The 120,631-nt window shown below is 43.7% G+C and overlaps 1 protein-coding gene and 2 pseudogenes across 3 annotated transcripts; 2 read left to right on the top strand and 1 right to left on the bottom strand.

Annotated features, from left to right (window-relative positions):
• Nucleotides 1-3,297: 3,297 nt before the first annotated feature.
• On the bottom strand, nucleotides 3,298-24,560 carry LOC105469012 (tropomyosin alpha-3 chain pseudogene; annotated as a pseudogene).
• Nucleotides 24,213-70,645, top strand: LOC105469013 (G protein subunit alpha 13). Of its 3 annotated transcripts, none has more exons than XM_011719528.3 (4): nucleotides 24,213-24,582; nucleotides 27,159-27,385; nucleotides 63,186-63,236; nucleotides 66,920-70,645. In XM_011719528.3, the coding sequence occupies exons 1-4, from the start codon at nucleotides 24,300-24,302 to the stop codon at nucleotides 67,490-67,492; spliced, it is 1,134 nt and encodes a 377-aa protein (XP_011717830.1). In that variant the 5' UTR covers nucleotides 24,213-24,299; the 3' UTR covers nucleotides 67,493-70,645. The 3 variants fall into 3 exon arrangements, with proteins under 3 accessions (XP_011717830.1, XP_011717831.1, XP_070939576.1); XM_011719529.3 differs by lacking the exon at nucleotides 24,213-24,582 and adding an exon at nucleotides 25,132-25,301; XM_071083475.1 differs by lacking the exon at nucleotides 24,213-24,582 and adding an exon at nucleotides 25,354-26,123.
• A 38,406-nt stretch (nucleotides 70,646-109,051) lies between these two features.
• Nucleotides 109,052-117,866, top strand: LOC105469011 (archaemetzincin-2-like; annotated as a pseudogene).
• The last annotated feature ends 2,765 nt before the right edge of the window (nucleotides 117,867-120,631 follow it).

The raw sequence follows: 120,631 nt of genomic DNA, 5'->3' as shown, positions 1-120,631 counted from the left end.
ATCTCAGCTCACTGCAAGCTCCGCCTCCCGGGTTTACGCCATTCTCCTGCCTCAGCCTCCCAAGTAACTGGGACTACAGGCGCCCGCCACCTCGTCCGGCTAGTTTTTTGTATTTTTTAGTAGAGACGGGGTTTCAATGGGTTAGCCAGGATGGTCTCGATCTCCTGACCTCGTGATCCGCCTGTCTCGGCCTCCCAAAGTGCTGGGATTACAGGCTTGAGCCACCACGCCGGGCCTCTCTTTTCTTTTATTATTATTTATTTGTTTGTTTTTTAATTGAAACAGAGTCTCGCTCTGTCACCCAAGCTGGAGTGCAGTGGTACAATCATAGCTTACTAGAGCCCAGCCTCGATCTCCCTGGGCACAAGTGATCCTCCTCCCTCAGCCTCCCAAATAGCTGGGACTACAGGCACGTACCACCATCCCCAGCTAATTTTCGTATTTTTTTTTTTTTTTGTAGAGACAGGGTTTCACCATGTTGCTCAGGCTGGTCTTGAACTCCTGCCCTCAAGTGATCCTCCTGCCTTGGCCTCCCAAAGTGCTGGGATTATAGGCGTGAGCCACTGTGCCCTGCCGTATTTTTTTTCTTTTTTTATTGGACTGAGAATATGTAGAGCAAGAGCCCAGGAGTTTAAGGCCAGCCTGGGCAACACAGCAACAGTCCATCTCTAAGAAAAAAAGAAAGATAAAAAAAAATTGTGGAGTTTTCAGGTCAATACTGGAGCAAAATGACACAAAGAAGCCTACTCCGCTGGGGTTTGCTGGGCACCCATCCCATCGGGGTCCCACTGGCACCACCCAGCTAGTGATCCTCTTAAACAAGGACTCCACAATGTTACAGTCTCCTCATCCTCTTTTTTCCGAGGTTCTCAAAGCTCCAACTCCCAGAGTAGGAGACAGGAGCTGAAATGAGTTGATGTTTATGTGGAACATGACTGACTGTGCTATTAAGTGAAATAGATGCCAGAGGTTTTTGCAAGTGTCTGACTAATAAAGGGAATGGGACTTTTAATATCCCTGGGTCCATGATGAGAGCTGAGCCCCCCAGAATGGGCAGGATAGGAGCATAGAGGATCAAGGAATATGAGTGACCACAAGTCAAATCCCGTGGCCCAACCCCGGCCTCACATTTGGTAGCAGCCTGTTTGGGTAAACCCATCGGGGTACGATTCCTCATGACTCTAGCTAAGAAAATACATTTATTCATGCAGTGTCATTATCTGGGCCTCTGTGTGGCAGCAGTTCTGCTTGTGCCAGGGAAAAGCTTTTAAGATCTTTCCATGTGAAAAGTGCCACAATGGCACTATCATTCAACCTGTTGAATGACAGTACTGAGCTAGGGGATGCACCTGACCATCAGGCATCTATTGAGCCCTTATTGGGACCATTATTATTATTATTATTATTTTGTGACAGAGTGTCACTCTCGTTGCCCAGACTGGAGTGCAATGGCATGATCTCAGATCACTGCAACCTCTGCCTCCTGGGTTCAAGCAAATCTCATGCCTCAGCCTCCCGAGTAGCTGGGATCACAGGTGTGCACCACCACACTCAGCTAATTTTTGTATTTTTAGTAGAGACAGGATTTCACCATGTTGTCCAAACTGGTCTCAAACTCCTGACCTCAAGTAATCTGCCCGCCTCCATCTCCCAAAGTGCTGGGATTATAGGTGTGAGCCACCACGCCTGGCCAGGGCCCTTATTATTAAGCCTTTGGGAAACCTGGTGGTCCCTTGTTTCTGGGAGGTCATCTTATTGATACCGAACTTACTGCAGACGCCCAGTTGGTATAGTGCACTATAGCCCAGAGCTCCAGGACTCAAGCAATCCTCCTGCCTCAGCCTCCCAAGCAGCTGGGACTACAGGTGCATGCCACCAGACCTGTATGCATGAACACCAGGCATAAAGTCACATTGGGGCCACCCTGGAGGCTGGCTACTGCTAGTAGTGAATTGTGTCTAGAGACCATGAGCTCCACAGGAGTTCAGATGAAAGGGAGAGAAATGAAAGTTAGAGGGCTCAGGGCATGTTCAGATTATTATCTGGTCTATAAGCTAGATCTTGAGGGAATGTCTTTCCTCATTTCTTTCTCTACATATTCCTCCCTTCAGCAAAACTCAGAAAGAAAGGAGGATGGAGGACAGGACTCACAGTCAGAAGGGCAAGAAGGAAGCAGGGAAATGTGAGGAAACGTTTAAAAATAGTCGAGCAGGGCCTGATTTAGGGGCGGTGAAGAGTAGACTGACATTGAAAACAATAAAAAGTTTATAAATAATGAAGATGAGGCCAGGCGCATTGGCTCACACCAGCACTTTGGGAGGCTGAGATGGGCGGATCACTTGAGGTCAGGAGCTCGAGACCAGCCTGGCTAACGTGGTAAAAGCCTGTCTCTACTAAAAAAAAAAAAAAAGAAAAAAAAATTAGCCCGGCATGGCGGCACACTCCTGTTAATTCCAGCTACTTGGGAGGCTGAGGCAAGAGAATCATTTGAGCCCGGGAGGCGGAGGTTGAAGTGCGCTGAGATCTCGCCACTGCACTCCAGCCTAGGGGACAGAGCAAGACTCTGTCTCAAAAAAAAAAAAAAAAAAAGATATAATAAGATGAAAGAAGCTGAAAGAAGCAGTGGACCCATCAAGGAGGGCCCAAAAAGCCAAGAAAACACATTTTAACTAGCTGGAGTAGAAAGTAAATGTTCAGGGCCTAAGGCTTTGAAAACAAATTCCTGCAGGTTTGTTTAAACTGGAGGATTTGAGGCTGGGTAATGGATGGTGGGAGGTGTGGGGGTGGAGGGGGGGGGTGTGGGGGTGGAGGGGTGGGGGGTGTGGGGGTGGAGGGGTGGGGGGTGTGGGGTGGAGGGGTGGGGGATTTGGGGGTGGAGGGGTGGGAGGGGTGGGGGTGGAGGGGTGGGGGATGTGGGGGTGGAGGGGTGGGAGGGGTGGGGGTGGAGGGGTAGGGGTGTGGAGGTGGAGTGGTGGGGGGGTGGGAGGTGTGGGGGTGGAGGGGTGGGAGGTGTGGGGGTGCAGGGGTGGGGGGTGGGGGGTGGAGGGGTGGGGGTGTGGGGGTGGAGGGGTGGGGGATGTGGGGGTGGAGGGGTGGGGGATGTGGGGGTGGAGGGGTGGGGGATGTGGGGGTGGAGGGTTGGGAGGTGTGGGGGTGGAGGGGTGGGGGTGTGGAGGTGGAGGGGTGGGGGGGTGGGGGATGTAGGGGTGGAGGGGTGGGAGTTGTGGGGGTGGAGGGGTGGGGGTGTGGGGGTGAAGGGGTGGGGGGTGTGGGGATGGATGGGTGGGGGTGTGGGGGATTGTGGGAGGGTGTGTGGGGGGTGGAGATGGGTTGGGGGGTTGCTGGGTGGTGTGTGTAAAACTTCTCCTCTAAAGGACATTTGCTTCTACACAAGTTAAGTCCTGATGGGGTCAAGGCAATACCAGGAAAGGGACTTTAATAGCTTCCTTATATCAGAATAGGAAGTACAAGTTGATAAGAAGTTGAAATCCAGTATCCCAACTGGAGGGGAAGCCTCCCCAAAGGAAAAGCTGCAGTGGGAGATAGTCTGTGTTTACACAGCACGCCTGCGATGTCTGCAGTTTACACAAACCGTATCCTCGGGCCAGCCTGAAGATAGAACTGCCTGACCTAGAAAAGCCTGGGTCTGGGAGCGGTGCCCAGCCAGCTCCGGGAGGAAGCGTCTGCCCAGACCCACCCAGCCAGGGGGCTCTAAGCTGCTGGAATATATGGGGGCTGGGGGAGAGGGGCGGGGGCTGCCCGCACACTGCTGGCTCCATACTGCAGGCTGGGCAGAGCCATGACAATACCTTAAGTATCCCCTTCATGTCTTGCACAGAATTACAAGTTCAGTTCTTCCAGTTTATTCCAATGAGAAATAGAGAGTACCTCATGACACCCCCACTTCATGACTTTGGTCCACTCATCAAAACCGTAATAAAACCTAATGTTTTGTAGACCACTGTGGGGTTCCCCGGTGCTCCCAATAGGCCGCTCAGTGGTTTGCAGATCTGCGCTGCTTAAAGAAGTGGACATGAGTCAGGCTTTTATGGGTTTGAATGCGCACCATTCTTTGAGTATGACCTTGGACAAGTGCATTTTACTGCTCAGAGCTCAGTTTTTCCATCTGAGCAATGAGGAGAAGGCTAATAGATGAGAAGCCCTTGAACGGTGCCCAGCATGCAGCAAGAGTTCAGCAGACAACAAGCGCTATCATCATCTTATTATCTTTGCATTATTATTCCACATCTCTGTGTCTCTACCCCACGTGGTTCCCCAGCCCAGAATGACCTCCTTCCCCTCTGTTGCCTAGGCGGGAATGCAATGGCCCCATCTTGGCTGCCTCCCAGGTTCAAGGGATCCTCGGCCTCCCAAGTAGCTGGGACTACAGGTGCATGCCACCATGCCCAGCTAATTTTTGTATTTTTAATAGAGATGGGTTTTTGCCGTGTTAGCCAGGCTGGTCTCCAACTCCTGACCTCAGGTGATCCACCCGCCTCGGCCTCCCAAAGTGCTGGGATTACAGGCATAAGCCACCATGCCCAGCCTCTTCCTCTTCTTTTGAAACTCATGCCAAGCTCCAGGCTGGTTCTTACTCCCAGAGTCCTGGGCAGCTGTCCCTGCCCCCATCATGGCACAGAGCACTTAGCACTGTAGGAGCTGGGTGACACATTTGCCTCGCCCAGGTTGACTGTGATCACCCCATAAACTCTTACTCCCAGCAGCTAGCTCAGTGCCCGACCCAGGGCGGGCACTCCTCACATGTCTGAACAAGGCAGTGTTGGGCTTGTTTCACATAACAGAAAGCGCAGTCCATGGGTCAGTCGCTGAGTGCCAGCAGCCTGAGTCCCAAGAGGCTTGCTTTTGACCTGGACTGTCTGCGCGCGGTGACTGGACATTGCGAGACTCAGGGGAGTGGAAGATTAGGGAAGCTGAGGGGAAGGGGAGGAGCAATTTCCCCAGCAGAGCCTCTTCCATGAGGCACAGCAAAACCTAAATTCACATTAGAAGTAATGCATTTCCCAGGGAAGGTGTCAGGGTAAGAAATAGCAAGCCAGAGAGCCCAGGGGTTGCCTTCTAGCCTTTTCCCCTCACTGCTGAGTATGAAGTGTCTTTAATTCGAATGCCGTTTGGACCCAGCACCTCAAAGAGTTCCCTAGAACAAAGGAGTGTTTCTCAACAAACTCAGAGACTCAGGGCAAAGTCCAGGGTCACTGTGATTCAGAGGGTGGGGTGGGTGTCACACATTTTACATTTACTTTTTAAAAACCCATTAAAAAAAAAATACAGATTCCAGGGTCTGGGTTCAGTTATCTGTCTTAGGGAGTCATGTCCTAACCAACAGAATCACCCTGGTTCGCTGAACTTTTCAGTGTCCACCCAGTCTCCCAGACACGTAGGCCCCAAGCTTCCTGCCCTCTCTGGCTCTTTCCTCTGAAGAGCTATCTCTAAACAGACTGGCTGGTTTCTAAGTCCTTTGGAGTATGGCTTTATAAAGTCTCTGAATGGTTCTATTGGCTCACATGCTAGCCAGGTGCTTTCACCGCATACCTGAACCACTGCAGTCATCTCCAACCTGCTCTCACTGGATGGTGTCTTTTTTCTCCATCCCCTCACAGGCACTGGTGCCAGACAGTTAACCTAAAACAGTGCTCACATTGCCTGCCCCTTGCTCAGAAATATTCCAGTTGGCTGGGCGTGGTGGCTCACGCCTGTAATCCCAGCACTTTGGGAGGCCGAGGCAGACAGATCACTTGAGGTCAGGAGTTTGAGACTAGCCTGGCCAACATGGGGAAACCCTGTCTCTACTAAAAATACAAAAATTAGCCAGGCGTGGTGGCACATGCCTGTATCCCAGCTACTCGGGAAGCTGAGGCAGGAGAATCGCTTGAACCCAGGAGGCAGAGGTTGCAGTGAGCCAAGATGGCACCACTGCCCTCCGGCCTGGGTGACAGATCTCTAGCTAAAAAAAAAAAGAAAGAAAAAAAGAGAGAGAGAGAGAAAAAAGAAATATTCAAGTGGTTACTGTTTAACGACAGAATAAAATGCTAGCCTCATAACCTGAGGTCCAAACCCTTCCCGATTTGACTCTACCCTGACTCATCAGCCTCAGCTTGTTGGTCCAATAATCAAACTGGCTTCCACATTGTCCCAGGCTCACGCCAGCTGCATGCCAGCTCTCTGGCTATTCCACCTGCCTTTCCCTACTCCTTTCCTCATATCCAATCATTCAAAGCTCCTGCCCACTTGCCATGGACTAGCCCAGGAAATAACTGCTAGTTCCAGGTAACTACCGAACACTTGAAATGTGGCTAGTGGCGGGCGCGGTGGCTCAAGCCTGTAATCCCAGTACTTTGGGAGGCCGAGGCGGGTGGATCACGAAGTCAGGAGATCGAGACCATCCTGGCTAACATGGTGAAACCCCGTCTCTACTAAAAATACAAAAAACTAGCCGGGCGTGGTGGCGGGCGCCTGTAGTCCCAGCTACTTGGAGGCTGAGGCAGGAGAATGGCGTAAACCCGGGAGGCGGAGCTTGCAGTGAGCCGAGATCGCGCCACTGCACTCCAGCCTGGGTGACACAGCGAGACTCCGTCTCAAAAAAAAAAAAAAAAAAGAAATGTGGCTAGTGTCACGAATTGGAATTTATTTTATTTAATTTTAATTAACTTTAAGACTGATCCTTAACTCTGACTAGAAATTGTGTGACCACATTTGGAGCAGCTTGGTTTTGTGAATCTACTTTTTCTACTGCAAATTTTATGAAATCCAAATACAGATGAAGTATCTCTGATGAAAATTTCACATCTGAACTCAGATTGCTGCAAATGTAAAACATACACACTGGATTTTCTTTTCTTTTCTTTCTTTCCCTTTCATTTTTTCAGAAACAATTCTTCCTCCAGACACACTGGTTTTTTTTGGTTGTTGTTGTTGTTTTTTTTTTCAATTTTTTGAAATGAAGTCTCACTCCGTCACCTAGGCTGGAGTGCAGTGGTGCGACCTTGGCTCACTGCAACCTCCACTTCCCAGGTTCAAATGATTCTTCTGGGTCAGCCTCTGGAGTAGTTGGGACCACAGGAACGCACCAACCAATTTTTGTATTTTTCAGTAGGGATGGGGTTTCACCATGTTGGCCAGGCTGCTCTCGAACTCCTGATCTCAGGTATTCTGCCTGCCTCAGCCTCCAAAGTGCTGGGATTACAGGCACGAGCCACCTTGCCTGGCCAGACACACTGGATTTTGAAGACTTAGTCTCGTATCTCTTAAATGATCTTTATATTGATTACATGTTGAAATAATACCTTAGAGATATTGGACTTGATAAAATATTATCAAAATCAATTTCACTTTCTTTTAATATTTTTATTTATACAATTTTAATTTTTAAGAAACCTCACCTGGACTTTTAACCTTTCTAATGTGGCTACCAGAATATTTAAAATTATCTAGGTGGGCTTGCATTGTGTGTGTGTGTGTGTGTGTGTGTATATATATATTTTGGAGGGACTGGTTCTTTATTTCAAAAAGTCACTTATCAATATTCAGTATTAAAACAGTCGCACTATTGATTTCTCTTTCTCCCAATCGACCCCAAAGAGACCACACGAAAGGAGAGGACATTTTAAGCCAATAAGCTGCAGGATGTACACCCAACAGACCTCCTAGAAACCTTACTAGAAAATGGGGACTGGGTAGGGAAAGAAATTTTAAAAGATCAACAAACTGCCAGCCCACGGACTGCCAAGGCTGTCACAGCCAGATGGGGTGGCCAGGCTGCCACAAACCCAAAGAAGCAAAGTTTCAAAATAATATGAAATTTTAAGTTTTGTACATAAGCTATTCAAGATTTCTCCAGCACTGACTGATACAAAGCACAATGAGATGGCACTTCTAGAGACAGCAGCTTCGAACCCAGAAAAGGGTAATGAGTTTCACATGGTTTAAATCAGTGGCAAAAACACAATCTCTTTCTTTCAAGGAGGCAGGAAAGCAATTACGTGGTCACCTCAACATAAGGGAGACAAGATCCATTCTGTAAGCAGTTGAGAGGGGGTAAAGATGGGACAAAATTTTGGTCTCAGAGGTCTTACCATCTTAATTTGGTCACTTCTAATGAAAAAAATAAAAAATAGAAATAACATTATCCAACGATATCTTAAAGCTGAAAACGTGAACAGCACATTTTTTGTCCTTGTTGTTGTTTGACTAACTCCTCCCGGAATCACCTTTCTGGTTTGGCTAGTACTTTGTACAGAGCAATGAGGCTTCCCACAGGGGAGTCTCCCCCGGCTCTGCTTGGCTCTCAGTAAGGCAGGCCTATACCTTTTCCTCTCCTCTATGGAGAGGGGAATATGCATGCACTAAGGTGAAAAGTCACCTTCCAAAAGTGAGAAAGGGATTCGATTGCTGCTTCAGGGCTGTGGAATTATTTGGAATGTTTTACAAATGTTGCTACAAAACCACAAAAAAGGTAATGACAAAATGTGTACATCACCACCTGCTTTTTAAAGACATTATGCATTGTGCTCACATTCCCTTAAATGTTGTTTCCAAAGGTGCTCAGCCTCTAGCCCAGCTGGAATCTCCGGGAAGAGGCAGAGACAGTTTGGCGAAAAAGACACAGGGAAGGAGGGGGAGGCAAAAGGAGAAAGCAGCCTTCCAGTTAAAGATCAGGCCTCAGTTAAAGGGCAGCTTCAGGCAGGCTGGCCTCAGGCAGAGTCTGGGTCAGAGGGAGGAGCAGCAGCAGGGTGGGACTGGGGTGCTCTACATCTCATTCAGGTCAAGCAGAGTCTGGTCCAGCATCCTTTGTGTACAGAGTGTTCCTCTTTGGTGCATTTCAGTTTATCTTCCAAGTCATCAATTGTCTTTTATAGCTTGGCTACCGATCTCTCTGCAAACTCAGCACAGGTCTCTGCCTCCTTGAGTTTATCACTAAGAATCTTGATCTCTTCCTTATATTTGTCTTCTTTTTGAGAGTATTTTTCTTCAGCAGCACTCAGACACTTCAGGTTCTGGTCCGTCAGTCTAATTTGCTCATCCATCTCTCGGCAACGGGACTCTGCCAGCTCAGCTCATTCCTCTGTGCATTCCAAGTCTCCTTCGATGATCAGTAACTTATAGGCCACCTCTTCATACTTCCTATCTGCCTCTTCTGCAATGTGCTTAGCTTCTTTGAGTTGGATTTCCTGGAGTTCCATCTTTTCTTCATCTTTTAAGGCCCGGTTTTCAATAACCTTCATACCTCGCTCACTCTCATCAGCAGCTTTTTCCAATTCTTCCAGCTTTTGCAAGGCAGTGGCCAGGCGCTCCTGAGCATGGTCCAGCTCCTCTTCAACCAGCTGGATCCTACGGTTCAAGGAGACCACCTCAGCCTCTCCCTGATCCCGGGCACGCCTTTCTCCCTCAACTTCTCGCTGGAGGCGCTCAGCTCGCTCCTCTGCATCATCTGCCTGCTGCTGCAGAACCTGAATCTTGCGCTTCACCGCCTGGATGGTGGTGATCCCAGCCATGGTGCCCACACAGTGACTCGCATTGTATTTATATTAACCGTGCTCCGGTCGCTGCATTCCTGAAGCAATGATCAGCACACCTTCTTTAAAACTCAGCATATGCAAACTTTGTGTTGGTTTTTTAAAACTTCGTATGTATATTATGAACTCATTGTTACCATTTTTTATCTCCATTACCTAGCAGCAAAGGCTACTATTTCTGGACTCCTGTTATGGGACAGGCACTTTGCCAGATGCTTTACATATGTTATCATACTTAACCCTTTCAGCAACCCTGAGGTGTGGGCATAATTAGCTCCATTTTTCAGATAAGGTAAATGATGCTCAAAGAACTTAGGTGGGTCATGACCGGGAACCGATAGATGCATGAGGTGCCAGAGCTGGGATTTAAAAATGCCTGCTGACTTCTTTCTGACCCCACCTCACATCTGATAGGAGGGCATCCATGAAGTATCTGCTGTTGATATTGATGGCTGAAGTTCTGGTTTACCCTGGCCCACACAGGGAAACGTGACTGTCCCGCTCGCCTGTCTGTGAGCGGGCTACGAGACTGATGTCTGTTGTATGCTGTTGCGCCCCAATCTTCCACCCCCACCCCAACATACATACATCCTTAATTAGATCCACTTCATAGCCCACAATGTGGTATTATTTACCCTCCGACCCTTTTCTTTTTTGAGATGGAGTCTCGCTCTGTCACCAGGCTGGAGTGCAGTGAGATCTCAGAGGATCTCAGCTCACTGCAACCTCCGCCTCCTGGGTTCAAGCAGTTCTCCTGCCTCAGCCTCCCAAGTAGCAGGGACTACAGGCATGCGCCACCATGCCCAGCTAATTTTTGTATTTTTAGTAGAGACAGGGTTTCACCATGTTGGCCAGGATGGTCTCGATCTCTTGATCTCGTGATCTGCCCTCCTTGGCCTCCGAAGTGCTAGGATTACAGGAGTGAGCCACCGCACCCGGCCTACTTACTCATTTTTAGGTAGCACAGTGTGTAGTAAGACCCAGGACTCTGGTTCTAACAAGTAGAGATGAGCCAAAAGTCTCTTTTCTAGTCATTGCATAGTTCCCTATAGTTCTGGTGGACAGAGAATCCAGCTCCCAACCCTCAGAAATGCAGGAAGAAGGGTGGCTGCCTGGAGATGATGCATACTCATTTAAATTATGTTCAATTATTGCATCTTGGCCAGGTGTAGTGGCTCACGTCTGTAATTCCAGTGCTTTGGAAGGCTGAGGTAGGTAAGTTGTTTGAGGCCAGGAGTTCAAGATGAGCCTGGGCAACACAGCAAGATCCCATCTCTAAAGAAAATGTTTAGCCAGGTGCGGTGGCTAATGCCTGTAATCCCAGCACTTTGGAAGGCTGAGGCGGGCGGATCATGAGGTCAGGAAATCGAGACCATCTTGGCTAGGACGAGACGGTGAAACCCAGTCTCTACCAAACATACAAAAAAAATTAGCCAGGCGTGGTGGCAGTTGCCTGTAGCCCCAGCTACTAGGGAGGCTGAGGTAGGAGAATGGCGTGAACCCAGGAGGCGGAGCTTGCAGATCATGCCACTGCACTCCAGCCTGGGCAACAGAGCGAGACTCCGTCTAAAAAAAAAAAAAAATTTTAACTAGCCGGCTGTGATCATACCACTGCACTCAAGCTTAGGCAACACAGCAAGACCTTGTCACTACAAAAAATTTAAAACTTAGCCAGGTATGATAGTGCACAACTGTAATTCCAGCTACTTGAGAGGCTGAGGCAGGAGGCTCACTCGAGCCCAGGAGTTCAAGGCTGCAGTGAACTGTGATTGTGCTGCTGCACTCCAGCCTGGGTGACAGAACGAAATGCAGTCTCTAAAAAAGTAAAAAATTTTAAAAAACACTATTGGGCCTTTATTATATGTCATGCTAGGTGCTGAAGATACAGAATAAGTTAGCTGTGTCCCTTACTTGAACCCCTATTCCGGGGTGGTAGGCAAGGAAGGGGACAATTACAATCTAGGGTAACAAGAGCTGTGATGGAAAGAAGTGAGGATGCCATAGAACCTCAGACACAAGGTACCTTGAGCAGCCTGGGAAAGGAGACTAGGGAAGGAAGAGCTGGGGGGGGGGGCGGCGGGAAGGAAAGGATGGGAACGGGGGCAAGATGGACTGGAAACCATAAACAAGGAGAGCTTTGTGTGTTTTCTACCACTGCTGGTGAAACTCGAAAAATGGCTGGCACTAAATGGACATAAAATTAACCAGGATAGTAATTTGTCAAAAAAAAAAAAAAAACTTCCTAAGAAAATGTTGTTATTCTGACCAGCCTGGCCAACATGGTGAAACCCTATCTCTACTAAAAATATAAAAATTAGTCAGGCGTGGTGGTGGGTGCCTGTAATCCCTGAGGCTGAGGCAAAAGAATCACTTGAACCCGGGAGGTGGAGGTTGCAGTGAGCCAAGATCATGCCACTGCAGAAGGACAGAAGGAAGGAAGGAAGGAAGGAAGGAAGGAAGGAAGGAAGGAAGGAAGGAAGGGAGGGAGGGAGGGAGGGAGGGGAGAAAGAGAGAGAGAAGAGAGAGAGGAAGGGAGGGTGGGAAGGAGGAAGGAAAGGAAAGGAAAGGAAAGGAAAGGAAAGGAAAGGGAAAATGTTATTTTAAGAGAAGACTAGGTTGAGGGATGGAGGGAAAGGTGTTGTAGAAATACTTCATAGTTTCTGCCTATTGATAAAGTGATCACTACCATTATTTGTTCCGTCTTTTATGTCAAGGATTAAGTAATTAAGAATAGGACCATTGAGGGTCAGATCTATTAGGAAACAAGACATAAAATTGTTAAGTATGTAGTTTGTTTAGATTTTCCATCAGAACTCATGTTGCTGTCCTTGGTGAGTCTATTGGGTGAAGACTGTTTGTCCCCAAGAGGAATTAAATAGCACTCCTTTTCCCAATTCCTTAATTGTTGTAACAAATTTGCCCCCAGTCTCTGTGGATCTGTGATCCTTAGAAAACCATCTAAGACAGTAGGTGCTAATTTTTTCTTTTCTTTTTTTTGAGATGGAGCTTTGCTCTGTTCCCCAGGCTGCTCTCTGCAACCTCCCCTCCCAGGTTCAAGCGATTCTCCTGCCTCAGCCTCCCAAGTAGCTGGGACTACAAGCACGCACCACCACGCCCGGCTAATTTTTGTATTTTTAGCAGAGATGGGGTTTTACCATGTTGACCAGGCTGGTTTTGAACTCCTGACTTTGGATGATCCACCCTCCTCAGCCTCCCAAAGTGCTGGGATTACAGGCATGAACCACCGCGCCCACGCCCGGCCTGTAGGTGTTAATCTTGATACATCTGAGCACCTTGCACCTTCCACTCTTCTGAATGCCTACGCTTAGCTCATTAATCATGGAGGAAGGGGCTTAGGGGCTTCACACCCTGCCTTAGGGCAGAACTCTCACCTCCTCTTGAAGTGTGTTTAACTCCTTGAGGATAACGCTCTTCCCTTAGCAGAAATCCAGGGTGACAGAATAACTGAGGGACAGTCCAAAATGCATTTTATATCTGCTGTTCTATAAAGTGCCCTTTGGGTTCTTGCCCTGGGTAGCCTTGGGAAGGGGAGTGACCACAGGAGCCTCAGCAGGCTCCCACGGGAAGGGCACAGACAGTCCCCTGCCAAACTCTGGCTACTGCATACATTCAAGGCAGTGTTTCAGCTGAACATTCAGTATCCCCATTGGGATCCACTTTCAGAGTCTAGGAACTTGGAGGTCTAGTTCAGCCCCTGTCAAACAGGGGCAATTTAGATGCTATTGCATTATGTCTTCCCAGCCAGTACCACTCTTAGCTCCAGGCAACAGAGGCCCCTGCCCACCTGTGCTTTAGAGGATCCTGCTCTGGCCCTCACCTGGTGCTACCCCTACGCATGAAGCAAGGCCAAGGGACTTACCAGAGCCTGTACTTCCCCTCAGACCAAACCCTGGGTACGGGGAACTCCAAGGCTCTTCATTCAAGCAGGCCAAGGTCTGGGTGTAGGGCTGTGCTGAGGGAGGACTGCAACACTGATGTGCCCATCCTAGGCCTGAGGGCTGTCCAGTGGCAGCTGCTGGGGGTGAAGGAGTGCACAGAGCATGGGTGTGCAGGCTGACTCATCCACATTCATGCCCAAGAGGCACCCCCCATTGCCCCTGACCTTGATGGCATAGATACCAGTCCATCAACTGGACAATGAGCACTTTGATAGAAGAAAATGTGGTAACATGGATAGCCTGCTCTTTTATATAACCCTTACAAAACCCTCTGAAATTATAATGTCCAGTTTCCAGATTAGAATACAAAGCCCAGACCGGGTGCAGTGGCTCATGCCTGTAATCCCAACACTTCAGGAGGCTGAGGCGGGCAGATCATTTGAGGTCAGAAGTTCGAGACCAGCCTGGCTAACATGGTGAAACCCTGTCTCTACTAAAAATACAAAAAAATTAGCCAGGCATGGTGGCACACACCTGTGATCCTAGCTACTAGGGAGGCTGAGGCAGGAGAATTGTTTGAACCTGGGAGGCAGAGGTTGCAGTGAGCCGAGGTCATGCCACTACACTCCAGGCTGGGCAACAGAGTGAGACTCCGTCTCAAAAAAAAAAAAAAAAAAAAAAAAAGAATATAAAATGCGCTCCTTTTTTTTCCCCCTTTTGCACAAGCCCCCCGCCCCTTCAGATAAAATCTCTTGCTCTTACTGTACAGTGCCAGCATCCCTACTCGAACCTCTGCTTTCTGGCTGAAGAAGTAATTCCTAAGGCTCATAGGAATTAATAAATCCTTCCTCTCTTCAGAGTTGAGATTCTGGATATAACCCTAAATAGGCATTTTTTTTTTTTTCTTTTTTTTGAGACGGAGTCTGGCTCTCTCGCCCAGGCTGGAGTGCAGTGGCCGGATCTCAGCTCACTGCAAGCTCCGCCTCCCAGGTTCACGCCATTCTCCTGCCTCAGCCTCCCGAGTAGCTGGGACTACAGGCGCCTGCCACGTCGCCTGGCTAGTTTTTTTTTTTTTTTAGTAGAGACGGGGTTTCAACGTGTTAGCCAGGATGGTCTCGATCTCCTGACCTCGTGATCCGCCCATCTCGGCCTCCCAAAGTGCTGGGATTACAGGCTTGAGCCACCGTGCCTGGCCATGTTTTTTTTTTTCTTATTGCTGCATCAGGCCCTTTCCACCAGAAATGGATCCTGTCTGGGGACACACCTGTGGCTGTGAGCCTGAGCATGAGAAAGGGAGCGACTATGTTTAAACCACAGAAGGAAGAGCTTTGTAAAGATACAGCAAGAGCATTCTGACAATAACAACATTGCTAAACCTTCAAAGGGCTTTTAAAGAAATTTTGTTGTTCCTTCGTCAAAAAATCTAAAACTAAACCTCCCATTTATGGACAAACACTGAGTCTGGGGGTTCTGTAATCTACTCCTACAATAAATCTGTGTGTATAACTCCCAGTTTACAGATAAGAAAGGCAAAGCTCTCTTCTATTAACTGAGTTCTCCCTGGGGTTCTCCCCACTGTACTGCATTCTTCTCTGGAAAACCAAAAGAATAGCAAACAATCTGATATGGGCCGGGCGCGGCGGCTCAAACCTGTAATCCCAGCACTTTGGGAGGCCGAGGCGGGCGGATCACGAGGTCAGGAGTTTGAGACCAGCCTGACCAACATGGTGAAACCCCGTCTCTACTAAAAATACAAAGATTAGCCAGGCATGGTGGCGCGCGCCTATAATCTTAGCTACTCAGGAAGCTGAGGCAGGAGAATCACTTGAACTCGGGAGGCGGAGGTTGCAGTGAACCGAGATCGCACCATTGCACTCCAGTCTGGGTGACAGAGTGAGATTCCACCTCAAAAAAAAAAAAAAAAATCTGTTATGATCCATACTGGTTTCCACAGAAGTCAACTCCCTCGCTATCTTAAAAGTATGTGTGTGTGTGTGTGTATATATGTATATATATGTGTGTATATATGTATATATATGTACACATACGTGTGTGTGTTTATACATATATATACACACATATATGTATATTTGATATAGAAATGGGATCTTGCCATGTTGCCCAGGCTGGTCTCAAACTCCTGGGTTCTAGCAATCCTCCCACCCTGTCCTCCCAAAATGCTAGAATTACAGGCATAAGCCACCACACCCAGTATCTCACTATCTTAAGGGAGTTTTTCCTATTATAGTTCTGCTTATTAGCAAAGAAAGGGGAAACAATCACAAATATACAATTGCTTGCCACACACCCAGCACCTTCCTTTGTTTTTATTTTCTCCTCTTCTCCTCCTTGGGCCTGGCATAACTTTTCCACAACCAGGAGAAAGCTAATAACTAAAGTATATGAGGGCCAGCTGCAGTGGTTCACGCCTGTAATCCCAGCACTTTGGGAGACTGAGGTGGGCAAACTGCTCGAGCCCAGGAGTTCAAGACCAGCCTGGGCAACATAGTGAGACCCCATCCCTACAAAAAAATTAAAAATTAGCAGAGCATGGTGGCACGTGCCTGTGGTCACAGCTACTTGGGAGGCTGAGGAAGGAGGATCGTTTGAGCCCAGGAGGTCAAGGCTGCAGTGAGCAGTGACCTCACCACTACATTCCAGCCTGGTGACAGAGCAAGACCCTGTTTCTAAATAAATAAAGTAAATGAGAGACCTCAGCTACAGTGCCTCATCTGCTAAGCCCTTTAAGTCTGTCATTCTGACTCAGCAGTTGCTACCTTTCCCTGACTCCTATCGTGAGCAGGCCTTTCCTTTCTGTAGCAGCTGACACAGGAGTTTAAAGAAAACTTATGATATTGTTTGCACTGGGAGGCCACATGTTATGGTCTGACAAAGGCTGCATGGACTATATCTCAGCACTCTGTGAGCCCTTTCTGCTCAATGATAAACTCAACCAGCGGACATGCCCTGGCATTCTGCACTGAGGCAAAGGCCAGGTCTACAGGTCATGACATGTGATGCTACCTGTAGGCAGAGCAAGCTAGCCAGAAGTGTGGTTGCTGGAAGGGGCAGGTCCAAGCTTGCTAATCCAGTGTTCCAAGGGAAAGAAAACTGGTACCTACTGCCGGGTTGCGAGCAGAAGATCTTCACGTGGAGGAATGAATTGAGACTGCCAACTTGAACTTCACTGGAGAAACAGAATTTACGTTCAAGCGTCCTTAGGCCAGGCACAGTGGGTCTCCTCTGTAGTCGTAGCACTTTTTGAGGCCGAGGTGGGAGAATCATTTGAGGCCGGGAGCTCAAGACCAGCCTGGACAACAAAGTGAGAACCTGTCTCTACAAAAAATAAAATAATTAGTTGGATGTGGTGGCCTGTGGTCCCAGCAACTTGGGAGGCTGAGGTAGAAGGGCCTCCTTGAGCCTAGGAGTTGGAGGCTGCAGTAAGCTATGATCGTGCCATTGCACTCTAGTCTGGGTGACAGAGTGAGACTCTGTCTCATAAAAATAAATACGTAAATGATTTAAAAGTATCGTTACCCGTTTCTGGCAAGGGGCAGCGCACTGACAGGCAATAAAATACTAAAAACGTATCCCTCTGCTTTAAAAGCTGTAAGTAAAAATAAAGGAGAGGGGGTAAGCACGATGTTTTGAGTTTTTCCGAATCTCAGATTTACGGGCGAAGCCTTGTGATTAGTGTTACATAAAGAGATTGCCCTTAAACCTATCTCACGCAGTGAGCAAGGTGGAAGGATTTTGTGAGTGCCAGTGTGCCTTTAAGACAGTACCAGCTTCTGACTTTGGGGGAGCTGAGGTCTCAGCTGGTCAACAGCAGCCCATAGGTCTCTTTTGGAGGCTGAGAAAAATAAAACCAATAATGAAAGTCATGTTTTCTGTTATTAACAACAACAAACAAAACCACCAACAATTTGATTCCACATGTCTAGTTTCATACAAAATTTTCCACATGAGAGGCTTATTCTGGTAAAGGCAACACCAAAATTACACACACACACACACACACACACACACACACACACACGGTTTTCTTTTTAAATCTACCTCATGGTAAGTGAACAATGTGTGGGGCTTGTGCATCATACAAATAAACAAACAAACAAGTTTGGCTCTTCTTTTCTTATTTCTCCATCAGCCACCTGGAATATTTTACAAACCAGAGCCTGAGTTAAAAGTACAGAACATCTTACCAGGATCCATCTGAGCTGGGGAACTTCAAGATGGCAGTCAGCCTGAAAGAGGCTGGAAAAATAATAAAGAAAGTACTGAACTCTATGGTGCCTGGAGGTTAAGTCCAGTTAGCTACTTGTCTCAGGTTTGAAATTCATACAGTTGAGCATTCTGGGCACTACGGCAATTTTGGTACATCAAAAAGAGCACGGAGGGCCAGGCATAGTGGCTCATGCCTGTAATCTCAGCACTTTGGGAGGCCAAGGTGGGGGGATCGCTTGTGGCCAGGAGTTCAAGACCAGCCTGAACAACATAGTGAGAGCCTGTCTCTTAAAAAACAACAACAGAGAAAGTCAAGAACATTGGGGCAGAGTACAGTCATTCATGTCTATAATCCCAGCACTGCGGGAGGCCAAGGCAAGAGGATCACTTGAGCCTAGGAGTTCAAAATCAACCAGGGCAACATACTAAAACTAAAAAAATTTGCCAGGCCTGGTAGGGCACAGCTGTAGTCCTAGCTACTTAGAAGGCTGAGGTGGGAGGATCGAGGCTACAGTGAGCTATGATAGTGCCACTGCACTGCAGCCTGGGCAACAGAGTGAGATCTTATCTCTTACCAAAAAAAAAAAAAAAAAAAACACCACTGGACTAAGCAGCTTCCAGTTCCAGCTCTGCAACTGGCCACAGTGAATGAGGCTTTCAGAGAGTCATTTGCTCAATGGGAGCGAGGTTAATGTTGGGTGTTCCTAGTCAGGTTACTGTGAGTAGAGAATGAGATAAAGTAGGTCAAAGTGCTTTGAGGCATTTAAAACATGACACAAATGCAAGGGATTTGTATTTTGGGAGGGCTTGGGAATTCCCTTTCTTTCCCTATGGAAAGTAAGAAAAGTCTACGCCTGTTTTATCTGTAAGGAAGGGTTAGAATCCACCTATTTTGTACTGATGGTGAAACAAAAGAGAGTTTTCTAATAAGAAGGTTGGATTAACACAAGGTTTAACCATCAAGTAATGTGACGGATTTTTAAATAAACATATGTAAATGGTCGTTGTCCCATCCTGAGTAGTGAGTAGTCACCTTGGCAGGGGAAACACTTATTTAAATTATATTTCCCATCAAAAAAATCTTTTTAACTCCTCTTTTGGAACTGTTCCTACAGCCTTTGGCACATTCTTCTGAATATGTCTGAGGGTGACACATTTTTTGTCCTTTGTGGATGATTCTGATTTTTGTAAACAGCCCAAAGTTATTTGGCACAAAGTAAGACCTTTTTTTTTTTTTAATTGAAAATAAACTGTAACTATAAGAAGCCTATCTTTCCAGAAGAGTTAGAAATAGATTTCAAGACTGGCAGTATTGTTGGAAAGAGCTTGTTTCTTTCTAGGGTGACAAGAGGAGAAAAGCTATTTGGAAATGTATTTCCTTTTCAGTCACACCTTTAATTATTTATCTTGCAAGACTGACACTAAACTGAGTTTCCAGAAAGAAACGAACATTGCAACTAATCAACTGCTGCAACTATTTTATCACAGCTCCACAGGGCATCTGAATCCATTTGCATATGGATTAACGGGCTAGCAACAAAACAGATGCTTCCAATGAGTTCACATCTGGGTCCGTTGGAAATACAGCATCCAGCAGATTCAATTCTAACTAGCAGACTTTATACTCCCTTAAAAAGTTTGGATTTTTTTAAAGTTACAAAACAATATACCTGAAAATTAAAATATCATTATTATGATTACAATGTAACTTGAAGCAACTGCTAGATTTCCTTCTGTTGCAAAGAATTTCAGTTGTCAGCATTATTTTGAAATAAACACAATGGCACTTTCATTCTTTGAATGTTGCACACTGTGAGCACTTCAACCTTAAATGCCAATGACTTTGTACAGAAAATATTTTTCTGGCTGGGCACGGTGACTCATGCCTGTAATCCCAGCACTTTGGGCGAATAACGAGGTCAGGAGTTCGAGACCAGTCTGGCCAACATGGTAAAACCCTGTCTCTACTAAAAATACAAAAATTAGCCGGCCATGGTGGCAGCGCCTGTAATCCCAGCTACTCAGGAAGCTGAGGCAGGATAATTGCTTGAACCTGGAAGGCAGACTAAAAATACAAAAATTAGCAGGGCATGGTGGCAGCGCCTGTAATCCCAGCTACTCAGGAGGCTGAGGCAGGAGAATTGCTTGAACCCGGAAGGCAGAGGTTGCAGTGAGCTGAGATCATGCCACTGCACCCTAGCTCTAGGTGACAGAGCAAGACTCTGTCTTGGAAAAATAAAATAAAATAAATATTTATAGTATATATATTATAAATATGTAATATATATTTATTTTTCCCCAATTCTTTTGTTTTATTGTGGCAAAATTCACATAACATAAAATTCATCATGTGACGATTTTACAGTGTAGAATTCAGTGGCATTTAGTACATTCACAATGTTCTGCAACCATCATCACTATCTATTTCCAAAAACATTTTCGTCATCCCAAAACGAAACTCGGCACCATTAAGCAGTCTCCCCACATCTTCCCTCACCTCATCTGCTGTCTGTTTTATGGATTTGCCTATTCTGGACATTTCACATAAGTGGAACCTTATAATATGTGGCCTTTTGTTTCACTTAGCCTACTATTTTCAAAGTTCATTCATATGGTAGCATGTGTCAGCACCTCATTCCTTTTTATGGCAGAATAATTGCAATGCAGATATATGACATTTTGTTTATCCATTCATTCATCGATGGACATGTGGACATCTTTTGGTTATTCCCTTTTTGTTGTTGTGGGGTTTTTTAAACTCTTATTTTAGGTTTAGGAGTACACATACAAGTTTGTTATGTAGGTAAACTGCTCATCTCAAGTTTGGTGTACAGATTATTTAGTCACTCAGGTAATAAGTATAGTATGCGATAGGTTTTCTTTTGTTTTGTTTTTTGAGACAGAGTTTCACTCTTGTTGCCCAGGGTGGAGTGCAAAGGCGTGATGTGGGCTCGCTGCAACCTCAGCCTACCAGGTTCAAGCAATTCTCCTGTCTCAGCCTCCTGAGTAGCTGAGATTACAGGCATGCGCCACCATGCTCGGCTAATTTTTGGTATTTTTAGTAGACACAGGGTTTCGCCATATTGGCCAGGCTGGTCTCGAACTCCTGACCTCAGGTGATCCGCCCACCTTGGCCTCCCAAAGTGCTGGGATTACAGGTGTGAACCACCGGGCCCGGCCAGGTATTTTTTTTTAATCCTCTCCCTCCTCCTACCTTCCACCCTCAAGTAGGTCCCAGTGTCTGTTGTTCCCCTGTTTGTGTCTTGTTTTTTAGAGACAGGATCTCGCTCTGTCACACAGACTAGAGTTCATTGGCATGATCATAGCTCACTGTAGCCTTGAGCTCCTGGATTCAAGCAATCTTCCTGCCTCAGCCTCCTGAGTAGCTGGGATACAGGTGTGTGTCACCACATCTGGCTTTTTTTTTTTTTTTGAGACAGGGTCTGGCTCTGTTCCCTAGGCTGAAGTGCAGTGGTGCAATCTCGGCTCACTGCAGCCTCCGCCTTCTGGGCTCAAGTGATTTTCCCACCTCAGCCTTCTGAGTAGCTAGGACCACAGGCACACACCACTTTCAGCTAATTTTTATATATTTTTTTGTAGAGACAGGGTTCCATCATGTCGCCCAGGCTGCTCTTGAACTCCTGGCTTAAGTGTTTGGATTATAGGCGTGAACCACTGCAGCCAGCTAATCTTTTGGCTACTATAAATGGTGCTGCCATGAATGTGGGTATACAAGTTATTGTTTGAACATTGTTTTCAATTCTTTTTAGTATTTTGGGGGGCATACCCAGGACAAAATTACTGGGTCACATGGCAATTCTATGTTCAACTCTTTGAGAAACCACCAAGTCTCTAACTCATTTCTATGTTTACAATTTACAAGGTGTCTTGATCACCAGTTAGGAGAAGCTGGACAGCTGCAGCCAAACCCCAGGTTGGACCCAAAGAGGTCTCTTTTTCTTTCATTCATTCATTCCTCTTTTTTTTTTTTTTTTGAGACAGAGAGTCTCACTCTGTCACCCATGCTGGAGTACAGTGGCGTGATCTCAGCTTACTGCAACCTCCAACTCTTGGGTTCAAGCAATTCTCCTGCCTCAGCCTCCCGAGTAGCTGGGACTACAGGCACCCACCACCAAGCCCCACTAATTTTTGTATTTTTAGTAGAGATGAGGTTTCACCATGTTGGCCAGGCTGGTCTCAAACTCCTGGCGTCAAGTGACCTGTCCGCCTCAGCCTCCCAAAGTGCTGGGATTACAGGCATGAGCTACTGTGCCTGGCCCTCTTTTTCTTTCTTTCTTCCTTCCTCCTTCTTCTTCTTCCTTCATTTGACTTTCAGGTCAAAGAGGTCTCTTTTAAAAAACTACACTGAGTAGAAGAGCCAGACTCGATGTGAGCCAAGTTTGTTCCAAGGCAAGCTTACACGCAGGACTTTGAATAGCTTTCTCTGCTGCTCTGCATGTCACAACATGAACTGGCTGGGCAGGAATACCTTCCTGCCTCCTAGGCATTCTTGGTTTTCCATTATGTTACACACACTTCTGAAAAAAGATGTTAACTACCAACCTACAAGTTTCTCTCCTCTGTCTTTGTTGGAGTTCACATTAGCACCTGGGGTCAATGCAAAAACAGTGCTTGGGGACAGGTTCTATGCCCCAATCCTAGGAGAGGCGAGTCCTTGCATGCTGAGAACAGGGCCTCCCAAACACTAGATGGGATGATGGAGAAATTCTCCATCCAGGGCAGGCTTTTACCATATATTTTGCCTGACAGCACTGCTCAGTGATTCTGACTCTATCAATCCACAGATATCGGAGGTGAGCCTACTGTACTTATATACCGTATGTTGTCCATCCTCCAGGCTTGCCAGAGCCACAGGAGATAATCCTACTACAGGCATTGTTTACTGCAGCCAATCTACTGAGTTGAGGCTTCTCAGTCATTAACCCAACCCCAGACAGTAACTGACTAGTACCGATTTTAAAATTTACACCTGTTCAGGAGTTTCTTGGCATGCTGACCTCTTACCTCAGCTCCCTCACACATAGGAAGTTTCTGAGCCACAGAAGCCGAAAGCTATGTTGCATTGCCAAAAACAAGGACAGACCAAAGTGGCTTTTTCCACTTGAAACTAAATACTAAGAATGAAGAGGTCGGTTTTAGGGGGTCCCGGTTAAGCAGTTTCTCTGCCAACCCACAGCAGTCCCTTGAGGCTTGTCTCCTGGCCTCTTTTCAGGTGTCCTGGCCTGAATCTGCCATTAGGAAAGAAAAAAAGTCCCCTGACGGGTCATATCCTCTGTAATCTGGCAGGAAAGCTAAAATGTGCGTGCTCCCATTCCTCGTTGTGTTTGTGTATTTGCTTCCTTGTTGGGAAGAGCCTGCATCACAGTGTCCGGTGTAGGGGATTTTCACCATGACCTCACCCTCCTGCTGCCACTCACTAATTCCGGCTCGGCCAAGCGTCCCCGAAGTCACATCACAGCCCAAGTGGAATGCACGAGTGAGCCATTAACAGTCCCTCGTAGCACGTCTCAGGTGAACATCAACTTCAGTTCTTTCCCCTCATAGATGGCCCTGGCAGGGGTCTGAAAATGCCAGAAAGAGCTGGAAGTGGGGGTGGATGACGTCTCGTTACCGTTCTGGGATTTGAAGACTAGAGAAGGTCAAGGGAATCACCTTAAGAAAACACATCAGGCCAGGGCCCGCTGGCTCTGTCTGGAATCCCCGCACTGTGGGAGGCCAAGTAGAGGACTGCTTGAGCTCAGGAGTTCGAGACCAGCCTGGACAACATAGGGGAAGACCCCTGTATCTAAAAATAAATACAAAAAATTAGCCGGGTGTGATGGCACACGCCTGTAATCCCAGCTACTCGGGAGGCTGAGACGGGAGGATGGCTTGAACCTGGGGGGCGGAGGTTGCGTGAGCCGAGATCGCGCCGCTGCACTCCAGCCTGGGCGACAGGGTGAGATTCCGTCTCAAAAAATAAAAAATAAAATAAAATAAAGAAAATGCACCAAAGGCCTGCCAGGCTCACGCCAGCTGTTCTGTTCAAATAACTTTCGAGTTCGTGGCCTCGAAATGGGTCGGGTGGGCGGTAACAGCGGGCAGCGGGCGCGCAACGCGGGAGAAAGGGCGGCTGAGTGGGAGCCCAAAGAGCCGCGTCCGGGACCTGGTCTCCGGCCTCCAGGCCTCGGGCAAGCCCTTCTGCCCACAAGTAGGTTCAGACCATGAAAGGGAAACAGAAAGTTGTGCTCCCTAGCCCGGCCCACGTGACCGCGGTTCCTCATCCCTCCCCGTGGGCACCCGAGCGACACACCGAGCGCGTGACTCGCCGCCCAAGGCGGGAGGCGGGGGAGCGGCCACGGCGTGCGCGCGCGCCTCCGGGAGACAGCGGGAGCGCGCACGCTCCGGGGCCACCGCCCCTCCCGGGCCGGGCCCGCCCTCCTTCCCTCCCTCCCCCGCTCTCCTGGCCCGCCCTGCTCGGCCCGCCCTGCGAGTCAGTTCGCTGGTTCCCTCCCTCCCTGGGCGCGCTCGGGCCGCCACCGCGCACCCCGCCCTCGAGCCGCGGTGCCGGAGCCGCCCGCCGCCGGAGGAGGAGGTGGAGGGAGCCGGAGGGGCCCGCCGAGGCGGCGGCGGCGGCGGCAAGATGGCGGACTTCCTGCCGTCGCGGTCCGTGCTGTCCGTGTGCTTCCCCGGCTGCTTGCTGACGAGCGGCGAGGCCGAGCAGCAACGCAAGTCCAAGGAGATCGACAAATGCCTGTCTCGGGAAAAGACTTACGTGAAGCGGCTGGTGAAGATCCTGCTGCTGGGCGCAGGCGAGAGCGGCAAGTCCACCTTCCTGAAGCAGATGCGGATCATCCACGGGCAGGATTTCGACCAGCGCGCGCGCGAGGAGTTCCGCCCCACCATCTACAGCAACGTGATCAAAGGTGCCGGGCCGGGAACGGGGTCCGGGGGTTAGGGGCCAGGGGGCTGGGGCGGCGGCGGGCGCGCGGCCGGGCACCGCCCTCGTCCGCTCTGTCGCTGGCGGAGGACCGGGCCCGGCGGGCGGGCGGGCTGGCGGGAAGGGGGCGCGCCCCGGGAACCGACCCTGCCCGCCCGGGGTGCCCTCGCCCCCCAGGCAAGAGGATGCTCGGGGTCGCCCTGCTCTCCTCCTTGTCTCCCCGGTGGGCGTCACGGCCATTCCCCCACCCCCCACCGCGTCCTGGTCTCGCCCCCTACGAGAGGGAAGTGGGGCGAGCTGGGTGCTGCCTCGGGGTGTGGGGAGACCTCTTCTGTCCTCCCCGCTGCGGATGAGGCAGGAAGACCGAACAGCAGCCCCAGCCGCTTCACCCCCATCCCCTGCTCGGGCGATGTGGGCCGAACCTCGTTACCCCGCTGGGTGACCCCAGTCACATGGGGTCGCGTGCGCTCCCAACTCCCTGTTTCCTTGGCAGTCTCCTAAGCAAGCGAGTTCTGGAACCGTCGCAATAAGGGAACTTTTTCCCCCGATACTTCTTGTCAAGGGCGTAGGGTGACAGCCTCCTTTTAAGCAAGGATATGAAACTTGAGTGTCAGGTTGACCGTACTGGAATCAGAAGAGAATGGACCCGTACAGTTAGTCTGAAAAAGTAGCCTCTGTGCTTTTTCGCCCCAGTGTCACGGTCAGGTAGGATGTTTACGTGTAATTTCTGTGCAACACGTTCCACTCTCCTTTTCGCTAAGTAACTGGGAGCTGGCGGGAAGGGAGTACCACTACTTCTGTTTAGATGAAATGTAGTGGTAAGAAGACTGGCCTAAAAGTCATGTGGATGCTGTACAGATGGAAACAATGAATGAGTGTTGAGTTAGATAATTGGTTCTGCCCTTTATTGACAGTAGTTTTAAAATTAAACTTTGTTCTTAAGTTAAAAACAAGTTGTTTATTTCTGGGCATTCAAAGAAATAAAAAAGACGGTTTTTGTCATTTGAAAGATAATTAACACTCGTGTTTCTGTGTGTCAGGTGTGTTCTATAGAAAAGACATTTTGGCAGAATTTAGGTGCAGAGCCTGGTACCTCAGGTGCATCTGGATTTTATTTTATCTGGGGAGCAGTTTAGGAGTTTGCTACAGATTGCAGGTCCTTTTAAGTGGGATTTTTTGGTCAGGAAGTACATAAGGGACTTCTTAATGTCACCCCTGCTCCCCCACCTTCCAGCGTTTGGGTAAAGGAAAAACTGCCTGAAGAGCCAGGCATTGTGGAGTAATGAACTAGAGAGAATCACTAGACCACAGCCCGCTGTAGCCCTAGTGCCTCTGCAGTTAAACTATAAAGAACAGTTGTATTTATCCTGCTGTAATGTTTAGCACAAAACTAATTAAGGTCTCTTTCAAGGCTGCAGACTCTGCCTTGACAGTCCTTAATTGAAGGAACCTTTGTAACCTGATGCAGCTGAACTTAAGGAATTATGTTAATGAATAGCATCAGCATGTTAACTGATTGTGAGCCAGGTAAACACCTCTTCTTAATGTACACTGAGTTGTAAGTGTGATCTACTTGAGCATTGATTGCGAGATGATGTAAGTCGTCAGGAATCCAGTTTTTCCGAGTTGACATGAAATTTGACAGTAGAACAGTTTTTCAGGCTGGGCGTGGTGGCTCACTCCTGCAATCCCAGCACTTTGGGAGGCCACAGTGGGAGGATGGCTTGAGCCCAGGAGTTCCAGACCAGCTGGGCAACATAGCCAGACCTCGTCTCTATTTAAAAAAAAAAAAAAAAAAACAAAACCCAAAAAACACCAGTTTTTCAGTTATTCAAACAGATGACTTCCTAATAGCCAAGTGACTGTTCAGATTGATCAAAGGTAATGAAAGTAGTAAATCAGTGATATGAAATATGAGTTTGAACTAACTAACCTCTGTGAGCTGGAGTCCGATTTTGTATTATTTTGCGGTTGCTCTTCCTCCCTTTTAGGGAAATTGAAGGCCGTCCTGTGACTTAAACTGGATTGAAACTTAGGCTGGAAGAAGTTTTTAAATTTTGAATGTGTTCCTAGAAGACTCAATGTTGGGTTACGGTGCCGAAGGAACAAACAGAACATGGAGCTATAATGTAATAGTTGGTTCTTAGTGTGTCATAAATGAACATCTTTTAGGCTCGTAAAATCTTGGTTGTGTCCGTTTTCTTTTGAGCTTGGACACTGGTCTGTGCAACATAAGTTCTTTTTCCTTCTTGAGTTGGGTTCTTTTTTGACTACCTTCTACCCCAGAAGTTATTTTATAAATTGGAACATGTTAAAAATCCTTCAGAAAGAGGAATTGTGCTAATAGTATTTGCTTTTCAAGGCTCTAATTTTAAGACAGTGAGCAACTGTTATTTTTTTTTAACCTCTGAGAAGTTACATTTGTTTTTAATGTTGGTCTTCATTTTTGAAGATTTGTCTGGGATAATTCAGAAGTGTAAGGAAATAATACTGAAATAAAAACTTATGATAATATGTAATGACTCCTCTTCATACATTTTTTTTTCTTCTTTTTGAACAAAGGTATGAGGGTGCTGGTTGATGCTCGAGAGAAGCTTCATATTCCCTGGGGAGATAATTCAAACCAACAACATGGAGATAAGATGATGTCGTTTGATACCCGGGCCCCCATGGCAGCCCAAGGAATGGTGGAAACAAGGGTTTTCTTACAATATCTTCCTGCTATAAGAGCATTATGGGCAGACAGCGGCATACAGAATGCCTATGACCGGCGTCGAGAATTTCAGCTGGTAAGAGATTTGCTCTTTTAAAACGTGTGGTTTTATTTTAGCGACGTTTAGTAATACAGGTTGCATATCCCTAATGCGAAAATTCGAAATGCTCTCAAATCTCAAAGTATTTGAGTTGGAGGAGCAGACTGAGAGGCTAAGGGATAGACCTAATGTGTCCTAGTCTGTAATGACTACTTGTAAAAATAGTGCATAAAATTACCTTTAGGCTACATGTCTTAAGGTATATATGAAACATAAATGAATTTCTAGTTTAGACTTGAGTCCCACTCCCAGCATATCTCTTGTGTATGCAGATATTTCAAAAATCTGAAAAAATTACAAATCCAAAACACTTCTGGTCCCAGGCATTCAGATAAGGGATGCTCAACCTGTATCTGATTTTAGCACACCTTTTTCACTGACTTCCATAATATAATGTATCTATCCAAAATTGTAGCCTCAGAAATTTGTTTTTTTGGGGTTTATTTTGACATGGAGTCTCACTGTGTTGCCTAGGCTACAGCGCAGTGGCGTAATCTTGGCCCACTGCAACCTCTGCCTCCAGGGTTCAAGCAACTCTCGTGCCTCAGCCTCCTGTGTAGCTGGGTCTACAGGCACGTTCCACCACACCTGGCTAATTTTTGTCTTTTTAGGAGAGGCAGTTTCACCATGTTAGCCAGGCTGATCTGGAACTCCTGACCTCAAGTGATCCGCCCACTTTGACCTCCTAAATTGCTGGCGTTGCGCCAGGCATTTTTCCCCTTTTTCCTTAAAGGAGACTACCCATAAAATACTTTGTAGCTGTTACACAACATTGAAGACAGGTTTGGAAAAAAAGTATCCAGTCCAGGTTAAAAATACAGAATATAGTTGAAACAGATTTTTAATCAAGTGTTTGGTACTTTAACTGTGAATGCTGTGATTGGGTTTTATTTGCCAAAGGCCAGAAAGATTCCAGCAGTGATAGAAATCTAGACTGTATGCCATTTGGAAGTAATTCAGATCTGAAGTGTTTTACTCTAGTATGATTAAAATGGAGTCACAGTTAAAAGTAAAACTGCTGGGTGGGTGCAGTGGCTCATGCCTGTAATCCCAGCACTTTGGGAGTCTGAGGCGGGTGGATCACCTGCCTGATGTCAGAAGTTCGAGACCAGCCTGGCCAACATGGGGAAACACCATCTCTACTAAAAAATACAAAAATTAGCCCGGCGTGGTGGCAGGCACCTGTAATCCCAGCTACTCAGGAGGCTGAGGCAGGAGACTCGCTTGAACCCAGGAAGTGGAGGTTGCGGTAAGCCGAGTTTGCTCCACTGCACTACAGCCTGGGCAATAAGAGCAAAACTCCGTCTCCAAAAAAGTAAATAAATAAACTGCTTAGGAAGTTGTTTGATGATGTCACCAACATTAATCCACATTAATGGGTGTGGCTACAAGGTGATGTACAACCAGCCATCCTTGCTGTTATTATTTGTACTTAGAAGCAGTCTTGCCTTTTAAAAGTTCTAGGAAAGTGTTCCTGATAGCTTTTTATAAAACTGACACCTTAATTTTGACTATATCTGAATTATAGCTTTTATATCTGTCATTCAACTAGCATTGGATTATTTACCGTCTTGTATAGTTCTCTTCTATCATGTTTGTATCTTGTCTTTTCAAGTAATGTGTTTATTTCTGTCTCACATTGTTGTTAAAATGAATAGCTGCCAGTATTGCATGTTGAAAATGATGAATTTAACTTGACAAATGACCTCCATCCAATTCCCAGATTTCTGGTTAGTTTTGTCCTTTGATGAATGTTTCTTACTTTATTTTTGGTAGACTTGCTTGCATGAGTTCTTCCATATACCCCTTCCCATCGCCCATCACCCTACCTCCTGTTTTTCGTTTTTTTGTTGTTTTGTGTTTTTTTGAGACAGAGTTTTGCTTTTGTTGCCCAGGCTGGAGTGCAGTGGTGCAATCTTGGCTCATCTCCGCCTCCCAGGTTCAAGCGATTCTCCTGCTTCAGCCTCCTGAGTAGCTGAGATTACAAGCATGCGCCACCACACCTGGCTAATTTTATATTTTTGGTAGAGATAGTGTTTCTCCATGTTGGTCAAGCTGGTCTCAATCTCCTGACCTTAGGTGATCCACCTGCCTCGCCCTCCCAAAGTGTTGAGATTACAGGTGTGAGCCACTGCGCCTGGCCATCTACCTCCTATTTTTAAGTGCTGCTTTTTCTCCTTTCTTCTTAGTTCATTTTCTCAACAAACCACACGCTTTCAACTCAGTTTTCTCAGGCTCTATTCATCCTTCCAGGTCAGAGAAGAAACATTCATCTGTAATAAGCGTACAGTGCATATGGATTAAATGAATAAATGAAGAACTGCATACCTGAAAGTTCTCTGTGGGCAAGTTCCATATTTGCCCTAAGTCCGTTTAATTAAAATTGGGTTTCATGGACAGTTTTTTAAATTTGGAAGCTTAGGTCTAACTGTCTCACATCAGGACTGTCATGTCATCATCGTTGAGAAAGCATCCCTAAGTATATCTTTGTGATTAAGAACGAATAGGTAAAACCACTCAGGATGAGGACCTGCTTGTTGTTGACTTGAGCCACTTGATGCTTAAGGAGTAAAGAAGTCCTCAAAGATGAGGAGAGATAAGTTCCAGAAATACTTTTTTCCATGATGAAAAGTAGAGACAAGAAAAGAGGAACAGAGCAAGATCTAATTTTAAACTTCTGGAGGACAGAGATTCTTTTTTCCTGAGTCTATGCTCAGCATTGTTTTTTGTTTCTTTGCTTTTGTTTTTTAAGAGACAAGGTCTCACTGTTGCCTAGGCTGGAATGCACCGTTGTGATCATAGCTCGCTGTAGACTCAACTCCTGGGCTCAAGTGGTTCTCCAGCTTCAGTCTCCCAAGTAGCTCGGACTACAGGTGTGTGCCACCACACCCAGCTAATTTTTTAAAAACTTTTTGTAGAGGTGGGGTCTTGCTATGTTGCCTGTGCTGGTCTTGAACTCCTGACCTCAAGCAGTCCTCCTGTCTTGGCTTCCCAAAATGTTGCGATTACAGGCGTGAGCCACTATGCGTGGCTTCAGCATTGTTAATAGCACCTGACACATATAGATGCTCCATTATTATGTTGACTTAATGGCTCTTAAACTCTTGGATGTGCTGTGGTGCTTGGCATAGTGTCAGGCACTGAGAAGGCACTGGCTTACTTAAAATTTTCCTCAAAGTCATCAATTCCATCTACTCATCTACATGCAGCAGCTCCCCACGTTCTGATTTTTCTACCTCTGTAACATGTCTTGTATTCATTCCCTCCATGTTATTGTCCTGCTTCCTCTTGCTTGGACTCCAAGGCAGTCTTGTTCAAACACAGCATTGCTTTGCTCAGAAAGCTTTGGTGGCTTGCCATTACCTCCAGAACAGAGTTCAGCTTCTTTGTGTGAGTCAAGACTCTAGCTAGCTTACCTGTGATTCCAATATATTTCATTAGGCCACTGGACATACTCTGTAATCTCTTGATTCCCACATACCCTAATTTTTTGCTTCTATAGCTGTCGTCATGCGTAGTCCCTCTGCCAGAATTATTCTTTACCCTGTCTGTTATTAGGTCTTGCCCTTCACTTAATGCAGTGATAATCACACTCATTGTGGCCCTTGGACCCCATGGACTGGAATGCTTGTTAAAACAAACAAGTAGATGCTCAGACTTCATACCTGACGATCTGATTCTGGATTCTGGGATGGGACCCAGGGATCTGTATTTTTAGCAAATAGCCATAGGTGATTTGGATGAATTTGCCCCATGCCTCCCTTTCCCCAGGACCAGTGCATTAGGGGCTATGTCTTCTTCTTTGAAACATCTCCAGTCTTCCTGGCTAGAATGGAGATCTCTGTGTCCTTTGCTTTCCCTAGCATGCTTACTTCTGTCACTCCTCACGGTACCCATTACGTGTGTTAGAGTTACAACTTTCATGTGTAGCTGTCAGTCATGTAGACGTCCTTTGGTATGCCTTGTTTGTCTTTTTCTCTCCCACTAGCATAGTGCCTGACACTTTTGTTTCCTCATTTTTCAGACATTCTTAATTACAGAGGTCTTCTAAAAAAGTAAAATATCTGTAATCCCAGCTCTTTGGGAGGCTGAGGCAGGCAGATCACTTGAGGTCAGGAGTTGGAAACCAGCCTGACTGACATGTTAAAACTCCATTTCTACCAAAAAAAAAAAAAAACAAAAACAAAAATTAGCCAGGCATGGTGGCATGTACCTGTAGTCCTAGCTACTCAGGAGGCTGAGGCGCAAGAATTGCTTGAACTCAGGAGGTGGAGGTTGCGGTGTTGGGGATCATGCTAAGCACTCCAACTTGAGCGTCAGAGTGAGACCCTGTCTCAAAAATATAAAAACGTAAAGATAAATAATATAATTTAATTCTGCCCTTTTGAGAAATACAGATTATTTCTGTAACCATTTCCTAATTTTCTAGGAAGTGGAAAGTTCTCGTATAATTATAATTTTTATTTGGGGGGTTTTGGAATGTGTTTTTGTTATGTTTAGCAACATATTTTTGAATTTTGGTTAGGAAAAGTAAACATCAGAAGAAATAGAAGAGGTTAGCAGATAAAGTAACTAAAATTAAAATTAACCTTTTCATTTCAACTAATGATTTGATTATTAAACTTATTAATGAAAATTAAAAACTGACAGGTTTTAAGGCTCTACATGACTTAACATTTTGCTTAAGATGAACAACTGCCCTTTAATCAATTTTCGGGACAAGGGATAGGGTATTGATAACACAGCTTAGGTTTTTAGCAGGCTACTCATTTGTTAGTAATAACTTTGGGTGTAAACATGAATGTTTTTCTTTCTAAGTTCCCAAAGGCAAACATTTCCTTTTTTGGTTAGTTCCATTATGGGTCAGCTAAATAGCTTACTGTGGAAAAGAAAAATACAAGATTCACATTCTTGTTATAACTTAAGGTACCTTTCTAGTTACTATAAATCAACACATTGAGGATAATATATTGTAAGAAGTGGCCTCTTTTAGTACTGAATTAAATATTTAAAATACTCTACTTTGGCTGTACGTTCAGTATGCCTGCCACTGCACTTTTGAGTTACCCTGTTTTAGAAAACCTTCTCATGTGACAATAACTAGATAATTTGGTAACTCAGATGAATAAAGAGATGGGAGTCAGGGGTTGGCTGGATGATACAATTGGAGATATGGATGAAAGCTAACAAAATGGCTAGGAGTCATTTCCAACTAATTTTTTTGTTTAATTTGTATTCGCTTATTGAGAAGTATAAGCAACACTGGTTACGTAGGACAGGACAGCGTGTGTGACAGTGGGAGGAACATCCCACAGCTTCCTACTTTCTGTAAACAGTTTAACATTGTCAGCATTAATACAGCTTCCTGTAATGGCCAGTCTGTCTTTGCAATTCCTGAAACCAAACTGTTTTTTGCTAATCACGGTACCTTCAGTTAGACTTAATTCTCTTCTTTTTGTGCCTGATGTTATTCTTCTTGAAGCCCATAAGGTAGTGTATTCATTAACACAGAGATTTACTCCCTCAATCTGTGTAACAAGGTAACCATTTAGCTCCATGACTGGTGTGTAAAAAGCTGAGGTCCAACTAAGTATTCTAGAAACTTCAGTTTCAGCTAATTTTTTAAAAAATTTATTTGCACTGCAGCACGTATTTGAAATATAATACAATCAAGAGTCATTTGAAGCTCCTGTAGTCCCAGCTACTGGGGAGGCAGGAGGATTGCTTGAGCTCAAGAATTCAAGTCCAATGTGGGCAACATAGTGAGGACAGCCCCCGCTTAAAAAAAAGAATCAGAGTCATTTATTTATAAATTAACGCAAATTTGGATTTGCTTTAAATAGTAAAGAATTGCTACTTTCAGTTGTAAAATATTATGTTTCTTTTGGATGATTGGTCCATTTTCTCTTAAGTATAGTCAAGCAAGGACTTTGAGTTGCTAAAAACCTATTGGGTATCTTTTGGTTCTAGGGTTAGTGTTAAATACTTCATCCCATATAAAATAAAGATTATATATAACATTAGAGGTAGTAGAGGTTTTTATCTTACTTTATTAATAGTTTTTAGAGACAGAGTCTCACTCTGTTAAACAGGCTGAAGTGCAAGTGGTGTGATCATAGTTCCCTGTAACCTTGGAACTCAGGTGTTCCTCCTGTCTCAGCCTCCTAAAGTGCTGGGATTACAGTAGTGAGCCACCTCACCCAGCCAGAGATAGTAGAGATTTTAAAATTGAGTTTAATTTCCTTGTGATGAAATTGATCAGATGTCAGAGTGGTTACATTTTATCCAAATCTTGTAAACCCAGAGCTTTATGTTTATTTACGTTAAACACAAAGGTTTTTTTTTTTCTTTTTAATTTCTTTTTTTAAATTTCCGTCAGTTCCTTTAAGTTTACACTTATAGTTTTAATACAACTTTGTGAGGTGTGTGTGCATGCATACATAGGTGATATCATTTGATGTATTCTATTATGTTGAAATTTTCATGTTTGCATTTTTTTGGGTGAAAACTTGTCAGGCTGTAGGATATCTGGGTTCTTGTAAAGGGGAATTGGAAAATACTTGCTGCTCTCTATATTACCTTTTATTGCTAAACAAAGCTAGTGGCACAATAATTTATGATTCTCTGAAAATGGTTATTAAACAACTAAGAGGTGGAACAAGTAAATAGTTTTGTTATGAAAAGTAGACTTTAGTTTCAGAACTCTTTGCCTAGAGTATGAACCTAACCCAGGAAAAAGGTTTGTGAGCTTACTTTAAAGAAAAGCATAATGGCCAAAGGACTCCTTGGATTGAATGTTCCCTGCTCATCTTTCACAGATATGCAGCAGCCAACCAAGTTGGGGTATCCAGTCCTGTTAGCCCAAAACAGGTGCCAGTTTCTTTCTTTAGAAAATTAATTCAGGCTGAGAATTGCTTGAGGCCAAGAATTCCAGAACGGCCTGGCCAACATAGCAAGATCCTGTCTCTACAAATAATTTTAAAAATTAGGCAGGTGCAGTGGCACGTGCCTGTAGTCCCACCTACTTAAGAGGTTGAGAGAAGGAGATCGCTTGAGCCCAAGAATTTGAGGTTGCAGTGAGCTATGATTGCACCACTGCACTCCAGCCTGGCCGACAGTGAGATCCTGTCTCAAAAATAAATAAAAATAAAATTCATAGTACTGATAATTATAATAATTGTTTAATATAATAACTGTTTAATGCCTTATGTTTTATAACATTTGCTTCGCACTTTTCAAAGCCCTATCACATTCATGATCATATAGTCCTATATTTAAAAAGGAGACAGAATCCTGAAGTGTCAGGTCCCCCAAAAAAAGAGCAAAACAAGATATACTGTTATGCCCATTTCACAGATTAAAAAATGGAGACTCAGAAAGATTCCTTGAGATGCTTCAATTCACAGACCTAGTAAATAATAATAGATTAGACAACGCAGTCCCAATCTGCTGACTCCTAGTCCACAGCTCCGGCCACCAAACCATTTTACTGGCACTCAGACATGGCGTCTGTGGAGCATTCTTCTTGTCTTTCATTCCCAACTTCTGACCACCACCCATACATACAAATAATTAACACTTCCCTATTAAGTTCTAGCACATTATTTTAAGTGCATGTAAGGTTTTATTTAAGAGTGTTTTGTGTTACGCTCATAGTCACATAGTTATTTTTATATCCTGAACTTTCCTAATATCCTTGTATCATTTCTTCTTTATTATAGTAATGATATAAGTAATCTTAAGTGATGTTTAATAGTAAATTTACTAACTCTGAATGGTACATTTTATCCTAATCACTATTCAGCTTGGTAAAGGTTCAGTTTGAATCTTTACCTCCTTGAAAACTAACTGTAATAGTGATTCTCAACTGATGTTTCATCAGTGGACCCAGGTTTTTTTGTTTTTGTTTTTGTTTTTGTTTTCAGACAGAGCCTTGCTGTGTTGCCCAGGCTAGAGTGCAGTGGCATGATCCCAGCTCATTGCATCTTCCAATTCCCAGGTTTAAGCCCTGACCCAGCCTCCCGATTAATTGGGACTACAGGTGTGTACCACCACACCCAGCTAATTTTTGTATTTTAGTAGAGATGGGGTTTCACCATGTTGGCCAGGTTGGTCTCGAATTCCTGACCTCAGGTGATCTGCATGTCTCAGCCTCCCAAAGTGCTGGGATTACAGGCATGAGCCACCGTGCCTGTCTGAACACAGTTTTTAATGTATTCTGAAAAATAGAAGTTTAGTGGCAACCAGTTAGCTGAAAGAGATTGCCAGCATTTTTCTAGGATAGTGCCATTTGGAAATTAGTGCCTGTCTTATATGTAGTTGGTCAGATTTGAGTTTGTTTTAGAAAAGAGGACACCAGAACATTTTTTTTTTTTTTTTTTGAGATGGAGTCTCACTCTGTTGCCCGCATTGGAGTGCAGTGGCATGAACTTGACTCACTGAAACCTCCACCTACCAGGCTCAAGCAATTCTCCTGCCTCAGCCTCCCGAGTAGCTGGGATTACAGGTGTGGGCCACCATACCTGGCTATTTTTTGTATTTTTAGTAGAGATAGGGTTTCACCATGTTGGCCAGGCTGGTCTCGAACTCCTGACCTCAAGTGATCTGCCCGCCTTAGCCTCCCAAAGTGTTGGGATTACAGGCGTGAGCCACTACGCCCAGCCTATTGTTAACTTTTTGTGAACTCCTTTGAAATGCTTCCCGTGTAATCATGTCACAGTTTTCATACTGCCTATGAGCACTTGAGACTGCAATTTGTCACAGTTTTTTCTTCTTTTTCGTTTTTTTAAGAGATGGGGTTTTGCCAGATTGCCCAGGCTGGTCTTGAATTCCTGGGTTCAATTAATTCTCCCACCTCGGCCTCCCAAAGTGCTGGGACTACAGGCGTGAGTCACCACCATGCCTGGCTTGTCACAAATTTTTGTTCCAGTTAAAAGTGACCTAATTTTTTTTTAAGTGTGTATTTCTGGAAATTAGAAGTGATTTTTATTTCCCTACTTGAAAGTATTTCGTTTTTCCCTAGCTATATACTATTCACCTTTGTCTATATTGTGAACCTATCTTGTTTGCAAGATGCCTTTTATTCAAAAGAACTTGTTATAGCCACATTAGCAGAGCATAGAATGAGCTGATACGGATCAAGAAAATAGTTTTGTTTTGAAAACTGAACTTTAGTGCACTTGGCCAAAGTACTGATCTGTTGCGTTGATGGTAGCTGTTTATCTTAATCTTCCAAATGTAATCACTCTTCTTTTGGCAAAATTAGTTGAAAGTAGTTTTTCTTTTTCTACTTTTTGACACAGGGTCTTGCTGTGTTCCCCAGGGCTGTGTGCAGTGGCATAGCCATGGCTTACTGTATGTAGCCTTGACCTCCCCAGCTCAAGCAATCTTCCCACCTCAGTCTCCTGAGTAGTTGAGATTACCAGCACATACTACCACACCCAGCTAGTTTTTTTGTTATTTTCAGAAACAAGGTCACTATGTTGACCAGGGTGGCCTTTCCCCTGGCCTCAAATGATCCTCCCATCTTGGCCTCCTAAAGTGGGGGGATTTCAGGCGTGAGCCACTGTGCCCAGCCTCAAAAGGATTTTTAAATCCATTCAGTGGGTAAACTTTTTCATCCCCATCTACTCTGCAGTAGATCCAAAATACTTCAGTGGAAGTCTTTGTTGATTTTTGTTTGTTTGTTTTTTGTTCTTGTTTTCATTTTTTATCAATCCTGGCCTACAGATATTTTTGTTTTTTAATCTAAGTAGTAAAATCTGTGTGCTTGGTTGTGCTGTGACTTTTTAAAAGCTTTTATCTTCCATACAAATTAAAAAATAACCATATTTTGTCAAAGCGTAGTGACTCACATCTGTAATCTCAGCACTTTGGGAGGCTGAGGTAGCAGATTGCTTGAGTCCAGAAGTTTGAGACCAGCCTGGGCAACATGCCAAAACCCTGTCTCTACAAAATACGCAAAAATTAATCCAGCATAGTGGCGCACACCTGTGGTCCCAGCTACCCTGGGGTCTGAAACAAGAGGACCGCTTGAGCCTGGGAGGCAGAGTTGCAGTGGCCTAAGATTTGCACCGCTGTACTCCAGCCTGGGAGACACAGCAAGACCTTGTCTCAAAAAAAAAAAAAAAAAAAATTAATAAACATGTTCAAACTTAATGATTTTATATATTGCAAAACATTTTTACATTTGTGATGTAAATGTGATGGCCTTAAGATTGGATTTGGTTTTGTGCCGTGCTGTGGGATAACGTGGAGTAAGGCAGCAGCCAGAGTTCCTGTTCTGCCTGCCACTCACTGTGTGAGCTCAGGCAAGTCCCTTGGCCTCTCTGAATTTCTAATTCTGCAACTGTAAAATGAGGATGATCTATTATTAGGGGCCTACTATTATTAATGTGACGAGGACATGAGATCACCCATGTAAAGCCCCAGACCTGACTTGTATTAACCATATTATTAACATTATTAATATTCCTAATGGTCTTTATGCACCTAAATAGCTTCATAGAAAAATAAAGCACTGTAAACTTTGATTTACTCTCTAAACCTGATTACCAATATAAAAAATTCTGAATAATGTAGAATATATTACTTGTGTTTTCTTATTAGATTGTATGTTGTCTCTAGGACCACAAGTTGAAGAGAGATTTGAGGTTTTCCTTGTTATATTTGTTCTTTTTTTTGAGATGGAGTCTCGCTCTGTTGCCCAGGCTGGAGTGCAGTGGTGCAGTCTTGGCTCACTGCAACCTCCCTCTCCCAGGTTCAAGTGATTCTCCTGCGTTGGCCTCCCAAGTAGCTGGGACTACAGGCCCGCGCCACCATGCCTGGCTAATTTTTGTATTTTTAGTAGAGATGGGGTTTCACTGTGTTGGCCATGCTGGTCTGGAACTCCTGACCTCAATTGATCTGCCCACCTTGGCCTCCCAAAGTGTTGGGATTTTAGGCTTTACTGCGCCCGGCCACGTTGTTATGTTAGTTCTTGTTGCCTAGTGATACCGCTGTGCTTGATTTTTAGATCAAAAACTTATGATGTGGTTCTTCATTTTTTTTTTTTTTTTTGAGGTGGAGTTTCGCTCTTGTTACCCAGGCTGGAGTGTAGTGGCGCAATCTTGGCTCACGGCAACCTCTGCCTCCCGGGTTCAAGCAATTCTCCTGCCTCAGGCTTCCGAGTAGCTGGGATTACGGCATGTGCCACCATGCCTGGCTAATTTTGTATTTTTAGTAGAGACAGGGTTTCTCCATTTTGGTCATGCTGGTCTTGAATTCCTGACCTCAGGTTACCTACCCGCTTTGGCCTCCCTAAGTGAGGGGATTACAGGCGTGAGCCACCACGGCTGGCTGGTTCTTCATTTTTTCACAGTGCCTTTTTAAACAAGTGGAAACGTTTTACAAACGATAGGTCTGTATTTTTATGGCTAGTCCTAGTGTGTCTTTGTAAATGTAAAAACATAAAACTCTAAAGAATCAAATATCATTTGAAAATAATAGACTGTTTTATAGATGGTTGGTGAAACTAACCAGTATTGGTCCTTCTCATTATCACGATGAGATTTGTAGCCAGAATTATTTGATTGTTTGGAGAATGTGTTCCTGAAATGCCTCAGACGTACCAGAGTGAGACAAGTCATTTATCTTCCTGCTGGAGGCATGGGGAGATAACCAGTGGCTCAGGTGCAGAGTGTTCACCACTCCCACTGAATGTGCTGCTTTCGTCCCCTCTTCCTTCACCGTTGTCTCTGAGGTGCTCCCCACACCCCTTCCACATGCACACACGGACATACTCTTTCCCTTTCTGTCATTTCTCTGCCCTGTGACTTGGCAGAGGCGTTGAGAGTACTTAAAGAGGGTGTTAGATCTTCATTTCCAAGGTAAAAAAATTCATATGTTCACAAAATACAGAATTTTTTTTTTTTTTTTTTTTTAGATTCCATGTTTTTTGTGAGATCTCAGCACTTCTGTTTTGTGTAAAAACCAACTAAAAAGTTAATCTGGAGGATATCTACTTTTTCTCAGAGAGCAAAATTAGCAAATTTCAAATTTGCTCCTCAAAGAAAAAAATGTAAAAACAAAACTCTTCTATACTACCTCCCTCTCCCCAAAAATCATAAAACAATGCCATTGAGTTATTTGAGCCAAGGCAGCTATATTTAGCTTGGAAATAGGCCATTTCTTTTCCCTTTAAACTCTTCTGGAAAGGTTAAAGAAAAAGAGCTGGAATAATGAATAATTGGGGTGAGAGACTTTCACTTTCCTTTTCAACATCTTGGTTACTGTTTTCTTAGTCTCTGGGTAACTTTAAAAAATTTTTTCTGCTAAATAGGATGAATTGGCTCAGAAATTATATAGAAAATCAGATATATCATCTTGTGATTTTTATTTAAGCATCATGATGTGAAATGTTGTTGTGTCTTTTCATTGATATTAAATAAACATATATGGAAGCTACTAGCAATGAGCAGCTGCCACAGAATTTCCATGTTGCCAGAGAGTTGCTCACAAGTTATTGCCTGGCCAGCTCTGCTACAGTAAGCCTAACACATGAGAGAATGTACAGGAGTATACTTTAGAAAGATAAAGTTGCTATTCAACTGTAAGATGGTCTCTAAATTTTTAATGGGTTTTTAAAAACCTAAATTATTGGCTGGGTGGGGTGGCTCATGCCTGTAATCCCAGCACTTTGGGAGGCCAAGGCAGGCAGATCACAATGTCAGGAGAGCGAGACCATCCTGGCCAACAGGGTGAAACCTGTCTGTACTAAAAATACAAAAATTAGCTGGGCATGGTGGCGTGTGCCTTGTAATCCCAGCTCGGGGAGGCTGAGGCTTGAACCAGGGAGTCGGAGGTTGCAGTGAGCGGAGGTCGCGCCACGGCACTCTAGCCTGGTGACAGAGCGAGACTCCTTCTCAAAAAAAACAAACAAACCCTGAATGATACTGTATGTTCACAAAGTTGCAAATACTGTTTATCCTAATTGCAGATTTTAAGAAGAAAATATGATTTCTCCAATTCAGTTAAAAATATTGTAATACAAATAATTTGCTATTTTTAACTGTTACCAGCTTGCCACATTTACTGTTAAACTATTTGCCACAGTTTCAAACATGGTAGGGACTTTAAACTGTTGCCATAAAGATAATATACATTTCAACTCTAGACTAGAACAATGAGAATTATACTTGCTTCCATTTTGTCTTGACTCCAATTATGGTATGTTATGATTAAATGTTGCAACCGATTTTAAAGTTGGTGCTATAGTTTAATCGTTTAGTAAGAGAACCAAGGTTCCCCTTGTTGTATAGTATTTTGCACAGTTGGCCTTAACTGTATCTTTTTTTTTTTTTTGAAAAAGAGTATTTTATTAAAAAGCTTCATTTTGTAAAAATACTTTTTCTGATAAGAATACGTTCATGTGATATTTTTGTATGTAATTATATTTTATTCTATATGGAAAGTAAATAGCGAATGTAAAAAGTGATGAGGACAAGAAAGCCCTAGGTAGTGAATTACAGGAAATGTGTTATTCTGAAACAGGTCAGCAGCCATGCAGTCACATGTTACTGAACACCTATAAATGAGTCAGTTACCTTTTTGTGGGCTAGGTGTTTGCTAATGAACCAAATGAAAGTAATCTCTGCGTTGATCTTAGGTGCTAGTCAGAGTAATGAAATATGCACACAAATATGTAATGACACACGTGGTAAATGCTCTGAAGGAAAAGAAACAATGAGAGACCAGGAGGATGGTCTGAGGAGGCAACATTTAGGTTAAGATCCCATGGATGAGAAAGTCCTCCAGGAAAGGAGGGGGAAGAATGCTCCAGGCAGAATGAGCACCGTCTGCACAGTTGGAAAAAAAACTTACTGCCGGTCAGAAAACGTGATCCAGGCCAGGAGGGAGGAGCAAGTGAGGGAGAACTGAGGTGGAGGAGGCAGGCAGCAGCCTGTGACTGCCAGGCCTTGTAGCCCATGTTGAGGAGTTTGAGGTTTCTCTGCCTTAGGAAGCCACCAAAGGATTTTAAGCAGGATCACTCAGGCTGCTGTGTGGAAATTAGAGGGGAGTGAGGGAGAGCCTTTGCACCAGGTACTGTTTTTGGTCCTAACCAGTTCCAGAGTTAGGAGACTATTGCAGAGCAAGCAGCTTGTTGTCAGGTGGTGGCCATAGAGATAAGAGAAGAAAATGGATTCAGGATATACTTTGTAGGGAAAATCATTGGAATCTGATAGATTGAATGTGGGGTAGGGGAGAAAGGCATATATTAAGAGTGACTCAAGTTTCTGGCTTTATCAACTAGGTGGATATTGGTGCTGTTTACTCAAATCACAGATTCATGGGAGAATGATATCTGAGGGGGATGATTAAGAGTTTAGTTTGGGCTACAGGCAGTCGCTGATTTACTGTGGTTTGACTTATGATTTTTTTTTTTTACTTTATGGTGGTGCAAATGCAACACACATTTAGTATAAACTGTACTTCAGGTACCCATACAACCATTATGTTTTTCACTTTCAGTATAGTATTCAGTAAACGTTGTGAGATATTCAACACTTTAGTATAAAATAAGCTTTGTGCTAGATGATTTTGCCTAGCCATCAGCTGATATGAGTGTTCCGAGCATGTTTAAGGGAGGCTAGGCTAAGCTGTGATGCTTGGTGGGTTAGATGTATTAAATGTATTTTTGGGCCAGGCACGGTGGCTCACACCTGTAATCCCAACACATTGGGAGGCCGAGGTGGGCAGATTGCTTGAACCCAAGAACTCAAGACCAGCCTCACCAACATGGTGAGAACCGCCCCCGCCCGACCCCATCTCTACTAAAAATACAAAAAAATAGTTGGGTATATGGTGGTGTATGCCTGTGGCCCCAGCTACTCAGAGCTGAGGTGGGAGGATCCCTTAAGCCCAGGAGGTTGAGGCTGCAGTGAGCCATAATTATGCCACTGTGACTCAAGCCTGGGTGACAAAGCGAGACCCTGTCTCTAAAAATAAATGGTTTTTTTTCTTTTTCTTTTTCTTTTTTTTTGAGATGGTGTCTCGCTCTGTCACCCAGGCTGGAGTGCAGTGGCGCAATCTCGGCTCACTGCAACCTCTGCCTACCTGCTTCAAACGATTCTCCTACCTCAGCCTCCTAAGTAGCTGAGATTACAGGTGCGTGCCACCAGGCCCAGTAAATTTTTGTATTTTTGGTAGAGACGGAGTTTTCCCATATTGGCCAGGCTGGTCTCGAACTCCTGACCTTGTGATCTGTCCGCCTCAGCCTCCCAAAGTGATTACAGGCATGAGCCACTGCACCCAGCCATAAATGTGTTTTTGACTTACGATATTTTCATCTTAAGTGCTGGGTTTGTTGGGGCATAACCCCATCAGAAGTCAGTGAGCTTAAGTACTAGGTTGAGATCTCTGTGAGATGTCTGGGTGGAGATACCAGGTAGACAGCTTGATACATGAGTCTTGAATCCAGAACAGTTTGGGGCTAGAGATAGAAATTCAGGAGGTGTTTGTATCTAGGAGATATTTAAAGTCTGTGAAACAATTACTGAGTATAATGTTTCTGATATGATTACTCAGGGAAAGGGTGTAAAAAGAGATGAGGGCTCATGGTAGAGTCTTTTTTTCATTTTTGTAGAGGCCGGATCTCGCCATGTTGCCTAGGCTGATCTTGAACTCCTGGGCTCAAGCAGTCTGCCTGTCTTGGCCTCCCAATGTGTTGGGATTACAAGCTTGAGCCACTGTACTCAGTCTGACAGTAGAGTCTTGAGAAACCTCCACATCTTTTGAGAATGTTCAGAGGGGGAGATCCTAGCAGAAATGGCCAGAAAGGTAGGAGAAATTTAGGAACATGTCATGTCATGGAAGCCAGGAAAGTGTTTCAAGAAGAAAAAAGTGGTCAGCAGTGTCCTGTGCCGGTGAGAGGTCTAGGAAGAATGACATGTGCATTGATGTTTGGCACAGGAAAGTTGCATATGCTGACTGGCAGCAGGTGCCCTGCTGAGGGAGATGCCAGCCTAGAAGGACTTAAAAGGAGAGAGAGGCAAGGAAGTGGAGAAGATTCAATTGAAGTCAAGCCGACTGTTCTCTTGTCCCTTTTACGGTACTTTCAACCCTCTGGCTTAGTAAGTTGTGGTTTTTCTGATTTTTTTTTTATTTTTTATTTTTTATTATTATACTTTAAGTTCTAGGGTACATGTGCATAATGTGCAGGTTTGTTACATATGTATACTTGTGCCATGTTGGTGTGCTGCACCCATCAACTCGTCAGCACCCATCAACTCGTCATTTACATCAGGTATAACTCCCAATGCAATCCCTCCCCCCTCCCCCCCCCACGATAGGCCCCGGTGTATGATGTTCCCCTTCCCGAGTCCAAGTGATCTCATTGTTCAGTTCCCACCTATGAGTGAGAACATGCGGTGTTTGGTTTTCTGTTCTTGCGATAGTTTGCTGAGAATGATGGTTTCCAGCTGCATCCATGTCCCTACAAAGGACACAAACTCATCCTTTTTTATGGCTGCATAGTATTCCATGGTGTATATGTGCCACATTTTCTTAATCCAGTCTGTCACTGATGGACATTTGGGTTGATTCCAAGTCTTTGCTATTGTGAATAGTGCCGCAATAAACATACGTATGCATGTGTCTTTATAGCAGCATGATTTATAATCCTTTGGGTATATACCCAGTAATGGGATGGTTGGGTCATATGGTACTTCTAGTTCTAGATCCTTGAGGAATCGCCATACTGTTTTCCATAATGGTTGAACTAGTTTACAATCCCACCAACAGTGTAAAAGTGTTCCTATTTCTCCACATCCTCTCCAGCACCTGTTGTTTCCTGACTTTTTAATGATCGCCATTCTAACTGGTGTGAGATGGTATCTCATTGTGGTTTTGATTTGCATTTCTCTGATGGCCAGTGATGATGAGCATTTTTTCATGTGTCTGTTGGCTGTATGAATGTCTTCTTTTGAGAACTGTCTGTTCATATCCTTTGCCCACTTTTTGATGGGATTGTTTGTTTTTTTCTTGTAAATTTGTTTGAGTTCTTTGTAGGTTTTGGATATTAGCCCTTTGTCAGATGAGTAGATTGCAAAAATTTTCTCCCATTCTGTAGGTTGCCTGTTCACTCTGATGGTAGTTTCTTTTGCTGTGCAGAGCTCTTTAGTTTAATGAGATCCCATTTGTCAATTTTGGCTTTTGTTGCCGTTGCTTTTGGTGTTTTAGACATGAAGTCCTTGCCCATACCTATGTCCTGAATGGTATTACCTAGGTTTTTTTCTAGGGTTTTTATGGTACTACTTCTGATCTTTTTAAAGTTTGAGAGGACATTGTATTTATATTAACCAGTTTATTTGAATTACAATCTCAGAAGTATTAAATATTCATAAGATTGTTAATCTGTTAGGTCAGGCAAATACAGAAGAGTTTTTCACTTTGTACTTGATTATTTTATTTATGATCATTTCCAATTTAGTTAGGGTAATAACCTGATCAGTTATATACATGGCACTCATTCATTCTTCAGCAGACGTGCTGAATACCTGCCCCTGGTATGTTCTTGGCTCAGACTAGGCCCTAGCAACCCAAGTGAACTGCCTGTCTGGCTGCCTTAATGGGGGCTCCCAATCTAGTGGGGAGCAAATGAAATGATCAGTGCGATCATATACTGCACATTTGCAGCTGTTTTGCCAAGAGTGTGCAGAATTACTCTTTATTAACCTAAAAAAGACCTAAGAGAGCATGTAGTCGAGTTCTGTTCATGTTTTATATAGAGCATAGGGCCACCGAGGTGAAGGACACATAGAGGTTAAGGTCACAGCTAGTTTTATTTATTTATATATTTATTTATTTATTTGGGACAGAGTCCCACTCTTTCATCCAGGCTGGAGTGCAGTGGCATGATGTACGCTCACTCCAACCTCTGTCTGCCAGATTTAAGCGATCCTTATGCCTCAGGTTCCTGAGTAGCTGGGACTACAGGCATGCACCACAACACCCACCTAATTTTTGTAGTTTTAATAGAGACGGGGTTTTGCCATGTTGGCCAGGCTGGTCTCGAACTCCTGGCCTCAAACAGTCCACCCGCCTTGGTCTCCCAAAGTGCTGGGATTACAGGCATGAGCCACCGTGCCTGGCCCAGCTAGTTTTAGTGATAGAGCCAAGAATCAGACTCCGGGTTGTAGGATTCCAAAGCTCAAGCCTGATACTCCGCTGCCTTGCTTTATTGCTTCCTTAGTAACAAAATTAACCAGATGGGACTTAGAAACAGGAGCTGATGTGCCATTATACATGTTGAGCTAATTTTCACATTCATCAGCTTTTGAAAATATTTAGAGGTTGGCCTGCTTTGCTGCCTGACTGGTTGAAGGATAAAGATGGGAAGGTATTTAGTGCTCCTTATAGGCTGTGTGGAAATTTTCTGCTGGAGAGAGTTTGGTTGGGATAATGATCGAATTCTAAACTGGGAATAAAGTCATCTGGGTTTTCCTTTCACCTGTTTTGTGATCATATGCGTAGAATTACTTAATTAGTGTTGATTATTGCGTAATGTTTGACTTGTAGGGTATTTTTTAGCACAACATCACAGAGCAGAATTTTCCATCTGGAGTACAGTCACGAGGACTTGGGGTATTATGAAGCACTCTTATAGGCCCTTCTGTTTAGATACTAGGGGAATTGAAACTGCGTTTGGGAAGTATGTCCTGTGTTGGAAAGCAGCATATTCTTTTTTTCTTTTTAATAATTGAAGTCATTTCTTTTTGGGAATCAAAAAAAATTTTTTTTACAGTGAAGGGTTCTAGTTCTGACAGAGCTAAATATTTCTTGCTATGCTGATGGGATTATATATGATTGGCCCTTTTCAAAAAAGTATTTTAACCTTGAGGGATTTTTCAAGGCTCAGAACTCTGAAGCTTTGTTATCATTATGTGAAAACTCAAGAGTAGGAAAGTGGTTTGTCTGTTCTGAGGGAATGACTTACAGGCTCCAGAACCTAAATTAGCTTTTTTTTTTTAAGTTTAAAATTTTAAAACTACATGGTTTCTTGTAAAATATCCAGTTAGCCACTATCCTACCACCTCAGGACATCTCCGCTGACATTTTGGTGTATTTCCTTCCAGTATTTGAATACAATATTGGTTGTTGAGATAAGCTTGTTTGTACTTTCTGTACAACTTTATATCCTGTTAATTTAATGTTGCAACATTAGCATTTCCTGGAGGAGGTGATTTTCTCAGAGGAACAGCAAGGCATTTTTTAGAAATAGATGTGGATTTCTTATTTAAATGGAAAATTCTTCCATGTATATATGTATTTTTTTAGCCAACAGAAGATAGTGGTGCTAAATGGTAACATGGAGCAAATATGGTTTTAATATGACCATGTTGCTACCTGATTGATCAGCAGTATATATAATGTCAGAGCTGACCCATTTGTGCAGTATTAAACTCCTTTCTCACATTTACAATTTGTACTTAATTTTGTTAAGTACCATGGCTCATGCCTGTAATCCCAGCACTTTGGGAGACCAAGGCGGGCTGATCGTCTGAGGTCGGGAGTTGGAGACCAGCCTGACAAACATGGAGAAACCCCATCTCTACTAAAAATATAAAATTAGCTGGGCGTGGTGGTGCATTCCTATAATCCCAGGTGCTCAGGAGGCTGAGGCAGGAGAATCACTAGAACCAGGGAGGTGGAGGTTGCAGTGAGCCAAGATCGTGTCATTGTACTCCAGCCTGGGCAACGAGAGCAAAACTCCGTCTCAAAAAAATAAAACAAATACTAAACATACAACTAAAACCTTTTTCTCTGTTTCTCCACGATGAAGCATTTTAGTAAGGTCCTTTTTTTGTGACTTCTGTAGTAGGAGAATTACTAAACTGCATTGTACATTTTGTGTTAACATTTGATAGGAGTGTGGAAATACTCCTAGAACACTTGGATCATTAAGATTATTAGTCTTGGGCCGGGTGCGGTGGCTCACACCTGTAATTCCAGCACTTTGGGAGGCTGAGACGGGAGGACCACAAGGTCAGGAGATCGAGACCATCCTGGCTAACACAGTGAAACCCCATCTCTACTAAAAATACAAAAAATCAGCCGGGCATGGTGGCGGGCGTCTGTAGTCCCAGCTACTCCACAGGCTGAGGCAGGAGAATGGCGTGAACCTGGGAGGCGGAGCTTGTGATGAGCCGAGATAGCATCACTGCACTCCAGCCTGGGCAACAGAGCGAGACTCCATCGCAAAAAAAAAAAAAAAAAAATTATTAGCCTTAAATTATTTTGGTGATAAAGCCAACACAGCAACTTGATATAAAGAGGAAGTTATTAATTTGTGAGCAGCAACAAGAAAAAGGCAATTTGTAGAATAAAGTAATAAGTTCTTTCCAAAAAAACTCTTATTTCATGTGCAGTAATTTATTTTTGTAGCTTATATGCTAGAAAACATTGAAATAACTTAATGAGATAAAGGTAGTGTTCTTACTCATGCTATTACAGACTGTCTTACATTGGTCTGAAAAGATACTTAATTTGAAAAAGAAATTTTCAAATATTGGGATGGTTTATGATGTAACTAATTTTAGTTCTTTTGGATTTTTTTTTTTTTTTTTTTTTGAGACTGAGTCCTGCTCTGTGGCCCAGGCTGGTGTGCAGCAGGGCGATCCAGCTCACTGCAACCTCCACTTCTGGGGTTCAAGTGATTCTCCTGCCTCAGTCTCCCAAGTAGCTGGGACTACATGCACCCGCCACCGCGCCCAGCTAATTTTTGTATTTTTAGTAGAGACAGGGTTTCACCATATGGCCCAGGCTGGTCTCAAACTCCTGACCTTGTGACCCACCCACCCTGGCCTCCCAAAGTGTTGGGATTACAGGCATGAGCCACCAAGCCCGGCCTCTTTTGGAAATTTTAACTGATAAACATAGAAATTGCTGGCAAGAAATTTGGAACTGTGTATTTACTTGGAGTCTGCTTAATTTTTATATATCTACACAACAAAGGAAAATGGCTTGTTGGCTCTAAGTTTTGTTCCTCATGAACTAAACATTTTACTCCTCCTCAACTAAACAGAAAGGCATGACAGGTGGTACTTTAAGTATACTGTAATTTTTAAAAATTATTTTTAGAGGCAGAGTCTCATTTTGTCACCCAGGCTGGAGTGCAGTGGTGCAATCATAGCTCACTATGGCCTTGCACATCTGGGCTCAAGTAATCCTTCTGCTTCAGCCTCCTAGTAGCTGGACTACAGGTCTACCACACACCCACACCCAGCTGATTTCTTCTCTTTATTTAGAGATGGTGTCTTACTCTTTTGCTCAGGCTGATCTCGAACTCCTGCATTCAAGTGATCCTCCCACCTTGGCCTCCCAAAGCATTGGGATTACGGATGTCAGCCAGTGTGCCCAGCCTAACTATGCTCTAATGATAACGATGACAGTATTACCCTTGTTGAAAACATACGCTATGCATCACATCAAGTACTGTGGATTTTATTTCGTTTTGTTTTGTTTTTTAAGATGGAGTTTCGCTCTTTTGCCCAGGCTGGAGTGCAGTGGCACGATCTTGGCTCACTGCAACCTCTGCCTCCTGGTTTCAAGCAATTCTCCTGCGTCAGCCTCCCGAGTAGCTGGGATTACAGGCGTCAGCTACCATGCCTGGCTAATTTTTGCATTTTGAGTAGAGATGGGGTTTCACCAAGTTGGCCAGGCTAGTGTGGAACTCCTGACCTCAGGTCATCCACCCGCCTCAGCCTCCCAAAATGCTGGGATTACAGACATGAACTGCTGTGCCCAGCCTAATACTGTGTTTTTTCCCCAGAGAAAAATGAAGTCGTAGAGAAAGCCATGGGGCAAAAAAGGCAATGTCAACATAAAGACCAATAGAATAGGTCTCTTGTGACAACCAGGCAAAATGAGAATGTTGGAAAGGCATTAAATAAAAGAAGTGAAACTGGTCCATGGTAAGCTCTGAGAACCAGGAGGAGAGTTTTGTATGCTGTATGTAAGCCAGCCTCTGGACTGGGAAGGCCTTCGAGGTAGTATATTTCAAATGTTTGAAATAAGATGGTTCCAAGATTTTTTAACTTTAAAATCATTTTCAAAGCTGTGAATAAACTCAAAATATAACCAGGCCTGGTTTTGTATTGCATGTAATAGACTTCAGATAAATAGTCTAGGCAGAACAATATCATGGTATATTTCATATTTTTATGTTAATATGTGGAGAGACAGTAGAGAAAGGACAGATAGGATGGGAAATTGAGTGTAAGTAGTAACAAATATTACCTTCTGTCTTTTTACTAGCCATATCCTCGGATTGAATCGAAAAGTCTTGGTTGATTAACCAGCCTTAACCCCAGAGTTTTTCATTTTGTATCTATTTATGTTTGACATTTAATTCTTGCTGAAAACTTTATGTAAGTACATGCTAGATGGAAAGTCTTCTGAATAGACTCCATTATAAGCCTACTCTTGTATTGAACCTGGACTGAAGTTATTACTGTATACGTATGTGAATTATTGATAAAAGCCTATATCTAGGTCTCTTTTATACACGCGCGCACACACACACACACACACACACACACACGGTCTATGTTGCCCAGGTTGGTGTAGAACTCCTGGGCTCAATAGATCCCTCTGCCTCAGCTTGCTGAGTAGCTGGAATTACAGGCATGCACGGCCATGCCCAACTCTTAGGTCTTTTTTAAAACCAAGGCAATAACTTTGCTATTGAATAGCTTTCCCCAAGCATATGCTTAATGAGTCCTGCCTAATGAATATTTAGAAAACATTTTGACCTGGATTTGTTTTGGGATTATAACTCTGATGGAAATTAAAGGCATATTATAGGTCTATAAAAACCTTATGCTAATAAAGGTCCTCACAGTTGTGATTAAGTATGAATACACTTAGATTTCCAGTTTTCTCTCATATCACTTGATTCTTTTTCCTCTTTGAAATGTTCCAAACTTGCAAAACAAAGGACTTAACATATGCATGGGAAGTGTGTAAACCATTTTAAACCATTGGGCTTAGCTATTTTAGAACACAGACATTTACAGTCGTGTGCCAGGAAGATGTTTTGGTCAACGACTGACTGCATATAAGATGGTGGCCCCATAAGATTATAAGGGCGCTGCCCTATACAGGTGTAGCATTTTTAAATCTTTCATACTACATCTTTACTGAAACTTTTCTATGTTTAGATACACTAATACTTACCATTGTGATACAGTTGCCTGCCCTATTCAGTACAGTAACATGCTATACAGGTTTGTGCCTAGAAGCAATAGGCCATATCATATAGCCTAGGTCTGTAGTAGGCTGTGTGTACTAGTACTTAATTTAGATGTCCTGCTCTTTATAGCACTTGGTTGGCTCTCTATAAAGAAAAACTGGATATTAACTTTGAATTATACTTTCATTTTTGGAATCACATGTATACTTCAGTTTCAGAAGAAACTCTACTTAATTATCTTGGTAATAAGATTGTTTCTTCTTAGAAAGATTGTTTTACTTTCAATATTTTTTGAGCTGTTTACTTTTAAAAGACGCATATAGTTGATGTTAGCCTCATAGCCAAAAAGATCTCAACACATAAAAATTGGATACTTTTTTAAAAAATTGAGATGGGGTCTCGCTATGTTGCCCAGGATGGTCTTGAACTCCTGGGCTCAAACAGTCCTCCCACCTCGGCCTCCCAAAGTGCTGAGATTACAGGCATGAGCCACCACACCCAGCCAAAATTGGATACTTTTTAATTCACTTTATTTAGTTCTTTATAATTGGCTTGTTTTTTTCAAAGTGAAATTTCTGCCATTTACGTACATACGTAATTGGCCTGCAATTAAATTCTGGACATTTTACAAGACTAAGCAATGATGTTTTATTTTAGTAGCAAACAAACTTTTGAATAGCCTACTTCAGTGTGACCTTCATTATAATGTGACCTTCATTATAGTCTATAAAATCCAGTAAAATGAAGTTAATTACATGTGTGTTGCATATTATTACCTAACATTCTCATTGTCAGAATTTGACCTTTGTCAAATTCCCAGTATTAATCATTAGAATATATACTGTCTATGACAAAAACAAAACCTTTCAAATTCTGCATAATCTGTGATTCTTCACTAGAATCTGGAGATATAATCTTGGAGTAGTTAATAGCCCTGCTTGGTCATTACTTTGAATTTGGATCTGCTAAAACTTCAGGTTTAAAAATATTCTGAAAGTTTCTAAATCTGATCAGAGAAAAAGCAGTTAGGAAGATTTGTCATCATCTTTGCCCCTTCCAAATTCTATCTTTATATTATTTTATTTGAACTACCAGGATACTTTATTTCTCTTTTATGGGATGTCTTTTTGATTGATGTTAACACTGAATGGTTACTTACATGGAGTAGGAGCTTCCCATTTTGTCTTAGCATCTTCCCGAACCTCTGCCTACAGTGCTCTTCAAAGCATTCAGACTTTCTTTGAAAAGAGTCATGCACTTTATGCCACTGAAGATCTTTGCGATGTACATTTGAGTTGATCTCTTTTTCTGTCTTTAGCATTTACATTTATAAACAAGTGGAATTTAGTGGCAGAAAGTTGCCTTTAAAAAAAAAAAAAAAACCTTCCCGTTCAATGTATTATGCTTGTAACAACTCTGACATTTGTAGAAATAGTAAGATGGAAACAGGATGTCATAAAAGGGAAGTTATAATACAAAAAATTCAGCAGATGTTTATGTAGCTATTGCTATGTACAGGGTAAAATTGCTATCCTAGGATACAGGGAGGTGTAGCAAAGAGATTTGGAGTCTAAATTTGACATATAGGACTACATATAAAAATAAAGAAGTGCCATGAGTGGTATAAACTGTAAGTGAAAAAGATACTGAGTGAAGTGTCTGATTACCGAGAGTTGGGAAGTTGCAGTGGAGGTAGGGGAAAAATAAGAATCAGGATATATTAAATTCTTGGTTCTGCCACTGAAACAGTTTTGTTGGCTAAGCCACCTAACTTCCCTGACCTTTAGGCTTCTCATCTGTAAAATGGAGCATAAGGTTACTTGTTCTCCAAGCTGTCTTTCAACTTAAAATTTGTCTTTGTTCCCTGTATAATAGTAAGAACCCCAGAAAAGGAGAAGGGGAGGTGGAGGCAGAGGCGTGTGGGGGAAATGGTGTTAGGTAGAGGAGGTAGGAATATGCACAGAATTTTCCAGAAGCATGAGGAGATGAGCATGGAGCTTGTTTCATAGGGAAAAGTAGGAGATAATGTTGGAGATAGTCAGTTGGGACTAGCTGGAGAATTCAAACACGACATGCTAACTGCATAACTAATTCAGCATTTTATCAGATACTATTATCTTTCTCCTATTTTAGGTAGTTCTTGGTAAATACTTTTTGACTCAGCAGCACAACCCAATAGTATCCTTGATCCTTCAGTGTTCACCAAGTTTCTCCCAACATCTTTAACGTTTCTCATTCAGGTGAACTTCTCAGTTTTGTATCAGTAACTCTGCCTTTTGTTTTTTTTTTTTTTTTTCTTTCTTTTTGTTTTTACCTCCTTTTTAAGAAACAAAAATCTGTAGTATTCCTCTTTAAGGAAACTGTCACCTAGTTGGGGAAGGCTAGATTCTAGAGACTGCATGCAGAGGCTGTAGCTCTCTGGAAAGTGTGTATGTAGGGGAAAGGGGGCTGCAGATTGGAAGAAGAAGGTGTTGTGGAACTGAAGAGTGAAGTAGGGAGGCAGGAATTAGAGATAGTTTGATCTGTTTTCCTTGACTTTCATCTTTCTTGGTGACCTGAAAGTTGCTTAAGGTTGTGGCGCTGTCATCCTAGTGTTGAAGCAAGACAAGTGATCTAGAGTCATAACTTTCATGATATATGAAATAGTCTTCTTTTTAGGCTCAAGTATTTCATGAAATGCCCTAAGTACCAGTGAGCTAATTACTTCAAGAGGCAACTGCTACCATTTAGGAAAATTCTAATTACAGTGGTTCTTGCAAGTAGATGATGAGCAACCTTAAGAATCACCTGTGAAGTGTTTTCCCCTGCCCCCCCTTTCTTCCTTATATGGTAGGTGATATTCTTTTTTCTTTTTGTCTTTTTTGAGACAGTCTCACTCTATCAGGCTGGAGTGTAGTGGCGTGATCTCAGCTAACTGCAACCTCTGCCTCCTGGGTCAAGCAGTTATCCTGCCTCAGCCTCCCAAGTATCTGAGACTACAGGTGCCCATCACCATGCCTGCCTAATGTTTGTACTTTTAGTAGATGGGATTTTACCATGCTGGCCAGCGTGGTCTCAAACTCCTGGCCTCAAGTGATCTGCCCACCTTGGCCTCTCAGAGTGCTGGGATTATGGGCATGAACCACCACGCCCAGCATTGTTTTCTTAAATGATAGAAATTTTGAATATTTGGTTTTGTTTTTGCCTCTCCCATCATTCTTAGGAAAGCCTTTTGTTGTAAAGGAGAAATTAGCATGTCAGTGTTCCTAGTTTCAAGAAGAGTCCAATTCTGTGATACTCATTTTTTTCAAACGTATATATTATTTAACGCTATATGCAAATAATACGAGGGATACAATGACTAATAAGGCAAAAACCATGCCCAGGAACAATCCTTCGTAGAAAAGGAAATAAAACAAGTACACAGATGATCGCGATGAGGTAGAAACTGACTCATGCCATAGGAGGTACTGATAAAACCGCCATGGAAATTTAAGCAAAAGATTTTCTTAGTTTTTTAAAGGGTCCCCAGTGGCTGGATGTGGTGGTCCGCCTGTAGTCCCAGCTACTCAGAAGGCTGAGGCGGGAGGACTGCTTGAACCCAGGAATTTGAGACCAGCCTGGGATACAAAGCGAAAACCCATCTCTTTAAAAAAAAAAAAAAAAAGGGCAGGGGAGGGGTGTGAGGCGGGAATTTGGCTTTACTGTATAAATAGATCTGGATGATTTGAGAAAGACAGGTGCACTTTGGATTTCCGAGGCAAGAGAGGACATAAAAGCGTTAGTGTTAAGATCGGAATTGTAGAAAAATGCTTAGGAAGTCAGTAAACTAGATTTTCACAAAATGATTTATTTCCTTCTGCTTCAGAAAATAGTGAGCCTTAAGAATATGCTGGGAAAAAGAGGCCAGGTGCGGTGGCTCATGCCTGTAATCCCAACACTTTGGAAGGCCGAGGCAGGCGGATCACCTGAGGCCAGGAGTTCGAGACCAGCCTGACCAACATGGAGAAACCCTGTCTCTACTAAAAATACAAAATTAGCTGGGCATGGTGACTCATGCCTGTAATCCCAGCTACTTGGAAGGCTGAGGCAGGAGAATTGCTTGAACCTGGGAGGCGGAGGTTGCAGTGAGCTGAGATTGTGCCATTGCACTCCAGCCTGGGCAACAAGAGCGGAACTCTGTCTCAAAAAAAAAAAAAAAAAAAAAAAAGAATATGCTAGGAAAAGGTTCATGTGTATGTCTTTATAACCACTGTTACATTTTGATGAGTTTCCTTATAATCTCATTTTCTGTGCAGTTTTCTTAAAAGGGGGTTCATACTATATTAGATCTTGTATGATCTAGAAGTTCTGTATTTTGATGAACCACCTCTGCTTCATATTTTTTAAACTATACTTACTTTGGAAGTGGCTTTGATTTATAGTCCATATAAACTTGGCTTATGATTTGTGAAGATGAGTACTGTTTTGTTTTTGTTTTTAATGGAAAGTCTTACGTCTAAGCCATAGAGTATTTTCTAGTCATGGCTTCCTGATACTGATAAGTATTTATAGATCATCACTCCCTTTGGGGATCAGATGATAAAGTGATAGATTGTATTTGTCAGTTATGTTGGTATTGGGACTCTGACTTGACTCAGAGGGATAGTGTAGTCTTGATTTGAAGGATTTGAGGTTTAAGGGTTGGATGTGATTTTTGTTTTATCTTACAGGTTTTTTTTATTTTGGCGGAGAGTAGTGATTTGGTCTTATTTTGGGAGTATAAAATATAGAAAATCGTATAGTTTTTGGGTTTTTAGTGACGATTAACAGATATATAAAATGATAATTATGTTTGGCAGGGTAGGCCTCTCATTTTAACTCTGAAAATTAAAACCTTACACATTACTTATAATTTTTATTTGTTGTGTCTTATCTGCTGTTTTCATCATAGTGCAGTTTTTTACCTGTTTACCACATAAAAAGATGGAGAGTGCTGCTTTTTAGTTATGGCTCACTGTAGTCTTGAACTCCTAGGCTCAAGTAATCCTCCCACCTCAGCCTCCCAAATAGCTGGGACCACAGGCGTGCACCACCACACCTGGCTAATTTTATTTTTTTGTAGAGATGAGATCTCTTTCTGTCTCCTAGGCTGGGTCTCGAACTCCTGGGCTCAGGCTATCCTCCCACCTTAGCCTCCCAAAGTGCTGGGATTACAGGCATTGAGCCACGGAACCTGGCCAGGGAGTGCTGCTTATTAAGCATTTTTAATTGCTTATTTACCTATCATGCAATGTGTAAGTGTCTATTATAGAAGCAAATTAATTTTGTAAGTTTAAGTGAGGTTTCAGGTTCCTTAGGGTCCTATTGCTAAAATATAAGTAGCACTTACGATAACTTTTCCCATTTGCACTTCTTAGCACGTTCAGTAATGTTAATCTGGAGTATCAGGTCCATTAATTTTTAACCACAAAGTCTGAGTTAGCTTGAAAGCTGTGGACTATGGTGAACATTTGAAAATAGGCTCTAGGGGTATAGACAGGTAGGCAGCTAAAGCTATAGTACAGTAGGAAGTAAAATTTGTCAGAATTGTCTAAGTTTTTTTAAAAGAGGAAGCTATATGTAGACTTAATTTTATTGTTTATGATTCAGATATCCCAAAAGAAGGCCTGATGTTTTCTTGTGAGACATGGTGAATTATGAAGAATGCAAATGCTGCTTGAAATTCACTCTTACGGCTGGGTGCGGTGGCTCCTGCTTGTAATCCTAGCACTCTCGGAGGCTGAGGTGGGTGGGTTGCTTGAGTCCAGGAGTTTGAGACCACCCTGGGCAACATACTGAAACCCCATCTCAACTAAAAATACAAACCATTAGCCAGGCATGGTAGCGAGTGCCTGTAATCCCAACTATGCTGGAGGCTGAGGTGGGAGAATCACCTGAGCCCAGGGGTCAAGGCTACAGTGTGCTGTGCTGACATTTGTGCCACTACTCCAACCTGGATAACCAAATTTGAGACCCTGTCTCAAGAAAACAAAAAACAAACCTATTTTTACAATAAGATAAAACTACGCTAAATTTCTTACCTTGGCATTTTTAGAAGACTTTAAAAACAGATTTTCTATAATTGATCCTAAAAGATGAAATTAATATGGAATCCAGTTTTGAGTAAAATATATATCCAGATTTGAAGTAATGCTAGGTCTGACTGCGTCACAATCAATTCTCTTGGAACTTGCTAAGATTTTGATTGGGTGGATTTGTTTGGAGACCTGGTAATCTATTTTTAATAAGCACATTAGGTAATTCTGATAGACTACTACCAGGATTAAGAATCATTGGTCTAGAAATGCATAAAGGGTCAGATAGTATAATATTTTAGGCACTGCATGCCAAGGGAAGAAGTCAAGGGCGTTATGTATGTATTTATATAACAATTTTTATCAATGAGATTAAAAATATAAACGTGTGTGTTTTTGTGGCTAGGAATGTGAAAAAAAATTGGATTCTTTTGCAGGGATAACATTTTGCTTATTGGGATTCAACATTTTAGCTTTTTTTTTTTTTTTTGTCAAAATCAGTTGCAAATGTTCCTCAATTCTGATCTGTAATGAGATTTTACACATTTCATCCTCAAAAATATATTTTCACACAGATACTGCCAAATGAGCATATGATTTTTTTTTTTTTTTTTTTTTTTGGAGAAGGTCTTGCTGTGTCACCCAGGCTGGAGTGCAGTGGCAGGATCACAGCTCATTGCAGCCCCAACCCCCGGGATCAGGTGATCCTCCTACCTCAGCCTCCCTAGTAGTTGGGACTACAGGCACATGCCACCACACCAAGCTAATTTTTTAACTTTTTGTAGAGATGAGGTCTCAGTATGTTGCCTAGGCAAGTTTTAAACTCCTGGGCTCAAGCAATCCTCCCGCTTTGGCCGCCTTCCAAAGTGCTGGGATTACAGGTGTGAGCCACCGTGCCAGCCATAGCATATGATTTTTATTGAGCATAATCATTGCTTGAGAGATACTTACAGAATTCTGTTAGATTCTTCTCAGTGTTTGCCTCTTAGCATGTCATTACATTGCAGATTAACCACTTGAAGGTTAGGTAGAAGCTCTTCATTTGCATAAATGGATTTTGAAATGTGGAAATTTTCTTTGCACTTACATAGGGGTCTGAAAGATGCTGTTGGAACTGTAGTTAGAGTTTAGAAATATTATGTCCACTGGGAATTTGTATAGGAATGGAAGTCTCAATTCTTGTTTTAACTTTTGACAGCAAAGGAAGTATATAAAGCAGTTTGACATTGTTTTGATTAAAAGTATGCTAGCTGTCGAAATGACGACCAGAGCGTAAGTTTCACCAACAATGCCGTTTTGCCTTGTAATTTTAGACTGAATTCATTCAGAAATCAAATCAAGTCTGCCCTCAGGCTAATTTCCGAAACCATTCAGTGTTCAACAGTAGTGGTTACGGGTAGTTCTTGTTCAGGAAAAGAAATGAGTTCCATCCCTGTGCTCAGAAAAATGTCAGTAAAACTTTAGCACTGCTAAGACATCAAACTGTCAGAATTTTCACTTTTTGTTTCTGACAAAAACTCGTGACCTGATGATGGTCAAGTACACAGGAGCGTGTTAAATTCATCATTGACACTACGTTCAGGAACACATGATAGATTCCTGTGTTTCCCACAGGGTCCATGCTCATGAGTAATGCAGTGAATAATCCTTACACACATTTTGTATGTTTGACCCCTTTTCTGTTCCACGCATTTTTACCACCATCAGTTGTAACACAGCCTAGCATATTCCAGTTTAGGTTGTACTCATTTAGTGTTTTCTCAGCTTCTCTGAAAATATTCTCACACGTAGCTCTTCCGTGTGGTCTATTCATACAGGCTGGTTCTTCAGTCACTTCAAACTTGGCATTGCTTCCCCAAGTAAACAACAACTGAGCATTGTGGTAATAAACTCAGCAAAAGCCAAGGAAAACCACTGAACTAATTTGCCATGTTTCTTAATTGACAGTTGATGGTTGTTCCCAGTGTCCTCAACTCTGAGCAGCTGATATCACTGAAAGGCCAATAGTCTTAAACAAGATTATTTTCTCTGGCCATATTTCTTCAGCTGTTACGATCAAACATGAGTTACTAACTCGGCAAATGGCATTCCTTGCTTGTCTAACAAAAACTTTGAAAACACTTTGGTTGCAGTCTCATTTCATTTTTTGTTTTGGTGAAGAAATTCTGCAACAATAAGCTATTCTATGTTAAAATTGTGTGTGTGTTTTGTTTTTGTTTTATGACCGTTGCTTTTCTGTGGATTAGGAGGATTGAAGAAAGCTTAGTCTGTAAATGTTGGCATACGTTGTATTCTTCTAGCATAGCTATGGTGTCATTGCATAATAAATAATGCTTTACCATGGAATTTGATAGCAAAATTATTTACATCCCGCTGTGCCTTAAAAGTGTGTTCAGGGCCTTCTTTTTATTTGGATGGATGTGTATTTACTACTATTTTTTTTTTAATGTCATGGTGTGGCAATACTGGTGACACTTGCAACATTTTCAAGTTCTAACTGTCAGTGCAGTTTGTGGTGCACCAAGCAGTGGTGCAAAGTGATGAGAGCGCCACACTGCCTCAGTCTCCACCCCTCACCTCTGCTGTTGGAACCTGGAAGTTCCCATAGACAGTATACCAACAGGTGAGCGTGGCTGTGTTCCAATACATTTTTATTTATGGATATTGAAGTTTGAATTTCATATCAGTTTTACATGTCATGAAATAGTCTTTTAATTTTTCTCCCCAACCATTTAAAAATGAGCCATACAAAAACAGGCATTGGGCTGGATTTGGCCTTCAGGCTATATAGTTTGTGGACAGACCCCTGGTCCAGAATCTAGAGAAATACAAGGAGCAATCCATTTGCTCTCAACCAGCTCTTCCTTCTGCCGTAATAGTACTTCACTAGCACTGCTGTAGTTGTGTATACTTTTTCAGTGGTGCTGTGTTGAGGATCATTTGAAAGATCTTAATACATATTGCCAAATGGCTTTCTAGAGTATGTTTACCTTCTTTTTATTAGAAAATCTATATTTGATACCCATCTCTATAAACTTTCTGTTATATTCTTCAGGCATGGATCAGACTTTGCTAAGACTCTCCTCTTTACCTATTTTCTATAAGCAGAGTTGCTGTTTTCTTATTGACATAAAACCAGTGGTGTTTTAGAGTATGTTCTGAAACAGGAGATCAGTTCTTCTTGTGTGTTTTTTGGCTCTCCAGCTTAAATTCCATATCCTTTTAAAGAAGTGCATTCTGAATCCTTTCCTTTATATATTTTAGCTGTGCAGAAGAGAGCGTTGAATACAGATGTCACCTGTTCAGTAACTGGGTCGATAAGCTGCTAAGCCTCTCTATGACTATGAATTTGTTTAATAGAAATTATTTTCTAACTTTTGTTCTTAGCTTTTCTGTTACCTTCAGGCTTAGGACTCCTGACCCATTTTGTCTTTACAAGCAAAGAATGTTTATAACAAATTATTCTTGTGAAGTGGGGGCAACATTGAGGCCATTCCAGCTTAGACACTACTTTGTAAAACTTACGTGAAATGTGGTTCATGGAACCTCATAGACTTCTAATACTCAAAGGGTAACTGAAGCTCACCTAATATTGTTCGTTGACTTTGTCAATAATAAAGTCTATCTTGTGGCTAGAACCCAGGTCCACTGGCTGCTATGCCATTTAAATGGAGCTGAAATATCCACAAGGCTAAAGAAATATTGGAACACTTTTCAGAGTGCCATGCTACTTTATACTTTTCAGCCTTACTGCAGTAACCTAGAAAGTTACCTGTAGTGTTCTGAACAGAGAAAAAAGAGCTAACGGCAAAATAAAACATCTTAAGTTTTTAAACTGTTAACTGTGAAATGAAATTTCTTTGAAAGTTTATTTTTAAAATTCCCAGGCCACTCATGGTAGCTTATGCCTGTAATCTCAGCACTTTGGGAGGCCGAAACGGGTGGATCACCTGAGGTTAGGAGTTCAAGACCAACCTGGCCAACAAATTAGCTGGGTGTGGAGGCACACACCTGTAATCCCAGCTACCCCAGAGGCTAAGGCAGGAGAATGGTTTGAACCCGGGAGGCGGAGGTTGTAGTGAGCCAAGATCGCACCATTGCACCCCAGCCTGGGCAACAGATTGAGATCTTGTCTCAAAATAAAAAACAAAAACAAAAATTCCCTTCAGTAACATAAAATGAACTGGGAAAAGTCTCAAGTCTCAAGTTATAACCAGCGAAAAGTGAGTCTTAAACCTATAATATTCTTGCCCACTACCTTAAATCGTTTACTTATTAGCAAAGAATGTGGAAGCAACACCACTTGAATGAGTCACAACAAAAGCAGATTTAGGATTAGCAGCCACATGGCATATGAGGAAAGGAGAACTTAACTTTAAATCAGTGGAACTAACTGAAATTGTTGCATAGGGCGGAACTTAAGTGGTTGGTTATCCATTGAACCACTGAACTTCTTCATGTAACTCTAGGGGAAATGGAGGCCTGAAGAAGTTTAGAGACTTGGCCAGATCACTCCTTGTTAGAGAAAGGACTGAAATTCACATCTTTTCCTTAACATTAATATTAGACAACAAGAAGACTTTGATCACTTCTGAAATTGTTAGGAAAAAATTATTGAAGGGTAACTTTCTCCCAGTAATTCATATTTTATCTGCCAGACACTTTAGGAAGGTAGGAGGAGAGGAAACTAGTTGCCTAGTACTGAGCTTCGTATAAAATTTGAATGAGGACACAAAACAGACAAAAAGAAGTGATAAGAAGCTGTTGAGCTCACTGAATCCAGAGACATCATCATGTTTCCATGGCCTCCATTTTTATTTTTTTAATTTTTCTGTTTTTAATTTTGGTGGGCACATAATAGATTCATATATTTCTGGCGTACATGAGCTGTTTTGATACAGGCATGCAATGCATAATAATCACATCATGGAAGTATAGGGTATCTCTCCCTTCAGGCATTTATTCTTTATGTTACCAACAATCCAATTATACTCTTTTAATTATTTCTAAATGTACACTTAAATTATTAGTGACTATAGTCACCCTGTTTTACTATCAAATATTGGGCCATGTTCACTCACTTTAACTATCTTTTGTACCTATTAGCCGCCCCACCTCCTGCCACCCCAACCCCTGCTGCCCTTCCCAGCCTTTGGTAACCGTCCTTCTCTCTATCTCCATGGGTTCAATTGCTTTGATTTTTAGCTCCCGCAAATAAGTGAGAACATGTAATGTTTGTCTTTCCGTGCCTGTCTTACTTCACTTAACGTAATGACCTACAGTTCCATGCATGTTGTTGCAAATGACTGAATCTGATTCTTTTTTATAGCTGAGTAGTACTCCATTGTGTATATGTATCACATTTTCTTTATCCATTCATCTTTTGATGGACACTTAGGCTGCTTCCAAATCGTGGCTGTTGTGAAGAGTGCGGCAGTAAACATGGGAGTACAGATATTTCTCTCCTCCATATCCTCATTTCCTTTCATTTGCGTATATACCTAGCAGTGCCATTGCCGAATCATATTGTGGGATCTTGAGACCAAAAAATTACATAACTGCTACTTTCAAGTCTTGTTACTCAAAGTATGGTCCAAGGCACTCCTTGAATCGCAGAAACTGGGGTCCCACCTAGACCTACTAAACCGGAGCCTGCAGTGTGAGGAGATCTTATGATTCCCAGGCATACTAAATGAGGTGCTGCGTTCAGGAACACTTGGAAGTAGCTTCAGGCAGGGGCGGTGCTGCAGCTGTAGAATCCCTCGGGAAAGGAAACGCAGCGGGTGAGGACTAGGAGACTCGGACACAGAGCCCTTCTTTCCCAAAATAGTTCCCCTGTTTTCTGTGTCCTCTGGTCAAGCATTTTCATGTTAGGAATGTATTCTCATATAGTTTAGATGTTTGAAATTGCTTGGAGGTTTCGTAGAGAAAACTGGGCTCAGAGAGGGTAGGCCACTTGGTAGAAGATGTATTGGAGATGTGAAGCCAGCAGCACTATCCAGGAACTTCCTGAGCAAGGCACTCCTGTCCCTGCCTGTGACTGGGGGATTTTGTGTAGTATTCTCACCTCATCTCTGGTTTGGTTTGTCTCTGAAGATAACTACCATCACTACTAACTTACTCACTTTAGCTAGAAAATGTAGACAAAAAGACTGTCACTTAAATTTCAGTTTTAAATTTATGTTTTATCTCAAAAGCAGTTTTCTAATATGTCTTCGCTGTGGGTACATAGTTATAGCAAAAAGCATGCGTGTAATTCTGTCCAAATAGATGATCCCTTGGGATATTGATGCTATAAAGCATTTGTGAAATCAGCCTGCCTTTGCAGATATAGCATTCTGTGACAGAACAGACGTTTTATATGTTTTTAGGAAGGTTAGCTGTCTGAAATTGGTGACTAAACAAAGTCTGTTTGGGTTAAGTATACAACTAGACAGTATAATATAAACTGTTGTAACAAGATCTTCCATTTCTAAGCCCTAATAACTATTTGTTTTCTTCTTGTTTTTAGGGTGAATCTGTAAAATATTTCCTGGATAACTTGGATAAACTTGGAGAACCAGTAAGTGTTTAAACTGAATGTTTATGTTTAGTGCCGTTTGAAAGCAGAAGTCAGGATATCGATGTTAGGAAATTTAGAAAAATTATGTATTAAACTATTTCTCTCTCTCTTTTTTTTTTTTTTTTCAAGTGATGGCATTCTCATTCTTTCCTGCTTTATTTAGAGTGATTGGTAGCTCAGAAAATTGAATGATTTTTATTTTTTCAAAATGAAAATATTTATATTGTTTAATCATGACACTTTTTTCTCCCTCTAACTGTCCAGGTCTCTACCATTTTCTTGAGGAATGCTTTATCTGCTATTTCTTGGAAGTAAAACTGTTTAGAGAAAGAAGTTTATGTTTGAAAATGATATTGTGCATTATCTATTATACTTTAGTGTCTTTGGGTGTTTTGTTTGTAAACAGAAGTAGAACACAGTGGGCTGACTGATTTCCAAATCTTTTGACAAATGACATTTTCGAATTCATGCCCCCTTTGTGTTGAGTTACGGAGCAGGAGGGCTAGATTCTGAAGGCCTGCCGAAGAGACTCCACGAGGTAGGAGGAGTCGCCCTTGGAAAGAGAGTTTGTCATTTTCCTGTAGGTATTCCTCGGAGCCGGCAGCTCTAAGCTGGCGCTGTGGCCAGCGGGGCCCACTGCAGGCAGAGCAGCTCCGCTTGTTTGACCTCCGTATTGGACGTACACAGAAGAGTTCGCTGGGAGAAAGGTTTCTGCTGTTTAGGAAAATTTTGAAAATCATTGCCTTAGAGTCATCTGTTACTCTCTAAATGTAGTGCAGCTTCATTTGCCTCCTCATAAGGCAAATGTCGTCTTCTTCACACAGCTGGTATGAGTGTGTCCTCATCAACATACTCTGCTCTGCCAGACTATTTAGCACTTGATTACATGAAGTTCTGCGCTTCATGTGAAGCAGCCTTTAGATTGCCAACTAGATTGTTAGCTTTAATAGAGACAATAATAGAGAACTTTTTATTGTTATGGAATTATATTTTTTCAAAGCTCAGGGCCAGCATGTTTCTGAAGGAGCTGGTGTAGGTGTATGCTGTAAATTGGTATTGCCTTCTAGAAAGCAGTTGGGTGTTAAGTATCCAGAGTCATTAAAATGTTTGTAACCTTTAATCTTATAATCGTATCCCTGATTATTTTAATCTTAGGAAATAGTCCAAAATTAAAAATAGGCCGGGCGCGGTGGCTCACGCCTGTAATCCCAGCACTTTGGGAGGCCGAGGTGGGCGGATCATGAGGTCAGGAGATCGAGACTATCCTGGCTAACACGGTGAAACCCCATCTCTACTAAAAATACAAAAAATTAGCCGGGTGTGGTGGCGGGCGCCTGTAGTCCCAGCTACTCGGGAGGCTGAGGCAGGAGAATGGTGTGAACTCTGGAGGCGGAGCTTGCAGTGAGCCGAGATCACCACTGCGCTCCAGCCTGGGCGACAGAGTGAGGCTCCGTCTCAAAAAAAAAAAAAGAAAAAAAGAAAAAATAATGTGCTTGAGAATTTTAATTGCAGTATTTCTGTTCATTATGGCTAAAAATTGGAAACAACCTTAATGACCACTAGTAGGGGAATGTTCATGTGAAGTACAACACATGAATGCATTTGGTCTATGTGATTGTCTTGTAAAATGAGGTATGACTGTATCAGCATATGGAGCAGTTCACAAAATATTAAGCAAAAACGTAGAGGTAGGCTGAACATTGTGTGCATATGCTGATTATAAGTAAAGTAGGCGTGTATACAAAAGCTAGAAGAAAACATGCAAAAGCTAACACTTGAGTCCTAGGGTTATTTAATGAATGGCTGTTGGTTGCCAGTAGCTAAGAACCCACCTACTTTTTAAAAATTCTTAATTCTGGCTGGGCGCAGTGGCTCACGCCTATAATCCCAGCACTTTGGGAGGCCAAGGCGTCCCAAATCACTTGAGGTCAGGAGTTCAAGACCAGCCTGGCCAAAATGGTGAAACCCCATCTTTACTAAAAATACAAAAAATTAGCCGGCCGTGGTGGTGCACGCCTATAGTCCCAGCTACTCGGGAGGCTGAGGCAGGGGAATCGCTTGAACCCAAGAGGTGGAGGTTGGAGTGAGCTGCACTCCAGCCTGGGCAACAGAGCAAGTCTCCATCTCAAAAAAGTATGTATATATATGTTCTTAATTCCATTGCAGTATTTTGAGACAGTGAGTATTCTTGTTGTAATGAAATTTCAAAATCATATTACACTATTCAGAAAGGCATAAAGTGCAGCATTGTGAATAACGGTCAGCATTGTTTTAAATCCTGCCTTGATTTTTAAAATATTTTGACCTTGATGATAAATATTAGCTGTTCTGCCCATGTAGTACCAGAAAGCTGTGTTGTAGTTTTGGAAAAATGCTAGACTAAGAAGGAAGAACCAGTTACATTGCATAAGGAAGTGTGCCATCACAGAGTAGCTGGTGACTTGTGTGACCAGCAGCTTCTGTTTGTTCGGGGTCTTACAGTTCACTGACCAAGAGTGCAGAGAAGAGCTCATTTGATCCTTGCAACAGCCCTCCCTCCCAGGTAGACAGGCCAAGTGTGATCACCTCCATTTCACAGACACAGGTGCTGGCACTCAGAGTAAGTGACTAGTTTGAGTTCTTGGGTCAATAAGTAAGAAAGCTGGAACATAGTTAATTATAGGAGAGAAAGGGTTTTTCACACGTAATACAGCAGCAGTGAAAACATAGAAGTTCTAAGTTGTGAGTGGGGTTGCACAGTAAAGGAACTTTTAGAATAGGTTAGAGAGAGGGGCAGAACTTGGAACTAGGGAGTGATCCTTGTGAATTGGCACTGGAATCAGATCCTATGGCTTTTTTTTTTTTTAGACGAAGTCTCACTCTGTCACTCAGGCTGGAGTGCAGTGGTGTGATCTCAGCTCAGGCTCACTGCAAGCTCCACCTCCCGGGTTCACGCCACTCTCCTGCCTCAGCCTCCCAAGTAGCTGGGACTACAGGTGCCCGCCACCACACCTGGCTTATTTTTTTTTGTATTTTTGGTCGAGACGGGGTTTCACTGTGTTAGCCAGGATAGTCTCGATGTCCTGACCTCGTGATCCGCCTGTCTCAGCCTCCCAAAGTGCTGGGATTACAGGTGTGAGCCACCGAACCTAACCCCCATGGCTTTTAATAGATGAGCAAGGAGCAGTGTGGAGAAGGTGGATATGCAGACAGGAAGATCACTCTGGCTAGAACCAAGAGTGGCTAATAGTGGGGAGTAAAATTGCAGGTAGATATATAGCAGTGAGGGCGAGTGAGAACAATTGATAAGAGACTTCAGCTTAAATTTGGAGTAGTATTGCAAGGATGAAAACAAGTAGATTCTGGCCATTTGTAGTAAATTTTGAACCCATCCTGCTAACATTTTAATGTATCTTGGCTTTTTTGCGGGGAGCACAAATGGGGTCTTGCTCTATTGCTCAGTGTACTCTCAAACTCCTGGCTTCAAGTGGTCCTCCTGCCTCAGCCTCCCAAAGTGCTGGGATTACAGGCGTGAGCCACCATGTCTGACTAGTCTTAACATTTTATAGTAAGCATAATCTATCTGAAAATGTCATTTAAAAGGTCATTTTGTTGCATATCTATTCACTAGTCCAGTTAGTAGTCCATTAAGAATTCGAATTACTTCTGGATTGCTAAGTATAAAACAATTTTTCCTTTTCCAGGATTATATTCCATCACAACAAGATATTCTGCTTGCCAGAAGACCCACCAAAGGCATTCATGAATATGACTTTGAAATTAAAAATGTTCCTTTCAAAATGGTTGATGTAGGTGGTCAGAGATCAGAAAGGAAACGTTGGTTTGAGTGTTTCGACAGTGTCACATCAATACTTTTCCTTGTTTCCTCAAGTGAATTTGACCAGGTGCTTATGGAAGATCGACTGACCAATCGCCTTACAGAGTCTCTGAACATTTTTGAAACAATCGTCAATAACCGGGTTTTCAGCAATGTCTCCATAATTCTGTTCTTAAACAAGACAGACTTGCTTGAGGAGAAGGTGCAAATTGTGAGCATCAAAGACTATTTCCTAGAATTTGAAGGGGATCCCCACTGCTTAAGAGACGTCCAAAAATTCCTGGTGGAATGTTTCCGGAACAAACGCCGGGACCAGCAGCAGAAGCCCTTATACCACCACTTCACCACTGCTATCAATACGGAGAACATCCGCCTTGTTTTCCGTGATGTGAAGGATACTATTCTGCATGACAACCTCAAGCAGCTTATGCTACAGTGATGTACAAAAGACTTACTGTTTTAATATCTTTTTGTGTTTTTGATGTTTTCTGTTTGTTTTGTTTTTTAAAATAGCAGTTTACAACCATAATTAGAACAATCTTAATTCTATGTTTAACTTCTTGAAAATCTTAGTACTTTTTCTGCGGCCTTTGGTTTGTGGCTGAAAGCTGTTGAGTGACACATCGCCAAGATTTGCTGTAATGCAGGCTTTGATCTGTTTCACCATGGCTTCTATTCAAGTCCGGTTAAAACTTCCCAGCTGACCTCAGACTAGGCATATTTCAGGCTTTAAATTATTCTACTTTTCAAACTGAATTCTCCTGCAGTGCCAAGTATCAAAGGTGTCCTTAAATACTTGTAGGGATGAGGTTAGGAATATTCAGTTCCAAAGCAAGTAAGGTATCTTCTGTCCGCCTTACACACAGCAGTGCCACTTGTTGCCTAACTCTGTGGTGACCTCCCATTTTGTAAGGGCTATTAGAAAAAAGTTTGATCTAAGAAATGGCATTCTGTAGATTCATAGAAGGTTTAGCCTTCATGTTTTAATTGCTTGTGTACACAACAGCTGTTTTGCTTTTAGATTTCTGTGTTTCTGAAGGTAATGTTCTTCATGTTTTCAAGTTTACATAAGGTCTTTGGTCTGATGCTGATGAAGAATTCACAGGTGGTACGGGAGAGCAAAAGGCAAGCAAATGCTATTTACCGTGTTTTGGTCAAATGTAGTGAGTGAAATAGCATTTGCCTTTCTCATATTTAATTATCATGTAGTTTAATGTACCATATGTGAAACATTCTGGCCATAGCAGCAACTAAAAACTGCAAGCAACTTGGTAACAGAACTCTCTAAATAAACTTAACCTGTTCCAGAATGTCATATAGTTGACTTTTAAGCCCTATCTCAGTTGGTCAGTAAAGACCAGTCCTTACTGTAGGAAATCATTGTGTATCATCACAAACATCTAGATATCTTTTGCTGTCCTGTCCAGTCCCATCAGCTCCACACTGTGGCATTTGTGGGATTGTTTTGTTTATTTGGAGCTTGCCAAGGGCAGTATTTTTCTGTCAAACTATTCAAGAAGGCATTATTTGAGATTCCTGTTCATTCTTGGTGTGTCTCTAAAAGATACAGTATGTATACATTTGTATAATTGTTGTTTATGAAAGTCCAGCTTTTTTGAGGTATATTTTAAATGTTTTAAGGATGCTTCTAAGGATAAGTAGGAATTTTTTTAGTTCGCACCTGAAGATGATTACATTGACACCCCCCCCCCACACTGCTTACCAAATTAAAATGTGTCGATGAAGTAGCTTTGTGATTGCAGATACATTCATAGTGAACTCATCAGAATGGCTGCTTTGCAGTACTGAAATACTATCTTGTAGGCTGTATGTAGTGTTACAGTTAGATCAGAGAAACAGAAGTCCAAGGCTGGCAACAGCTTGAAAAGTCTGACAGCTTTTCTACTTTTCCTGAAAATTTTAAGACTGTGATATCTGTCGTTTTACTGTATAGCTGACTGTGTACTCAGGTATTTTATTGGTCCTTGAAAGATTGGTTGTTATGGATCACCCAGCCTTTCTAAGTCAGTGGCTGTTCTGTCTTGATGTCTGATACGAGAGTGGGGCTCTTCAGTAAACTAACCAGGGATTGTTCTTGACATACCTGACTTTTCTCACATTTGAACTTCCACTATCATTGTATCCATATAACTTCCAGTGTTTTCATGCCATGGTAATACATGAGCTACACATACGTAGCCTGGCACCGTGATGCAGGTGTTCATGGTATCATTCATGCATATTTGAATAGTTCTACATCTAGTGCTTCTTGCCAAAAAGAATACATTGTTGAAATTCACAAAGTTAACATAACGGCAGTGCTGATGAATATCGGAATGTGTGCACAGTAACATTTGGACTGTTCAGTGGAGAGTTTACCCATACATTTAGCAAATTAAATGGCCAAAACATTTGACTCCGGTGAGGGCTCAAGTTAGATCCCTATAGAAAGAGGACACTTCATCTTACTGAAGTCATAATTAAGATCTGTGATATGAACCATAGATATTGCCAGACAAAGCAGAAATCACCAAGTTTCCCCCTTTTGACTTACCACCAAGAAGTGTTAAAACACCAAATAGATAGCATGTTATTTTGGGCATTTGCAGTTTTCTTCCCTGCTACATGTAATGTCTCAGAATCAACATTCTTTTAAAATCTAGACTATATTTTGAGGCAGTGAATTACTTATATTCAACTTGGGCTTGTTTTGACAGTCAGTAGAACTTTAAGTTCAATCTAAAGGCTGTAGTCCACATTTTTTTTATATGTTTTATTTTCAAACCATGTGAAAGGAGTCTTATACCTATATCATGAAAATAGAATCCTTTTGAAATACCACTATAGGGAGAGAGAGATGAAATTTAATGAACAGAACTGAAAAGGTGCTCATAATTTTCACTATGCCAACTTACCCCAGTCTCTAAAAAAGTAATTTGGATATAAAGTTCTTTGATGTATTTGATTTTCTAAATCTTTATGGTTATGATTTGGAATAAAATGTGCCTAATCCTGTATTACATTCTGTTCTTAAATCTGAATGCCTTCTCATTTAATTCTGAAGAAATACCACACAAGTGTCTTCATTGACCTTGAAGAAATGTATACACAGTTGCCTTATAAAACAAATTTAGACCATAACTTTTATAAAGGGTTTTGTCAAATGTTTTCTGAAAATGTGAGTAATTCAAAGCATGCCTCTGCCCCTTTAATATTTTTAATAACCTCCATAGTTGCTGTCTGCCAAATATTAAACTGAAATCTTCATTGCAGTTTTATTATCTGGAAAGGGCACTGGATTGCTCTGCAACCAAAGAAAGCAAATGTAGAATGAAACAAATCATTCACTTTGTCTTATTTTAAGGTGTATTGGCATGTAATTTGCATAGAGAAGGTCCTCTGGTTAGTCTCTCGAATTGAGGCTGTTTAGGGAAATCCTTATTCAATTGGTGGCAGTGGTTGGTTTAAAGTAGAAGGAAATAAGATCACCTTAATACCAGAAATGATTAGAAGTGCTGATTTAGATTCAACAGATACCATATGCCCGTATCGTTTTTTGTGAGAAGAAATGGGTAAGTCCTAACTTTCAATGTGTACCCAAATACTTGTATTTATGCTTTTGATAAAATGTATTTTCAGCATTATTACACATCCGATTATGCCTTATTTATATACGAAGAGTAAAGTTACCATGTTATACTGTTATGTCCTAAAATTCAAATCACTATTTGAGAAACCCTCAAATTGGTGCTTTCATTATATAATGATACATTTAGACAAAACCCCAAACCAAGCCATTTGAAACAAGATTCTCTCCATTGCAGTTTGTAGCAATGTTATTTCTGTGTATATCATGAGAAGGCTAAATATCAGTGTTAATTTCTTGTTTGAATCCATGAAATCGTGCCTGTAAAGCCCAAACGTTTGTAACAAACTCCCTAATAAATTTAGAGAAAGTCACTCTGTTACCATTTCATTTATTTTAGTTTTATTTGAGGAATTAAGACCAGAAGTTTTGCTCATGTCTTTTTCACTTAGAAATCTTAGTACTGGCCGGGCGCGGTGGCTCAAGCCTGTAATCCCAGCACTTTGGGAGGCCGAGATGGGCGGATCACGAGGTCAGGAGATCGAGAGACGATCCCGGCTAACACGGTGAAACCCCGTCTCTACTAAAAAATACAAAAAAATAGCCAGGCGAGGTGGCGGGCGCCTGTAGTCCCAGCTACTCGGGAGGCTGAGGCAGGAGAATGGCGTAAACCCGGGAGGCGGAGCTTGCAGTGAGCTGAGATCCGGCCACTGCACTCCAGCCTGGGTGACAGAGCAAGACTCCGTCTCAAAAAAAAAAAAAAAAAAAATCTTAGTACTTAGTTTGTCTCTCTGCCATCATTTCAAGGTGTTCACTTCTGTTAATCACAGATGATCCATCCTTGTGTTGTGCTGCTTGACTAAAAGCACTGATTTTGTTTGTTTGTTTGTTTTTGAGGATAGGATACAGGGTGGCTTTTCAGTCTAGTAAACAGGAGGGGAGAGATTGGGTGGGTGCGGGTGTGTCTGCATGTCTCAAATATAGCACATGCCCATTTTTTTATGGTACGAGGTTAGGGCTTAGTAAATGTATACTAGAGTTTGAAGTGTAAGTCTAAGTCTGAACATTTTAAACAAGTTGGACTTTATGGCTTTTTCAGGTTCCATCAAGTAGATACTAGCCTTAGGCTGGTAGGTGATTAACAGCATTATTTGGAGTACAGTGTTTGTACCACTAGCATTCTTATGTCTGTACTTGAATGTATAGTTAGCATTTAAGTTATGTTCACTCTTGCAGCGTTCAGGTCTAACCATCTGGTTTCAAATGCGAGAGCTTATATGGAACATTGTTTTGAAAGCATGAATGATACGGCAGTATTTTGTGGCTTGGTAAGGAGAGTTTTGTGACTTATTCAAATCTGCTGTTGATGATGGAAGTTTACAGATGGATCAGCGTGTGCTGGGACTCACTGCATGAATTTTCAGTCAGTGAATATTACTGAAAGTCATATACTACTTACTTGGTATGTGACTTTGGTTTGTATTAAGAAAGCTTGTTTATAATATTTCTTACCATAGTAAATGATAAATTTGTCCTTAATCATGCCTATTTGATGGTACTAGGAAAGAAAGGGGTAGAGATTAATCCTTGCAAAGTATATGCAACAGTGCAACGAACTGTGCCATTTACCTTTTACCTCTTACTTGAAGGCAGAACCGCAAAATGTTTGAAATGGCTTTTCTAAACTACTCTACTCTGCTGAGAGCTCATTGACCACAAGAAGCCTTAGAAAGTATATTTTGTAATAACCCCATAGATACTGTACCTAACTAAACATGATTTGTATTAGCTCTATAAAATACTTGTGGCTTAGGGGTTTTATTTTTTTTTTTTTAAACATATGTCTTTTTATAACTTTCCAGGAACTAAGCACATTATCTGATAATTGTAAATTTTTTTGTCAGTGCTTTAGTTCAGGATGGGCAATAAATTATTTCTAAAGGAGGTCTAAAAGTGGAAAGAATGGTTTGATTTTATAAAATGAGTTGCTAGTTCATGACAGCTTTTTACTTTTGTACATATTTTGCAAAACATTTGCCTCTTGCTATTAATATTTGCTTTGTAAAAATTACATTTAATAAACATTTGTAAATGATTCAATACTATGATGTTATTTAACAGTTTGGTAATTGTAAAGCGTAAAGCAGATGCTAAAAGTTTGAAAGCAAAAGTTTCATCTAGAGACCGAGTTACAGCACAGAAATCTACTTCAGCAGAATCCCAGCACCACTTGGCTTGAATATTAGTCTAGAAACTTCTTACTAGAAATGGAGATGTGGACTTCTTCCAAGGAAGTTCTCAGCCACTTAATATATTTTGACAAGGGAATAGGGGAAGAGAAACCACTTGTTTTCTCTGCTCTTATGGCCGCTGAAACTGTATTAGGGTGTACCTGAGCTCAGTTCATCCAGCTGCGACAGTATTAATAATTCTGTTACGTCTGTTGTAATTAACGTTTGGAGACAAACCAACATTGACCACTCATCTTTTTTTAAAAAAATAAACTTTACATTAGATTATGATTTACAGAACAATTTGAAGACAGTGCAGAGTTCCCCTATACTCCACACCCCTTATAATAGTTCCCGTAGTTACCGTCTTGCATTACTTTGGTACATTTGTCATAATTAATGAACCAATACTGATAACGTTATTAACTGAAGCCCATACTTTGTTCTTATTTCCTTAGTTTTCCCCTAATGTCTTACTTGTGTTCCAGGATCCATCCAGCACACGACGTTACATTTACTTGTCATGTCTCCTTCAGCTCTTCTTGGTAATTAACAGACTCCTGTTTCTCAGACTTTCTGTTTTTGATTACTTTGGCAGGTGTTTTTTATTTTTGTTTTTTCTTTTTGATACAGGGTCTCACTCCTCTGTCACCCAGGCTGGAGTGCAGTGACCCGATCTCAGCTCACTGCCGCCTCTGCCTCCCAGGTTCAAGTGATTCTCTTGCCTCAGCCACCCAAGTAGCTGGGATTACAGGTGCACGCCACCACACCCAGCTACTTTTTGTGTTTTTAGTAAAGACAGAGTTTCGCCGTGTTGCCCAGGCTGGTCTCGAACTCCTGAGCTCAAGCGATTTGCCTGCCTCGGTCTCCCAAATTGCTGAGATGACAGGCGTGAGGACTTTGGCAGTTTTTAAGAGTACTGGTCAGGTGTTTTGTAGAATCTCCCTCTGTTGAAATTTGGCGTTTTTCACTTGATTAGACTGGGTTGGGCCAGGCGTGGTGGCTCAAGCCTGTAATCCCGGCACTTTGGGAGGCCGAGACGGGCGGATCACAAAGTCAGGAGATCGAGACCATCCTGACTAATATGGTGAAACCCCGTCTCTACTAAAAAATACAAAAAACTAGCTGGGCGCGGTGGCGGGCGCCTGTAGTCCCAGCTACTCGGGAGGCTGAGGCAGGAGAATGGCATAAACCCGGGAGGCGGAGCTTGCAGTGAGCTGAGATCAGGCCACTGCACTCCAGCCTGGGCGACAGAGCAAGATTCTGTATTTTAAAAAAAAAAAAAAAGACTGGGTTGTGGGTTTGGGAGCCACAGAGATAAAAGTATTCTCATCAAATCATATCAAGTGCACCTTCTGTGGTTGCTACTCATCTTTTCCCTCTACACTTTCTGCTAAGTTAGCAGTTGTCAAATCACTTTTGGCATGTTTACACCTTTTTTTAACTGGCGTGTATTGAAAGCTATGGCTGGGCTCGGTGGCTCACGCCTGTAATCCCAGCACTTTGGGAGGCCAAGGCTGGTGGATCACTTGAGCTCACGAGTTTGAGACCAGCCTGGGCAACATGGTGAAATCCCGTCTTTACAAAAATTAGGTGGGCATGGTGGCATCAGCTTGTAGTCCCCCAGCTACTCGGGAGGCTGTGGAGGTTGCAGTGACCCAACATCGGGCCACTGCACTCCAGCCCGGGTGATAGATCCAGACCTTGTCTCTAAGTAAATAGACAGATAGATAAAGCTGTGCTTGTACTTTTCTTCCCCTAAACAGAATGAAGGGCTTTCTCTTGGTGTTGCAAAGCAGGTGTGAGGAAATTAATGACTACTCCTGGCTGCTCTGGCTCCAACCTCTCCGGCAAATAAAAATTATTTTCCAGGTTCCCACCTCTAACATGAAATTTATGTTGATCTCAAGAGAAACTGGAATAGAAAATTTGGACTTTGAGTCTAACTATTAATATCTAAAAATCTGTGACTTTGGAAACAGGTCATTGAAGTCTTTCTGGGAGAGATTTAAGATCTTTAAAAATTGAAACTAGACTCACTTGAGCATTTGAATCCCCAAACAAACCAAGAGGTCATTTAAAAAACAAAAACACCCTTTTTTATGCTATTGTTGGAACAAGGGGATATTTATCTGTGTAAAAAGGAAGAATACAAACTCGTGTAGCAAAGTGGGCACAATCCCGGTTAACTGGCACTGTGGGATGTCGTGTCAGTACAGGATGCTCTCCCAAAATGACCTGTTTCATTGCCCACAGAGTAGGTTGTTAGAAAAGAAAAGGGAGACTTTTCGGTCCTGAGAACGTAGGAAACTCAAGGTTTACAGGTTAAACCAGAGGTCTGTTTTGGTGACTTGGGAAATTTGGCAAATTCTCAAAAAACAGATGGCCTAGGGCAGTGTTTTAAAATACACGCTATAGGCCAGGCGTGGTGGTTCACGCCTGTAATCCCAGCACTTCGGGAGGCTAAGGTGGGCAGATCGCTTGAGGTCAGGAGTTTGAGACCAGCCTAGCCAACATGGTAAAACAATGTCTCTACTAAAAATACAAAAATTAGCCGGACCTGTGGCGGGTGCCTGTAATGCCAGCTACTTGGGAGGCTGAGGCAGGAGAATTGCTTGTATCTGGGAAGCAGAGGTTTCAATGAGCCAAGATCGTGCTACTGCACTCCAGCCTAGGCGACAAAGCAAAACTCCATCTCAAAAAAAAATTAAAAATAAAGGCCAGGAGCGGTGGCTCACGCCTGTAATCCCAGCACTTTGGGAGGCCTAGGCGGTCACCTGATGTCAGGAATTCGAGACCAGCCTGGCTAACAGTGAAACCCCATCTCTACTAAAACTACAAAAATTAGCTGGGTGTGGCACGCGCCTATAGTCCCAGCAACTCGGGAGGCTGAAGCAGGAGAATCACTTTAACCCGGGATGGGGAGGTTGCATTGAGCCAAGATTGTGCCACTGCACTCCAGCCTGGGCAACAGAGCAAGACTCCAGCTCTAAATAAATAAATTAATTAAATAAAAGTACACGCTGTAATTTTTCCTCAGAAATTAGTGGGGCCTCTGAAATACGGTATTGTGGTTGGAGTAAGGGGTATCCATGCAAATGCTGTGCAAGAATGTTTCACAGTGTTCCTTTTTCTTTGAAGTACACCAAGAAAACAAAAGGCTCAAACAAGTATGTGATACAAATTAGCCATTCAAGGAGGCTGTGTTCAGCTTCTCTGTTTGCCACAAGAATACTGAGGGAAGTTGTGTCCAGAATTAACATTTATACTGAGTGGAGGAGTATGTTGATTTCTCTTTTCCCCATGAATGTTCGTGGTAGGAAAACAGAAGCTATCAAGTTGATGATTCTTCCGTAATGACCTACACTGCAGCTTTAGCCGTAATGACCTACACTGCAGCTTTAGCCGTAATGACCTACACTGCAGCTTTAGACACGCTTGATTTTCTGCCCCTGCCAACTCGTGAAAGGGAGAAGGAACATAAGATGAACTGAAGGCCAAGCACTGCTGACCTTGAGGGGAGAAAAAGTCGCTGTTTCGTTTTACTTTCCTGTTACTCTACGTGGAAAATCCCCAGTTCTTGTAAGTTTTGTGGGATTAACTAGCTGATTTTACCATCAGACTTAGTTGAAATTTTATTCTGAAAAAATCAACCTCCCTGGGCGCTGATAGCTCACACCTGTAATCCCAGCACTTTGGAAGGCCGTGGCGGGTGGATCACCTGAAGTCAACGGTTTGAGACGAGCCTGGCCAACATGGTGAAACACCATCTCTACTAAAAATACAAAAATTAGCTAGGTGTGGTGTCATGTGCCTGTAGTCCCAGCTACTCAGGAAGCTGAGGCAGGAGAATCGCTTGAGCCTGGGAGGTGGAGGCTGCAGTGAGCCGAGATCGCCACTGCACTCCAGCCTGGGCGATGGAGCAAGACTCCATCTTGAAAGAAAGAAAGAAAAAATGAACCTCACAGCACCCACAGATTGGCTCTATTAATGAAATTACAGATGAAGGCTAATTTTCTGCAGGCAATCCTTGCATTTGTAGTAGGTTATAGTCTGGGGGAAGATGCCACACATCAATATAAAAAGGAAATACATTCTAGATGAAGAGCCGGATGCCCAACTTAAGGGAAATAAGAAGTGTTAATCCAACACGGGAATACCGGACATTATTCCTTTCTGTAGTGCATGAGACAGAAGAGTGTTCAAACACCCTGCATGGCATCCACATCATTCAGGACCCAGCATCAACCTTTTTCTTTCTTTCTTTCTTTCTTTTTTTTTTTTTTTTTTTTTGAGACGGAGTCTTACTCTGTCATTAGGCTGGAGTGCAGTGGCTCGGTCTTGGCTCACTGCAATCTCCGCCTCCTGGGTTCAGGCGATTCTGTCACCTCAGCCTCCCCAGTAGCTGGGATTACAGGCACGCGCCACCATGCCTGGCTAATTTTTGTATTTTTAGTAAAGACAGGGTTTCACCATGTTGGTCAGGCTGGTCTCAAATTGCTGACCTTGTGATCCGCCCGCCTCGGCCTCCCAAAGTGCTGAGATTACAGGTGTGCGCCACTGTGCCCAGCTGCATCAACCTTTTTCTAACCGGCCTTCCCTTCCAGCTTCCTCCACTCCAGCTAAACTAGATGGCTCCTTTGCCCCACACCTCTCTTGTTCTGTTTGCCACGTGGCAAACCCTACTCATCCTTCAAGACTAGTTCAAAGGAGGATTTCCCAATTGCTATACATCCTGGGCTAGAAGCAGTTCTTTCTCTGAGTACTTATCCCATGTTATTGCTTTTTCAGGGCACTTAAATCATTCTACATTAATATTATTATTATTATTATTACTATTATTTATTGAGATAGGGTCTCACTCTGCCACCCAGGCTGGAGTGCAGTGGCACAATCATAGCTCACTTCCACCTTGACCTCCCAGGTTTGACTGATCCTCCCACCTCAGCCTCTGAAGTAGCTGGGGCCACAGGTATGCACCACCACACCTGGCTAATTTTTTTTTTTTTCTTTTCTTTTTTTTTTTGTAGAGATGAGGTCTCACTATATTGCCCAGGCTGCTTCTCTAACTCCTGAGCTTATAATCTGCCCACCTCAGCCTCCCGAAGTCCTGGCATTGTAGGCATGAGCCACCTCGCCTGACCTCTCTACGTTATTTTGAAGCTATTATTGTTCACAGATGCTTAGCTCCTCCACTCCACTGTGCTGTGAACTCAGTATTGCTACACAGATGCTCCTGTTAAGCTCTTTGAGTGCCCATCGGACTCAGCTAATTCAAATCTGAATCACACTGTGATGAGAATCTGACTGTGAAGATTACCTACCAGTATGGAGACTGGTTCTCCAGTTTTATAGTATATGAATTATACTATTTTATAGTATATGAATTATATCTCAAGAAGACTGTTCAAAGAATTTGAGACTTCAGTCACTCCACAAAGTTAGCAAAGAGACTAAAAGTAAATATGGTAAAATGTTAGCTTTTCTGAGTGATAGGAATCACAAAGTATTTTGTCCTCTTTACACTTTTCTGTTTTCTAAATTTTCTACCAAGAGGATTGGTTACTTTTATATGAAGAAAAAATAAACATTTAGAGGCAAAAGATCAGCCCTGCATTTGACCTGCAAAGAGCATGCCTCTCCTTGCTTGCTTTACAAGAGTTCACCTACTGCACGGATTTCAGTCATCACATGTGTAACTATTTGTCTTCTAGTCTGACTTCTAGATTAGACTGTAAGCTCCCTGAAGTCAGAGATCACTGTATTTGTCTCATTTACCTCTGAATCCTCAGTCTAGTAACTTGATGGGTATATATAAGTGCTCAAAAAATGTTTGTAGAATTTGACTGAATTTGTTAAATATCTACCACATCACCCATGGGCTGGACACTTTGGGTGATAAGAAAATGATCTACAGATGGAGTTGAATTTAAGATGCTTACAGTCCAGCAGGGGAGAAAATATAGGTGCATAAATACTTAAGCCAAGATAATTCGAGGGGACTAGATAAAATGCTCCAAGCCTTCAGAGAAAGGCAATTCCTTTCATCTAGGTGGAATCAGGGACACTTTTTTTCTCTCTCTTTTTTGTTTTTGAGATGGAGTTTCACTCTGTCACCCAGGCTGGAGTGCAGTGGTGCGATCTCGGCTCACCGCAACCTCCACCTCCTGGGTTCAAACAATTCTCCTGCCTCAGCCTCCCGAGTAGCTGGGACTACAGGTGTCCGCCACCACACCCGGCTAATTTTTTGTCTTTTTAGTAGAGACGGGTTTTCACCATGTTGGCCAGGCTGATCTCAAACTCCTGACCTCAGGATATCCACCCATCTCGGCCCCACAAAGTGCTAGGATTACAGATGCGAGCCACTGTGCCCAGTCTTTTTTTTTTTTTTTTTTTTTTTTCCTTTCCTTTTTTGAGACAGAGTCTCGCTCTGTCACCCAGGGTGGAGTGCAGAAGCAGGATCACAGTTCACTGCAGCCTTGACCTCCTGGGCTCAAGTGATCTTCCTGCCTCAGCCTCCCAAGTAGCTAGGACCACAGGTGCGTGCCACCGTGCCCAACTATTTATTTACTGTAGAGTCAGGGTCTCACTGTGTTGCCCAGGCTGGCAGGGATACTTTTGTGGAAGAGAAGGTGTTTGGGCTCGGGCTTTAAAGATGTCTTAACTTTACCTAGACTTAAGATGCAGGAAAGGCTGCATGCCAGATGGTGGAACATTGTGTCAGTAAGAAAGCTGGGAGTTCTTTCATTATCTAGCTTTGATCAAGCACTTTTCATTGAATAGCCTTCTGGAAAGTGATGAGGGTAAGGAGGAGAAACAATTCCCTGATCCCCACCCCTCAAAGGTTCACTGTTTAGTAAGGGAAACAAAAATAAGAAAGACTATGATAAAAGATGAGTCAGACAGAGGCATGGAAGGGAGTCCTAGACAGAGGGTACCACACGTGCAAAGGCACTGAGGCATGTGGGGCTTACAAGTTGGGTGGCAGCAAGAACCCCAGCCAATTGGAAGACAGAAAGGTGGCGGATGAGTAGCAAGAGGTAAAGCTAAGGAAATGAGCAGGGAACATGTCATGGAGGTCCTCACGTGCCGCATTAACACCCTTGGCTTTTATCCCATGGGCATGAAAAACCAGTAAGCATTACAAGAAGCAGAATGAGGCCGGGTGCAGTGGCTCACGCCTGTAATCCCAGCACTTTGAGAGACCAAGGCGGGCAGATCACTTCAGGTCACAAGTTCGAGACCAGCCTGGCCAACACAGTGAAACCCCATCTCTACTAAAAATACGAAAAGCAGCCAAGCATGGTAGGGCATGCCTATAATCCCAGCTACTCGGGAGGCTGAGGTGAAGAGAATCACTTGAACTTGGGAGGCGGAGGTGGCAGTGAGCCGAGATCACACCACTGAACTCCAGCCTGGGCGACAGAGCAAGACTCTGTCAAAAAAAAAAAAAAAATTAGCCGGTCGTGACACACTCCTGTAATCCTAACTACTCAGGAAGCTGAGGCAGGAGAATCGTTTGAACTCGGGAGGTGGTTGCAGTGAGCTAAGTTTGTCCCACTGCACTCCAGACTGGGTGACAGAGTGAGATTCCATCTCAAAAAAAAAAAAAAAAAGAAAAGAAAAACAAGAAGCAGAATGACATGACCTCAGTGGTATTACAGTAATCCCTGTGAGGGTGACAACTGGCCGGAGGCAAGAACTAAAGTGAGGGCTGCTGATGTACAGGAAAAGCAAGATACCTGAGCTTATACATTAGCAATGGAATTAGAAGGAGGTGAATGAAAAGGATACTTCAGGCAGAAAACTGGACGGAGCACCTGGAAGCAGCAGGTGGAGGGAAAAGGGTGAAACCTAGCAGGCTCCCCAGGTTTCTGGTGGAGCAACTGGATGGAGCCATTCCTGAAATGGAAAATCTAGGGGGAGAAACAGACTTGGGTGGGCCAGGTAGGCTCTGAGGGACATGCTGCGTCTGAGGTCCTTTTGGGGTATCTAACGGCAGCTGGATCTACAGGTCTCAAGCTCAGTGGAGAGGTCTGATAAACAAAAACACAGAATGTAAGCTGCACGCACAGTGGCTGAAGCCATGGGTTGTAGGGAGCTTGTTCTAGGGCAGTGGTCCCCAATCTTTTTGGCACCAGGGACCGGTTTTGTGGAAGACAATTTTTCCACGGACCAGGTGGGATAGTGGATTTGGGATGATTAAAGCATGTTACATTTATTGTGCACTTTATTTCTATTATTATTACATTGTAATATATAATGAAATAATTATACAACTCACCATAATGTAGAATCAGTGGGAGCAGTGAGCTTGTTTTCCTGCAACTAGATGGTCCGATCTGGGGTTGCTGGGAGTGACAGATCATCGAGCATTAGATTCTAATAAGGAGCGCTCAATCTAGATCCCTCGAATGCACAGTTCACAGTAGGATTTGCGCTCCTATGAGAATCTAATGACACCTCTGATCTGACAGGAGGTGGAGCTCATGGTAATGCAAGCAATGGAGAGTGGCTGTAAATTCAGAGGAAACTTCCCTCATTCACCCACTGCTCACCTCCTGCTGTGTGGCCCAGTTCCTAACAAACCATGGACCAATACTGGTCTGTGGTCCAGAGGTTGGGGACCCCTGTCCTAGAGGACTGACTGCCTAGAATCAGGAGAAAAGTGGGCTAGCAGGAAACCTTGACTTCAAGAGAAGGACAGAGAACTGTCCGAGTAGGAGCAGCAGAGAGGCGGGTGCTCTCAGAGGGAGGGGTATCAAGGAAGCCAAGGAGGAAGTCGAGGAAGAGAGAGAGACAGAGACAGAGAAATAAAGCAAGTGGCAAGATATTAATTGTCCATTATTCTATTCTTAGGTGTTCATGATTCTCTTCTTTCAAATTTTGTGTATGCTTGAAACTTTTCATCATAAAAAGTGAGAAAGAATAAAGAGATCGTGCCCTCATTGGGGAAAGGTTGTAAACATAGTCCGTTTCAAAGCCTGGGCTTGAGTAGGGGCCACACCAGAAGGCGTGAAGGACTGAGTTATGCTGGATCCATGACCATCAAGATCTTTCATCTCAGCCAGAAGCCCCTTGTGGCCTCATTATAATGAAGCCCCGCAGGGCAGCGCTTTCTTGCCAGCCTTACTGTGCTCCATTTCTTTAATGGCCTTTTTGCTCAACAATACAAGAGATCCAAACTGCTGATTCCAGCATAGGACATAACTCACTACATTTTTTCACTCAAGCTTTCAACTCTGACTAATGGATTTTCTTTTCTTTTTTTTTTTTTTTTTTTGAGATGGAGTTTCACTCTTGTTGCCCAGGCTGGAGTGCAGTGGCATGATCTCAGCTCACTGCAACCTCTGCCTCTCGAGTTCAAGTAATTCTCCTGAATCGGCCTCCCGAGTAGCTGGGATTACAAGTGCCCACACCATGCCCAGCTAAATTTTTTGTTTGTTTGTTTGTTTTGAGATGGAGTCTCACTCTGTGGCCCAGGCTGGAGTGCAGTGGCGCAATCTCTGCTCACTGCAACTTCCACCTCCCCGGTTCAAGTGATTCTCCTGCCTTGGCCTCCCGAGTAGCTGGGATTACAGGCGTGTGCCACTACGCCCAGCTAATTTTTGTATTTTTAATAGAGATAAAGTTTCACTATGTTGGCCAGGGTGGACCATGTTGGCCAGGCTGGTAATTTCTCTATTTTCAGTAGAGATGGGGTTTTGCCATGTTGGCCAGGCTGGTCTCAAACTGCTGACCTCAGGTGATCCACCAGCCTCAGCCTCCCAAAGTGCTGGGATTACAGGCATGAGCCACCGCGCCTGCTAATGGATTTTCTAGAGAATTGCTGTGCTGCTTTTTTCTTTTATTTTGTGAGATTCTTTAAGGAATGAGACTAGGGTGCTTCTGTGACCAGTAAACAAGAGCATGGGCTTTAGCCTAAGAGGGACTTGGATTCAGATCCAGGCTTCTGTGTTTACTAAGCTGTGTGGCCTTAGGCAAATCCAGCCTCACTGGGTGTTGCTTGCCTTACCTGTAACACCTATGAGGCAGTTTCAGTTTGTTGTTAAACATCAAATGCAGAAACCACTACAGTGCCAGGCATGGGATAGGAATTGGGGGTAGCTTTTTTTTTTTTTCCCTAGAGACAGGGTCTCACTCGGTTGCCCAGGCTGGTGTACAGTGGTGCAATCATAGCTCACTGCAGCCTCCTGGGCTCAAGTGATCTTCCAGTCTCAGCCTCCCGAGGAGTGAGGGCGACAGGTGCATGCGACAACATCTGGTGAATTTTTAAAAATTTACTTAGAGTTGGGGTCTTCCTATGTCGCCCAGGCTGAGGGGCGGCTATTTTTATCTACTTCTTTTTCACTCCCTTTGCTTTGCCTTCCTTCTTTCCTCTTTCTCTATCATCCTCTTCATTTCATTTGGGTTTTGCTTTGGCAATTTCCCCCCCAAGAAACTGGAAACCAGGCTGGGTGTGGTGGCTTATGCCTGACACTTTGGGAGGCCGAGGTGGATGGATCACCTGATGTCGGGAGTTCAAGACCAGCCTGGCTAATATGGTGAAACCCCGTTTCTACTGAAAACAAAACAAAACAAAACAAAAACAAACAAACAAAAATAGAAAAATTAGCTGGGCATGGTGGCGTGCACCTGTAATCCTGGCTCCTCAGGAGGCTAAGGCAGGAAAATCACTTGAACTCGGGAGGCAGAGGTTGCAGTGAGCCAGGATGGAGCCAGTGCACTCCAACCTGGGTGAAGGGTGACACTCTGTCTCGGTCAAACAAACAAACAAAACACACACACACACACACACACACACACACACACACAAAAACCCAAAAATCTGGAAACCAGTGTGTGAAATTCTCGGGCTGTGGCATCACCTTTGCCACCCTGTGGTGATAGTGGAGCTAAAAGTCCCCTGAGAGAGGAGTCGAGTTGATGGTGGTTGAAGTGGGAGGGTGGAAATGGAGAAGTTCACCTTATATTAATAGGATCTGTAGGTAAAATTCGCCAGCACCCCAACCGTGTGGTTGGCTGAGCACCACAGGTGTAAATTATTATTAACTCCATGCCCAACAGAATTCAGCTCTCCTCTATTTTTACTACAGGAAAACACACAATAGCTGTTTAATTTTAAATTTTTTTCTTTTTCCCTCTGTGACTCAAGCCAAAGAGCAATAGCTATTTTTTAAAGTTAGCATTGTGTTCAGGCAGATATTAAACATTCCTCAATGGGCAAGGGTTTTAACATTCTTTACTTTTGTCTCTTTTTTTTTTTTTTTTTTTTTTTTTGAGACAGAGTCTCATTCTGTTGCCCACGCTGGAATGCACTGGTGTGACCTTGGCTCACTGCAATCTCCGCCTCCCGGGTCCTAGCCGCAGCCTCCAACTAGCTGGGATTACAGGTGCCCGCCACCATGCCCAGCTCATTTTTGTATTTTTTTAGTAGAGATGAAAGTTCGCCATGTTGGCCAGGCTGGTCGAACTCCTGGCCTCAAGTGGTCTGCCCACCTTGGCCTCCCAAAGTGCTGGGATTACAGCATGAGCCACTGCGCCCGGCCTTAACATTAATTTTTCAACACGTACTTCAGGCAAGATTAATAGAAAGAAAATGCGGTCCCAGATTGCCTTGCCCCAACCCCATCTTCTTTTGGCTTTTGGAGTATGAAAAAGGGGACGTGCTGTGGTCTCCGCCTGAAGCTGGCTCGCCCGGGAGCCCTCCTGGACCCGTAAGGAGAACAAACCCTGGCAAATCCAACTGGCCCGAAGTGGATTTGCTAGAGTGACAGGCAGCAAAATTAATCCAGTAAGACATTCGTAAGTGTATCACTTCACAAAGGAATCAAAAATGCAGGAATCTGATTGCAAAGATGCCAAGCAAAAGGACTGGGAGAAAACATGCCTACTGTGTACATTTGACTCTGTTTTGTGCCTTAAGAGCTACGTGAGAGGCCGACTCTTCCGTGGTTAGAATGGAGAACCCAGGGAGGCTTCCTTCAGGATGAAGAGTGAGGAGGGAAAGCTGCCAGGATGCGAGGCTGCTCTGGCGACAGGGTGCTTTCTCCTGCCCCTTCACCCCTGTGTCTCTTTCTCTGCTGTCCGGTCCTCTACAAATTGTCCAGCCCACTGCAGGGAACCAGTCTGGTGGATTCAATACTTTGCCCCATTGGAGGGAGTCCTCATGGGCCACCCGTCAGGCAATGGACCTGTTCTGGTCAAGTGTCCTCCCCTGATCTCCAGCGACCTAGGTGGCACCCAGTCTGGCTTGCCTGACCACCTTCCACCTCTGGTAGGGGGCAGGCATCATGCATGTGTTTGGAAAGTACATTTGATTTTATAGTTTAATTCTGAACTATGGTCTTGGGACTGTTGTCAATAGCAAGGATCATGTGACCAAGCCCCCATTTCTTTCCACATTTCAGCTGCCTGATTTACTCCGACAATGTACTCTGTGTGCTGGTTGGGGAGATTCTGAACTGGCTACTGATTCTGGCTCTAACATCAGGGGACCAGCCTTAAGACTTGGAGCAAGCCGCCACTTCTTAGGGTCCCAGTGTGCTGTCCTGTGGCACAGCAGGGTTAGGAGGGAGGAGCGCAAACTAACCTGCCATCACCCCGTGGCTGAGTTGGGATTTTGAAATGCTGTTGTTATACGTAATAACTTTTATGACTTCGGGTACCGAGAGAGGGAGGCCCTAATTCCTTTACCAGAACTCGAACCCTTGTGTACATAACGTTTTTAGGAATCTATGTTCATAGCTGGGGGACAGAGTGGCAGAATGGTGAAGTGTTCCCCCTGGCGTCACACCCGTCTCAGTGAGAATCAGCCTCTGTCACAGACCCGCTCCATGACCTTGGGAAGATGATCTGACTTCTCGACACCTCGTTTTCCTCCTCTGGGAAGTGGGGATACTAATGGGTCCTCCCCTCTGGCTCATTGGAGGAGTAAGAGGCAACACATGCAAAGCACTTAACCTGGAGCCCGGGTAGGGACCTGGCTGTGAGTTCAGAGCCCGGGATTTGTGGGATGGCCAGTGTATGCACTTCCAATGACTGCTGGCATTACCACAAACCCTTGGTAGCTTACACAACAGAAATTACTCTCTCACAGTTCTGGAGGCCAAAAGTCTAAACTCCATACTGCTCAGCTGTGCACTGGCTGCGGGCTTCAGGGGAGAATCCGTTTCTGGTCTCTTCCAGCTTCTGGTGGCCAGCAGCATTCCTTGGCTCGTGGCTGCATCACTCCAGTCTTCAAGGCCAGCATGTTCAAATCTCTCTCTGCTCCATCTTCACACGGCCTTCTCCTCGGTGTGTCTAATGTCCCTCTGTCTCCCTCTTACAGAGACACCTGCATTGGCCAGATGCAGTGGCTCACACCTGTAATCCCAGTGCCTTGGGAGGCTGAGGCGGGAGGATCACTTGGGGCCAGGAATTCAAGATCATGCTGGGCAACATGGTAAGACCCCGTCTCTACAAAATGAAAATAAAAGAACTGTATTTAGGGTCCACCCATGTAGTCCAGGATAATCTCCTTCCATGTCAAGACCCTCACTTAATCACATCTGCAAAGACCCTTGTATTCACAGGTTCTGGGGATCAGGGTGTGGATATATTTTGGGGAGGGAGACATTTCAGCCTATCACACCCAGCTGCGGGGGGCATGTTCCAGTTGGCTGTCCTTTTTGCCTCCACTGTCCGTTTGCTGTGGAGTTGGGCCCTTGTCTCCTCCAAGCTCCCCAGCCTCCCCTAGGCGCCCACGCGTCATCTTTCCTGCCCAAGCTCAGCTCCCTATCCTGAGACTTCCTATTTCTGCCCACAGCCACATCATTTTCTCTACCATCTTCCCCAGAACTATCTTTGACCCTTAATGCTCCTTCCCTTTCCTGACGCCACCCCACCCACACTTTACATCAGTCACCAAATCTCAGCATCACAGTCCGACTGAAAGGGAAACTTCTCATCTGACTTCTCAGACGCACAGAGATGGAGCTGAGCCCTAGAGAATGGGGGTGACTTGCTGGGGTCACATGGTGATTTCATGGCGAGGCTGGACCACAGCCCAGGCCCCTGGGATCCACTCCTACCCTGACTGCCCATCGGCAAAATGCTTCCTGGGGACGAGGCTCTCCGCATCCTTCTGTCCCTTCCTCAGCTCTGCCCTCGCCTCCCCTCCTCGGGAGGCTGTGGAAGCCTCATGGGCCTTCTCCAGCCAGCCTCTCTGGCCACTCCAGCATTCCTTTCACTGCTTTCATTTGGGTCACCCCTGTGGAGGTAGCGTCAGTGTTTCCCAGTGACCTAGAGGCAAAGTCCATCTGTTGGCAAGCATTTATTGAGCACCTATTATTATGTGCTAGGGGCCGGAGAGCCCAAGATGAACCAGGCATAGGCCCAGCCTTCAATCAGCCTGGCCCATATGCTGCCTTGGCCTGGCATTCACATTTCCACCTGCTCTTCTTGCCCGCTACACTGACCTACCACTGCCCCAAGCAGCCTACATCCGCAGCGGGACGCCTGCACTGCTGCTTCCGCGTGTGCTGGCCTGCTGGCCCTGTGTGTGTAGTATCCTGGCCCCTCCAGGCCCCATCAGAGCTTGTGCTGTCTTCAGTGCCCAGCATCTGTCCCTGCCCGGTACTCCATCCAACGCCCTGAAGTCAGTCCCTTCGCATGTGCGCCCTTCTGCAGCCCTCCAGCCTCTGTGGCCGGGTGGCGAGTCCTGCTTCTGTCTCGGGTTAACTGAAGCCTTGGCAGCTGCCCTTGCTGCCTCATGGGGTGTTTTTTGGCCTCTATCCCTCTCTCCCTCCGCTCCACTCTCCCTTTTCGCTACCGCCTGACTCTTCTGGTTTTTGCTATTGCCTGGAAGGTAGGCGACGTCACGGTGCTCTGTGCAGTAGAGGTAGCCCTGATTCCATGGCACTGACACCCCCACCTCAAACGCAGCTTCCCATGATGTTTCCTCTCTGGGGAAGCACAGCCGTGGCTGAACAGACACAGGCGAGCCCTTCAGCCTGGGTGCCTGTCCCCACACCCACCCAGGATCCAGAAACCTGGGGTCCTCCCAGGAAATTCCGGCTCACTCCCCAACAGGAAGTGTTCCTGCCTGTGTTAGAACTGGACATGTCCTTGCTTTCGACCCGGAGAAACCTGGCTAGTTGGAAGGCACAGATTCCTAACATTTTGAGGGACATTTGACTTTTCCTGACAATTTGAGATTTTACTACCTATTGCTACGTAACAGACTAAAAACAACCAAAATGCTACTTGCCCACAAATCTGGGGGTCTGGAATTTAAACAGGGCATACTGGGTGCTATTCCCTGTCTAGGGGAAACATCGCCTTCACCTAGACATGGGTTGCTTTGCTTAAACATTCCTGATCTTTTGCATACCCAAGAATGATCCATGTTAACTCGCATCTTGCACACCCAAGAATAAGTTGAAGATGTGGCTTCACCAATCCCATGTAAAGGGGTCCCGGCCGGTGTAGCTCTAGAGTCCGGAGGGTGGCTGGGTCAGCTTGAACATGGGCACATGTCTGGCTGAGCTCCTCGTTCTCCTCCATATAGTCTCAGGGGCCTCTCACTCTCCACGTGGCCTTTCCAACAGGAAAGTAAGCTGGTTGCATGGTGGCTCAGGGTTCCCAGGACTACAAATGTGGAATCCACTAAGGTTTCCTAAGGCATAGCCCTAGAGCTTGCACAGTCTTCAAAGCCCAGCATCTGTCCCTGTCCTATTATTTTGTTTTGTTTTGTTTTTTGGGATGGAGTCTCAATCTTGTCGTCCAGGCTGGAGTGCAGTGGTGCGATCTCAGCTCACTGCAACCTCCACCTCCTGGGTTCAAGCGGTTCTCCTGCCTCAGCCTCCCAAGTAGCTGGGATTACAGGCGCCCACCATCATGCCTGGCTTATTTTTGTATTTTTAGTAGAGATGGGGGTTTCACCATGTTGGCCAGGCTGATCTCGAACTCCTGATCCCAGGTGATCCACCCGCCTCAGCCTCTCAAAGTGCTGGGATTATAGGCATGAGCCACCGCGCCCAGCCTCCTGCCCTGTTCTTCATCCAGCACCCTGAAGTGAGCCCCTCCACGTGTGCCCCTTGGCACAGCTGGCACAGTGTCACCTCTGTCACATTTTGTTGTTTCAGGCAGCCCAGATCCAGTGAAGTAATAGATAGAGGGCATGAATACCAGGAGGTGCATTTCACTGGGTGCTACCACTGTAACCGATGACTACATATGTCCTGTCTTTCCAGCTGGAGTCTAACTCTTCAGGGGATGCAGGGATGTGTTCTATCCCACAGCCCCTTTCAGAACGCTCACTCCTAGGAGTTGCTTGATCTGCATTCATTTTATTGAGAAGGAAACAGGGAGATCACAGATGCCAGGGGGCCATCTTGGAGGGCCTGTCATGCTGCTTACCCCTTCCTCACCAAGCACTTCCCCTGGCGTTGGCTGGAAGGAAAGGTAGCCATTTGGGCTACATTTGATCGAGGAGAAAGCTGAGTCTCAGTGAAGTTTTTAGTTTATACACTTGCTAAGGACCAAATGATAAATTGGCAGATTGGGGCTGAAAGCCTAGTGTGCTCATTTTGGTTGAAAACTAGGGAAATAAATTTACTTTTCAGAAATTGATTTTCAGGTAAATTTATCTGAATGCATCTGTATTAGCAAGACATATATGTATTTTTTTACATTTTTATTATTTTTTATTTTTATTTTAATTTTAATTAATTAATTTTTTTTTTTTTTTGAGACTGAGTCTCACTTTGTTGTCCGGTCTGGAGTGCAGTGGCGTGACCATGACTCACTGCAGCCTGGACCTCCTGGCTCCTGGGCTCAAGTGATCCTCCCACCTCAGCCTCCCGCCCTGAGGAATGTGCCACCACGCCCAGCTAATTTTCTTGTATTTTTTTTAGTAGAGAGGGGTTTCTCCAATGTTGTCCAGGTTGATCATGTGATCCACCTCCCCAGCCTCCCAAAGTGCTGGGTTAACAAGCCTGAGCCGCCACACCCGAGGGCTTGTGTTTGACCAGATATCACTCTCCGTGAGTCATCCACCACTGTGCCTTGCATGGGGACAGATTTGTTATTTGTGTGGTATGTGTCTTTTTAGCATACAGAATTACATTTCTTTCCTTCTTGAAACTGTGGATAGGTTATATGAGTTATCATGAGGTCACCACCACCTCCACCAATTTGGAAATAGGGAACTAGGATTTCCCTTGGAGAAAGGGTGGCCAGGTTTTACAAATGAAAATACAGGGTGCTTAGTTAACTAGAATTTCAAATGAACAACAAATAACTTTTAATGTTAAGTATATCCCATGAAATTTATGGGACATGCTTATACTAAAAAATTACTCATTGTTCACCTGAAATTCCGATGTGACTGAGAATCCTGCATTGTTTTGGCAATTAGAAAACTGTAAAACTGTAAAACCAATGCATATGGATTAGAACAAATATAAACTTCTAATGTAAAGAAATGTAAAGTTACCTTAAGAGATCAGAATGGGTTCTTTAGCAATAGTTGGTTACAACTGAAGTTTGTAAAAAAAAGGTATATTTACAAAAACACTTCTAACCTCTTGTAAGTTACGTCAAGAACACGCCAATCAGAAAGGGGGTTAGGGCCGGGTGTGATGTCTCACGCCTATAATCCCAGTGCTTTGAAAGGCCAAGGTTGGAGGATCACTTGAGCCCGGGAGTATGAGAGCAGCCTGGGCAACATAATGAGACCCCATCTCTACAAAAAAATAAAAACTATCTGGGTGTGGTGGGCTGCGTCTGTAGTCCCAGCTACTCAGGAGGCTAAAGGAGGAGGATTGCTTGAGTCTGGGAGTTTGAGGCTACAATAAGCTATGATCACGCCGCTGCACTTGAGCCTGAGTGACAGAACAAGACCCTATCTCAAAAAAAAAAAAAAAAAAAAAAAAAAAAAAAAAAAAGTGTGAGGAGATCGATCAGTAATAGAAAATGAAAGGTCAAAGAGAAAAACTTTGGGCCAGGTATGGTGGTTCATGCCTATAATCCCAGCACTTTGGGAGGCCCCATGGGTGGATCGCTTGAAGTCAGGAGTTTGAAACCAGCCTGGCCAACATGGCGAAACCCCATCACTACCAAAAACACAAAAATTAGCTGGGTGTGGTGGTGCATGCCTGTAATCCCAGCTACTCAGGAGGCTGAGGCACGAGAAATTGCTTGAACCCAGGGGGCAGATGTTGCAGAGAGCTGAGATCGCACCACTGCACTCCAGCCACAGCAAGACTCTGTCTCAAAAAAAAAAAAAAAGAGAGAGGCAAACTTTGGTCATTTTCCTCAACGCCATCTGGAAGCACCAACTTCCAGGCTGAGACGGCTCAGATCTTACTGTGGAGATGCACTTGCCAAGTGTCTTAGTCAGCTTGGGCTGCTGTCACAGAGTACCAGAGGCTGGGCAGATTATACAACAAGCATTTATCACTCACAGCAGAGGCTAGGAAGTCCAAAGTCAAGCGCGAGCATGGTTGGGTTCTGGGGAGAGCTCTCTTCCTGGTCCTTAGATGGCCAATTTCGTGTTGTATCCTCACATGACTGTGAGAGAGAAAGAGGATGCACCAAACTTAGAGGGGTAGGAGCCATTAGGGTCATCAACTAATTACCCATGCTTACCAAGAAAACTTGTTATAAATTGGCTTCCCGGCCGGGCGTGGTGGCTCACGCCTGTAATCCCAGCCCTTTGGGAGGCTAAGGCGGTTGGATCATCTGAGGTGAGGATTTGGAAACCAGCCTGGCCAACATGGAGAAACCCCGTCTCTACTAAAAATACAAAAATTAACTGGGCATGGTGGTGGGCACTTGTAGTCCTAGCTGTTTGGGAAGCACTGGAACCCGGGAGGGGGAGGTTGCGGTCAGCCGAGACCACACCACTGCACTCCAGCCTGGGTGACAAAAGTGAAAGTCTGTCTCAAAAAAAAAAAAAAGAAAAGAAATTGTCTTCCTGTGCCTTCCGGGAGTGAAGGTGCTGATCTATGAACCTATGTCCCCAACCCACTAAGGGTGACGATTCAATACAAAGTCACTGGGATTTTTCTACAACATTCTCTCCGTGAGCTTGGACGATATGAGACTGATCCACTCTTTGATTCTTTTTTTTTTTTTTTTTTTTTTGAGACAGGGTCTTGCTCTGTTGCCCAGGTTGGAGTGCAGTTGCCCAGGTTGGAGTGCAGTGGCATGATCTTGGCTTATGGCAGCCTCAATCTCCTGGGCCCAGGCGATCCTCCCACCTCAGCCTCCTGAGTAGCTGGGACCACAGCTGCACGCCACCACACCTGGTTAAGCTGATCAATTCTTGCTGTGATGAGTCACCCCCAGTTGACACTCAATATCAGTTAGTCGTGTTTTATACCAACAAGCACGCTTTGTTTTTCTGGATTGCTACTACAGCAAATGGCAGATTCCATTTCTTCAGGGTATAAATTCACAATAAGAACAGGTAGCAACCAGGCTCAGTGGCTCACACCTGTAATCCCAGCACTTTGGGAGGCCGAGGCAGCACATCACCTGAGGTCAGGAGTTCGAGACCAGCCTGACCAACATGGAGAAACCCCATCTCTACAAAATTAGCTGGGTGTGGTGACGCACTTTGGGAGGCTAAGATGGGTGGATCACTGGAGTCCAGGAGCTCACAACCAGCCTGGGCAACATAGCAAGACTCCAACTCTAAAAAAGTTAAGATTAAACAGGTGTGGTGGCACATGCCTGTAGTCTCAGCTACGTGGGAGGCTGGGGTGAAAGGATTGCCTGAGCCCGGGAGGTCAAGGCTGCAGTGAGCTGTGAGTGCACAACCTGGGCAACAGAACGTGACCTTGTCTCTAAAAAAAAAAAAAAAAACCAAAACCAAAACGAAACAAATCACTACATTATTTTAATAAAAACATATGTATCTTATGGGCCGGGTGCAGTGGCTCATGCCTTTAATCCCAGCACTTTGGGAGGCCGAAGTGGGAGGATTGGCTTGAGCTCAGGAATTCAAGACCAGCCTGGGTAATACAGTGAGACATCGATATTACAATTCAAAACAACAATAAAAAAATGAGCTGGGCATGGTGGCACACACCTATAGTCTTAGCTACTCGGAGGGCTGAGGCAGAAGGATTGCTTGAGCCCAGGAGGTCAAGGCTAAAGTGAGCCCTGATTGTGCCACTGTACTTCACCCTGGGTGACAGAGTGAGACCCGGTCTAAAAAAAAAAAAAAAAAAAAAAAAAAGATAGCTAGCAGAGCAGCCTGGCCAACCACATGGTGAAACCCTGTCTCTAGAAAAATACAAAAATTAGCCGGGCGTGGTGGCGGGTGCCTGTAATCCCAGCTACTCCAGAGGCAGGAGAATCACTTGGACCCGGGAGAAGGAGGTTGCGGTGAGCCGAGATTGTGCCATTGCACTCCAGCCTGGGCAACAGAGCAAAACTCCAATCTTAAAAAAAGAAAAAAAGAAAAAAAGATAGCTAGGTAGATAGATAGAGGTATCTGCAAATCATTCCTAGGAGCAGCCCAGGCCTAGAGAGTTAAACCACCCATAGTGACTCACATCAACAGGCCCTTTTGTCAGCGGGCATTTCCATAATTAGAACTTGTGACCAACATGTCCAACCACGAGGATATATCACAAGTACTTGTCTCCAGCGCTAGTTTCTTAGCATAAAAAGAACCTGTTAAATGTCAGGGCTTTGTGTTTTTGCCTTTGGGCTTTAGCCATGCCTGGTTATTGGGCACCTTCTGGTCATAACCAGTTAGTTGAAAGGAGCTGTTCCCATGTCTGCTTTAATTCTCTCATTAACCCTGGGGGCCAGAGGTTCTTACTGTCCATACCCCTGGATAAACACACTGAGTCCCAGGGAGGTAAAGTGCCTTGGCCGGGGCCACCCAGGAGCTGGTGGTGCTTCAGTTGAACCCAAGGCCACGGACCGTGGAGTTCACACACTCTCACTGTGGCACATGGGCCTGAGCCTCAGGAACACTGGAAAGTAGGTCGGCTTCCCCCTCACGGAGCCCCCACCCGGGACAGCCGCAATCCCTCAGGGCCCCTCTAGGTGCCTGCTTGGCTGACTGGGCAGCCCGGAGAGAACAGTGACCCAGGAAAGCAAGAGGAGAGTTTCCAGGAGGACAGAACACTGGTGCTATCAGGTGCCAGGAGCAGTGTGTGCCACACGCGGCCCTCCTCTGCTGTGGCTTTGTGTCTTTGATATGTGCTATGCCCTCAGCCTGGGCTGCCCTGGACTGGCTGTCCCTACCCCTCCAAGACTTAGCCCAAAATCTTACTTTTTTTTTTTTTTTTGGAGATGGGGTCTCTCTCGGTCCACCGGGCTGGAGTGTAGTGGCACAATCTTGGCTCACTGCAACCTCCACCTCCCAGGCTCAAGCGATTCTCCTACCTCAGGCTCTCGAGTAGCTGGGATTCTAGGTGCGCCCGCCACCATGCCCGGCTGATTTTTATATTTTTAGTAGAGACAGGGTTTTGCTATGTTGGCCAGGGTGGTCTTGAACTCCTGACATCAGGTGATCCATCTGCCTCGGCCTCCTAAAGTGCTGGGATTATAGGCATGAGCCACTGCGCCTGGTTTCCAAAATATCACTCTTTTCCCCAGAATGGAAATACAATTATTATTCAAAATATAAGAATAATCTTGGCCGGGCGCGGTGGCTCACACCTGTAATCCCAACACTTTGGGAGGTCGAGGTGGGCAGATCACGAGGTCAGGAGTTTGAGACCAGGTTGGCCAACATAGTGAAACCCCGTCTCTACTAAATATACAAAAAATTAGCTGGGCACGGTGGCGGGCACCTGTAATCCCAGCTACTTGGGAGGCTGAGGCAGGAGAATCGCTTGAAGCTGGGAGGCGGAGGTTTCAGTGAGCTGAGATCGTGCCACTGCACTCCAGCCTGGCAACAGTGTGAGATTGTCTCAAAAAAAAAAAAAAAAAAAAGAGAAAAGAAAAGAAAAGAAAAAAAGAGTAATCTTAAAAAATAAAAATATATAAATTTTAAAACTTTTTATATATACACGTAAAATTTATATGCATATTATATATGTTCAAATGTGCGAATGTATTTTTGTATTTGTATACACTTAAACTAAAATATGTAAATTTATATATAAAACTATAAAATATGAACATATTATACTATGTACATATTTTGTAACCCTTATTTTCACTCACTACAAAATAAATGTATTTTATATGGTAAGTTAGCTTTGCATAATTTTTTCCAGGTAAATAGTTTAAAAAATATAAAACTAGTAAATGCTCATTGCAAAAAAAAAAAAAAATTGTTAAAAAATATCAAGAAGAGGCCGGGCGCGGTGGCTCAAGCCTGTAATCCCAGCACTTTGGGAGGCCGAGACGGGTGGATCACGAGGTCAGGAGATCGAGACCATCCTGGCTAACACGGTGAAACCCCATCTCTACTAAAAAATACAAAAAACTAGCCGGGCGAGGTGGCGGGCACCTGTAGTCCCAGCTACTTGGGAGGCTGAGGCAGGAGAATGGCGTGAACCCGGGAGGCGGAGCTTGCAGTGAGCTGAGATCCGGCCACTGCACTCCAGCCTGGGCAACAGAGCGAGACTCCGTCTCAAAAAAAAAAAAAAAAAATCAAGAAGAAAGTAAACAGCACAAAAATCCCTCCTTCTGAAGACAACCATTATTAACATTTTGGCAAACATCCTTTTTTTTTGAGATGGAGACTCGCTCTGTCACCCACTGCAACCTCCACCTCCCTGGCTCAAGCAATTCTCCTGCCTCAGCCTCTGGAATAGCTGGGATTACAGGCACACACGAACACATCCAGCTATTTTTTTTTATATATATATATATTTTAGTAGAGACGGGGTTTCACCATCTTGGCCAGGCTAGTCTTGAACTCCTGACCTCAAGTGATCTGCCCACCTCGCTCCCCCAAAGTGCTGGGATTACAGGCGTGAGCCACCGTGCCTGGCCCAAACATCTTTTTTACACACATACACACCCATATTTTTACATCAATAGTCTCAAATTACATATACACAGTTTTGGGACTTTTAAAAAAATTTCAGCAAGATCTTGTGGACATCCTCCCATGATAATACGCATAGCATGAGATTGTTCTTTTTAATGACCACATAATATTTTATTGTGAGAGCATAAATTTATTGAATTTATTTATAAACACTAGTGGCGAGAATCCATTTTTCAGCTTTTCAGAATTAAAAACAACACTGTGATGAGCCATCTTTATATATGGAATCTTTCTGGAATAAGAAATAAATGGACTGAAAAATTAGAATGTACAATTCCAGAGGTCCCACATTGTCAAATTACGTTGAAAAATGTGCACCACGAAAAAGTCTAAAAGTTCAGCCAAGTTTCATTTGGGTCATTTCTGGGCAAAAGGACCAGACATGATTTTGTTTTTCTTCCTATTCCTCTGTCCTCCTCAGCTTTTCTATTCTAAGTGTGTCCTTCGTTATGCTGATGCAAGTTGGCATTTTTACATTGCACAAGAATATATGGTTGTAATCCACGCAAGTGTCGCCTCTGACGACACTCTCTTTCCAGTTCCTCCTGCACCACACTTGCTCTCATCACCTGCTACAGGGGAGGGACCTGCTAGCCCTGTGCCTAAGTTAGCACCAGCAGGAACCCACAGGTGTTCAGTGGGGAGCTGCTGACTGCCTTGGAGAAGTGAATTTGAGACAATCTGTTAATGGCTCATGGTCCTAGGTAACCCCCTCGGCTGGCACCTGCATTTAGCACAGCAGTGAGCCAAGCTGTTTCCAGCTTGTGGGAAAGAAGCCTTGAGGGGTCCTTAAGGGCAAGAAGGCCTTTCCCAGCTCAGTCCAATCAGATACCCGCTGTGGCTGTGCTGCTTCTGGCCACAGGTCCCTGTCTTTGTTGGTTCCCTGCACTGACCTGGCCAAAAGGAAGCTGCTTGCTTCTGGGCAGCAGCTTCCCCTCCCCCAGGAAGTCTAAAAGGACACAGAGGACGTCTTCAGTATTTCCGTAGAGGTCACAAGTGAAGTGGGTCGCTGTTTTATGTTTGGTTGGTGCTGAGACACTTCCTCTTTCATTTACATCTTATTCAGGCCACCTCCTCCATCCCCCTTGGAGACTGAAAAAGGGGAACTCGAAAGAAAAACTGAAAATTTCAGACCGAGCTACAGCGCAGGAGACCATGCTGTCATCCTGAAGCAGAGGCTGGGGACACCACCAAGAGGATCACAGCATCCTCCAGGGTTCACTGACGCCACTGACCCAGGTTTTCTTTTCTTTATTTTATTTATTTTTTTTTAAATAGAGATCAGAATCTTGCTAGGTTGCCCAGGCTGATCTCAAACTCCTGAGCTCAAACAATCCTCCCACCTCAGCCTCCTAAAGTGCTGGGATTACAGGCTTGAGTCACTATACCGGGCCTGACCAGGAACTTTCTTCCTCCCCTCATTTGAACTTTCTTAGCTCCCACTCAAGTCTAAATGCTACGTGGTATCCTTGAAACTCCTAATTCCTAATTTTTCAGGAAGTGAAATGATATTCTTAAAGTAAAAACCAAAATCTGCTTTTGCTCGATTCTTTGAATTTACTGTATTTATATGCCATATATATAGAGAGAGAGAGAGAGAAAAAAGTACATATAGATATACATGCACATATGTACACACACACACACACATCAGATTGTGGTAGCTTTTGGAAACTCTGAGGCACAGAAAATAAGTTGCCTGACAAGACATCAAAGAATTGCAAAAGAGGCCACAGCCCCAAAGGCCTTACTGACTGCTTTGTGATTTGTAGCATGACAACTGATAAGCATCTATTTGCTTCAGTAAATAGAAGCTGAATCATAACATTTGTTCCAGGAAACAGTAACTGAAGTCGCAAATCATAAATAATAAAGCATGAAAAATCTTCTTTTAGTCTAATGGACTAAAAGATTTCTTGCTTTTTTCATTTCTGCTAATGGCCTCTCTCCCTTGGCACCGCCAGAGCTGGCCCATTAAAGGTGAATCGAGCCTCAGTTTGCAGGCAGGACGTGGTCCAAAAGATCATTTGTAAGTTGGTTGTGTGGACCAAAGAATGTGTTTTCCCCTAGAAACCATTTTTCTCAGGGTGACTGGGTTCTCAGGGTCGCTTGCACAGTGCTGTTCAACTTCTACTGAAGCTGAGCTCTGGGTCTTTGAGGGCAGGTTCTCTGCAGTGCAGGAGGGAGAAATCAGGTCACCTGCTGCTGCTTTGCATACGGCCCTGGCTCTGAGCACAATTTGAGCATAAGTTTTCTTTTCTACGTTCTCAACTCCCTTTTGGTGTCCAGGTCCAGGGCCCTAGTCCCGGGATTGCAGCACCCTCTCCTAATGTGCTTTACCCACCTCTGGGCTGCTTGCCTGCTGAGGGGGGTCTGGGACCCCACATTACCCATTTATTCCTGCTTCCTGACCAATCAGAGTTCCATTTCCTCAGGGCGGTTGATATCAGCTAAGGGCCAGGGGGGAAAGCAAAAGGAACAGATATGAATTCACACTAGTAGGTGAATCATGGAGAACCTCTTAACCCTCTTAATACCTTCTCGTGTTAAAAAGAATTAGTTGTGGGACCTGAGAGTCCTTGTCGGGCAGTATGGGTCAGGGATGAACAAGGTGACTAAGGATTCATTTTCACGCACACATTAGTGGGACTCAGGCTCTTTACTGCACCTGCTTCCAGAACACTGGCAGTCAGTCAGGAAACGATCCTACTCTGGAAAAAACCGGGATGGTCACAGAGAAGAAACTTTCAGGTTCAGACACTGGGGAGACTCCCCTCAGTGAATAAGCTGGTTCTGTGCCAGATCGCCTCTGAGAATAAGCCACCTTCATGCACACAGAACCCTCTACCAGTTCTCTGTACCTCATAATGAAATCTTAACAGATAGCCAAAGATTACCAGATGTTTATGGAAAGTCCTAACATGAAACAAAGAGACCAAAAGAGAGGAAACAACAGAACAAATCTTGAAAAGTGGCATAGTTACTATCTATAGAGAAATAAGAAAAGACATTTTATCCATGAGACATTTTGTCCATGAGAGGATGTATTTTAGACTGTTTGGGATGCTATAACAAAATACGATACACTGGGTGGTTTATAAACAACAGAAATGTATTTCTCATGGTTCTAGGGACTGGAATCAAAGATCAAGGCACTGATTTGGTGTCTGGAGAGGGCCTGCTTTCTGGTTCAGAGATAGTGTCTTCTTGCAGGGGCCTCACGTGGCAGAAGGGGTGAACTGGCTCCCTAGGGTCTCTCCCTAGGGTCTCTCTCTCTCTCTTTTTTTTTTTTTTTTTTCAGACAGAGTCTCGCTCTGTCGCCCAGGCTGGAGTGCAGTGGTGCGATCTCGGCTCACTGCAAGCTCCGCCTCCCGGGTTCATGCCATTCTCCTGCCTCAGCCTCCCGAGTAGCTGGGACTACAGGCGCCTGCCACCTCGCCCGGCTAGTTTTTTGTATTTTTTAGTAGAGACGGGGTTTCACCGTGTTAGCCAGGATGATCTCGATCTCCTGACCTCGTGATCCGCCCGTCTCGGCCTCCCAAAGTGCTAGGATTACAGGCTTGAGCCACTGCGCCCGGCCCAGGTCTCTTTTATAAAGGCACTAATACTATGCATAAGGGTTCCATTCTCATGACCTGATCACCTCCCAAAGGTTCCCATCTACAAATACTATCACTTTGGGGGTTAGGTCTCAATATATAAATTTTGGGGAGACACAGACATTCAAACCATAGCAGGGTGCAAAATAAAATAATCATAATAAGAAAGGGATTTTGGCTATGATAAAGCAGAATAGTTTAAAGTAAGTATTCAAAAGAAAAGATAGAAAATAATTGATAAAGTCTGGGTGCCATGGCTCACACCTGTAATCCCAGCACTTTGGGAGGCCGAGACGGGTGGATCACGAGGTCAGGAGTTCAAGATCAGCCTGGCCAAGATGGCGAAACCCCGTCTCTACTAAAAATACAAAAAAAAAAAAAAAATTAGCCAGGCGTGGTGGTGGGGGTCTGTAATCCCAGCTACTAGGGAGGCTGAGGCAGAGAATTGGTTGAACCCAGGAGGTGGAGGTTGCAGTGAGCTGATATCACATCACTGCACTCCAGTCTGGGTGACAGAGCAAAACTCTGTCTCAAAAAAATAAAAAAAAAAGAAAGAAAAAGAAAAAGAAAATACTTGATAATAACTTCAGAACATAGTACAAAAAGATGGAAAAATGTGAGAGATAAGAACATTTGAGGATCTATTCTGAAAGTCCAACATCCAGCAAGAATGGAGGGTAGGAAATTATTTTTAAAATACCAGGAAATTTCTCAGAATGAAAGCATAAGAGTCTCAGTATCGAAGGGCCTGCTAAGTGAGCCACAAAATGAATGGGAAAAAAGGCTCAGGCTAAGGCACATCTTTATAACCCTTCAGAACTCTAAGGATAAAAAAGAGATCCTAAAATCTTCCTAAAAATAACAGATAACATACAAAGGACTAGGAATTAAAATGGCATTGAACATCTCAGTAGCAACACTGGAAGTCAGAAGACACTGGAGCAAACTATTTGTAATTCTGAGGGGAAATGATTTGCAGTCTAGAATTCCACACCAACTCAATAAATTCTCAGTCAAGTATGAGGGCAGAATAAAAACATTTTCAGATGTCAAAGATCTCAAAGTATTTATGTACTTTTATTCCAGAAGGTTCTGGGGATGTGCTACTGAAACCAAAGAAATAAGCCAGGAAAGAGGAAGACACAGAATTTAATAATTTAAGAAACAGGGGATCCAACAGAGCAAAGTGTAGTTGCAGCCCTAGGAACAACTATGCAGTAGGCCCATGGACGACCAGTACAGATAGGAAAGTACCCAGAAAAAAAATGTAACCAGTGTGCATGGGCCATGTAGAGAAGCATTAAAAAACAAAGTAAAGAATCAGAGAACATAAAAAATGAGGCACATGCATATTATATAGTTTTTTTAAAGAAAATAAATAATAGAAATCAAGTGATGATTAACTCCAGGCAAAAATAAAGAGGTTCTACAAGAAAGAAAGCATGGTCATAGTACACTACTTGGCTCTGTAGTGCACAATGTTTGCATAATCATCGTAATGTACACACTGACCACCAGATTCAACCAAAATGTGTGATATAATCACAAGAGGAATGAGAGGTGGAAAGTATGATGTATGAAAGTTAAGTCCTCATCTCTCATGGCAATAAATTAACAGATGCTACCTAAAATTAAAAGATCAAGAAATCTCACTATACACACATTGTTGAGAAACACTGAGATAACTACCAGAAAAAACAGCCAAGGAGTTGAGAACAGTAGCCTCTAGGAAGATGGCCTATGGGGCGGGGACTATTACTTTTCATTGCAATGCTTTTAGCACTTCTTAGCTTTTAAAAATGTGTACTTGGAATATTTTCATACATATAGTAATTTTATTATTTGTTTATTTTTTGAGACTGAGTGTTGCTCTATAATCCAGGCTTCATGAAAGTGCAGTGGTGTGATCTTGGGTCACTGCAACCTCTGCCTCCCAGGTTCGAGTGATTCTCCTGCCTCAGCCTCCCAAGTGTGGGACTACAGGTGTGTGCCACCACACTTGGCACACTTGGCTAATTTTCTGTTTTTTTTGTTTGTTTCATTTTGTTTTTTTAGCAGAGACGGGGGTTCGCCACATATGCCAGGCTGGTCTCAAACTCCTGACGTAAGTGATCTCGAACGCCTGCCTTGGCTTCCCAAAGTGCTGAGATTATAGGCATGAGCCACTGCACCCGGTCCATATAGTAATTTTCAAATAAAGTCAACAAATTAGGAAGACAAAGGATGGCTTGGTTGTTAATCTAAATGAATCTCTAGTTAGTGGTGTGTTGGTGTAAGTAAAATTCAGAGACCACAGAAAAAATAGATTGAGGAGCAGTTGAAAGCCTAGGCAGAAAGACAGAGGCAGGGAACCACCTAGAAAGCATGTAGAAGCTGTTATGCCCAAGGGTCATTTGTATATTTAGGAATGCCTAAATATTAATACACTACTAACTTGTTAAATTGTTTTCTGACTAAAATTAATAATACTTATTATAGAAAGTTTGGAAAAGGCAAATTAATAAGTAAAGTGGGAGAGAGAAAGAGAAATCAAAACCACCAAATATCTCATTATTCACAGATTATTACTTATCAGCACTTTTTTTTTTTTTGGACACAAAGTGAGTGCCGTGGCGCAATCTTGGCTCACTGCAACCTCCGCCTCCCAGGTTCAAGTGATTCTCATGCCTCAGCCTCCTGAGTAGCTAGGATTACAGGCATGTGCTACCATGTCCAGCTAATTTTTATATTTTTCAGTAGAGATGGGGTTTTGCCTTGTTGGCCAGGCAGGTCTCGAACCCCTGACCTCAGATGATCTGCCCGCCTCAGCTTCCCAAAGTTCTGGGGTTACAGTCATGAACCACCACGCCCGGCCAAGCACATCTTTTTAAAACAAAAATAAGGTTTACAATGTATAGGCCAGGCAAAGTGGCTCATGCCTGTAATTCCAGCACTTTGGAAGATGGAGGCATGCAGATGGCTTGAGCCCAGAAGTTCAACACCAAAACAAGCCTGGGCAACATGGTGAAATCCCTCTCTACAAAAAATATAAAACATTAGCCAGGTGTGATGGTGCATACCTGTAATCCCAGCTACTTGGGAGGCTGAGGTGGGAGAATTACCTGATCCTGAGAGGTCCAGGCTGCAGTGAGCCGTAATCACACTACTGTACTCCAGCCTGAGTGACAGAGTGAGGTCCTGTCTCCAAAAAAAAAAATTACAACGTGTAAACATTTCTGTGTCACACTTTATTTTCCCTTAGCATTTCTCTAGGTCACTATTGTCTTTGAGAAACGATTTTTTTTTTTTTTTTTTTTTGAGACAGTCTCGCTCTGTCACCCAGGCTGGAGTACAGTGGTGTGACCACGGCTCACTGCAACCTCCGTCTTCTGGGTTTAAGTGATTCTCCTGCCTCAGCCTCCTGAGTAGCTGGAACTACAAGCATGCGCCACCATGCCTGGCTAATTGTTGTATTTTTAGTAGAGACTGGGTTTCACCATGTTGGCCAGGCTGGTCTCAAACTCCTGACCTCAGGTGATCAGCCTGCCTCAGTCTCCCAAAGTGCTGGGATTACAAGCATGAGCCACTGTGCCCAGCTGAGAAATGATTTTAAATAGATGCTTAGTATTATAACATATGAATGTACATGTAATTTATGGTCTTTGATTAATAATTTGTGATTTTCCAGTCTCCAATAGCTGGATATTTTGATTGTTTCTAATTTTTATAATTATAAATAATATTTTGGTGACTGTCCTTAACCTTAAGTCTGTGAGATCTCTTATTGGGTCAATAGGTATGAACATTTTAAAAGCTATTAATATTCCATGTCAGGTTGTTCACCAGAAAGATTCGACCTGCTTATACACAGTTCCACCAGGACAGTCTACCATCATTGAACATTATCATCAAATACAACTTTTTAGTAACCGTGTTAATGTATCACACAATCAAAAAAAGATCAAAGTTGGGGGCAAATTTGTAAAATGGAATGCAAACAAAAATAAATGAACCGAACTATATTTCATGTTAATAACAATACTACACTGAAGGGCAGAATTGGGAGGGGGAAGAACTAACTCATGTAGGTAACTTGAACACAGTATTTTAATATATATCCTCTGGCTGTAAAGAACTTTAAACACATACTAATTGGTAAAATTGTTTTCCTGCAGTGCTATGGATTAGGAATTCTGAAATTATTTTTAGTACATATTCTAGTACAGAGCAAATAAATAAATAAATTGTGAATAACAGGAGCCAGGTTTCTCTCTACTGATGAAGGACATCATACATATGGAAAAATGGAAGGCTAGAATGAATGAACTCTGTGGAGTCAGGCTGGACTGGAATTGGAAATGTCAGTATGGACTCATGTTTAATTGTACTGTGACTACTTAAGAAAATGTGCTTGATTTTGGGGAATATACTCTGAGGTATTTAGGAGTGCAGGGCATCATGTCTGTAATTTACTTTTTTTTGGAGACACAGTCTTGCTCTGCTGCCCAGGCTGGAGTGCAGTGACATGATCTCAGCTCACTGCAATCTCCACCTCCTGGGTTCAAGCGATTCTCCTGCCTCAGCCTCCCAAGTAGCTGGGATTACAGGCATGCAACGCCACATCCCACTAAATTTTAGTAGAGACAGGTTTCAGCATGTTGACCAGGCTGGTCTCGAACTCCTGACCTCAAGTGATCAACCCACCACGGCCTCCCAGAGTGCTGGGATTACAGGCGTGAGCCACCGGGCCTGGCCTGCAATTTACTGTCAAATAGTTCAGGGAAACAATGTACATTTGCATATAGAGAGAGACAGAGATAAAGACACAGAAAGAATGAGAATGATAAAGAAATGAGGTAAAATGTTAAGTACTGCGGAATCTGAGTGAAAAGAAGATAGGGATTCTTTTTTTTTTTTTTTTTTGAGATGGAGTCTCACTCTGTCGCCCAGGTGGTGGCGAGATCTCGGCTCACTGCAAGCTCCGCCTCCCGGGTTCCCGCCATTCTCCTGCCTCAGCCTCCCTAGTAGCTGGGACTACAGGCGCCCGCCACCACGCCTAGCTAATTTTTTATATTTTTAGTAGAGATGGGGTTTCGCTGTGTTAGCGAAGATGGTCTGGATCTCCTGACCTCATGATCCGCCCGCCTCGGCCTCCCATAGTGCTGGGATTATAGGCGTGAGCCACCGCGCCCGGCCCTGAAGGTAGGGATTCTTTATACTATTTTTGCCACTTTTCTGTTAGCTTGAAATTATTTCAAAATAAACAGTTTGGCCAAATTAGCAGGTAAGATAAAATTATTAGAGTGGTTTTCATTTGAGTTCATTCAACTTTATTGAACACATGAATGTTAATGGACTATTCGGATTATATGGTTCATATATTTTGCTCATTTTTATGTCATGGTGTTTATCTTTTCCGTGTTGATACATAAAAGTTATTTTAAAACCCTTCATCTGCCATATATGTTACATTTCTTTCCTGCTTTCTGCCACCTTCTAATGTTGTTACCAACTTTCTTTTCCAACTTTGGACCACTGGCATATTCGCTCATTTCTAAATATCAGAACTTGTAGTGCTCTTTGAAATGTAGGCAGTCTATGGTGCATTCTGCAACTGCATATTAGTTAACAGGCAAAAATATCTTAGTAAGGGAGAGTGTCTTTTTCTTCTAATGAAAAAATACACAACAAAACCTAACTCCCCCAAGCGCTAAGGTGTTTATTTGTTTATTTTTTTGAACAGGGTCTCACTCTGTTGCCCAGGCTGAAGTGCTGTGAATCACGGCTCACTGCAGCCTTGACCTCCCAGGCTCAATCCATCCTCTCACCTCAGCCTCCCAAGTAGCTGAGACTACAGGCATGTGTCACTACACCAGGTTTTTTTTTGGGGTTTTTTTTTTTTAGAGATGGGGTCTCCCTATGTTGACCAGGCTGGTCTGGAACTCCTAGGCTCAAGTGATCCTCCTGTCTTAGCCTCCCAAAGTGCTGGGATCATAGGCATGAGCCACTATGCCTGGTCAGTTTTTTTAAAAAAATAAATATTAGACTATGCAGAAATATGCTATCCTAAAATTTTTGAGCAAGTACAAAGTTCATGATTCAGAAATTTAAACAGTTTAAATGCAAAATGAAGTTCTTTTTAATGAATACCAAAAAACTGTCAGGAGATCGAGATCATCCTGGCTAACATGGTGAAACCCCGCCTCTACTAAAAACACACACAAAAAATTAGCCAGGCGTTGTGGCAGATGCCTGTAGTCCCAGATACTCGGGAGGCTGAGGCAGCAAAATGTCATGAACCCAGGAGGCGGAGCTTGCAGTGAGCTGAGATACGCCACTGCTCTCCAGCCTGGGTGACAGAGTGAGACTCCATCTAAAAAAAAAACACTGAATGAAAATCTAGTGAATCCCTTTTATGCTTCAGACACCTCGTATGAGAGTCTTTACCCTCCAGCATCTCGCAGTTGAGTAAGGGTGACATGTAAGAAATAGGTTACAATCACTGTGACAAGGACGACTGTAGTATTATTATGTACACACAAGGCAATGAACAGGCAGAAGAGAAGTCTTGTCATGAGGCGGGATGAGGCTATAGAAGAGGTGACAACTAAGCTAAAGAAGCCACTCAGGATGTCAGAAGACAGCCAGCCGTTCAGTCAAAAACAGGCACAATATCCAAAGGGACTCATTTTATCCCTAAAATTCTGCTAAGATGTGCTGTAGGTGGGGCACGATGGCTCACACCTGTAACCCCTGCACTTTGGGAGGCCAAGGTAGGTGGATCACCTGAGGTCAGGAGTTCAAGACCAGGCTGGCCAGCATGGTGAAACCCCATCTCCACTAAAAATACAAAAATTAGCCGGGCGTGGTGGTGCGTGCCTGTAATCCCAGCTACTCGGAAGACTGAGGCACGAGAATCGCTTGAACCCAGGAGGCAGAGGTTGTAGTGAGCCAAGATCTCACCACTGCACTCTAGCGTGGGTGACAGAGCGAGACTTCGTGTCAATAATAATAATAATGAAAAAAGATGTGCTATAATTGTCTCCGTTTTACAAACTAGTGAAGAGATGAAAAAGAGGTCAAGTAACTGGCACAGGTCCCACGCTAGTAAGTGAGGGTTTTAGGATTCAAGCACTACACCACCTCAGGCTGTCGGGAGATAGGTGCCCAGTCAAAAGGCACTCGGAAGAAAGCCCACGACTTCTCAAGCATTGAAGCAGGAGTGGTGCATCAGTATTCTCGGTTTCAAACTTTGAGAACAGTCATGGTGCGAATCCATTTTATTAAAGAATGGGTTCAGGTGAGGGTGGATATGGGCACTAGGTTCAAAAGACAAATTTGGAGATTTCATGATCCAGAAGGGTGAACAAATAAGGAAGGGCTGAGGAAATCCTCGAAGTTGAAAGGTTCAAACACACAGAGTTAATGTCCTGTAAGGAGAGCCAACAAGGGGTTAGAAGTGCTGAAGTCATCAAGAAAATGTGCTTGTCTTTCCCGGAGACTGGGAAGGAGAATGAGGATGAGGAAAATCCAGAAGATGGTAAAATGGCTTGACTTGAAAAGAACTGAGACCGGGCGTGGTGGCTCCCACCTGCAATTCCAGCACTGTGGGAGACCGAGGCAGGTGTATCACCTGAGCTCAGGAGTCCCAGACCAGCCTGGGCAACAGGGTGAAAACCTGTCTTTATTTAAAAAAAAAAAAAAAAAAAAAAGGCTGGGCACGGTGGCTCACGCCTGTAATCCCAACACTTTGGGAGGCTGAGGCAGGTGGATCACGAGGTCAGGAGATCGAGACCATCCTGGCTAACATGGTGGAACCCCGTCTCTACTAAAAATACAAAAAATTAGCCAGGCGTGGTAGTGGGCGCCTGTAGTCCCTGCTACTAGGGAGGCTGAGGCAGGAGAATCGCTTAAACCCAGGGGGCAGAGGTCGTGGCCAGCCGAGATTGCGATCGGGCCATTGCACTCCAGCATGGGCAACAAGAGTGAAACTCCGTCTCTAAATAAATAAGAGGTTACTTTTGTAGCGATAGGACAACAGCTGGAAAATAAAAACAAGGGCTTAGTATTTTTGAGGGAAGTGTGGGAGGGAAGTAAGTGTCCAGGGAAGGAAGCTGGGTGTCCCTTAAGGTGAGGTCTTGGAAGTGAACCAGTGGGAGGTTTGGGGAAACAGGTTTGTAATGGAATTGGGCTTCCCCAGGGCTGCTTTTAGGAAGCTGCTAGGACCAACGGATCATGGCATAAACTGGTAAAGAAGGAACTGAGTCGGATAGGAAGGTGGGTGTGGGAGTAGAGGCCTGTTTAAAGGCCAACTTCAAAGGGAGAGGGGACGCTGGTGAGGTGGCGATTTGTAACTGGGATCACTCAGTGGCATTACCAAGTCTGGCAATCCGCCGTGTCCTAAGGCCTGATGGGCGCTGGGATGCATCAGGGGCTGTATAGGGGAGTGTCCTGGGACCACGTGCTTTGAGCTCCCACATTCCCAAGATGGAAGGGGGTCCTCTCATCTTACAGATGACAATGGCGAGGCCCTAGGCTGGGCGCGGTGGCCCACGCCTGTAATCCCAGCACTTTGGGAGGGCAAGGCTGGCGGATCACCTGAGGTCAGGAGTTCGAGACCAGCCTGGCCAACATGGTGAAACCCCATCTCTACTAAAAATACAAAAATTAGCCGGAGGTGATAGTGGGCACCTCTAGTCCCACCTACTGGAGAGGCTGAGGCAGGAGAATCGCTTGAACCCAGGAGGCAAAGGTTGCAGTAAGCTGAGATCGCACGACTGCACTCCAGCCCGGGCAACAGAGAGAGCCTCCGTCTCAAAAACAAAACAAAACAAAAAAGAAAAGAAAAAGAAAAAGAGAATGGCGAGGCCCAGAGAGACTGAACGTCTCACCCGATGCCACAGAGCTAGCACAGCCTTAATGCAGGCCCCGCGGTGCCTTTCCGACCTCACTGCCCCTCCTGGCATTCCGGTTTTCGCCAGGGACGCCACGAGGACGCGCCCCACACTTGAGCGTCTGGGTTCCAGCCTCCACCGCCCCCAACAAATAAAGAAGGGAAAGTCCTGCGGGTGACGGTCCCGGGGAGCGCCGCGGCTCTACATCAACCTGTGGCGGCCGCCGACTCATTTGGGGCCACGCTGGTTGCATTCGTCACGCCTGGACGCCTCTCAAACCCGCGGCCTGCCAAGCAGTCCCACACAGGCAACCCCGAAGACGCGAGCGCGTCTGTGACTCTCGAAAACCAGGCCGCGGAGCCCCCGCGAGGGCACGCAGGGAACTGGCGACTGACGGGGCGGACGGCTGGGGGTTATAGCCCCCTTGCAACTCTGGAAGAGGCCGGCCGCAGCCGCCGAACTCCAGCTCTGCGCCTGCCCAGGCGGCCTCGCGCTCAGGGGCGTGGCGCGAGGGGGTCGCGAGTGGGGCGGGGCTCACAGGGCGTGAGCGACGGAGCGGCGCGGCGGGTGGCGCGAAGGGGCGTGGCGCCAGTGGGCGTGGCGCGGCGTAGTGCGAAGAGACGTGGTGCGCACGCGCGTGAGAGCAGTCGCGGGTGGGTGGTGTCGAGGACTGTTGAGTCAGGACGGTTCGCGGGTGCTGTCAGAGCTGGGCGGGGAACCCTAGGCGGGGCAGCCGGGTCGTAGAGGCGGGGGCCAGTCGCGGTCGGTGGAGAGGGATGAGGATGTAGGAGGGGCGGACGTGGCGGAAGCCGCGGGGACTGCGGGGGCGGAGTGCCTCTGGGGAGCCAGGGAGGCCTTTCCAGAGGCTCCTGGGGGAAGAAGAGGCGAAGCGAGAGTACCCGGGGAACCCCTACTCCACCCCCAGCCGGAGACTGGGTTGTGCCTGCACAGACCAGAGCCCACAGTGCGAGTTGCTATAGGCCACCAGTCAGGGTGGCCAACTCCTCCCGGTTTGCCCGGGATGTTCTGGTTTTGGGACCAAAGCATCCCAGGCCTCCAGCCCACTGCAGTGACCATATTATGCGCCCCCTGCCTATCTTCTCCCGCAGCTTCCCTAGATTAGGCTTGGGAGGCAAGAGGAGGCCTCCTGACCTTTCACACTGCCTTTTTAATATTAAGATGAAGGCACACTCCACAACTTCCGGCCAGGCCCAGACATGTCCGTCCTTGTAAGATAAAAGTTTCCATGGGAGCCTTCCTTCCTAATCAAGGTAGGTAGACTACAGGAAGGTACATCTTGTTTTATATTTTGTCCTGTAGAAGTCAGATTTCAGCCCAGTTGTGTGGGAGTGAGGATGAGCCTATGCTCATATCAGAGCTTTGAGTACAGAGACATTTGATCTGGAATTTCAACCAGCCTCTTCAACCCCAGAATTCAGAGGTTCAATCAGAACAGACATTAGCTTAAGTTTTCCCATCAGCTGTCTATCATTAAACTGGCAAAATCTAGATAATTAGAAAATATGACAGAGATGATCCAGACAGAGATGTTCAATTTTTTCCTTGTCTAATTCAAAAAGCCTCGTGGCGGAACATCTGACCCATTCAAGAGGAAGGATGAAAGCTCTACATAGGAACACGATGTGAATGGAAGAAACCTGTCATTGTGAGTCTGGCTTTTGATTAGTCATCTGATGTCTTCCCTAATGTGACATGACTTTGAGGCTGTAAACTTCAGTGGCTAAGCTGTAGCTTCTCAGCCTGCAGTTAAATTGCAGAAATGATAGGGCTTACATTAGTTTCGTTTTTATTTGATGTTGAAGATCTTTGAGTCACATTAGAAACGATGAGTATTTTTCATGTGGCACTAATGAGTCAATTCATAATATTATTTTTTGAGACAAAGTTTCTGTTGCCCAGGCTGGAGTGCAGTGGCATGATCACGGCCCACTGCAGCCTCGACCTCCTGGGTGCAGGTGATCCTCCCACCTTAGCCTTCCAAGTAGTTGGGACTACAAGTGCACACCACCATGCCCAGCTAATTTTTTTGTAAATATGGGATTTTGCCATGATGCCCAGGCTGATCTCAAACTCCTAGGCTCAAGTAATCCTTCTGCGTTGGCCTCGCAAAGTGCTGGGATTATAAGCATGAGCCACCGTGCCAGGCTAATACTATTATTCCCTGAACGAAGGAAATTGGGTGTGAGGTCCTGCTCCTATGGTCACCATGAGGTTTTTTTTGTTTGTTTTGGACTCTTGCCCAGGCTGGAGTGCAGTGGCACGATCATGGCTCACTGCAACCTCAGCCTCCCTGGTAGCTAGGACCACAGGTGTGCACCACTATGCCCAGGGAATTTTTGAATTTTTTGTAGAGACAGGGTCTCACCATGTTGCCCAAGCTGTTCTCAAACTGTTGGCCTCAAGCAGTCCTTCTATCCCAAAGTGCTGAAATTACAGGCATGAGCCACCACGCCTGGCCACCACTCGTTTTTGTAATGGGAGCAGGTTCCATATGAGATGGAGGAATGGATTTCATGATTTTCTTTTTAATTTCTTAGATCCCCAAGAAATTGATTGGACGTGAGGAAACCACTCTAAGTGTGACCACTCTAAAGCATTAGCAATCAGTCATTTCATTCTAGGGATAAATCAGAGCTGTATATGGAGGATAGGTAAAATGCCCAATATGGATGTGTATTTTTATATTTGACTACTTATGTTTTTTTGTTAGATGCAAATAGTACGGCACTCCGAACAGACACTAAAAACAGCTCTCATCTCAAAGAACCCAGTGCTTGTGTCACAGTATGAGAAATTAGATGCTGGGGAACAGCGTTTAATGAATGAAGCCTTCCAGCCAGCCAGTGATCTCTTTGGGCCGATTACCTTGCATTCTCCAGATTGGATCACCTCCCACCCTGAGGCCCCCCAAGTCTTTGAACAGTTCTTCAGTGATCCTTACAGAAAGACACCCTCTCCAGACAAACGCAGCATTTATATACAGGCCATTGGTAAATACTGGTAATGTGCTGGTTTTGGTTCGGTTTTGCGATGGCGCTGTTGTCAGGAATAGTCCGGGCTATTGGTCTGATTCAGATGGGCTGTTGTAGGATCATTTTTGATATTCATTGCAATGGTACAAGTTTTGTAGCCAAACTGACCTAGAACATTTTGTTTCTTTTTAATTCATAGCAACACCAATGAATGATAAAGGTGTATTGAAAATTTAGTTGGTTTTGTTTCTAATTTGAATCCTCTTACTCATAGACTGGGTAAACACTGAATAATCATCTTAAAGTCTGTTTTTAAATGTTCTTCCATATTATAGGCTCTCTAGGAAACACCAGAATTATCAGTGAAGAATATATTAAATGGCTCATGGGCTACTGTAAAGCATATTTCTATGGCTTGAGAGTAAAACTCCTAGAACCAGTTCCTGTTTCTGCAACAAGGTGTTCCTTTAGAGTCAATGAGAACACACAAAACCTACAAATTCACGCAGGTGAATTACACAACTTTGCAATTTAAACCGAGTAAAGGAAGCATATGTATATAACATACACTCATACATTTATGTATTTCTTTTTAAATAGGGGACATCCTGATTGAAAAAGAAGAAACCTGAAAATGCCTTCTGTGTTGTGGAAATAACAATGATTGATCTTTACCCAAGAGACTCGTGGAATTTTGTCTCTGGACAGGCCTCTGACAGATGGTATTCCTTTTTTTGGCATTGTTAGAAGCTTCTTCAACTTGAGAATATTTGAAGATGTTAAAAGAAGGGAAAAAATTCCAACCAAGAACCATATTGATATTTAAAACTGTATAGTATTTTCAGTTGAGACATTATGCCATAATGGGAAGCGTGCTGTTGGTAGATTCTGATAATCTAGGTTCGGGTTGGCCACTCACTACATACATGACCTTAAAGGTAACAATACTCACATCATGGAGTGATTTGGAGATAATTTACATAAAAGTGCCTATACATAAAAAGTGTGTATAAACCTGGACAACATAGACCACATGTCTACAAAAAAATTAAATTAGCTGGGCATGGTGGCACATACCTGTAGTCCTAGCTGCTCAGGAGGCTGAGGTGAGAGGATTACTTGAGCCCAGGAGGTTGAAACTGCAGTGAGCTGTGATCACCCCACTGTATTCCAGCCTGGGCAATAAAGTGAGACCCTGTCTCAAAAAAAAATGCATATATAGGCCTGGCACATATATAGGCATTCGGCGTAACAGCTAGTAAATGTCAGTAATTTAGTAGCAAGGTGAATTAAAGCAATTACAGTTTGAACTATCATTAATGGATGTGAAAATCTTGCTAATTGTTTTTCAATTCTTTTCATAGTCATCTTGCATAGATAGAATAGCCATAGACTAAGTGTATGCTTCTTTCTCATCCTACGACATTGTTTTTTGTTTTTTAATTTAAAAAGTCAAAACTTCCATCTTTGATTTGAGATACATAATAAACCTTGACTCATTAGGAACTCTGCATGGTAATATTAGGGATGGGAAAGGTTCTGGAAACAGGTCTTTTTTTTTTTTTGTCATCTCTCTACTTCTCTCCTCCCCTTCATTTTTGCTCTTACCTCTCTAACTTCATCCCCAAGAATCCAAGACAGACTTGAAAGGGAAAAGGCCCCCCAAGGGGAGCGGTTCATTAGTGTTCTGGGGATGGGGAGTAAGTACAGGGACTGTCCTGAGAGTTTATGGTCTGTCTGGATGTTACATGAGCCTTAGGATTTGTGTGAGGTCGTAAGATTTTTGGGACAAATGTTTCTACTAGAGGTGGGGGCTGTAAGGTTATAGAGCCTCTTCCCACCTATTCCTTTATTCTTTATTCTCCATTTATGTGAGATTCTTGTAGCCTGCCATGACCCTACCAACATGCACTCTTGGAGACGTGGGTCACTACTCTGTTACTGACTTTAGTGGTGTGAGGTAGCTTTTTATCATAAGTGTTCTCTTTTATTACTAACCTGATAGAGATGGAAATATTGAAAAATAATTTTATCTACCTTTTATTTTTCTTTTGAGACAGGGGCTCCCTCTGTCACCCAGGCTGGAGTGCAGTGGTGTGATCATGGCTCACTGCAACCTCAACCTCCTGGGCTGAAGGGATCCTCCTGCCTCAGACTCCCGAGTAGCTGGGACCACAGGACCACCACACCCAGCTATTGTATTTTATTTTTTTGTCAAGGTAGGTTCTCCCTGTGTTGCCCAAGCTCATCTCAAACTCCTGGGCTCAAGCAGTCCTCCCGCCTCAGCCTCCCAAAGTGCTTTGATTAAAGGTATGAGTCACCACACCCAGCTAAAAAAATAATTTTAAAACCATATCTTCATTTGTCTAGATATTGCTAGCTAATTTATCTTACATATTTGAGGAGGTCAGGAAACATTTCTCCAAACTGTTTTACTTTAATTCTTTTTTTGTAAGTTTCTTAAATATTACATGACATGAAAGATTGACATAGGAAAGTAGCAGGATTAGACAGTGACAATATCTTAACACAGTGGTCTTGTTTTCTCCAAGTTTACAAAGTTTCATATTTTTAAATTGAGAAGCACTGACTATGAAAGAAAATAATCTTCTGTTTGTAGGATTATTGGAAGAAAGAAGTGTCCTTGCTGAAAGTATTACTGTAGTGAAATATGCTCACACTTGATTGGCCAGAGGGGGTTACTTGTGATACATGAATAGATTTAGTGTTTTCTGAACTTCCAGAATGCTGTTTACCCTGATTTTCGAATATCAGTCCACATTTTCTGGGTAAAGGGAGGTGAGGAAGTTGTTTTTGAATCAAATTAGATTGAACAAACCTACTATGGGTTTATTTTCTTTCAAAATTTATTACTTTAAAATAAAAACTGAACGAGAGACATAAATAAAAGTGATCATGTAAACAAGTCGAATTATGAAGCAGTACCCTGTAGAGTGAGTTATGTAGCAAACCGTGTTCTCTGTGCTTGCAGAGATGGTTGATATAACTCTAAATGTAACACAGGAAGTCAGTTACAAGGGTATTTATTCTGGTCACCAGACACTAGAGACATAATAGAATTGGGCTGTTCTTTAAAAAGGAGGTGGGGGTGGGGCAGGGGAAGGGGTTATTCTGTCTAAAGCCGTGGTTTAAAGCATGGTCTTGAAGACATCAGGGCAGTTGTCTTCAGTCAGTGCTGCGTGAGGGAAGGCCAGCAACCCCTCCAGACACACGTGTAACAGATCTGTTTAGTGTGTCCTTAAAGAGTGAAATGACTGCCTATTGTTCATGTGATTTTCTTTTTTCTTTTTTTTTTTGAGACAGAGTCTTGCTGTGTTGCCAGGCCAGAGTGCAATGGTGTGATCTCAGCTCACTGCAACTCCGCCTCCTGGGTTCAAGCCATTTTCCCGCCTCAGCCTCCTGAGTAGCTGGGATTATAGGCACCTACCATCATGCCCGGCTAATTTTTGTATTTTTGTAGAGACAGGGTTTCACCACCATGTTAGGCTGGTCTTGAACTCCTGACCTGAGGTGATCCACCTGCCTCAGCCTCCCAAAGTCCTGGGATTACAAGCGTCAGCCACCAAGCCTGACCCATGTGATTACTTTTTATGATTCCTTTTTGAGTACTTGATTTGGAGTACTTACTACTTTCAGAAAAAGACTTCTTTTGTGGGAAAAGACTCTCTGAAACTTCACTTTCTCAAGTATTTGACCTCAAGTCCATTAAGTTTTACAGGACAAGGCAAAGTGGATAGCCGCAAAAGATTTTGATAGGGAAATCTGGGACCAAAATCTTCCTTTTTGGTGGCAAACCATAAGTGTATCAGATGATGGGGACACAGTGACACAGAGGTGTACTCACTGGCCAGATGGGCCAGCAGGCTCTTCTTTCTTTGGTCTTTCCTCAGGGACCTTACTCTCATTCTGTCGCTGCTTGTCCTCTTTTTGTAGGTGTGGGGATGTTCAGCTTTGCCAGGTATGGCAGTGATTTTTATAGCATGTGCCATGAAGGCAAAGTGAAGAAGCTCAAGAAAACATCTTCAAGTGACTATTCAATTTTCGACAACTGTTATATTCCAGAAATAACTAGTGTTTTACTACTTCGATCCTGTAAGGTAAGTTACTAAAAAAATCCGACAGGACGGTTTTTTAAAAGAGAATCTTAGTTGCATAAATTGTATATTGTCAGTCTTTAAGGTAATATTATAAATGACTTTGTATCGTTTGTATAATTTTGGTGCATAGTGCTTGACTGAAATGATCAATAAAACAAGGTAAATGGATACCTTCATATTGAAATTTACGGTATCAGTGCCAGTTTTTTGTACTAGTTACACGCAGCCTTGGCTGTACCCATGTGTTCTCTATTAGTGTAATTCCTGAATTCTGGTGTGAATGGGTAACCTACTTGTTCAAGCTACTGTGGTCATTGGGCAAAGCTGCCTTCCCCAGGCCTTTGGAGGACCTCTGCTCTGGCTTCTCTGGGAGCATGGGCCTTCCTGCCCTGGGCTCCAGGCTATTCTCAACTATAGTTAGCCTGGCAGTTCCTAATCTCCCCAACTATTTGTTGGAGTTTGAGAGCTACGCCTCTTAGAACTACATTCTCTAAGTGTGTTCCATGGGTCCCCTGTGTCATTGCCACCTGATGTTCTCATTAGCATGCACATCAAGCCCCCTTTCTCCCAGACCTACTGAAATCAGCATCTCTAGGGGAAGGGCCCCAGAATCTGAATTACAACGAGTACCCTAGTCTAGATTAAGGGTTCTCAACCAGGGGTGATTTTGCCATCCAGGGAATATTAGCAATGTCTGGAGACATTTTTGATTTTCATGATCAGGGAGGGAGTTCTGTTGGCATCTAGTGGGTAGAGCCAGGGATGCTGCAAAGTATCGTGCAGGGCACAGGACAGCCTCCCACAACCTGGTATTGTCGGTCCAACATGTCAGCGGTGTTGAGGTTGAGGAAGTCTATAGCAGAAAGGCAGTAAGACATTTGGGGAGATGAGGGATTATTAAGTCTTTGAAGGTCTGGACGGGGTGAAGTTTCGGTGATAATACTAAGGGAGTTGATTCCTATGTTTCTTGGAGAAGCAAGAAAAAGAAGAGACGTGTAGCTTAATGTGATGGTGGTCTTATAAAGCCTCAACATGATTGTCTTGCAGACTTTAACCCATGAGATTGGACACATATTTGGACTGCGACACTGCCAGTGGCTGGCATGCCTAATGCAAGGCTCCAACCACTTGGAAGAAGCTGACCGGCGCCCTCTAAACCTTTGTCCTACCTGTTTGCACAAGTTGCAGTGTGCTATTGGCTTCAGGATTGTCGAAAGTTATTAAGTAAGTTGAGGGGTGGACAGTGTAAAGAGGGGTAAGTGGTTATCTGAGTAGCAAACTGACATTTCTATTATATCCTTCTCTAGAGTTATAATTTATCAGAGGAAATTAGTGTAAAGATAAGCAGGAAGCTGTGGTTTAAAAACATGTGAAGAAATGCCCTTCTTAAAAACTTTAGCTTGCCTTTGAGTGATTTATGCTTACAGTTCTATGAGAAATAGCGGAAGAAGTTTCCCTGTTTCTACTTCATTTAGGGCAAGAGAGTTTGACTTTGCAAAACAGAATAAATATTGATATGTCTGGCAAAGTTCATTTTTTAAACCCTATAAGTGTGTGGACAGGATTTATCTTTCCAAATATAGGACAGAGGTATGATGTTCATTAGGAGGAAAAAATGATTTTCTTTAAAAAGGAGGAAGGAAAGTACCTAATCTCAGTATGTGTATATGTGTCCCCACACATGCCCACAAACATCAATATACATTCATGTGGCTACTCATGGGTGTGACTGTGCATTCAAGTGACTACGCAGAAATGTCTACACATGTGTTTTCACCAACATATGTCTACCCATGCCTGTTAGTGTACACTCATGTATATACGTACATATCAAATGAATATAATGCCTTGTGGAATATTCAGCAAATTGAGAAAAAATAATATCTTATCATGCTAGAAAAAAAGTGTAAGAATGAGTGTGTTTCTTTTTCATCATTTTTCAGTGCGTATTTTTGGTATGTGTATATTTGGTATGCGCCATTTCACTCAGTATATCATAAGCATTATTTCATATTCACACCATCATTATCAAATGCAGCATCTTGGTGGGGTAAGATGTCACTCTATGATATAGAAGCCAATGCTCTTCTCTTGCCTGATAGTATTTTGCTGTGGTTTGTTGAAATGCGCATCTTTCCTGTTTTTCCAGGCACTGGTGAGGTGGATTGATGACGAATCTTCTGGCACACCTGGAGCAACTCCAGAACACAGTCGTGAGGGTAATGGGAATTTACCGACACCCGTGGAAGCCTTTAAGGAATGGAAAGAGTGGATAATAAAATGCCTGGCTGTTCTCCAAAAATAAGGACCTTCAATTAGGAGTGATTGAAATAAATGACTACTTGCATGTTATGCTTTCATTTGGGTGGGATACTTCATCGGAATAAACTACTGATCTTGTGCTGTGTCAGAGTAACAGACTAGAACCTTCTTTCAGGTACCTGAATTGAAATGAAACTCATTTTGAATAATAAAAACTCTAGAAACTCTTTATCTTCTCATCTTGCTGGCCTGGTCTGTGGCAGCAGGCACTTTATTTCCATTCCCCAAATATGCTTATGTCTCCCAACAAAGCTGGGACTGGCAGTAACGAGCAAGTAAATAACTTGAAAAAGAACGGTAGATATCCCAAGGAACCAACCAACATCATTTCCAGGGGGTGATTTTGTTTTTAGAAGAGCTGCTCCCCTCTGTTAGGCCCAGCCAAGTCACATTTTTGGACGTCCGTGGGCTCTGATCTTCACCACAACCCTCCTCTTCCATGAGCCTTCCTTACTCTCTGGAGTGCATTACCTCGTTTTTTTCTCTTGCTGGGTGTCACCTTATTCCTATATCAGTTTTTAGTAGCTTAAAATATGACCTCTCAGGAATATTTGCAAGTGAAAATAACAATGGTCCTTACACTACCACAACAATTTGGTGGTGGGAGTTCTGTTGCAGGTCTCAGCTATAACATAGTCATTTATGAGGGATCTTACAAATAGGGGTAATGGTATTTGTGAGTGTTGCACTTTTTCTATAGATTTAGAGCAGGTTTCAGGTTTATTTCAGTAATAATGTCCTTCTCACCTTCTTACGTTGTGAAGTGTTTACTTGAGTCAGGGAGAGAGTTTCATGGGGTTATCTGTCGGGGTGCCGTGAATGCTGATGAGGACCTGCAGAGTGTGAACATCAGCCCCATTGCTACGGGGGTGGAGGTGGAAAACCTCAGACTTGACAAACCACTTCTGCTGCATAGATGTATTTTGGAAATCTAGAAATTACAGTGAATATTTTATGGAATGCCAGTGAGCAGACAGCATTTCCCACTTTCCTATCTTACCTTGAGGGTAAGACTTAAAGGTAATTTTTTTTTTTTTTGTAATTTGAAACCTAAATTCTTTCATTGTTTGATGTAAGCAATATGATGTAAGGCACATTTTATACCCCGAGTCAGTGGTTTCCCTTAGATTCATTCTCCTACTTGATTGAACCCATTTAAGTCGTTTTAGAAAATGGTGGTTTGCTATTAAAATTAATTGGAGAGAATACTTGGTCATTCTATTAGCAAAAAGAGACTGATGGAACATGGTGTTTTATGGATTCTGTTACAGGGCTTATTTCCTCCTTGAATAATGTACTTTAAAAATTATCTATTCAATTACATTTTATTTTCCTACAAGGTAAGCACGGTTTTAGTCCTGTAGATCAGCCTTCATCACAAACTCTTTTGAACTAAGATGTGCCTAGATGAATAAACTGGGGATGACGGTTTTCTGGAGAAGATATAAGGTCCATTTGTGAATACTCTGCACTATGAGATCAGGAGAAAAATCATCTAAAAAATCGTTCACTCTTGCTAAAAATTTTATGTGATGCATTTATTCAGCAATCAAAAGTGCTGTGTATAACTTGTATATATTTTTGGACAATTTCTTAGGGTTCAGCTTAAAAATATAATTTGCCTACTGCAACTACATTTTATGTACTATGGTTAAATCTTTGTTGTTTTAAAAGATAATTTCCACTAAATAAATCCAAGCAGATTTTGTTCTGCAAATGCTGAATGAACAAAGTATTGAACCAAAAAGAGGATTAATAATTATCTACTGTCTAAATACTTAGAAATCAGTTAATTTGATTCATTTATGTCATAGATCGTGATCCTGGTCACCTGTGGAGTGAGTATCTCTCCAGTCAAGAGATTTTTCAGATCTCAGACTTTTAATGGTGAGGGTTAAATGGAAGAATTTGGCGAGGATTACCCGTCCGTTCTTGTCCAGCTTGCTTTTTGAAACACACATTCCCCTGATAAGAATAATTTACATTTCAAGCCCTACAAGAGACAGAGGACCGCGTTGCTCCCTCTTGGGAGCGGGAGTGCTAAAATCGAAGCAGGCAGCTGCGGGACCGCTATAGCCGGCCCTGCGCTCGGGCCCTTCTCGGGCAGGAAGCGCGTCGCTGTCCCCGGCTGCGCCCAGGCGGGTACGGGCGCGCGGGCCCAGCAGCTGCGAACCGCCGACGCACCACCTGTTTCCGCGCCCGGGGACTTCCCCCGGCGGGGCTCAGAAGTGTGGGGTGGGTCGCTTGGCCTCCTTTGGCGTCAGCGACCCAGGGTAACCTCCTCCACTGCCGCCCGCCGTGCAGGCCTGCCTGAGGGAGAGCCACGTGTGCCGCGCTCTGGGCATGGCCTTGGAAAGTCAGGACCGCCCACGGCAGCAGAGCAGTGAGTGGAATCAACTCCCCAGTAGAGTGTTTAAAAAGTGCTTCATTGAAGAGTTTGAATCTCAGTTACTTTCTAGATTCTGATATCTAGAGTAGCACCGTCCAATAGAAATATAATACAAGCCACATATGTATGCTGAATTTTTCTAGTAGTCGTATTAGCAAATGCATAAAGAAGCGAGTGGAGTTAATTTTAATAGTATATTCTGTTTAATCCAGCGCATCCAAAATATTATTTCAATCAATAGCAATATCAATGCTGAATATTTTATATCCTCTCTTTTTTTTTTTTTTTTTGTACCGTTTTCAAATTCCCGTGTGTATGTTACACTTGCAGTACATCTTACTTCCAACTGGCCGTATTTCCAAGTGCCCAACAGCCCCATGTGGCTTGTGGCTACTGTATTGGACAGTGCAGCTCTAGACCAGCACCCAACTCTAGTGTACCTGGAAAAATGTG

This window comes from Macaca nemestrina, chromosome 17, assembly GCF_043159975.1.
Source record: "Macaca nemestrina isolate mMacNem1 chromosome 17, mMacNem.hap1, whole genome shotgun sequence".
Classification (NCBI taxonomy): domain Eukaryota; kingdom Metazoa; phylum Chordata; class Mammalia; order Primates; family Cercopithecidae; genus Macaca; species Macaca nemestrina.
The sequence above is the reverse complement of the archived record's forward strand: the minus strand, read 5'-3'. Positions and strand labels throughout refer to the sequence as shown.

Bases quoted from the DNA above. Each gene is read 5' to 3' on its own strand.
- LOC105469013 (XM_011719528.3), top strand. From the start codon at position 24,300: ATGGCGGACTTCCTGCCGTCGCGGTCCGTGCTGTCCGTGTGCTTCCCC. The intron at 27,386-63,185 runs GTAAGAGATTTG...TCTTGTTTTTAG, and splicing joins GGCGTCGAGAATTTCAGCTG to GGTGAATCTGTAAAATATTT. The intron at 63,237-66,919 runs GTAAGTGTTTAA...TTCCTTTTCCAG, and splicing joins TGGATAAACTTGGAGAACCA to GATTATATTCCATCACAACA.